The sequence below is a fragment of the Dryobates pubescens genome, chromosome Z (assembly GCF_014839835.1).
Source record: "Dryobates pubescens isolate bDryPub1 chromosome Z, bDryPub1.pri, whole genome shotgun sequence".
In the NCBI taxonomy this organism is placed as follows: domain Eukaryota; kingdom Metazoa; phylum Chordata; class Aves; order Piciformes; family Picidae; genus Dryobates; species Dryobates pubescens.
This window is the reverse complement of record NC_071657.1, coordinates 138,618,721-138,747,974: the sequence shown is the minus strand read 5'-3', so window position 1 is coordinate 138,747,974 and position 129,254 is coordinate 138,618,721. Positions and strand designations below refer to the sequence as shown.

General features: G+C 48.7%; 3 protein-coding genes across 3 annotated transcripts; 1 reads left to right on the top strand and 2 right to left on the bottom strand.

The window, feature by feature from the left end:
• Positions 1–10,710: 10,710 nt before the first annotated feature.
• RAB21 (RAB21, member RAS oncogene family) lies at positions 10,711–23,532 on the bottom strand. The gene is made up of 7 exons (XM_009901304.2): positions 23,267–23,532; positions 17,351–17,410; positions 17,080–17,187; positions 14,723–14,786; positions 13,856–13,910; positions 13,058–13,146; positions 10,711–11,300 (listed from the first exon to the last, which is right to left on the bottom strand). Exons 1-7 carry the CDS (start codon positions 23,414–23,416, stop codon positions 11,161–11,163), a joined length of 666 nt encoding a protein of 221 aa, XP_009899606.2. The 5' UTR covers positions 23,417–23,532; the 3' UTR covers positions 10,711–11,160.
• Positions 23,533–51,391: 27,859 nt separating this feature from the next.
• Positions 51,392–62,259, bottom strand: TMEM19 (transmembrane protein 19). The gene is made up of 7 exons (XM_054178898.1): positions 62,171–62,259; positions 61,790–61,940; positions 58,271–58,384; positions 57,041–57,178; positions 55,810–56,064; positions 53,355–53,564; positions 51,392–52,722 (listed from the first exon to the last, which is right to left on the bottom strand). Exons 1-7 carry the CDS (start codon positions 62,225–62,227, stop codon positions 52,559–52,561), a joined length of 1,089 nt encoding a protein of 362 aa, XP_054034873.1. The 5' UTR covers positions 62,228–62,259; the 3' UTR covers positions 51,392–52,558.
• A 16,226-nt stretch (positions 62,260–78,485) lies between these two features.
• On the top strand, positions 78,486–127,444 carry ZFC3H1 (zinc finger C3H1-type containing). The gene is made up of 35 exons (XM_054178972.1): positions 78,486–79,211; positions 84,315–84,734; positions 86,854–86,918; positions 87,177–87,375; positions 87,584–87,804; positions 89,957–90,080; positions 92,177–92,274; positions 92,468–92,671; positions 93,796–93,960; positions 97,395–97,532; positions 97,934–98,052; positions 98,349–98,495; positions 99,905–100,079; positions 100,280–100,411; positions 102,058–102,606; positions 102,689–102,798; positions 104,823–104,954; positions 106,393–106,514; positions 107,712–107,813; positions 108,970–109,086; positions 110,608–110,791; positions 112,601–112,787; positions 113,178–113,369; positions 115,126–115,363; positions 116,124–116,229; positions 116,308–116,506; positions 117,124–117,218; positions 118,148–118,258; positions 120,138–120,242; positions 120,346–120,511; positions 121,226–121,326; positions 123,622–123,723; positions 124,320–124,359; positions 126,681–126,743; positions 126,870–127,444. The coding sequence occupies exons 1-35, from the start codon at positions 78,614–78,616 to the stop codon at positions 127,005–127,007; spliced, it is 5,964 nt and encodes a 1,987-aa protein (XP_054034947.1). The 5' UTR covers positions 78,486–78,613; the 3' UTR covers positions 127,008–127,444.
• Positions 127,445–129,254: the final 1,810 nt, after the last annotated feature.

Genomic DNA, 129,254 nt, shown 5'->3' with positions numbered 1-129,254 from the left:
GCGCTGCAGAGCAGCCGAGGCGTTTTGAGCCCCGGCGGCCGCCGTAGCGGTGGGAGCGGGCGCGGCCCGGCTCGGCTGTGCCGCTGTGGCGGCAGGGAGGGAAAGCGTTGCGTTTCGTCTGGCTTTTTAAACTCGTCCGTAAAGGCTTTTCTGAGCTACCTGAGGTTGCACTCGCATGTTTGAAAGCTGTTGAAAAGTTGGTGTAAGACCCGGATCGCGTTCTCTCTAACTGCTTCCTTCTTACTGCTGCGCGACGTTACAGGCTGGGGTCAGCCGCTGGAGAGCAGCCAGGCAGAAAGGGACCTGGGGGGAACTGGGTGACAGCAGCTGAACATGAGCCTGCAGTGTGCCCAGGGGGCCAAGAAGGCCAAAGGCATCCTGGCCTGCATCAGGAACAGTGTGGCCAGCAGGAGCAGGGAGGTCATTCTGCCCTGTGCTCAGCACTGGTTAGGCCACACCTTGAGTCCTGTGCCCAGTTCTGGGCTCCTCAGTTCAAGAAGGACATTGAGACACTTGAAGGTGTCCAGAGAAGGGCAACAAAGCTGGGGAGGAGTCTGGAGCACAGCCCTGTGAGGAGAGGCTGAGGGAGCTGGGGTTGCTTAGCCTGGAGAAGGGGAGGCTCAGGGGAGACCTTCTTGCTCTCTCCAACTCCCTGAAGGGAGGTTGTAACCAGGAGGGGGTTGGTCTCTTCTCCCAGGCAAGCAGCAGCAGAACAAGAGGACACAGTCTCAAGCTGTGCCAGGGGAAGTTTAGGCTGGAGGTGAGGAGAAAGTTCTTCCCAGAGAGAGTTGTCAGACGCTGGAATGTGCTGCCCAGGGAGGTGGTGGAGTCACCATCCCTGGAGGTGTTCAAGAAGGGATTGGATGTGGCACTTGGAGCCATGGTTTAGTTGTCAGGAGGTGTTGGGTGACAGCTTGGACTGGATGATCTCTCAGGTCTTTTCCCCTGTTACTGATTCTGTGACTCTAACTAAGATGCTTTTTAAGCCATTTGCTATTTTCCAGCGCCGTGTCATAAAGTATTTCTAGCCCATAGTAGCTCCCCAAATACTGTTTGCTTGAAACAGATTAATGAGATGCTCACAGGGAAGTGGTTTGTTACTCTGAAGGAGCAAAGGTTGTGTGGGGCTTTTTTCTCTGTCCTAGAATGGCATTATCATTTACTTTCTGCCTGCTCAGATGGAGAACTTACTTGTCTAGATTAACTCCCAGGGCAAACCAGATTTGCTTCTCTCAACACCTTGGTACTGATCTGCTTCAGTTTTGAGAGCCTGTTAGGACTCTCTGGCTGTCAACACGTATAAAGGTGATAAACCCTCAGCTGTAGTAAGATGTAGGCTGGGAAGCTGTGTGAGTGTAGCAGAAATGGACAGCATGGCTACAGTGATCCCTTTCTCTGAATTCAGGAGGGGCACAACTGACTGTCATGGTGAACACAAGGAAGAAATCTACCCCTAACACCTGCATCACCATAAATTAATTGCTTTGGAAGGTGAAATTGTCCTTGCCATCTTGCACACACACACTGCTTTCATCTCCTTTAGTCTCCCAGCTGTTCAGCCTTTCCCTTTCTCCTAATCTTCCTTCCTTTCTCCTTGCACTGTATCCACACATTAGCTGCACACCTGTGTGTAATCCCACCCCTCCACCCACTTCCTTTTCATCTTTCAGCTCCCTTAAGTCCCTTGAGAAGACTTCTTGTGCTCAGTTCCATTGCATACTCTTATTCTGGCCCTCCCCTGAAACTGCTTTAACAAGGTTTGTTTCGCAGTTCCTTTCCTAGGAGCAGCTCAGAATTAAGATTCCCATCTCAGATTCATTATCCATTCTGCAGTGGAGTCCTTCAGGTCTGCTCTCCCCCCTAGCATGACTGCCATCTTCTAGTCCTCCCAGCTCCTGGACTTGCTCTTCAGCATGTCATCTCCTGGGCTGCATCAAGAGAAGTCAAGGGAGGTGATTCTCCCCCTCTACTCTGCTCTGCTGAGACCTCACCTGCAGCTCTGTGTCCAGTTCTGGAGCCTTTGTTACAAGAAGGATCTGGAGGTGCTGGAAGGTGTCCAGAGAAGGGCCATGAGGATGAGCAGAGGGCTGGAGCTGCTCTGCTGTGAGGACAGACTGAGGGAGTTGGGGCTGTGCAGTCTGGAGAAGAGAAGGCTCCCAGGACACCTTGTGGCCCTCCAGTGTCTGAAGGGGGCTGCAAGAAAGCTGGGGAGGAACTTTTGAGGGTGTCAGGGAGTGATAGGACCTGGGGGGGAATGGATCCAAGCTAGGGGAGAGCAGATTCAGATCAGATGTCCCTTCTAACCCTGACATTCTGTGATTCTATACTGAACCAAACCCTTTCTTTGCAGGCAATTGTGTCCATAAATATCTGCCTCCTGACTCACTGCTTGATTTCTGCTGCACCCATTAGTCCTGAGCCAAGTCTTTTTTTGTCAGCTACAGGCAACTAATGGACAAGAAGGGTTTTATCTTCCTCCAGACTCTTGGCACCCATCTCTTTTCAGTGTCAGGAACAGCTGTCATCTGGCTTTGAGGCCTACAGCTCAGTTGATGCTTCAGTGTGAGATGTCTCTCTGGGTTCCCTCATTCACATTATAGCTACCTTCCTTGCAGGGTTTTCCTTGTGCAACAGCACCAAAGCACAGCTTTTCCTGTCTGCCCACACTCCTGCAGTAAAATGGGGCCTGAATGCTTAGAGAACCACTGAGAGAGTCTGGGTAAGCCTGGACCAAACAACAGGGTGGGGGTAAATGACCCAACACACCCCCCCATGTTTAAAACATTCCTGATCTTCAGCTCAGCCCTGTTCAACACTCAGTTGAAAAGGAAGAGCTCAGAATGAGGAAGAGAAGATCCTGCAGCCTTCAAACACAGATCTTGAAGTGTCCATGCAGCTGGGCCCAGCATTTTACAGACACTGCAGAAGCAACATGTAGGTCATTCTGAAAGAGCTTGCCAGGGAAAGTTCCTGTGCCAGCACACACACTCAACATCTTTCTCTTGATTTAACAACATTCTAAAGCTTGGATGCTCAACAGTTTCCCACAAAGCACTCTACCAGAGGAAAAGATAGCCTTCAAAGGCTGTCAAACAGGCCAGAGATCAAAAGCTTGCAGCCAGAAGAGGAAGCAGCACAGCACTGCCTGAGGGAGCTCACTCCAGGAGTTAAAACTAAATCACAGAATCACAGAACTGTCAGGCTTGGAAGGGGCCTCAAGGATCAGCCACTTCCAACCCCCCTGCCATGGGCAGGGACACCTCACACTACAGCAGGTTGCTCACAGCCACCTCCAGCCTGGCTGCAAACACCTCCAGGGATGAGGCTGCCACCACCTCCCTGGGCAACCTGTGCCAGGCTCTCACCACCCTCATGGGGAACAACTTCTTCCTCACATCCAATCTCAATCTCCCCATTTCTAGTTTTGCTCCATTCCCCCAGTCCTATCCCTCCCTGACACCCTCAAAGTCCCTCCCCAGCTTTCTTGGAGCCCCCTGCAGATCCTGGAAGGCCACAATGAGGTCTCCTCAGAGCCTTCTCCTCTCCAGCCTGCACAACCCCAACTCCCTCAGTCTGTCCTCACAGCAGAGCAGCTCCAGCCCTCTGCTGCTCCTCATGGCCCTTCTCTGGGCACCTTCCAGCACCTCCAGATCCTTCCTGGCACAGCGGCTCCAGAACTGGACACAGAGCTCCAGCTGTGGTCTCAGCAGAGTGGAGCAGTGTGGGAGAATCACCTCCCTCACCCTGCTGGCTCTGCTTCTCTTGATGCAGACCAGAAAGCCAACCAGAGGCTGGGCTGCAAGTGCTCTCTGCTGGCTCCTGTTGAGCTTCTCCTCCCCCAGCACCCCCAGGTCCTTCTCTTCAGGGCTGCTCTCCAGCCAGTCCCTGCCCAGCCTATATTGGTGCCTGGGATTGCCCTGACCCACCTGCAGGACCTTGCCCTTGTTGAACCTCCTGAGGTTGTGGGCTGAGCTCTGCAGCCTGCCCAGGTCCCTCTGGCTGGATCCTTCCCTCCAGCTGTCAGCTGCACCACACAGCTTGGTGTCATTGGCAAGGTCTGTCACCAGGAAGCATTGTGGCTGGTGCCACTGATCACAGCAGCTTTGTGCTCCCCATGGAACAAGATTTTTTTCAACTATAAAAAAGCCAAGCAGAGCAGATCCCAAGATGAAAGACTCTGCACTTGCCATGCAAGGAGAGCCTCAGGGTTGCGTCAGCCTCCCCGGGGAGGAGGAGCTGGAAGCCAGCCCAGAGTGATGACTAAACAGAAACGGAGCTGTTGTTTGCCCATCGGCACCCACCGGTATTGCCCGAGCTGGGAACGCAGGAAGCAAAGGCAGAGGAGCAATCCCTTCACTTCTCCTGAGGCATTCCGACTCCACCGACAGGCAGCAGCTCCTGCCCAGAGCGGGAAACCAACACAGTGGTTTTAGGGCGGGGGCAGTCGCTGCTGTGATTGACTGCGGCCATTCACAAAGCAATGCTCAGCATGGGTCTGCTGTCAACCACAGCTTCCTTAACCTGCCCTCACAATCCGCTTCACGCTGCTCCATTTGCCTCCTCCTGGCTCTCTACAGCTACCTGAAACGACATTGTGCAGAGGCTGCTGCTGCTCTCTGCTCCCAGCTCATTAGTGACAGAAGAAGAGGGAATGGCCTCAAGCTGCCCCTGGGGAGGTTCAGACTGGACATCAGGAATAAGTTTTTCCCAGCAAGAGTGGTGAGGGCTTGGAATGTGCTGCCCAGGCAGGTGGTGGAGTCCCCAAGCCTGGCTGTGTTTGCAGGGGGTTTGGCTGTGGTGCTTGGGGCTGTGGTTTAGGGGTGAGCCTTGCAGAGCAGGGCTCTGGGTTGGCCTTGGTGACCCTGAGGCTCTTTTCCACCCTGAGTGTTTCTGTGATTTCCAAACCAAGCTGAAATCCCCAAGTCCATGAGAAAAAAAACCCCAGTGACCTCTGGTGCCAAACCCTGCAGTACTCACACCCTGGAAGGAAGGCCAAGGTCCCACAAAGGCTCCAATCAGACTACAGCTCAGTGTCATTTTCAGCTTCTAACCAGTGTGGGCACAGGCTGTAAGGGAGGCTTTGGAAACAGAGTCACAGAATTGCCAGGGATGGAAAGGACCTGAAGGCTCAGCCAGTTCCAACCCCCCTGCCATGGGCAGGGACACCTCACACCAGATCAGGCTGATAGAAATAGCTGGAGCCAGAAAGCAATGGAAGAGTGGCCTGGCACTCAGAGGGGGCTCTTGCCATTTGAAACATTGACCCTAATTAGGACTCTGACTGCAGGGTGTGACAGCAGGCAGGCACTCCTGCTCCTCACCCTTTCTTGTAGCCCTTTAATGAGATGATGATGATGATGATGACACTTAGTCTTTCCAAAGCCTGTGCAGGAGCTGCATTTACTCTAAAAAGCCCTGGAGAGCATAGTGTCTTGACAAAACCAAACAGAAAACATCCTTGTGGCAGGAAGTGTAACTGCTGGCTTAAAAGTGAAAGTGAAAGGGCTAAGAAAAGCCAAAGCAGGAACTCCTCCCCCTCTACCCTGCCCTGCTGAGGCTGCATCTGGAGTGTTGTGTCCAGTTCTGGGACCCTCAGCTCAAGAAGGACCCCAGGGAACTGCTTGAAAGAGCCCAGCACAGCGCTGCTGAAGGGAGTGGAAGATCTTCCTTATGAGGAGAGCCTGGGAGCTCTGTAGCTTGGAGAGGGAGAGGCTGAGAGGTGACCTCATTGCTGCTGATCAAGATGTGCAGGGTGAGTGCCCAGAGGCTGGAGCCAGGCTCTGCTGGGGGATGCCCAATGCCAGCACAAGGGGCAGTGGTGGAAGCTGAGGCAGAGGAAGTGCCATGGGAACAGGAGGGAAATGTTTTCCCTGTGAGGGTGCCAGAGCCCTGGAGCAGGCTGCCCAGGGGGGTTGTGGAGTCTCCCTCTCTGGAGCTATTCCAGCCCTGCCTGGATGTGTTCCTGTGTGACCTGCTCTGGGTGCTGCTGCTCTGGCAGGGGGTTGGCCTGGCTGAGCTTTGGAGGTCCCTCCCAGCCCCTAACACTGTGATTCTGTGAGAGATTCTCCTCTCTTGCCCTGAGTTTCCTGTTTCTGGCTGCTTTCACTCACAATCTCCACCCAGCTCAAATCTACAGCAGCAGATGTGCAGCAGCTGTCACTCAGGGAAGTGTGCACACACATCTGCTGTGGAGGCAGGAGGTCAGTAGGACACAAACACTTTAACTGCTAGAAAACTCCCAGTCTCAAGCCTTGGTTCCACCTCTGACTTTGTTCTGCTGCTCCATTAGCACACAGCACACCTGGGGCTATCCTTGACCTGGCAAAGGTGGTTCTACAGCAACTGCTGCTCCCTCACCAGCTCTCCTGGGCTGCCAAAGACCAGGTTTGAGAATTAAGCCACATTTGGATGGGGCACTGCCCACAGTTCCTGGTGTGTAACCCCACATCATGCAGAGTAACCTTGCCAAGTCTGGCTTGGCACCTTAAAGCCATCTTTCATCACATCATACTCGGGTTCAGAAAGTCATTCTGTGTGTAACCAAGACCCTGTGCTCTCAGTTTTCACCAAACCTTTGTAAGCCTGCCCACTACAGAATCATCCAGGTTGGAAAAGACCCTCAGGACCCCCTTGGCCTTGGCCACATTGCTGTCCCATGCAGAACTTGTTGTCCCCCAGAACTCCCAGGTGCTTCTCCCTGGGGCTGCTCTCCAGCAGACCCCCTCCCAGCCTGTGCTGCTGCAGGTTATTCTTCTTGCCCAGCTGCAGGGCTCTGCACTGGTCTATAAAATCCTCCACTTCAGAACTCCACTCCTGCAGAAGTGCAGCTGCAGCAGCACCCTGGCAAAGTGAAGGTTTGGGAAGCCTCTGCTAGACACTGCTTTAGCAGTTACTTTTTCCCCCCCAAGAGTTATTACCCCCAAATGCCCCACAATGTTTTTACACCCTCTGACAGTGTCAGGCTCCCCCACACTAAAAATGCTGTGTGCTTTCCAGGGTTGGGTTTTGCCCTCCTGGTATTTCCCCTGGGTTCAAATCAAAGCATTCTGTTTGACAAAGAGCTTATCTGATGGGAAAGGTGCAGCAAGACAACTCTTCACGACAGCACTCAAGTCTGTAGTGATCAATGTTTGCCTCTTTGGCCACTAAGCAAAGCCTGAGGAGGAAGTTCAACTTCTAAACTCTGACTCCTGGTGAGCTCCACACATTCTCACTTTCCAAGCTGTCTCAAGACAAATATTCCACATTCTCCACAACTCTCAAAACCATTTTCCCCTCTTGTTCTGTCTGCTCAATACAGTGGCCAAAGACAGCTCCAAAAATGCAGGAGGGAAGAGTATACACTTGTTGTTGGATAGAAAAGGCCTGAATTCTGCAGCCAGACACACCACGTGAAGAGAACAGAATCAACCAGGTTGGAAAAGACCTTTGAGATCAGCCAGTCCAACCTATCACCCAACACCATCTCATCAACTAAACCATGGCACCAAGTGCCTCAGCCAGGCTCTCTTGGATGCACACATTTGTCCTGAAGAGAGGACAAACCCTGCTGCTGAGCAGAATCCACCAGAGTATCACAGAACATTGAAGCAAGGCAGGTAACCATGGCCACTAACTGCTTCAAGAGACCACCCATGACACTTCATCTGGACACTGGATGTCCCTGTCTGGGGTGCAGCAAGAAGAGTGTGGCCAGCAGAGCTACAGAGGTGCTTCTGCCCCTCTGCTCTGCCCTGCTGAGACCTGCAATCCTGGGTCCAGTTCTGGGCTCCCCAGGTCAAGACAGACAGAGACCTGCTGGGGAGAGGCCAAAGGAGAGCCAGGAGGATGCTTAGGGGACTTGAGCATCTCCCCTGGGAAGAGAGACTGAGAGCCCTGGGGCTGTTGAGTCTGGAGAAGAGAAGGCTGAGAGGGATCTGATCAATGTCTCTCAATAGCTGAGGGCTGGGGGTCAAGGGGAGGGGGCCAAGCTCTTGTGGGTGGTGCACAGCAATAAGCCAAGGAGCAATGGAGACAAACTTGACCAGAGAAGGTTTCAGCTCAGCATGAGGAGAAACTTCTTTGGTGTGAGGGTGTTGGAGCCCTGGAGCAGGCTGCCCAGAGAGGTTGTGGAGTCTCCTTCTCTGGAGCCTTTCCAACCCCAGCTGGATGCATTCCTGTGTGGACTGCCCTGGGTGCTGCTGCTCTGGCAGGGGGTTGGACTGGATGACCTCTGGAGGTCCCTTCCAACCTGTAAAGTACATCTTGGCAACATGTGAGATCAAACTACAGGCAATCATCACCCCCAAACCCACTCAGCTAAGTACTACACACCTGAATTTATTAGTGCCCTTGTCTGATCAGCCTACCTGGCCTTTCATGACCCCTGCACTATAACCTAAGTGCAAGAACAGTGCCTATAAATAACTCCTAACAGAGACACACACCACTGCATTCAAGTGTTTGGACTTTGGTTTGTTAGATGATTTTTCAGCAAGTGAGAGTTTCTTAGGCAGTTTGATTATCCACAGCAGCAGCAGGACTGAGCAAGTACTTGAAGCTGCTTCAGAAAGGTGTCTGTGGTTAGAAGTAACCTTTGTCAAGATTTATTCCAAGGAAGCTTGCTCAGTGTTGACTTACCTACAGGTGTCTGCTGCCTCTATCCATCCTGCAACAGACACTGTCTAAAGACAGATGGAGTTCAGAGACTCACACAATGGTCCAGGCCAGAAGGGACCTCCAAAGCTCATCCAGTCCAACCCCCTCTGCAGTCAGCAGGGACATCCCCAACTAGATCAGGCTGCCCAGAGCCCTGTCCAGCCTCATCCTGAATATCTCCAGGGATGGGGCCACAACCACCTCCCTGGGCAACCTGTGCCAGTGTTCCACCACCCTCATGGTGCAGAACTTGTTCCTAACAGCCAATCTCAATCTGCTCTGCTCCAGTTTGAAGCCATTGCCCCTGCTCCTGTCCCTGCAGGCCTTTGCAAACAGTCTCTCTGCAGCCTTCTTGTAGCCCCCCTAAGGTGCTATTAGGTCTCCCTGGAGTCTCCTCTTCTCCAGGCTGAACACCCCCAGCTCCCTGGGATGTGTTCCTGTGTGATCTGCTCTAGGTGCTCCTGCTCTGGCAGGGAGGGTGGACTGGATGAGCTTTTGAGGTCCCTTCCAGCCCCTAACATTCCGTGACTTTGAGGAGGCTGCAGCCTTGACCACAGAGCCTTACCAGTTTCACTCCTCAGATCAATACAGGCTCGCTTCAAAGAGTGACTTTCATCCAACTGCCCAGACTGAAGGTACTGGGTTGAGATCTACCTGACCTGTTCTTCAGCTGGGTTCACTGCAGTTTGATATGAGAACATTATTGGTGTTACTATACTCACACACAGTCACAAATTTGCAGTTCACCCTGAAGGACTGCACAGTCAGGAAGCTTTTATCTCCACCAGCATGAGCAGCTCACCTTTGTCCATCAGGCACAGAACCATGTCAGAAAAGCACAGCAATGATAGCTCAAGAGAAATTACCTACAGCAGTTTAGGCAGGAAGGGGGGGAATGCCCAAGGGGTGGTCTGTATCAAAGCCATCTACTATTTCAGAGGCAAACCATCAGCTTGAAGCCAGCACAGTCCTGACCTGTCAGACTGACCAGTTACTAGCGTGCCTTCTGTGGCTCAGAACACCCCCACGCCACTCAGGGCACTCCAGTGCAACACTAACTCTCCCCTTCAGAGAAAGGAAGGCCAAGGAAGGCTCTGTTTTGTCAGAGACATCACCTTTACTGGTTTTCCAAGCATGACAACTCAAGTAAAAAAAGAAAAGTCAGAGCACAAAACATTTTGAAGTTCCAGCTACCACTCCTGGTGTTCCTTTGTGACTGGAGAGCTCACACTTCTGTTTCTGAACACCCTCCTCCCAAAACTTCAGTGGGCTTCAAAGTACTTCACAAGAGAAAGAGCCAGTCAGGAATAAGGTCAGTTCAGTCTGCCACCCCCAAGTTACAACTGCAGCTGGCACATCTTCCCACTTCAACACTCCCCATCAGGAGCAGCTCTGCTTAATGCCAACTCACTTGTTCACTCGTGCCCTGCAGCATGGGGCAGGGGGAATACTGTGCTCATTAATGGTTTGTAATGCTGCCTTGAGACACAAATGCATGAATGCACCTTGGGAGTCTCCCAAGCACCTGGCTTGCTGGCTACCAGAAGAGATGAAGGCTAAACTTGTTTTGACTTTCTGGGGGCATTCCAAGAGGCCAACAGAACTGCAGGCAGGATATATGCATGCACCAACTGCTCCAGCTGGGAGTCCAACACCTCCACGCCAAACAGCAGCCTAAGGAAGGATTCTCCTCCTGCTAAGGGGATGCTCTAAACTCTGCTGCTTGCCATCAAAGGCCTAAAACAAAAAAAAGTGAGTGTTGCTGTAGCTATGAATGTAGCTGTTTTCAGGGTGGGGGGGAACAGAAGGAGCAATTCAACAGTACACATGAAAAGCATCTTCCACTGACTGATTCACTTCACAACCACTGACAAGACTGATGTACAGATTTCTGCAGCTGTAAAAAGCAGATAAAATATTAAATATGTCATTTACAAGGGGGTTTTACCAGCTTGGCATACAGGATGAACAGAATGTAGCAAAGTAGTTGACAGTTAGAGGCCTGTGGAGGCCCTGCAAAAATATTACTTGGGATATCTGCAAATTTAAGGAGGGAAAAAAAAACCCAACCCAACCCAGAATGATGCTGCTGCTGCTAATGATCAGTTTGGATTCTTTTAGAAGTGATACAAGTGGGATCCACCACGAAATACCAAGAGCTGCTGCAAAGAAAAGAACCTGGATACCATTCCACAACAAGGTATATAAGTTATTAAATAATGATCTGATCTCAAAGAATATAAATGAAGCCTTTAAGTAGGTCTTTTCTACATGCACATTACTCCTCATTAAAGGAAACAACCCAAAGATGCAAAAGGCCCTTGGTAATTGCTCTGTTAAACCACGGCAGGCAACGCCAGCTCTCTGGCCACCGACGCCACTAGTTTAGCACTTAAGGTCTCTGCAGTGTTACATGGGATTACTTTTAAATACTGTTAATTCTATTACTCCATTGGTAAAGAGGGTGTGACTTGGAACATGGCAGTCTCCATCTCCAGAGGGCAGTGATGCACAGTCCTAGAGCTATCCAGAAGAACAACAGCCTCCGCTGCTCTGTACTTGTGGCTCGTCGTCGATGATCTGTACGCCTCGCCGGGCCGGGCCGGGCTGGCTGGAACCGTTGCCTCTCGCTCTCTCCTCCACTTGAGCAGTTTCTATCATTCCTGGGAAAGGAAGAAATGGATGAGGGGACATCCCACTGCATTTTCTCACACACACAGGACTGAGATCTTCATCTGTTTTGAGTTCCATGCGCTAAGTTGCAGCCAGACCGGTTTGGTTTCCCCTCTGTTACGCACAGGGTGTCACGTGGCACAGCTACACGAACACACCGACAGCATCCAAAAGCAGGACAACACCCAGCAGCCCTGACCAAGGGCAACCTTGGATAGAATCACACAGCTGTTAGGGTTGGAAGGGACCTCAAGGATCATCCAGTTCCGACCCCCCTGCCATGGCCAGGGGACAGAATACAGAATTAACCAGGTTGGAAAAGACCTTGGAGATCATCAAGTCCAACCTGTAGCACCTCACACCACAGCAGGTTGCTCACAGCCACATCCAGCCTGGCCTTCAACACCAACAGGGATGAGGCTTCCACCACCTCCCTGGGCAGGCTCTCACCACCCTCATGGGGAAGAGCTTCTTCCTGACATCCAGTCTGAATCTACCCACTTCTATGGGTAGATGTGCTGATACTCTGGCATTAGTACCTTTAAAGGTAGATTTACCCACCCATAGCAAAAATATTCCTTTGAAGGAAGTAAAAACACAGCACCCACCACACATCCACCACCCCCCTTTTCACAGAACCATAGAATTGTCAGGGCTGGAAGGGACCTCAAGGCTCAGCCAGTTCCACCCCCCCTGCCATGGGCAGGGACACCTCACACTACAGCAGGTTGCTCACAGCCACATCCAGCCTGGCTGCAAACACCTCCAGGCAGGAGGCTTCCACCACCTCCCTGGGCAACCTGTGCCAGTGTTTCCCCCTCCCCAAAGCCCAGACATGCTCTGCAGACATGCAGATTTGGCTTAAATGAGCAAAATCAATAGGACCATTTCCCTCTGTTAGGTTTCTAAGCCACATTTGTGACCTGTAACATTTGCTTAGACTGCTGGGTATGATTTGCTTCGCTGCAACTTCAACTTTATCATTTGTAATTAACATCCTTTGAGGAGCTTTTTGAGAGAGGTTTAACAGAGGGCTTGAAGCAGGCAGCAGTGAGAGCAGTCACACATTTGATCTGAGGTTCCTATTTACAGACACTGAGGGAAACGGCTGTCAGTGGTCCAGCAAAGGACAAAGGGATCATTTGGGAGCACAGCATGGCTTTGCAATGCTGTAAGCAACTGTACATGAGGCTTCCATAGCTGTTACAGTACACAAGTGGCTTAAGGGAGACTCAGATGAAATCAGTTCTTAGTTTACAGAAGGGCTTTTTTACATGCCCTTAAGCATTCACAGGGTGTCAGGGGCTGGAAAGGACCCAAAGAAATCAAGTCCAGCCCCCCCTGCCAGAGTAGCACCACACAATCTAGTGCAGGTCACACAGGAACACATCCAGACAGGCCTTGAACGTCTCCAGAGAAGGAGACTCCACAACCTCCCTGGGCAGCCTGCTCCAGTGCTCTGGGACCCTTACAGTGAGGAAGTTCCCCCTTGTGCTGAGGTGGAACCTCAGCTTACATCCATTGCTCTTTGTCCTATCCCAGGGAGCCAAGTGAGCAGAGGCTGTCCCCTCCCTCCTGACCCCCAGCCCTCAGATATTTATAAACATTTATTAAATCCCCTCTCAGTCTTCTCCTCTCCAGACTGAACACCCCCAGGTCCCTCAGCCTCTCCTCACCAGGCCCCTAACCATCCTCAAGCCCTGAGCATTTTGTGGACAAGCCCTTTGGTAACCTGGAGAATACCTACTTTTACAGAGGTCAAGGAACAGTTCCTCGATTCCTTTGTTCTGTTTAGCTGAAGTGTGATAATGTTTTGCTCCAACAGATTCAGCATACCTGTAGGAATGCAGATAGAGAACTTCATTGGACCAAGGGACTTCATCTGAACTGCTTCACACAAAGCAAAAGGATGATCACAAGAAGTTTTACTCCAAGTTGAGAGTTAAGCTACACATGCTGACTTATTACACAAATAGAATTATGTGGCTAAAGCTGCCATGACTGAGCATTAGAATCACAGAACTGTCAGGCTTGAAAGGGGCCTCAAGGCTCAGCCAGTCCCAACCCCCCTGCCATGGCCAGGGACACCTCACACTACAGCAGGTTGCTCACAGCCACCTCCAGCCTGGCTGCAAACACCTCCAGGGATGAGGCTTCCACCACCTCCCTGGGCAACCTGTGCCAGGCTCTCACCACCCTCATGGGGAACAACTTCTTCCTCACATCCAATCTCAGTCTCCCCATTTCTAGCTTTGCTCCATCCCCCCCAGTCCTATCCCTCCCTGACACCCTACAAAGACCCTCCCCAGATTTTTAGGGCATTTTCAGGTCTAGAAATGCATTTAAAGTGCAAATGCTGACTTTAATCAAAGTTACACTTTGGCCAGTAAGGACATTCTGGGACTCTGCTACTAGGAGAACACTTCACACCACAGCCAGCTACACACTGCAGCTTTATGGCTGCCAGCTGTTAACAGCACCACAAGTTCCCTCCTCCAGCATAGTTCCACAGTGACTGTTTCTATTAATAACTGGGGTGACTTACGTTTCTGCTTCTTGAACCAAAACATGTCTCTCTTTTTCCAAGTCTATTTTGTTACCTGTTGAAAACAAGTTCAGCTTTCAAGTCTGTATGCACCAAAGTGACCCAAAGCAAGCAGTAGTGTAATCACTTTCTTACAAGCTGTCCCAGTAAAGACTGGCTTCTTACACAGGCCTCAACTGGGAGCACAGCATGATTTGAGAATCCCCTTGCACTCCAGCATTTACAGGCAACAAAGATGAAGTTTTGCTTTGGTAAAGGGATCAGGAGAGCTAAACACCTCTTTAGAGCCTACCCATTGAGCCTTCCCCCTTTCCTGCATAATGCAGTGGCAGTTTGTGTGCTGCAAAGGCAGATGTTGCAGACTATCAGTCAGGGTTGGAAGGGACCACAAGGATCATCTAGTTCCAACCCCCCTGCCAAGGGCAGGGACACCTCACACTATCCAGACATCTAACCTCCTGGGAGTGTTTTCATCACTAGATCCCATTTAAAATCTAATCCCAGCAATTCTGTCACATGGTTTGCACTGGAACATTGAAGCTGTAGGACTCATTCCACACCCCAGGCACTTGACAAAAAACAAGCAAGCATCTAGTCTGTGCCACTGAGAAAGGTAAAAGTCATGCCTGAGTGCCTGCAAGAAGTTGTGTTTCCTTCTTAAACCAATCTGCAGGTGTCTATACCATGCACTTGTGACAGGGTGCATCATGACACACCTTGATTGTGAGCTGCTGACATTCCTAGCTCTGACTGCAAAGAGGCAATGAACAGAAGCCTTGCCCCTTCCTGTGCACAAGGTGCCAAAGCAGTGTTAAGAAGCTGTTCATCAGAAGCAGTGCTAAGAATGGGATGTTAAGCCAGACTTACCTACTATACATAAACAGATTTCATTGCCCAACATTTTTCTCAACTCCTTCACCCAGTTTTTTACCTGCAAGAAGAACACAGGTGAGTTGAGTTTCCCTTTACACACTGCCACCTTAGGCACTGCAGAACTGACCCCTTTCCTTTCACTGTTTGCTCTAAAGCTTGGAACAATCCTCTTTAGACAAAATGCTCTTTAGACAGCTACACATAGGCTTGGTTCAACTGAAGTGAAGAGCAAATGACTTAGACAAAATGGTTCAATTACTCCAGAAGTGTAACTCGCCACACTCGTGTCAGACCCACTCCACAGAACAAGTTCACTGCACTGGCCACTTGAGGTGAGGCATGAGAGCTTTTAGCTGCAGGCACTTACTAACTGATCACAAAAGGGACTTGAAGGGTAGAGGTACCTGAGCAGAGCTGCTCAGGTTAGACTGTAACAGATGTTGTGTGTCCTGAGAGAACAGATGGGACAAGAGTGCCGAGTCAGCTGGGGGCAAGGTAGCTCTCATCAGTCCTGTGGCATGCTTTCAAGCTGTATGATCACTGCATTGACTCTGCTATTTTAAGGGAATTCAAGTGGGGAAGAGATGCAGGCACTTGAAGAACCTAAAAACAGTTAGGATCCATCACACAGGTGATTATGTAGTAACTTCCCAGAAGAAGGGAACCTTGCTTTGAAGAACTGAAGTGGTCTGGTACCACACAGTGCCACTAAGCCAGGCTCAAATCAAAGCAGCACTGGGAAGTCATCACCATTCTGCAGATGGAGGGAAGAGCTCAGCTGCTAGCACAAGTGTTCACTTGCTCTTGGGGCACTACATCCTTACACTACTCCTATCACTGCTAACCCAAGCCTTGTCCATACAACCACAACTTCAGAGAAACATTAGGGCTGGAAGGGACCTCAAGGCTCAGCCAGCTCCAACCCCCCTGCCATGGCCAGGGACACCTCACACTACAGCAGGTTGCTCACAGCCACATCCAGCCTGGCTGCAAACACCTCCAGGCAGGAGGCTTCCACCACCTCCCTGGGCAGCCTGTGCCAGGCTCTCACCACCCTCATGGGGAACAACTTCTTCCTCACATCCAATCTCAATCTCCCCACTCCTAGTTTTGCTCCATCCCCCCAGTCCTATCACTCCCTGACACCCTAAACAGTCCCTCCCCAGCTTTCTTGTAGCCCCCTTCAGATACTGGAAGGCCACAATAAGTTCTCCTCAGAGCCTTCTCCAAACTGAACAGCCCCAACTCTCTCAGCCTGTCCTCATAGGAGAGCAGTTCCAGCCCTCTGCTCATCCTCATGGCCCTTCTCTGGACACCTTCCAACTTCTTATTCCTCTACACAGAAGTCCTGCTGCTTTTGCCACAAGCTGATCAGAGACACTCACTTAGGAAATGAGTGTCACCAGTTTTCAGACAGAACATCTTAGAGTGATCCCACTGATTTGACCTAGGGCTGGAAAAACCCTCACCTGCACAGACTGATCAACTAATACAGCTATCAAATAATTAGCTATCAATGTTCAGGTTTCGATCAGGATTTGAATTCTAAGTGTCTGTCCTCCCTAAGAAAGTAATGCTTCCATATCATATATGGCAGTTTCAGAGTCCTCAGATGTGTTCAAGTAACATCTTCTAGTAATCTGGTTTAGACAGCATCAGTCTCACAGTACTTAGAGGCTGGGAGGGACCTCCAGAGATCATCCAGTCCAACCTCCTGCCAGAGCAGCAGCACCCAGGGCAGTCCACACAGGAATGCATCCAGCTGGGGTTGGAAAGGCTCCAGAGAAGAAGACTCCACAACCTCTCTGGGCAGCCTGCTCCAGGGCTCCAACACCCTCACACCAAAGAAGTTTCTCCTCATGCTGAGCTGAAACCTTCTCTGGTCAAGTTTGTCTCCATTGCTCCTTGGCTTATTGCTGTGCACCACCCACAAGAGCTTGGCCCCCTCCCCTTGACCCCCAGCCCTCAGCTATTGGTAGACATTGATCAGATGAGTGGAGATCTGCATGGCACACTGCCACAACAGTACTGGTTCATGTTTGTAGCTTGTCACACCTAACTCACATCCAACTCTTACTCTTTGAGCAACCCTGATAGAAATTCAGGGTGAACAAGGAAGGGATGCATTTTCATCCTGCCATCTCCATCTGCAGATCACAGTGCTTTGGGTTGGAAGGGACCTTAGGGACTATCTAGTTCCAACCCCTTGGCCATGGGCAAAGGTGCTTCCTTCCAGACCAGTGTAACAGGCATGGCTACTGCTGACAACAGACTCCCACTTACACATTCCCATCACAGATCACCTTTCCATCAGTTCACATCTCACACAGAGGTAAAAATCTGTCCAGTACCTTCTGAAAAGAGTCTTCATCTGTTATATCATAGACTAGAATAGCTCCATTAGAATCCCTGTAGTAGATGGGCCCCAAAGCATGAAATCTTTCTTGGCCAGCTGTATCCTGCATTTAAAACACACATTTGTTGGCATTGAAGACAAAGCAAACAACACTTCAAGCAGCTCCAAATACTCTGAAATTTTTACTTGTAATTTGTGTGTCTAAGTAACTTTTCAGGAGCATATTCTGTTTAGCCAGAAGAGAGAAAACAGGGAAGCAAACATACCCATATGGCAAGGTTTACTCTTTTCCCACCAATATTTAGCTTCTTTGTAAGAAAAGATGCCTGGAAAGCAAAACAGACTGCAGTTAGGTTTCACACACAAATGTCTCATTTGACTTCAAATTAATTTACTCCTCAGAACTACTGCAGCAAGGAAAGGCAGATTCCTGGATCTGAATCCTCTAACACAGAAGACTGAGTCCACACTAAGTAACTTTACTGCTGTTTGCCAGGAGTCTGTGCTAAATCAATTTGGCTGAAGACAATTATTTGCTACCTTCTTATGTTTTCTCCTTCATTTCAGAAGGATGAGAGCTGTGTGGAAAGGTCCTGAACACACAACACTGATAAGCCTGAGCTGAACTTGAAGCATTTCACAAGAGCACAGGCAGTTTGGGTAGGAAGCAGCCTGACAGGATTCGAAATGTGCAGGAATTAGCAAAACAGTTGGTGAGCTATCAGAGCAAAGTAAAACAATTGGAGCTCATGGCTAAGAGTCTCAGAAGTATTCTGTGTGTCTCTTATTTGGCTGCAGGGAGCTGACATCACTCAGCTGGCTTTGGGAGCTCCTTGGGAGCAGTGGTGTGGTTTGGGGGGGGGGTGTCCTGAAGGCTCCACAAAATGCTTCTCAGCCAAGACACAAAACCAAAGCAAGGATAAGAAAGGCTGCCTGGAAGAGTTGCACCAGGTTAAGTTATGAAAACATTTCATGGGCCCAGTGCATTCTGCAAGATCAGTCCAATGCCAGGAACTTGAGAGTGTGTCTGCTCTCCAAGCCTGCAGGAGCCACGTTTTCAACCACCACCTCTGTTACCAACTGTACCACTCAGTGTCTAAAACAGGAGTTGAACATGTAATACCAGTTTAATAGGCCAGAAGAGGGTCTGAAAGGGTTGATGCATCAAGAACCTGCTCCTCCAATTCCCACACTGACATGTTACTATCAGACCATTCAGTTGCCAAGGGTTAACTTTTGCCTTTCTCCTTACATTTCACTCAGTTTCCCTTTCAGCTTTGCCTCAGCTTGCATCTGGACCCCAACAAGCACTCAGGGATGTTTTATGATACAGTCATCCTAGATTATTTGAGGCTGGAGTGAGGCAGCTCAGCATGAGATCTGTGTGAGCACTGACCAGGCATTGAACTAACTACAAGTCTCATGTGTTTGGAAAGTGTCATGGGCCAGATCAGCTGCCTGGACTAACTTGCTGCTTAACTGCATCAGCAACCAGCACATGTGCAGGAGACCACAGCAGTTCAACTAACACCAAGCTAAACTACTCTGAAATTGCCTCTCTGGAGTGCTTCCTGTGTTACAGTTCAAGTCATACAATCATAGAATTGTCAGGGTTGGAAGGGACCTCAAGGCTCAGCCAGTCCCAACCCCCTGCCATGGCCAGGGACACCTCACACCACAGCAGGTTGCTCACAGCCACATCCAGCCTGGCTGCAAACACCTCCAGGCAGGAGGCTTCCACCACCTCCCTGGGCAGCCTGTGCCAGGCTCTCACCACCCTCATGGGGAACAACTTCTTCCTAACATCCAATCTGAATCTACCCATTTCTAGTCTTGCTCCATCCCCCCCCAGTCCTATCACTCCTTGACACCCTCAAAAGTCCCTCCCCAGCTTTCTTGGAGCCCCCTTCAGATACTGGAAGGCCACAATTTGGTCTCCTTGGAACTTTCTCTTCTCCAGCCTGCACAGCCCCAACTCCCTCAGTCTGTCCTCACAGCAGAGCAGCTCCAGCCCTCTGCTCATCCTCGTGGCCCTCCTCTGGACACCTTCCAGCACCTCCAGATCCTTCCTGGCACACAGGCTCCAGAACTGGACCCAGAGCTCCAGGTGTGGTCTCAGCAGAGTGGAGCAGAGGGGCAGAATCCCCTCCCTGGCCCTGCTGGCCACACTTCTCTTGCTGCAGCCCAGGCTCTGCTTGGCTCTCTGGGCTGCAAGTGCTCCCTGCTGGCTCCTGCTGAGCTTCTCCTCCCCCAGCACCCCAACACTAGCACCAGCACTAGAACACAAGGACAACCCAGCCTGAAAAGATTCTCTTGCTATTCCCTGAATAAAAGCAGGTGTCTGGCTCCTGCCCCTTGAGTGCTTCATCTTCAAGAGGCAAGCCAGGCATGGAGCACTGAACCTCCTCCTTGCACCGTGTTCCACACCCTCCCTGAGCTACCTTCAACAGCCAAGACAGCTTTTCCAGGTTATGCTAGTGCAGCCAAGCTAGCTGCAGCATTTGATTAACATAGCATCCACAGCTCTCCTGGGAGGCATATTCTGCAGTCCTCCACGTTTGAGAGGTTTCTCTTAACTGACTGAAAGTGTCTCCCCCAATTTCTATTACTGGGGCAAGAGGTTTGTTATTGTATTTTCCAGCACAGTTCACTCAGTATCAATTCATTGCTTAGAATTATTTCAAAGCAAACGCATTGGCCCTTAAGGTTTCAATCACTGGGAACCAATTCCATCTGTCCCCCCCCAGCTCTGACAACAGCTTATAAATTGTATTAATTGCCTGGGGAAAAAGCCCTCACTTTTCCACATTATTCTAGATGTTCTCTTATGTGAATCAGTTGCTACCTTCATTTCAGTTTTAAGGTGATCACTATCTTAAGTGCATGACCTGAAGCTAACCTAACTACAGCAACACATGCCAGCATGCTCCTAACCTCCAAGGAAGCTCCAGCTCACCATTTCCCTCTAGCCAGCACTTAGGGAAGAGGGCTGAGAAGAGAGGAGAAACAGCTCCTGCTTCCTAAAAGCCTTCTGATACCAGCACAAAACAAACTGCTGCTTGGGTGTACACAGGTTAACTTCACAATGATGCCTGAGTGTTACAATTCAGATAGGACAGCATCATAGAATCAGTCAGGGTTGGAGGGGACCACAAGGATCACCTAGTTCCAACCCCCCTGCCATGGGCAGGGACACCCCACACTAGATCAGGCTGCCCAGAGCCTCATCCAGCCTGGGCTTAAACACCTCCAGGGACAGGGCCCCAACCACCTCCCTGGACAAACCCATTCCAGGGCTTCACCACTCTCATGGGGAAGAACTTCCTCCTCACCTCCAGCTTCATTCCATTCCCCCTAGTCCTATCTCTACCTGAGATCCTGAGCAGTCCCTCCCCAGCCTTCTTGTAGCCCCCTTCAGATACTGGAAGGCCACAATGAGGTCACCTCAGAGCCTTCTCTCCTCCAAACTGAACAGCCCCAACTCCCTCAGTCTGTGCTCATAGCACAGACAATCACAGAGTTGTCAGGGCTGGAAGGGACCTCAAGGATCATCCAGGTCCAACCCCCTGCCATGGGCAGGGACACCTCACACTGCAGCAGGCTGCTCACAGCCACATCCAGCCTGGCCTGGCATACATTAAAGACTCCCAGTAACCCATTTAACGGCTTGCTCTGCTCCCCCCATCACTGGGTTCACACTGCAGGAAGCAGCAGCCACAAATCTATTTCCAGTTTGCAGAAAGCAAGTCTCACCACTCTCTTTGCTGCAGTCATACTGGAATAAAGAACTCTGAAGTGCCTTCCCCCCCAGCCAGCCCCTTGTCTCAGAATCCAGTGATCTTTTCATATGATTCATCCCTGTGGCTGCTTTGCTGAATGAGGAGCTAAGTACTTATCTAATTTTCTCTTTATTGGAGCAGAAGTAATGTGGTGCAATACTTAGATGCCACAAAAAAGAACAACTGCATCAGATGAAGGCTTTCCTGTTAAAGGAACTGCAGAAGTGTCACTGCTCTGCTTAAGCAGAGTTTTTCAGGGAAGATTTAATTTGCTAGTGGAAGAGCTTCACAAGAACTTCCTTGTAGGCCTGTAAGGTGTTATGCAGACAAGGTAACACTTCCCAGGAGGCACAGGGAGAGTCAAAAGCTACTGACAGGGCATTTTACAATCAGGAAGAAACAAATGCAGCTAAGGAGGCTCAGAATAGCAAAGCAAATGAGAAAAACAGTGCAGCCAGTTACAAGCTACAGGCAGGAAGGAGAAACCTAATCACAGTGGAGAGACAACAATCTCAGTATCAAGTGCAAGCATGAGCACATGCTTCCACTCCTCTACAGGCACACACACAGAGCCAGTCAAAACCAGACCTTCTCAAGCCACAGCGCCTAGAGAGGTTTTCCTGTCAACACTTTGGAGCCATTTTAAGGCCCAGGTTATGACATCTGTGCCCCAAGTCCGTTTTACAACTCACTTCAGGTTTTTCCACTGCATATTTACAAAACAAGACTGACCATAATGAAAACAAAACCACCACCCCCAAAAAAGCCACAGCTAAACTAACCACCAACCCCCAAACACACCAGCAAGCTGCATCACGTGAGACAGCACTCAGCATGGGATATCACAATCCAGCTACACATGGCCATTCCAAGGCACTTCAGATGACTGCTTGCCTAGTGCTACACCAGGGGAAAATCAGAGCTGCAGCTCTGACACAAGCTGCTATTCATTTCTGTAGTGTAGCAAATATTACTCACTCCATGGCAGAGTTAATCAGCTTGCTGTAAGTACACCATACCCAGCACATCTACCAACAGGTTCAGCACACTGTGTATATTGAGGGGGGAAGAAATTAAACCATCACCTTCTTAACTTTTTATAGCAAAACTGGAGCATCAGGATCTGTTTATGAAGCATTCACAGCCTTGTTTCTACTTCATCTCTGCTGCTTCTTTGGTTTCATGGGAAGGTTTCACCGTTAAACACGTCCAAGCCCATGAGACTCTTCCCCTAAGCGTGCAAGAATAGCGCATCACTACCCTGAAGCGCTCTCTCTGGCATCATCTGTTTGGTGTGTGCTTCAAAGAACCTCCAAAGTAATTCAGGAATCCACTAATGGCCCACAGGGGGGCAAGGCTTGTTCCTTTCCTTAACACAAAGCAAAACCAAACTGCATGAAGAGCAGTGCACAGGAAGAGTGCTAAACCCACACTCCCATACACGTGCTCACAACTGAACAGCAACGGCCCTGCAAGGGGTGACACTGTAAACAGAGAAAGCATGCAGAGACAGCCCAAAAGGCTTCACACACAGCTCAAACAGACTGAAAAAAGAACAGAGAAAAACCCAACATGTTATCCAGAGACCTCAGCCAGTGTAAGTGCTTTATTTCACACCATGGCATAGATGGCACTCGGTGCTGGTAGGTAATGGAAGGAGAGGACTTCCAAGCAGACACCCTGTCAGAGTTTCACAAAGCAGAATGGCACTTCTTCGTTCTTTCCAAGTTAGCAGACAGATCCAGGCCAAAAATTCAGGCAGATAACGTGACAAGCAACTAATAAGCCTCAGGCACCTTCTCTGTTATTAAACCCTAAGCCTTAACCTTGTAATCCATTTCGGGAAAGCTATTCTCTTCAGACAGCACTATTGAGGTGGTTCAAGTGTTGGGACACGAGGAAGACTATTATTAACAGGAATGAAGCACGTAGGAAACACTTAGTCATCAGTCCACTACCAACGATGACAATAACGACATGACTTTCGACTCATACTCCTTAACATTTAAATGATGGCATTCAAATACATAACCGGATAAAATGAGTAGTTAGCATTGTGAATAGACAGGAGGGCTTTTAAGTGATGAAAACTTAAGCGTGAAGCACAAAAACCCCAAACCAAACAGCACCAGAACATAAGCTCGCAGCAAAGCGGGCAGAGGACAGACACACAAAGCCGGCAGTGGTCCCTCAGGCCGCACTCCACAGGACGGCAAGCACCGAGACCCCAGCGCGGGTTTAAAGAGCGACAACCCACCAGCACCAGAGCGGAAGGCACAGGCCAGGACGCGCCACAGGGACAGCCCTGGAAGGTGTGCAAGGGGAGAAGAGCAGCGGACATTCCCCTCCCCACCTCAGCCTGGCCCCGGGGATCAGGGCACAGGCTCCCGGCCCGCTCCGCACCTGCAAGGTGGTGATGTGCTTGTCGTTGAACTTGTTCTCGCAGTAGCGCAGCACAAGGGAGGTCTTCCCCACGCAGCCCTCCCCGAGCAGCACCACCTTGAAGGAAAAGCTGCGGCCTCCGGCCGCCGCGCCGGACCCCGCCGCCGCCATCCGCGCCCCGCCGGCAAGCCGGGCCGCCGCCTCACATCAACGGTCCGCACCGCGGCCGCGGGGCGCCGCCGCCCACCGGGACGGGGACCCGCGGGAGAGCGAACGGGGAACTCGCGGGGCGGAGCGAGGAGGGGAGGAGAGGGGAAGGTACCGCCGAAACGCCGTGGGGGTTACGCTCGCGGAGAAGACACCAGCAGCCACAACGCTACAGCCACCGACGGCCCCGCTGCCCCTAATGGCGTCTCCTTCCTCCTACGTCAGGCGCCGATCGGTCACGCGCTCCGCCCCGCCGCCAATGGGAGGGGTGGACGCCACGGCGGCAGGAGGCCCCGCCCCGGCGCGGCGGAGGGGAGGGGCCCTGAGGGAGGGGGCGGACTCGGAGGCGGGGCCTGCTCTGGAGATGGGCGGGGTCAGGCGGCGGCTCCTCCTCCTCGGGCAGTTCCCGCCGCACCCCAGCGTCTGGCGGGCGGTTCGCCCGGCTTCGGTTCGCTGCGTTGCGCCCTGCTCTTTGCGTGGGTGAGTGTCTGCACAGCCGCCGGAGCACTGCTGTTGGTAAGGATAGGCGCCGGCTGGCGGCCTTCTCGGCCAGCTGCAGGGCGGGTGAATCATCTCCCCACAGCAGCTGGATTGTTCCACCGCCCGAAAAGGGCAGCCGGAGCCGCGGCTGTGGCCAAAGCGCGCCGTGGCGTGGCGGGGAGGCAGGGAGCTCCTTCTCAGGTCTGGCTCTCCGCAGCCACTAAAAATACTCGCGGGGAGCTGTGAGGCAGACCGCAGAGGGGTGACGCTCCAAGCCCGCACATGATAAACAGCTTTACCACACCTAGGAAATATTCTGCTTCCCTAGCTATGACATGTTAAACCCTATTGACTTCAGAAGTAGAATCACAGAATTGTTAGGGTTTGAAGGGACCCCAAGGATCAGCCAGTTCCAACCCCCCTGCCATGGGCAGGGACACCTCACACTGCAGCGGGTTGCTCACAGCCACATCCAGCCTGGCTGCAAACACCTCCAGGCAGGAGGCTTCCACCACCTCCCTGGGCAGCCTGTGCCAGGCTCTCACCACCCTCATGGGGAACAACTTCTTCCTGACATCTAATCTGAATCTACCCATTTCTCTGGGTAGATGCCCTGATACTCTGTAATTAGTAATGTCCATTATAAAGACTCAGAATTAGCCTGAAGAATGCATTTGTTTTGTACTTTGGCACTCTCCTTTGGCTAGAAATGACCCATACATCAGACACATCCCATTGATTAAGTGGGTGATTTCTCATGAGGCTGAAATGTCATATCAGGACTGATCACTGTAGGCTGCTTTCCCCTGAGGAGGAGAGCTGCAGCTTTGAAAAGGCACGCTGTATGAAGTCTGTGCACTGAATGTGCCTGGCAGCATGACTGTGAGCATTGTTCTTCTGAAAGAGGGCACAGAAAAACCTAAGATGCCAACTGCAGCTGGATTCTGGCAGAATCCTCCTTGAAGAATCCTCTGCCATGGTGCTGGGAGGGAGGATTCATCATCCCACTGACCATAGGCCACCACGAATAGCTTCTATATTCCATCAGTTCTGTTTCCCTCTCTCTTGTCTGGGCCCTGTGATTACTGGTTTTTTCTTGCATGAGAAATCCTCTGCCTTCCAAAACTTCAGCTATCAGCACAAGAATGAAATTGCAAGGCCAGTCTGGCTGAGAAGAGAAAATTCTGCCAGAGTTACCTGGAGCATCACCTCTCACTGGAACCTGGTATACATGACTTGTTAACAATCTAACTCCACATGTAACTATCCAGTTACTTTGGTTTAGTAGTGTTAATCCCACCTGGTCTATTCTATTCTATTCTATTCTATTCTATTCTATTCTATTCTATTCTATTCTATTCATCTAAGTTGGGAAGTGTTTGCTTTATTCCAGCATCTCTGGGAGCAGAACACCTCTTTGTCTTCTGGTTTAATGTGCTTCTCCTTTCTACATGTCTTCATAAAAACACTTCCACAGTCCTTCTGTTTTAACCATGCTGCTGAATACATCTGCATGACAAATGCCTTCTGAGGCACATTTTCTCTTTCACAAAGAAACTGCAATGCCTTGTGTGTAATTACACCAGAAGCAATTGCACCATCACATCCATTGTCATTAGCTTTAATCATTCTTGGTGAGGCAGTTCAAGCTTTATTGCACAGGCATTGTCATCCCTGGAAGTGAGAATCATGTGCTTCTTTCAGCTTGCATTATTAGATCTCATAAAAATGCCAGATCACAGAATCACAGAGTGCTAGGAGCTGTGAGGGACCTCCAAAGCTCAGCCAGTCCAAACCTCCCCTGCCAGAGCAGGAGCACCCAGAGCAGCTCACACAGCAACACATCCAGGCAGGGCTGGAATAGCTCCAGAGAGGGAGACTCCACAACCCCCCTGGGCAGCCTGCTCCAGGGCTCTGGCACCCTCACAGGGAAAACATTTCCCTCCTGTTTCCATGGCACTTCCTCTGCCTCAGCTTCCACCACTGCCCCTTGTGCTGGCATTGGGCATCCCCCAGCAGAGCCTGGCTCCAGCCTCTGGGCACTCACCCTGCACAGCTTTAGCACCAGCAATGAGGTCACCTCTCAGGCTGCTCCTCTCCAAGCTCCAGAGCCCTCAGCTCCCTCAGGCTCTCCTCATAATTCCATTCCCTCCACTTAATTCCAGTCTAAACTTAAGTGCAAGCAGTAGCTGCACAGAAAAGATACTCTGGTTGGTCAACAACAGCATGAACACCTCCCATGCCACTGGCAATATAGATCTGATTTCTGGGTTAATGACAAGTTCCCTGCAAACAGTGGCTGTTTTGTAGATTATGGTGGTCTTAAATATGCTTTTCTTTCTTTGGGTAGTATTTCCAAGCACAGCTTGTCACAGCTGGGGTAAAATGCTCTGATTTTATCAGGTTTACTTGAAAAAAAGCAAGGTAGGAGAAAATCTCAATCAAATAATGCCCAGTTCATAGAATCATAGAATGGTCTGGGTTGGAAGGCACCTCCAAAGGTCATCCAGTCCAACCCCCTTGGAGAAAGCAGGGACATCCTCAACTAGACATTTATTAGATGCCCTCTCTGTCTTCTCCTCTCCAGACTCAACAGCCCCAGGGCTCTCAGCCTCTCCTCCCCAGGCAGTGCTGCAGTCCCTTCAGCAGCCTTGGAGCCCTCCCTTGCACTCTCTCCAGTAGATCCCTGTCCCTCCTGAGCTGGGGAGCCCAGAGCTGGAGGCAATATTCCAGGTGGGGCCTGACTAGGGCAGAGTAGAGGGGGAGGAGAACCTCCCTGGATCTGCTGGACACACTCCTCTGAATGCCCCCCAGGACCCCCTTGGCCCCCAGGGCACATTGCTGTCCCATGCAGAACTTGTTGCCCCCCAGCACTCCCAGGTCCTTCTCCTTGGGGCTGCTCTCCAGCAGCTCCCCTCCCAGCCTGTCCTGCTGCAGGTTATTCTTCCTGCCCAGCTGAATTTCAGGCTTGTCTCACCTTCTATTTCTCTAAGCAAACAGTAGAGCACACAGCATGAGACAGTCCTGCTTTGGATTTAATGCTCAAAAAGAATTGTGGCACTGGAGATGGTTTCCTAAGCATCATGGACATAAATGTGGGCAGAAAAACAACCTTTTGAGTTAGCAGAATCATAGAATATTTTGGCTTGGAAAGGATCTTTAAAGGTCCAACCTCCCTGCAATAATCTGGGGCATCTTTAACCCAGATCAAGTTGCTCAGCCCCCTATCCAACCCAACCTGGAATGTTTCCAGGGATGGGGACATCTACCAGCCAGGCTGGATGTGGCTGTGAGCAACCTGCTGCACTGTGAGGTGTCCCTGCCCATGGCAGGGGGGTTGGGACTGGATGACCCTTGAGGCCCCTTCCAAGCCTGACAATTCTCTGACTCTAGATTCTATGTGTAGGAGCAGAAGCTCAGTGTTTGCACAAGAGTGGGAAAAGAGAGGAAGCAGACAGAGGCTTCCAGGGGAAGCAGGAAACAGGGAAGTAGTTATTTTAGGTAATGACAGGCAGAACATGAGCAGGGCAGGGAACAGTAGAGGGTAGACCCCCTGTAAGGAGTTAAGTTTGCCTTCCTCTAATAGCCTCAGCATTGTTTGTCCCGAGGGCTTTTCACACCATTGCCCCAGGGGGATCCCTGCTTACCCACCAGACCACCACTGCTGTGACTGTAGCAGCTGAAAGCCAGACGAGGCCACAGGTTCTGCTCCCAAGAGTGTTCAGGTGCAGGCTGTGACAGGTTTTCGTCTGTCCTTTGATGGAGAGGACCCTCAAAGACGATCAACACAGCAGCTTAGAGCCAAACCAGCACACAACTTACTGTGAGACTGGGACTGGCACACTTAACTGACCCTGGGACCGGTGCCAACTCTCTCTTCCTTTCCTACCCCTTGCCCTTCTCCTCTCTTTCTGTATTTCTAACTTTTCCTCCTGCACATGTAACCAAAATGAACTTCAAGAGTTTTTTCCCCCAAAACTAATTACTCAGTTCCTTCTTGGTTTCATTTGAGGGATCCATGAAGGAACCACCTCTTCTGCAAAAGCAGGTCGAGACAGCCACTAATGGACGTGAGGAAGAAGTTGTTGCCCATGAGGGTGATGAGAGCCTGGCACAGGCTGCCCAGGGAGGTGGTGGAAGCCTCATCCCTGGAGGTGTTTGCAGCCAGGCTGGATGTGGCTGTGAGCAACCTGCTGCAGTGTGAGGTGTCCCTGGCCATGGCAGGGGGGTTGGGACTGGCTGAGCCTTGAGGTCCCTTCCAAGCCTGACAATTCTGTGATCCTACTAATAAAGTCAATAGGGTTTAACACCTTGTAGCTAGGAAAGCAAACATTTCCCTCCTCAAAGGTCTGCAACAGTGTTAAGAGTGAAACCATTCAAAGAAAAAAGCAGAAGTGCTCATTTTGAACACATGCTGACAGAGCAGGGGAATTCCAGAGGAAGGCAGAGCTGGTAAGACTATGCTAAAAATGAAGTGAAAATGAGAGCCAGGCAACCATAAACTACCTGGGCTACTGTCAGTGCTTGGCAAACCTGCTGTAAGCCATCATGACAGTGTTTGTAAATATAAAACCTGCTGCAAGGCATCATGCCAGTGTTTGTAAAGATAAAAGGCAAGTTCATGGCATCATAGAACCAGCCAGCTTGGAAGAGAGCTCAGAGATCATCCAGGCCAACCTATCACCAAACACCTCCTGACAACCAAACCATGGCTCCAAGTGCCACATCCAAGCCTTTCTTGAACACCTCCAGGGATGGGGACTCCACCACCTCCCTGGGCAGCACATCCCAATGGCCAATCTCTCTTGCTGGGAAGAACTTTCTCCTCACCTCCAGCCTAAACCTCCACTGGCACAGCTTGAGACTGTGTCCTCTTGTTCTGGTGCTGGTTGCCTGGGAGAAGAGACCCAACCCCCACCTGGCTACAGCCTCCCTTCAGGGAGTTGGAGAGAGCAAGAAGGTCTCCGCTGAGCCTCCTCCTCTCCAGGCTGAGCAACCCCAGCTCCCTCAGCCTCTCCTCACAGGGTTGTGCTCCAGACCCCTCCCCAGCTTTGTTGCCCTTCTCTGGACACCTTCAAGTGTCTCAATGTCCTTCTTAAACTGAGGAGCCCAGAACTGGACACAGGACTCAAGGTGTGGCCTGACCAGTGTTTCCCTCATGGGGAAGAACTTTTTCCTACCATCCAAGTTGAATCTACCCACTTCTAGTTTTGCTCCATCCCACCCAGTCCTATCCCTCCCTGACACCCTCAAAAGTCCCTCCCCAGCTTTCCTAGAGCCCCCTTCAGATCCTGGAAGGCCACAATTAGGTCTCCTGGGAGCCTTCTCTTCTCCAGACTGAACAACCCCAACTCTCTCAGTCTGTCCTCACAGCAGAGGTGATTATTGCAGGGGAAGGAAAGGAATGAGCTTTCCTGAGCAAAGCTTGCTCAATCAGGTAGGTATCTTCACCCAAATCAGCAGCAGCACACCAGCAACCAGTCTGTTCACAGGGTGGCTCTGTGGAGCTGGTAGTTGTGTGTTGCACAGAGGCTTGTAAGCCCTGCTGTACACACACAAGCCTGGGTACACCCCTCTGCACCACGGCATTCACACCTTCAGCTGCACGGAGGGGCAGGTAATGGCACAGAGCACAGCCATGAGGCAGGAGAGCAGCTAAGGAGGGAAGCATTTACATGTGTGCCACTCAACAAACCCCATGGAGAAATAGGTCTGGTTAGAGAAACCTGAGGTGAGATCACAGGCTTGGCTGTGTTAGAAGGGAATGTCATGGCTGCACTAAATTTTTCAGGTCCTTGGCTTAGCAACACATGTCAGTGCTGAGGGGAATGGAGCATGTGCCCTGTGAGGAGAGGCTGAGAGCCCTGGGGCTGCTTAGTCTGGAGAAGGCTGAGAGGGATCTGATCAATGTCTATCAGTATCTGAGGGCTGGGGGTCAAGTGGAGGGGGCCAAGCTCTTGTGGGTGGTGCACAGCAATAAGCCAAGGAGCAATGGAGACAAACTTGACCAGAGAAGGTTTCAGCTCAGCATGAGGAGGAACTTCTTTGGTGTGAGGGTGTTGGAGCCCTGGAGCAGGCTGCCCAGAGAGGTTGTGGAGTCTCCTTCTGTGGAGCCTTTCCAGCCCTGTCTGGATGTGTTCCTGTGTGCCCTGTGCTGGATTCTCTGGTCCTGCTCTGGCAGAGGGTTGGACTTGATGATCTTCAAAGGTCTCTTCCAACCTCTTCTCCAGGCTGAACACCCCCAGCTCCCTCAGCCTCTCCTCATCACTTTCCCTCCAGTCCCTTCCCCAGGCTGGTTGCTCTCCTCTGGACCTGCTGCAGCACCTCAAGATCTCTCTTGCAGGGAGGGCCCAGAGCTGCACACAGTGCTCCAGGTGAGGCCTCCCCAGTGCCCAGCACAGGGCAGAATTCCATCCCTGCTCCTGCTGGCCACACTCTTCCTGATCCAAGCCAAGAGGCCATTGGCCTTCCGTGCCCCCTGGGCACACTGCTGGCTCCTGTTCAGCTGTTGTGCCCCAGCACTGCCAGGTCCCTCTCTGCCAGGCTGCTCTCCAGCCACTCATGCCCAGTCTGTAGCCTGCAAGGGGTCACTGTGCCCAGGGTGTAGGAGCCTGCACCTGGCCTTGGTAAACCTCATCCTGTTGGCCTCAGCCCATAACCCAGCCTGGCCAGCTCTCTCTGAAGAGTCAGGCAGGAGGGGTGAGCTACCTTTTATGCTTCCCAACCCACCATGCTCAGCAGGAGTTCCATTTGCTCACTCCAAGAGGCCTTGCAGGCAGGAGAGTTTGTTTGCTGCAAGCCAGGGGGACATGGTGCATGTGTCACTCACTGTGAACTGTGTGCTGCTGCTTCAGAAAGTCCCTGAAACACATTCAAACCCTGAATTTTCTCACAGAGTAGCTTGTGCTGACTGAACAGGACAGGCTGCTTAATAGCCTCACCTGGCAGGGCACATAAATCATGGCTGCTGTGATTAATGCTAATAAAACTTCTGTTCTGGGTGTTTTGTAATCAAGCTAGTGCCAGCCTGTCTAATCATTTAAAACACCCACTGAGGTCCCTTCCAGCCTCCACTACACTGTGAAGCAAGCAGGCACCACTGAAGCACAGTGAAAGAAAGACACAAAATAGTCTCCAGTGCAGAAAAACTGAGGAAGCAATGAACAAAGTTGTAAACTTTGAAGTAAGCAGAACCCTTGTGGGTGAGTGCAGGGACCCAGCATGTGTGCAAGTCACCCAGGAGAGAGTGCTGACCTCTGCTTCCTCCACTAAATTCCACAGGATCGTTCATTGCAACAGCCCCTGGGTGTCATCAGCACCAGGCACAGCCCTGGAAAGAGCAGAATAACTTCAGCATTGAAGAATGAGGCCACCAAGGAACTATCCAAAATCTCATGATTTTCTATGGAGACAGGCTGAGGGAGTTGGGGTTGTGCAGGCTGGAGAGGAGGAGGCTCTGAGGAGACCTCATTGTGGCCTTCCAGGATCTGCAGGGGGCTCCAAGAAAGCTGGGGAGGGACTCTTGAGGCTGTCAGGGAGGGATAGGACTGGGGGGGATGGAACAAAACTAGAAATGGGGAGATTGAGATTGGATGTTAGGAAGAAGTTGTTCCCCATGAGGGTGGTGAGAGCCTGGCACAGGTTGCCCAGGGAGGTGGTGGAAGCCTCCTGCCTGGAGGTGTTTGCAGCCAGGCTGGATGTGGCTGTGAGCAACCTGCTGCAGTGTGAGGTGTCCCTGCCCATGGCAGGGGGTTGGGACTGGCTGAGCCTTGAGGTCCCTTCCAGCCCTGACAATTCTGTGAGTCTGTGATTTATCTAGGTCCTCACATCAGCACATCCAAACTGTCCCAGGTTACACTAGTCCCAGGTTACACCTTCTGCCTATCCCCTGGTGTAAATGATACAGGAGGGACCTTGGTTATAGGAAGCTATTCCACAGAAGAGAGCTCAGCACAAGTATGTCTGTATCCAGGTAGCCAGCTTTGGGAGTCTTCTCTCAGGTGCTGCATGAGATAAAAACCATTTACAGCAGCAAGAAGAGCTCAGGTAATTCACAGAAGCAAACCAAACTTCTTGAGGAGCAAGAAGGTAGGAGGGCTTGCCTCCTCCTCTTCACTTTGAATACTTTGGCACTGTAGAAGCAGGAGACTGTAAGATGGGCAGAGCAAGTTCTCCCTGTGGTGCTGCCAGCTCAGCCTGATAGAAGTCAGCCCAGACCAGCTGTCCCAGTCCTACCCTGAGAGATGCTGTAATAGATTCAGAGTCCTCTAGGAAGGCAGAAGGAAATGGCAAGAGAGAGAGCACAGAGCCTTGTCTTGACCATGTAAATGTGGCTTAATTTTTTCCAGTGGTGTGGCTGCAACATATTGTGTCCAGTTCTGGGCCCCTCAGGTCAAGAAGGACCTCAGGGAACTGCTTGAAAGAGCCCAGCACAGAACAACAAAGATGCCAAAGGCAGTGGAAGATCTTCCTTGTGAGGAGAGCCTGAGGGAGCTGAGGGCTCTGGAGCTTGGAGAGGAGCAGCCTGAGAGGTGACCTCATTGCTGCTGATGAAGATGTGAAGGGTGAGTGCCCAGAGGCTGGAGCCAGGCTCTGCTGGGGGATGCCCAATGCCAGCACAAGGGGCAGTGGTGGAAGCTGAGGCAGAGGAAGTGCCATGGAAACAGGAGGCAAATGTTTTCCCTGTGGGGGTGCCAGAGCCCTGGAGCAGGCTGCCCAGGGGGGGTGTGGAGTCTCCCTCTCTGGAGCTATTCCAGCCCTGCCTGGATGTGTTCCTGTGTGACCTGCTCTGGGTGCTGCTGCTCTGGCAGGGGGTTTGGACTGGCTGAGCTTTGGAGGTCCCTCCCAGCCCCTAGCACTCTGTGATTCTGCCGTTTAGTGGAGTACAAAATTGGTAAGAGCTGAGTCCCCTTTGTGTTCTCACCACTCCTCAGCAATCAGAGGCACTCAGAGAGGCTCAACTTGTGTCTCAGCAGGTAGGGCAGTGATTGCTATGAGGATAGCCCAAGGCCAGATGCATGAGCAGCCTGTCAGCTGCAGGCCCAGCCCTATTCAACACAAGCAGTGGGGTGCACAGAGAGCAGTTTATTCACATGCAAAGTACACAGGTTCTGTGGGATTGCCAGCCAGAGGTGCCCTAAGCTGCAGACTGGCTCCATAGCTCTACAAGAGGATTGCAATCACAAGCTGGATGTCCCAGGGAAGCACTCAGTGCAGCCAAAGCCATGGATCTTACCAAGTGTCCCTGTTGGGAGGGGAAGGGGAGAGGGGGAGGACAGATCTACATCCCTGCTGTTTGGTACACAGACATTGCTGTGCTTACCACAGCTATAACCACCTTGGATCCCACCGGTACCTCCAAATCCAAACCAGGTACGCATCCTCCGAGGCCAGCTGCTAACCCCTGATCCTCGGGAGCTCACATGCGTTCCCCCCACCTGTCCCCCCTTCTCTAGCTGGGTGCTGGGGGGCTGTGTTTTTGTTCTGTGACAACAGGTAACTCAGAGCCCTGCAGTTCTGCTGAGCCATTTTGGAAAGGTCTTGCATTTCCTGGCTGAGTGCCTCTATAATGTCGGCAGTGGCATTAGCTATCACCTCTATTTCATAGGATAATTTATGTGCATAAATCAAGCTGGGCACTATGTGTTCCCACAAAACAGCCACACACACCACACCAAAAGCCACCTTCCCGATGGAGGTGAGCAATGTCATGCTGGGCTGCTCCAGCTGCAGCCTTTACCTAACTGTGTGAAGGTGGAACTCACAGCTAGCACCTGAGCTCACAGACAAAAGCTACCTCATACAGAGATTATGACTTGACTGGAAAACCAGCAGCTCCTGAGGACAGCTGAGGTTAGTACAGGGGAGTCCTCGGCTCCAGGTGCAGGTTTCCAATATCTGGGTACTGGCAACCTAGAGAAACACAAAAAGCAAACAAACAAACAAGAATCATTGGCATCTGGCTGGTGTACATTGGGTTAGAAAGAGGCAATTATCCATCTAGCCCCTGAAGGGTTTTCCCACACGTAGTAAAAAGGTTCTTTGGAGTTGTTAATACCATTGGTACCATCTCGGTCTGTGGCAGCTTGGCTAACACAGGCTGTGCTGCATCGAATCATGTAAGGTATTCTTCAGGCTTCTTAAGCATCTGTGACATCAGAGTTGCAGCAGGAACACAGAAAGCTTTCCTTTGGGGACAGCCATTTCCACTCAACCTGCTGTTTAACTGACAGATGGCACTGGGAAGTTTTCGATGCCATCCAGGCCCAGGAGATATAGCAAATTGCTTGGTTGTCCTACATCTGCAATCGCCCATCAGGCTCATGAAACTGGCCGGGCTGGGGAGCTATAGGAGGAGAGACTGTGGTTAACTCTGCCTCCAGGCCCTGATGGGCCGTTGAGGTGCATCCCGCAGAGGCTGTTGAGTCCCTTTAGAGTGCTGCAGGGCAGGAGCTCCAGGGTCCTAGCAGGAGCACTTCCACATCGTGGCTCCTGGAACTCCACACACAGCCACTGGGCAGATCCCAACGCCTGCCAGCAAATCCCAGCAAATCAAAAGCTTATTCAGAATGCTAATTTGGGCCTGTGTGTCAGTTAAGAACGAAAACCTATTTTCTTTGGACCCATGGGAGTATGTGTGCGATGTTCCCTGCTAGAGGGCCATTACCAGCACCATACAGAGCGAGTGGAGCAAACTCCACAGTGCAACTTCCACGTTGATTTTAGGTTTTCATCTACACTCCTTTGGTTCCTCTCTCCGGGACACAAAAGGATTAATTGTGTTTCTCATAGACCCCTCCCAAGGCCCTCGTTTCCCCCTCCAGCAATTTTGCCAGCGTTTGCATATGGTCAGCGGGGATGCTCTGCAGCATCCCCCCCAGCACTCCCGGCGCGATCCCTTTCTTCCCCACAGGTTGCTTTCCTGTCGGATTGTTGGTTTCAACCACTTTGCCTCGGGAGGGTTCAGACTCCCGGTGTGGGGCTGGCCGAGGTGAGGTTTGGGACGGACTTGTCGAATCCTCCTGTTCCCTCCCATGCCGCTGCCCAGCCCACCCCGGCCCAGCCGGCACTCACAAGCGAGCCCCTGGCTCGGTATTTCTGCCCGGGACATCCATGCCTGGCCACATGAGGAGGGTTTTGCCGGTGATGGTCTGTGCACCTTTGAATCTTTCCTCTGACAGCCTGAACATGTATGTTCAAGCGCCCGGCAGCCCTTGAAGGAGCAGCGTGGGGTGCCCGGGGTGTGCCCTGGTGCAGCAGCGGGTACCCCGCGCAGCCCTCTCTCACACATCGCTCCTACACGGCTGCCTGTGGCACTGAAGCTGACAGACCCCAGAACCCTGATGCCTTCATGGTAAAAGAACCTCCTGTCTCCTGCGGGTCTATGCCCCCAGCTCAAAAGGCAGCTCGGGTGATCAGATGAGTAGTTGTGGTTACCCGGAGTAGTAGTCAGGAATACTGCAGGTCCTGAATCCCCTTCTGCCGCTTCCTCACTCAGCAGTCCTGACCTCTGCCTGCGAGGAAAACACACCACAGGGACTGTTTGTTTCTGATGCCTCGGGGTGCTTGGAATGTTTCTGCTGCAATTTAACTGTCTGGGTGGGGAACCGAATGTCCCATTCCACATTTTGGGAGCCTCACAATCCTCACACCTCACAGATGTACCACAGCTTCCCTTGTCTCTCGGACGCAGTCGTAGTTTTCTAGTTGCTTACGGTTTCTTCTCAAAACCTCGACGCGTTAAGTACCCCACTCTCTGACTTCCGAGCTGTATATTCTACGTTGGCAAAGCTTTCAAGGGGTGAGGACCTTTTGATTTCTTTTCATGCACAAGATAAACATCCCACCCCCCCAAATTGCACAACTCCTTTAACTTCTCGGGGTCTGTTTTTTGTGGTGTGTTTTGGTTTTAACCCCTGGCGGGGGGGTGGGGGTGGGATGTATCTTTGTTTCTATTAGCTCTACTACTTTGTCCTCATCTAAAATCTCTACACCTGCCTGGGACGGTGCGAGTTGTGTTTCTGCAGAAGTCTGTCTATGGCAGTCCTGCGGACTACGCCAGCTTCATCTTGCATTAGCGATGGATAAATTCGGTCAGAGACGAATCCCCCTCGGGTTCTAGCCGGCCCTCAGAGGTCAGAGGCGCTAGGAGCGGCCGGACTTCTCTCTTAACACCTGGGATAGCGATTGCCGTGACCACAAGTCCAGCCCCAGCGGCGCCCACAGCCTGTCCGCGGCTGCCCCGGCCGCGCTCGGCAGCCCGGGGACAGGGGCAGCGCCGTTTAGTCTTGCGGGACACAGGCAGCTGCTTTAGGGCTGCCAGCCAGAAACGCACCCAGCTGCACACCGGCTCTAGAGCTCCAAAATACCATCGCGGCCACACGCAGCCGACGTCGCAAAACTTACCCGGAGGCGTCCTGTGGGGTGCGGGATGGCGGTGAGGACTCAGCCGCTGCCTCGCCGCTGGGTTTCGGCTCCTCGTCCCTCTCCAAATGAGCTCCGAAAGGCAGGCAATGCTTCCACCCTGCTGTCTCCCGTGGTGCGGGGCTGGGAGTGCGCTGAGGCTGTGCCCCTTCAGCAGCTGCGCAAACGCCCCCGAGCCCTGCGCGGCCAGCAGCGCTAAGCGGCAGAGCAGCAGCCGCGGGGTCCCGCCCCGCCCGCAGCCCTCCCCGGTGCCACGGCAACGCGGCCGCAGCGCTGCCACCCCGCGCCTGCCTCTGCTCCGCAGCCCTCCCCGGTGCCACGGCAACGCGGCCGCAGCGCTGCCACCCCGCGCCTGCCTCTGCTCCGCAGCCTCCTTCCTTGCTTGGTGCCGCACACGCAATACAGGCACCACAGCAGAGATCTCCCCGGGCAAACCTCTTTGCAAGCCCCACTGTAATTAATTGCTAGGGTTTATCAGGATGTCCGTGCAGTCCTTGCTTGAACACTTCCAGGCACAGGGACTCCACCACCTCGCTGGGCAGCACATTCCAATGGCCAATTACTCTTTCTGGGAAGAACTTTCTCCTCACCTCCAGCCTAAACTTCCCCTGGCACAGCCTGAGACTGTGTCCTCTTGTTCTGGTGCTGGGTGCCTGGGAGAAGAGACCAACCCCCACCTGGCTACAGCCTCCCTTCAGGGAGTTGGAGAGAGCAAGAAGGTCTCCCCTGAGCCTCCTCTTCTGCAGGCTAAGCAACCCCAGCTCCCTCAGCCTCTCCTCCCAGGGCTGTGCTCCAGACCCCTCCCCAGCCTTGTTGCCCTTCTCTGGACACCTTCAAGTGTCTCAGTGTCCTTCTTAAACTGAGGGGCCCAGAACTGGACACAGGACTCAAATTGTGTTGCCCATTGGAATGGGCTGCCTGGGGAGGTGGTGGAGTCGCTGTCATTGGAGGTGTTCAGGAGGAGACTTGATGGGGTGCTTGGTGCCATGGGTTAGTTGTTTGGGTGGTGTTGGATTGGTTGATGGGTTGGACGCCATGATCTTGAAGGTCTCTTCCAACCTGGTTTATCCTGTTTGTTCCTATGTATTGTGGCCTAAGCAGTGCTGAGCACAGGGCACAATGACTTCCCCGCTCCTGCTGGCCACACTGCTCCTGATGCACGCTTAATCCAATTCTCATGCATGTTCCTTATTCCTAATGCATGTGCACATCAAAGGTGGGTTTATTGAGATAAGTTTGTCCTTCGGGTGGTCTTCCAATGATGTAATCTCCTGGTCAGCACCTGCTGGTGGGCTGCAGGCAGAGTCCTTGTGGTTGTAACTGTTTTATCTCTGCTGTTGCAATCAGTACTTTTCCCAAGGGTGGGCTGCATGCCGAGTCCTTGGGGTTGCTTTGCCAGTTCTTACAACCATTTCTTGAGTAATCACTTTCACATCTTTTGTAGCCAACTCTCCTCCTTTCTCATCCTTGAACAACTTATTGTTTCGTAGTCTGTTAGCTGTTAGTTCCTTCTTCATGCTATACTAACGTTTCACTAAAGCCCTTTGTATTAAAGCAAACGAAATTAATCCTAGATAAACAGCTGGTTATAATAAAACCTAAAAGGTTTCTTACTCCAGTTCCATATGTCACAGTCTGCAGGGTCTGGTCCCCTGTCTCACCAGCCATGCTCCTGCTTTAGGTTTTACTTTAAGCAAAACCATCTCATTGACACGAATTATCACTCCATTCATCACAAAGCTCACACTTTAAAGTTCTTATTCTATACAAAAGGTTAACCTTTTCCCATGTGAATTCTTGTTTTATACAAAAAGGTTAATTTCCCCCCCTATTAATTCTTATTTTATACAAAAAGGTTGATTTTTTTCCTCTATTAATTCTTATTTTATACAAAAAGGTTAATTTCCCCCTATTTATTCTTATTTTATACAAAAAGGTTCAATTTTCCTCTATTAATTCTTATTTTATACAAAAAGGTTAATTTCCCCCTATTTATTCTTATTTTATACAAAAAGGTTCAATTTTCCTCTATTAATTCTTATTTTATACAAAAAGGTTAATTCCCCCCCCATTAATTCTTATTTTACACAAAAAGGTTAATTTCCCCCCATTTATTCTTATTTTATACAAAAAGGTTGATTTTTCCTCTATTAATTCTTATTTTATACAAAGAGGTTGATTTCCCCCTATTAATTTTTAGTTTATACAAAAAGGTTGATTTTCCCCCTATTAATTCTTAGTTTATACAAAAAGGTTGTTTTTTCTCCTTTTAATTCTTAGTTTATACAAAAAGGTTAATTTTCCCCCTATTAATCCTTATTTTATACAAAAAGGTTGGTTTTTTCCCCCCGTATCACTCCTCAGGACACGAGTTTTACATCTTCACGGTTCGCTGGCAGAAGTTTCTGCCGCTGAGCACAAGTTCCTCTCTCTTTGTGTCTCCACGCCCTTAGAGCTGTCTTCTTACAGCCTTTTGCTGTGCTTCAGTGGGGATTTCCAGCACATGCATCCTGCTGCTCTTCAACTCCGGGCTTGCTATGTTTATTCACAGCGGGCAGCTTTACACCATCATCGGTGGTGCTCATTATCAGACCAATGCAGCACCTTTAAGCCTAACTTAAACAGCAGCACTAGCTAGCAAGGTGTGCATTGCTCACTCTGTAAGGAAAACTCGTCTGTCTCTAGGGGTTAGTGCTCACAGTGGTGGCAGAGGAGTCCTGTAAAACTTTACTGGAACAAAGGGACTCATCCAGGGGACAAAGATCCCTATGGGATCTCTCAGATTGCTGGAAGGCACAGCAGCTTCCCTTTCATCCTGACCTCGGGGAGGCACATTTCTCCCTTTCCCCACCGGATCTACAGTCTTCCCGCCCCCCCATCACACACTGTATGTTCATTTCAATTAGATTCTTCGCTTCTCTGGGCAGAGAATTTAATATTCAGCTGCCTGATAAGCCTGCACTCTGTCCTTGAAGTTCAGGCTGTGCTCAGTTTGTTATCTAGGGAGGACAGTCTCTTGCTGATTTACAGCACAGCTCCTGCTGAGACGTCAGCAGAGGCCCTTTGTGTTTTACACAGAGATAAGGCTGGACTGTTGAGATTCCCAGTCTGGCCCATTCTGTGCTGTCTCAACTTGCTCTGGTTACCTTTGCATTTGCAAAGACACCTTCCACCTCCTTCCTATCAATGCTAATTGTCTGCAGGGTGATCAGTGTGTGGTTAAGTGGCTGTGGTGCATCAACAACCACCACCTCTATGGATGCTGATATCATCACACATTAGGAACACCGTTTTGAGAGCCACTGCTCCTTCGGGTACGTTTCTAGGCTTGTGCAAGCAGGCAGTCCACAAAGGGCACAAACAATTGTGCTGTCCCAAGCCTGGGGCCTTTAGCTGTCAGAAAGCACGCGGGGACTCCCTTGGTGGTGAAGCAGGAATCCCTTCATTGGTACAGAACAAGCAGTTTAGATAGGAAAAAATCGAGCAGGCTAAGCAGTTCCCTGACATCTGTGCACCCCTGCTGCTAACTGAGCTTTCTCCTTTGATGTGCACCTGTCCATTGTTATCTTCATCCCGTATCAGGCTGAGCTTCTCCAGCATGCAGGCAAACATCCTTCTGTCTCGCACTTCAGGTTGCTCACTGCAGTCAGCTCTTCTTTATCACCAGGCCATTCTTCCCTCGTCAGCGTCCTGTTGTTCTTTCTTGTGCTGAAAGCCCCCACAGGCACTTTCTGCTGTCCTGCAAGCAGTATGCAGAACCCAATGGACACAGAGACTGGAGATAGTTGGTTTATTCCAGCCCTGCACACTAGCTGAAGTCTGCAGCAGATATTTATGCAGCAGGACAATGTGTTGCCTAATATTTAAGACCTGCTAGCTAGGCACTGGTCAGTTCCTTGCTTCATGTTAAAGATACAGCTCCTTGCAAATCCACTGCTCATGCTCAGAGAGTAAGGTTAGGCTCAACCTCAGGTCAACCTCAAGGCACCGTTTTGGGGGGGCTTTGCTGACTTTTCAAGACAGCATTAATCTTATGTCTGAAAAATGTTGTTCCAGAGCTAATTATCTCAGTACACTCCTATCTCAGTGCAGCCTGAAACCATCTGTCACCCCCTCCTCTTTCTTATCTTGTTATCAGCCAAGCCTGAAGCAGTTAATCACCAACACAGCAGCCAAACTCCTAACAACCACTTATCAGACAAGGCAAAGCATATGGTTGCCATCAGCTAGTCTCACATCCTGTCTAATAGAGTTATGATATCTTCCTTGGCTGATTGTCAGCCGAATCAGAGCTTATCTTCTGGGCAAGTATGCAGTCATGTTTTCAGCTTTGTGTGCCATTGTTTTCACTCTGCAAGTCCATTTCATCTGCAGAGCTTTTGTGTTGCTTTCAGCCTGGGTTGTTTCAGTACCACATCATTTCAGGGAGTTTTACTGCACCCAGCTTCTGGGTGCAGCAGTTTTAAAGAGCCTATCCACATTGATTTGTTTCAAAAAGCCCTTTGAAGACTCCTGAAATGCCTGGAAGTAAATGCCAGGGAAGTGAAGAGCCGAACCTATGGCAGCAACAATAATCCCAAATCGGTTAAACACAATTAATCAAAGACAAATCACAGGAACAGAGAATTTCAGGGGCTGGAAGGGACCTCGGAGATCATCCAGTTCACCCCCCCTGGCAGAGCAGGATCACCTGCCCCAGATCACCCAGCAACACATCCAGAAGAGTTTTGAATATCTCCATCGAGGGAGACTCCACAACCTCCCTGACTGATGCCCTCAGTCCTGCAACTGTGCTTAAAGAACTTCACTCACCTGAGCAGGGTCCATCTGCTCCCTGGGATGCAGAGCACGCTGACTGCCCTCCAGCAAGGCTGTTCAGAGCCTGCTTAACTTTAAACCACAACAGCACACCCCTGAGTGCTAACACTTCAGCAGGACTCCTCTTGTGTTTGCAGTTAACTGTGTGCTTGAATATCCTGCTGCCTAGTGCCTTCTGCTCTCCACTTTGTGGGGCCCAACTACGATGAGGTGGAGCTACACTGGAATGCCACTGGAGTGCTGATGGACAAGTTAACCATGAGCCAGAAATGTGTCCTCAAGGCCAAGAAGGTCAACAGTGTTCTGGGGTCCATTCGGAAGAGTGTGGCCAGCACGTTGAGGGAGGTTCTCCTGCCCCTCTACTCTGCCCTTCTGAGGCTGCACCTGCAGTATTGCATCCAGTTCTGGGCATCCCAGGTCCAGAGGGACAGGGATCTGCTGGTGACCTGCGGAAAAGGACAAACTCCACAGCTCAAATAAGTTAGGGAGTATTATGTGCTTGATGACAGTGCCAGACAGGCAGGAGCTGAATTTTACAAGCTCCTGTTATTTCCATGAGAGGAAGTGGGAGCCTTTAGTGAAATGAGTTCCCAAAATCTGTTGCATACTCTATGAAGCTGTTTTAATACAGCTCTTTAGTGAGCCTGCCTGAGCTCTCTGGGAGCTTACTTGGTGGTCGTTGGGATGCAGGCTCCAAGTCATAGAATCACAGAATCAGCCAGCTTGGAAAAGACCTCAGAGATCATCAAGTCCAACCTATTGCCTAATAACACATCCTGACAACTGAACCATGGCTCCAAGTGCCACATCCAAGCCTGTCTTGAACACCTCCAGGGATGGGGACTCCACCACCTCCCTGGGCAGCACATCCCAATGGCCAATCTCTCTTGATGGGAGGAACTTTCTCCTCACCTCCAGCCTAAAGCTCCCCTGGCACAGCTTGAGACTGTGTCCTCTTGTTCTGGTGCTGGGTGCCTGGGAGAAGAGACCAACCCCCACCTGGCTGCAACCTCCCTTCAGGGAGTTGTAGAGAGCAAGAAGGTCTCCCCTGAGCCTCCTCTTCTGCAGGCTAAGCAACCCCAGCTCCCTCAGCCTCTCCTCTCAGGGCTGTGCTCCAGACCCCTCCCCAGCTTTGTTGCCCTTCTCTGGACACCTTCAAGTCTCTCAATGTCCTTCTTGAACTCAGGAGCCCAGGACTGGACTCGGTACTCATGGTGTGGCCTAACCAGTGCTGAGTCCAGGGGATACAAGCCTTCCTCACTTCTGGCCCTTTTGACCCGAAGGGCTGGCACCTGCTCGTTGTTTCCTGCGGGGTTTTGCTGATACAGGACACGAGTTTCTTCGACACAGGTTTCCTCCGGATGTTTTCCTCTTTGTCTCCTCAGCCAGTCAGCTACCCGCTGTGGTTGCTCTGGTGTGCTTAACTGAGCTCAAACAGGCTGGCAGGTTGTGTTTAAAACTCTTACTTTACACACACACCAAAAAAGGTTAATCTTTTCCTATATCAGCTCTTATTTTATTCAAAAAAGGTTAATCTTTTCCCATATCAACTCTTAGTTTGTCCAAAAATGGTTAATCTGTTCCCATATCAATTCTTTTATACTAAAAGGTTAATTTCCCCCCATATCAGTTCTTACTTTATATAAAAAAGGTTATTTTTTTCCCCATATCAATTCTTATTTTATACAAAAGAGGTTAATCTTTCCCCCTATCAATTATTTTATACTAAAAGGTTATTTTTCCCCCTCCCTATCAATTCTCTATACAAAAAAAGGTTAATATTTCCCCATATCAATTCTTATTTCACACAAAGAAAGGTTACTCTTTTCCCACATCGCTGGGGAGAGCCCAAGGAAAGGCCACCAAGATGATGAGGGGTCCGGAGCATCTCTCCTAGGAGGAGAGGCTTTGCTCTGTGGAATTGAACCCCACAGCTCCAGAGGGTTACAAAGCAGATACGTTTCCGACAGCGCTGGGGACAGGGGGGGATCTTTCCACCAAACCTGTGCCCCCCTTGCCAGGACACTCAGGTACTGATGTGATGAAAACAGACAGACTCATTAGCTTCCCAAGAATGGGTGTGGTTAATGCAAATTCTTTCCAGGGACTCAGTAACATCGCTGCTCTCCCAGCCTCTGCCCTCCGGTGGTCGGTGGGGATGAAGGAAGAGTCTTCCTCACAGCGCATCTTTCACCTTTGGTCCAACTGCTTGCTGTCGATGTGTTCCAGTTCCTCTTATCTCTTAGACTCAGGGTTTCTGGGTATTTAGAGTCAAAAGAAGGGATGCAAACCGTAACCCTTTGCAGTTAAATGTTCAACTAATTGCTATAGGCACCCCTTTGATGAAGAACCTGTGTCCAGTCTTGTGCAGCCCAGTGTTTGTAATGTGTAGTTACACACGACCTCCTTTGATCAATCATGGGTCTCTGGTATAGGGTTGGAAAATTCAAGGTCCCTTCTCCAACACAGGATTAGAAAATTCAAGGTCCCTCCAGCAATATACTTTGGTTTTCTATTTCTCCTTCATCAACAGCCACTTCCATGCACTTAAATTCGATCTCAAATTCAGGTCTCAGATCCAGGTACCTTGGTTAGGTTGTCCTCCTCCTTTAAAGGGGCAGAATTAGGAAGCTGAAACATCTTTCTGCTGGCAGTTCTCATGACAGTTAATTTCACAAGAAGGCATTGCTGTACTTATGACAACTGGATCCAGCAGTAACACTCGATCCAAACCAGCTAAGCGTCCTCCGAGGCCAGCTGCTAACCCTGATCCTCGGGGGTTCACATGCGTTTTCCACCACCTGCCCCATCTTCTCCAGCTGGGTGCAGGGGGCCTGTGCCTGTAGATTGCAACAGCAGTTCCAGTGCCTTGTGGTTCTCCTGAGCCATTTTGGAAAGAGCTTGCAACTGCTCAGCAAGTAACTCTATGCTAGACTGGGCAGCGTCATTCAGCGTCGTGATCCGAGAGGCTAGTTCATCTATTTTAAGCAAGTGGGGTGCTAAGTATTCCCATAAAACAATCACACACACCACACCAAAAGCCATCTTCCCGATGGAGATGAGGAATGTCATGCTGGTCTGCTCCAGCTGCAGCCTTTACCTAACTGTGTGAAGGTGGAACTCACAGCTAGCACCTGAGCTCCCACTCAAAAGCTCTCTATCTCATACAAAGACTATGACTTGACTCAAAAGCTACCAGCTCCTGTGGACAGCTGAGGTTAGTGTAGGGGAGTCCTTGCCTCCAGGTGCAGGTTTCCAGGATCTGGGGTACAGACAACCTAGAGAAACACAAAACCAAAGGGAATCAATTGGCTTCTAGCTACTGCACCTTGGGTTAGAAAGAGGGAATTATCTACCTAGCATTCAAAGGATTTCCCCACACCTACCACTGGGCAGTTCCCAGCACCTGCCAGCAAATCCCAGCAAATCAAAGGCTTATTCAGAATGCAAATCTGGACCTGTGTGTCAATGAAGAGCCAAGACCTGTTTGCTTTGGACCCAGGGATATAAGGTTCCCCATTCGAGGACCTTTATCTTTAAAGCATCATGCAGAGCGAGTGGAGCAAACTCCACAGTGCAACTTCCAGGCTGATCTTAGGTTTTCTTTTCTTCTGCGCTGCTTTGGTTCCTCTCTCGGGGACACAAAAGGGTTAACTGTGCTGTCACGCCAGAGTGTTCAGTATTTCTAGTAGGTCCCTCCCAAGGCCCTCGTTTCCCCCTCCAGCAATTTTGCCAGCGTTTGCATATGGTCAGCGGGGATGCTCTGCAGCATCCCCCCCAGCACTCCCGGCGCGATCCCTTTCTTCCCCACAGGTTGCTTTCCTGTCGGATTGTTGGTTTCAACCACTTTGCCTCGGGAGGGTTCAGACTCCCGGTGTGGGGCTGGCCGAGGTGAGGTTTGGGACGAACTTGTCGAATCCTCCTATTCCGCCCCCCGCATGCCGCTGCCCAGCCCAGCCCAGCCGGCACTCACAAGCGAGCCCCTGGCTCGGTATTTCTGCCCGGGACATCCATGCCTGGCCACATGAGGAGGGTTTTGACGGTGGTGGTCTGTGGACCTTTGAATCTTTCCTCTGACAGCCTGAACATGTATGTTCAAGCGCTCGGCAGCCCTTGAAGGAGCAGCGTGGGGTGCCCGGGGGGTGCCCTGGTGCAGCAGCGGGTACCCCGCGCAGCCCTCTCTCACACATCGCTCCTACACGGCTGCCTGTGGCACTGAAGCTGACAGACCCCAGAACCCTGATGCCTTCATGGTAAAAGAACCTCCTGTCTCCTGCGGGTCTATGCCCCCAGCTCAAAAGGCAGCTCGGGTGATCAGATGATCACCTGGGGTTACCTGGGGTAGCCCCAGCGCCGTTTAGTCGTGCGGGACACAGGCAGCTGCTTTAGGGCTGCCAGCCAGAAACGCACCCAGCTGCACACCGGCTCTAGAGCTCCAAAATACCATCGCGGCCACACGCAGCCGACGTCGCAAAACTTACCCGGAGGCGTCCTGTGGGGTGCGGGATGGCGGTGAGGACTCAGCCGCTGCCTCGCCGCTGGGTTTCGGCTCCTCGTCCCTCTCCAAATGAGCTCCGAAAGGCAGGCAATGCTTCCACCCTGCTGTCTCCCGTGGTGCGGGGCTGGGAGTGCGCTGAGGCTGTGCCCCTTCAGCAGCTGCGCAAACGCCCCCGAGCCCTGCGCGGCCAGCAGCGCTAAGCGGCAGAGCAGCAGCCGCGGGGTCCCGCCCCGCCCGCAGCCCTCCCCGGTGCCACGGCAACGCGGCCGCAGCGCTGCCACCCCGCGCCTGCCTCTGCTCCGCAGCCCTCCCCGGTGCCACGGCAACGCGGCCGCAGCGCTGCCACCCCGCGCCTGCCTCTGCTCCGCAGCCTCCTTCCTTGCTTGGTGCTGCACACACGGCACCAGCAGCCGAGACGAAGGGGAGAAGCTCGGCGGCAAAACAACTGCTGCCGTGCCCGTGTTCCTTTCCGCAGCGCTGGGCAGTAAGGGCCTCGGGCGGATAGCTCGCCCTATCGTCTCCAGTCCCCTCATCACAAGCGCTAATTATGTTAGCAAGGTACACACGTATTCGTTAGATTTTCAACAAAATATTACATCTGCATAAGATGTCTGAGAACTTCGCTCACACTGGTTCCTGCCTACTGCCGCATTGCCTTTGCAGCCCTTTGGTGGTCGGCAGGGGTCCCTGGCAGCTGTTACTTCATCATCTTTGTCTTCCAGAGCCCCTATTACAAGCATGATATGGAGGTGCTGGAAGGTGTCCAGAGAAGGGCCACGAGGAGGAGCAGAGGGCTGGAGCTGCTCTGCTGTGAGGACAGACTCAGGGAGCAGGGGATGTTCAGTCTGGAGAGAAGGCTCTGAGGAGACCTCATTGTGGCCTTCCAGTATCTGAAGGAGGCTACAAGAAAGTTGGGGAGGAACTTTTGAGGGTGTCAGGGAGGGATAAGACTGGAGAGGATGGAGCAAAACTAGAAGTGGGGAGATTCAGACTGGATGTTAGGAAGAAGTTGTTCCCCATGAGGGTGGTGAGAGACTGGCAGAGGTTGCCCAGGGAGGTGGTGGAAGCCTCCTGCCTGGAGGTTTTGAAGGCCAGGCTGGATGTGGCTGTGAGCAACCTGCTGTAGTGTGAGGTGTCCCTGCCCATGGCAGGGGGGTTGGGGCTGGCTGAGCCTTGGGGTCCCTTCCAAGCCTGACAGTTCTGTGATTCATCACCATGTTCTTCCAAAGAACAGATGTTTCACCATTTGTTGAGCCAGTGACCTCAAGGCCACTCCCATCCATTCCATCCTACATGCTGTATCAGTTTTATCTTCTAGATTTCCTTATCCCTGTATCCTGCCCATCTCTTCCTGTGACCTGTGACCCAAAGTGTTATCAAACAAGGTTCAGTGTTGGCAAAAGACTCTTTTTCTCAAGGCTATAGGTAGATGCTCTTTTCTCCTCAAGGCTATACTGCTTATTATAGAGCTATTTATATTTCCCTTCACACTACAGCAGAGCTCTGCTCAGGTAATCTGCTTTGCAAATCCCACTGCAATTAGCAATTCCTAGGGTATGTCAGGACCCCTTCTGCACCCCATCAAGGGCCTGCAAGTTGTATTGTGCCTGAACATTTTACAGAATGCAGAATTCACCAGGTTGGAAAAGACCTCAGAGATCATCCAGTCCAACCTATCATCCAACACCATCTCATCAACGAAACCACGGCACTGAGTGCTTCATTCAGCCTCTTCTTAAACACCTCCAGGGATGGGGACTCCACCACCTCCCTGGGCAGCACATCCCAATGGCCAATTACTCTGTCTGTGAAGAGCTTCTTCCTAACATCCAGCCTAAACCTTCCCCTGGCACAGCTTTAGACTGTGTCCTCTTGTTCTGGTGCTGCTTGCCTGGGAGAAGAGACCAACCCCCACCTGGCTACAACCTCCCTTCAGGGAGTTGGAGAGAGCAGTAAGGTCTCCCCTGAGCCTCCTCTTCTGCAGGCTAAGCAACCCCAGCTCCCTCAGCCTCCTCTCACAGGGCTTGTGAGGCTGCTGAGGTACTTCGGTGTCCACAGGAATTGTAAATGAAACCCATCTGCATCTCATGGCAAATTCCAGACAAACAAACGCTTCCTTTTGTAAGGGAGATTGGTCTGGTGCTAGAGGTTCAAGTTCACAATGCAGAGGAGCCCTGTGAAGCTTTATTCGAATAAAGGGAGAGTCCCTGGGATAATCATCCCGATGGAGTGTCTCAAGTTCCTGGAAGGTGCAGCTTCCCTTTTATCCTAAACGCCCGGAGGCACATTCCCCCTCTCCTTTCCCGCATTGGCAGAGCTACTGGGAATCTACATTCTTCCCGATCTGCCTGCTACATGTCCCCCTTTCCATGTGCCCTCCACCCCCATCACACAGCGTGTGTTCATTTAAACTAGATTGTTCACTTCTCCGGGCAGAGAAGTTGATGTTCAGCCGCCTAGGAAGCCTGCATAGCCTGTAACTGCCGCACCTGCGCTCTGCCCTGAAGGTTCAGCAGCTCAGGTTGTGTTCAGTGTCTGCTGTCTTTGGGGCGCACCCTGCTGATTTACTGCAAGAGCCCAGGGCGAGGCACTTCGCAGAGGCCCTTGGTGATTTACACATAGCAGAGATAAAGGTGGACTGCCTGCTTCTTTCTTGGTTATCTCAACTTTTGACTCGTCCAGACACCACCCGCCTTAATCCTATCGCTTGGGTCGCAAGCTGCGCTTCCGGCCGCAGCCACCAGCCTGTAACGGCTCTGGTCTTTGTAAAACCAAACCATCATTCGCCCTTGGCTTTCGTGCATAACCGAGGACAGGATGAGCTCTTTTGTGCTGCAGCAGCCTTGGCCGAGGAACGGTTTCCTTCAACCGCTGTGCACCACTCGATGCACAGAGGGAGGCGAGGTCCTCGATTGCTAGCCCAGTTGCTCAAGCCTACAAAGCCGGCAGCTCTCCCCCACGCTCTGCACTCACAGGATACAAATTCTTATCACCAAACTATCCGACTGGTTTACAGCTTCTTTGCTTTCAATGGAAGCGACAGCGCCTGCACAGATAACAGAGGGGTGACCTTGCAGGGAAGGGCCCCCTCAGCTCAGGCGGCTTTGTGTTCGCTAACGAATAAAGTTCCCTCCTCAGGACTCGAGTTTTACATCTTCACGGTTCGCTGGCAAAAGTTTCTGCCGCTGAGCACAAGTTCCTCTCTCTTAGTGTCTCCACGTCCTTAGAGCTGTCTTCTTACAGCCTTTTGCTGTGCTTCAGTGGGGATTTCCAGCACATGCATCCTGCTGCTCTTCAACTCCGGGCTTGCTATGTTTATTCACAGTGGGCAGCTTTACACCATCAACGAGCGATCAGTGGTGCTCATTATCAGACCAATGCAGCACCTTTAAGCCTAACTTAAACAGCAGCGCTGTAACCTGGGCATTGGTTCAGTTTGACTTGAGTAACAGCAACACAGCCTGAAAAGCACTTTCTGGTGTCTGGGGATGCTTTGAACGGGATATAAAGCTGCAATGGGGTATTGCTTGAATAAACACTTGATTAATTATTTAACTAGTTGATGAAGCATTCTGTGAGGCTGTTTCATTGCATATTCATGTCCCTTGTCTGCAGGGTGATCAGTGTGTGGTTAAGTGGCTGTGGTGCATCAACAACCACCACCTCTATGGATGCTGATATCACCACACATTAGGAACACCGTTTTGAGAGCCACTGCTCCTTCGGGTACGTTTCCAGGCTTGTGCAAGCAGGCAGTCCACAAAGGTCACAAACAATCACAGTATCACAGTATCACAGTAACTAAGGTTGGAAGAGACCCCAAGGATCATCAAGTCCAACCTGTTCCAACAGACCTCACAACTAGATCATAGCACCAAGCGCCACGTCCAATCTCCCCTTGAACACCTCCAGGGACAGCGACTCCACCACCTCCCTGGGCAGCCCATTCCAATGACGAATGACTCGCTCAGTGAAGAACTTTTTCCTCACCTCGAGTCTAAACCTCCCCTGACACAACTTGAGACTGTGTCCCCTTGTTCTGGTGCTGGTTGCCTGGGAAAAGAGACCAACCCCCACCTGGCTACAACCACCCTTCAGGTAGTTGTAGAGGGCAATGAGGTCGCCTCTGATCCTTCTCTTCTCCAGGCTAAACAATCCCAGCTCCCTCAGCCTCTCCTCATAGGGCTTGTGCTCAAGGCCTCTCACCAGCCTTGTTGCCCTTCTCTGGACACGTTCAAGTGTCTCGATGTCCTTCCTAAACTGAGGGGCCCAGAACTGGACACAGTACTCAAGGTGTGGCCTAACCAATGCAGAGTACAGGGGCACAATGACCTCCCTGCTCCTGCTGGCCACACTATTCCTAATACAGGCCAGGATGCCATTGGCCTTCTTGGCCACCTGGGCACACTGCTGGCTCATGTTTGGGACATTGTGCTGTCCCAAGCCTGGGGTCTTCACCCTGTGTGCAGAACCCAACAGACATACAGAGTGGAGGTACTTGTTTAATTCCCCTCAATATGTGAGGGCTGGGGGTCAAGGGGAGGGGGCCAAGCTCCTTTGGGTGGTGCACAGCAGTAAGCCAAGGAGCAATGGAGACAAACTTGAACAGAGAAGGTTTCAGCTCAGCATGAGGAGAAACTTCTTTGCAGTGAGGGTGGCAGAGCCCTGGAGCAGGCTGCCCAGAGAGGTTGTGGAGTCTCCTTCTCTGGAGCCTTTCCAACCCCACCTGGATGCATTCCTGTGTGGCCTACCCTGGGTGATGCTGCTCTGGCAGGGGGTTGGACTGGATGAGCTCTGGAGGTCCCTTCCAACCTGTAATGTTCTGTGGCACTGTGAACCAATGGAACAGTGAGGTATCAGGGTAAAGAGTGATGGCAACAGAAAACCAGGATGACAGCAGTTGTTGCTTTAATAGTGCCAGGCTGAGCTCTGCAGAAATCATTTCAGCAAGAGCCCTTCAGCAAGAAAGAGCAGAGTGGTGTCACTACTGTTGCCCCCAGGTGCTCACAGGAAGTGGTGATCTGGGCTGTTTCATAGGGATGTTGATGCTTTTATAAACACATAGCTGTGCTGGGTTGTAAGGGCAGAGCATGCCTGATGCATTTACCCCAGCAAACATGTTGTGAGCCCAAGAGGATGGATGAAGCCTGTAACTGGGTTCATTGAGAGAACCAAACCCAGTACCTTGTGGTCAGTGTGCAGAGAGCCTGGACTTTGCCACAGGAGATGTGTGCCCAGGTGTTTGCTTCTGCAGGATGTGCATGATGCCATTTCCCAGGCCTGACATGATTTTTTCTGATCCCTTTTGGCCTTCTTAGCTTTGCCACTGCAGCCCTAGCTGAAAAGTCCTTACAAAGCTGGCCCCTGAATTTAATAGGAGGTATTAACAAATGAGCAGCAGGAGGCTTTTCTTACTGCTTCCCACTGCTGTTTCCTCTAGCTGCAGAGTGCATTGGTGTTTTGTTGGGTCTTTTTTCAAACCACTGTCATCCTTGCTAGTGGTGTGGGTTTGAAGCTCCAAGACCAGTTTGGACTGTGACCCCACTGCAGCATTTAACTCTGGTTTATGCTTGCTTGAAAAAAAGCCACAGCTGAGCAGCCACCAGGCAAGACAGATGCAGACAGGTTACATGGAGTTGACAGGTGGCTTTGCAAATCCAAACCAGGCAGCTCACCACAGACTTGCAGCTGTTTCCATAGTGGTGGTATTCTCCTTTCCTCAGCACAGGTCAGGCTGGTTCTGCCACGTGTCAGCTAGACCAAGTCTGTTCTTGTTCAGTCAGCTGCCCAGCTTAGGAACTAGAGCTTGTTCCTGCTCAAAGACAAGCACAGAGCAAACCACCATGCTAGAAGGTCTGCTAAGGATGAAAACATTTCTTCTAAACACATTTTCAAAGGGATGATGTGTGTGACATTACTGCTTCGTGTTATGAGGCAGTCATGAGGAGGGTTTCCTGCTCAGCACTCACATAAGCAGGGGTCTTCTGCTTGCCTTCTCATCTGCCTTACTGTGTTTCAAGGAAGACTGACATTTAGGGAGGTGGTGGAGACCATGCAACCAGAGGTTTTCAGGATGCAGTTGGACAGGCTGCCTTTCCTGCTAAAGCTTGGACTAGGTGATCAGTCAAGGCTCCTTCCACCCTGGGCAGGAAGGCAGGTTCTATGTTTTGAAATAAAGATGTCCCAAAAGCACAGACAAAGGTGTTATTATTATTCCTGCTGGAAAAAAACACAACTGAGTTTTTATTTCAGGTTTAGTCTTTTGCTTCCAGCATTCTGTGATGGTATCACCTTTCCCAGCTGTGTTCTCAGGGAAGTGGAGACAGTGTCAGGATACAGAACAGGCAACAAGGCTTACTTTTCCCTCCTCCCACCCCCCCAGAAAACACTGACAGAAACCATTGCATGCTATAGATGATGGGAAGTACCAGGATTCACCCCTTTCACCCATGGCCCCACTGCCAAGATAAAGTTGTAGCACACTTTGTGTCTGGCTTGGAGAAGAGCCACAATGCTCCACCGCGCTGACAGATGCAGATCAGGCTGCTGCTTGCCTGATTTTTGCCTTTCCAGATGCTGGGGACTGGAGAGAACACAGATGCCAACCAACCTTTCAGCTCCAGAAGGATAAAGGCAATGCTTCACCTCACTTAGCAACGATCTGCATCCATCTGAAGAGCAGCAAGAGAATGGTGACAAAATCCCTTCCTTGCTCTGAGAGATGCCAGTTGCCACATGAAGCTTCCAGCCTTAAGTTGAGACAGAAAGTCCTTTGGCTCTCTGCAAGTTTCAGATCCCTCCCTTCAAGAGAGTTCAAAGAGAACTCCTCAGAGTCTTTGAGTAAGACTGAACATAAATGAATTACATGCAGAAAACCTTACATCATGTCAACCCCTAGGCCAGAAACACCATGCCAAGCAGGGAAGCATCAAAGCAATGATTATAGAAGAAAAAAGATTTACTGCATTGTTGTCCAGTATAGGTTTTCCAGATATGTGCTTGGAGTCTTTTGTTTGGTGGTTGACAACCATGCCAATGTTCTGGTCAAAACCTGGGGAAGAAAGGAACATTTCATTTTCAACAGCCAACCAAGCTGAAAAGCAGCTCAGTAACCAGGGGTATGCAACAGGTACACAACAGTTTCATAGCACAGCAGCTGGATTTGGCAGAATCACAGAACTGGCAGGGCTGGAAGGGACCTCATGGCTCATCCAGTTCCAACCCCCCTGCCATGGGCAGGGACACCTCACACTACAGCAAGTTGCTCACAGCCACATCCAGCCTGGCCTTCAAAACCTCCAGGGATAAGGCTTCCACCACCTCCCTGGGCAACCTGTGCCAGGCTCTCACCACCCTCCTGGGGAACAACTTCCTCCTCACATCCAATCTCAATCTCCCCATTTCTAGTTTTGCTCCATTCCCCCCAGTCCTATCCCTCCCTGACACCCTCAAAAGTCCCTCCCCTGATTTCCTGTAAGCCCTTTTCTGATACTAGAAGGCCACAATAAGGTCTCCGAACCGAATCTCCCCTCCCCCTTTCCCTTGTACTTAAGCTGTTGATTGCTCTGCCTCTGTACTAGCAGTGCTTTAGCGTTGTGCTTCATTTGCTGTTACTGTACGGGAGGGGGAAAGGGGAAAGGGGGAAAAGGGAGGAAGGGAGGGGAAGGGGGAAAAGGGTCTTACCACTGTATTGCATTGTAGCTCCCAAACAGGAGTCAACAATTGATCCCAGCAAGCCAGCAGCTGCACCAAACACCACAATAGGCCACTGAGGAGCAGAGCTCTCCAGATCGGTCACAAAGATGTGCTGTGTTATGAAGTAGGTTACACCAACTGCCAAGCCCCCAAGCAAACTGGAGAGCAGGCCCACCAAAGTAATTGCTCCATTTGTACCTAAAGTGAACAAAATTCAGCTGTTTTACACCTTTTCTTTTTTTTTCTTAAGAGACTTCTATTTTTCAACTGTTTTCTATGAAACCAAAGCCTCCTTCCTAGCAACCTTCCCCCCTTACAGCCAGCAGACTCTGCTACAACAGGTTTTGTTTACAGCTCCCATTGGGCTGCTGAGAAGCTTAGCCTGGACCATCACAGCCATTACTATAATGTTTCCTGTCTCTAAGGCTAGAAATTCACTAGCATTGAATTGGATGAAAGCAGGGAGCACACCTCTCAGTGCCACTTGGTATTTGTCTGCTGCAAGGCGTGAGTGAGGGGCAGGGAAAGGAGAACTTTGTCCCCACAACCACAGACCTTGAGATGTGCATGTCACTGAAGCAATGCATCTTGCAGAGGTACACCAAGGCAGATTTCACCAACACAGCTAAAAAGGACAAAAGCTCTAGGAGTGGGGGCTGGACTTGAACATCTCCTGAGGTCCCTTCCAACCCCTACCATCCTGTGATCCTGGGAAGATGTCTGACAGCTCATTGAATAAACAAATCTGAAGATTGCTTATAAAGAGAAGAAAAACCAAACTCCAACAGCCATGAATTTAAAACCCATCCTGCACTATACAGAACTCAGATGACAATGCTAGCAAGACTCCAAAACCCCACACTGCTCTAAGGTCACAGTGTCATTCACTGTCTAGGCAAGATCTGACAGACAGAAGGTTCACTTTACTCACCCTTTCACAGGATCACAGGATAATCAGGGGCTGGAAGGGACCCAAAGAGATCAAGTCCAACCCACCTGCCAGAGCAGGAGCATAGAATCCAGCACAGGTCACACAGGAACACATCCAGACAAGGCTGGAAAGGCTCCAGAGAAGGAGACTCCACAACCTCTCTGGGCAGCCTGCTCCAGGGCTCTGGGACCCTTACAGTAAAGAAGTTCCCCCTGGTGCTGAGGTGGAACCTCCTGTGCTGCAGCTTACATCCATTGCTCCTTGTCCTATCCCAGAGTACAACTGAGCAGAGGCTGTCCCCTCCCTCCTGACCCCCAGCCCTCAGCTATTGATAAACATTTATTAAATCCCCTCTCAGTCTTCTCCTCTCCAGACTAAAGAGCCCCAGGTCCCTCAGCCTCTCCTCACCAGGCAGTGCTGCAGTCTCCTAATCATCCTCCTTCATCCTTTGAAAGACAGTAAAGCAAATGAGCAATTTAGTTAAATAAGAATGGAGTTTTTTGCAGTGCTGCTATTGAATCCACATAGTATTCTGCTGACTGAAATGCTCATGTCTGGAACATTCAGCTTATAACTTGTATTCTTTATATGATTGTGTTACAGTTTGAAGAGGGAACTTTAGCTTAGATACTGACTGCAAAGACTGAAAGTAAAAGAAATGACCATTGGATGCAAAAGGCAAATAATGCTAAGGTCTACAGAATTCACTGGATGGCTGCTGGGGCTACAGAGTAGAGGCATGAACAGTTTCTTCTCTCCTGTCACTTCTGCTTGCAACTTCCCCCTCCCGTGGCCTTGCCAGGGGTATCTCTGTTTTGACTACTGTGTGAGGTTAACAGGAAGGAGGGAGGGAGTGGGGGAGGAGGTGAATGGTCCCCTGGATCCCTCCAGGGGGGGTCTGAGGAGTTTCTGTGCTGACTATAAATTGTAGATACCTCTCTATTGTATCTCTCTGGCACATTTTGTTCACATTCATTGCAATTCATACCTCCAGATTGTAGTTTGCAAGTAAATAGAGCTTCCTTTGCTTCCATCCCAAACTCAGCTGGGCTGGCAATTTTGTTCTGGGGGTAGTTTCTCCAAATGAGCTGGGGGCTAATTTCAGCCCACCACACATTGGCAACACAAACACTGCTAACGCTGCCAGAGATGAGAAGTGTGTCAGCACTTATGAAGAGTGGTTTTAGCTCCCTGGATGCTGTGTTGGTGCCTCTCACCAGTGAGCTACAGCAGAAACCCAGCTGTGTAGATCCCATTTCTTGCTGACATTTGCTAATCCCACATTTCTGTGGGGTTTTTTGTACCACAGTATAACTAAGGTTGGAAGAGACCCCAAGGATCATCGAGTCCAACCTGTCTCCACAGACCTCATGACTAGACCATGGCACCAAGTGCCACGTCCAGTCCCCTCTTGAACACCTCCTGGAACTTATTTAAACTTTCCAAGCTGGATGCAAAACTGAAATCAGATTAGCAAAGCACTCAGAAGATGCAAACCAGGTAACACCTTACCTACTGGCACCTTCTCCCAGGTGGTTATCAACCTCGGCTTGCTTTTACTCATGACACTCCCAATCTCTGAAGCCCACGTGTCGCCAGCAGAGCAGGCCAAAGCTCCCAAAAGGGCCAAGCACATCCAGGATGCTGTGTAGTGCTTTGAGAAGTCTATTGGGATTTCACCTGGCCCATTTTCTATCATGTACAAGAGAGCCAGCTCGGTGGGAACGCCGCCGTTGCAGAACACTTGCACCCAATTCCTCTGGCCACCTAAAGAGACAACCCCCTGAATGTTAGCATTTCCAGGCAACAGAAGTGAAATGTGCACAATGTAAAGTTCATTGTAAAAAGATACACTTGCAAAACAGAAACTGCATGGCCATTTATTTAATAGAACAGAGGCAAAAGCAAATTTGTGTCCAGCAGAGCCAGGGAGGTTCTCCTCCCCCTCTACTCTGCCCTAGTCAGGCCCCACCTGGAATATGGCATCCAGATCTGGGCTCCCCAGCTCAAGAGGGACAGGGATCTGCTGGACAGAGTCCAAGGGAGGGCTCCAAGGATGCTGAAGGGACTGCAGCACTGCCTGGGGAGGAGAGGCTGAGAGCCCTGGGGCTGCTTAGTCTGGAAAGGAGAAGGCTGAGAGGGGATCTGATCAATGTCTATCAATAGCTGAGGGCTGGGGGTCAGGAAGGAAGGGACAGGGACAGCCTCTGCTCACTTGTGCATTGTCATAGGACAAGGGGTAATGGATGACAACTACAACAGAGCAAGTTCCAACCTCAACATGAGGAGGAACTTCTTTACTGTGAGGGTCCCAGAGCCCTGGAGCAGGCTGCCCAGGGAGGTTGTGGAGTCTCCTGCTCTGGAGCCTTTCCAGCCCTGTCTGGATGTGTTCCTGTGTGACCTGTGCTGGGTTCCATGGTCCTGCTCTGGCAGGGGGGTTGGACTGCAAGATCTCCAGAGGTCCCTTCCAACCTCTAACATCCTGTGATCACCCTATGACTTGCTTGCTAATATTCATAGGGGTGAGGGTGGAAAGGAGGCAAAACAAGAGTGTTCCCTGCACTGGATATTGTAGAATAGAATAGAATAGACCAGACCAGGTTGGAAGAGACCTTCAAGATCATCGTGTCCAACCTATCATCCAACACCACCTAATCAACTAAACCATGCAACATCAGACCCTGCAGTATGCAGGGTTCATCTTCCACAAGGGATTTGGAAGCACTGAAATGTTGTGGCTTACCTTCCTTGTATTCTGAATCTATTTTCTTCTTCATATCTTTTTTCCATTTAGTAAGTTTGGAAGAAGTAACAAAAAACACAAGCAGAGAAGTGAAGAAACTGTAATTTGCAACTGTAAGGATAAATCCAACCACCAACCCTACAGAGGGAAAAAGAAAAGAAGTCTATGAAGTTCCTCATGTAACAATGCCTGGCTTGCAAAACCATTCTCTGCTTTGAATCTCCTGAAAGTGAAGAACATCCTCATGATAAACTTAAGACAATCATCAGCAGTGTGCCCAGGTGGGGAGGCAAAAAATCCCCACAACTGCACTTCCTGCAGAAAAGGGAACTCTGTTGTCTGTACTAGTTCCCTACCAGGCAGTTAGGCTGCTGCCATGGCTCTCTTTAATCTCTGCTCCTGACGTGGTGACTCCTCTTATCTCTGTGGCAGCGTGGGGGAGGTTTCAGCCTTCTGCAGCAAGCTAAGTTCCAGCTGCACAATCTCAGCCTAGTGGGAGTGAGACAGAGAGGTCTGTAAGAGGGCATTGCGACCTGATCAAGGCCTGGTTCTTCCAGCCTGGAGGGGCAACTGAGGCTTAAGTATGGCCTGTCGTGGTTGGGGGTGCAGTTTGGCCTGCTGAGGTTGAGTGGGGAGAAGGTTTTGGAAGGTTCTGGCCCAGCTGGAGAACTGGACTTAATTTGTGTATATATTCCTTTTCCCTGAATACCTGTTGTAGTTCTGTATATATTTGTAAACAGCATTCACTTACCCTCCAATTCTATGCAAATGTCTTCATTTTACTCCCTTGGGGGTAAAATACCTTTCTGCCTTGAGCAGCTTGTGGCTCAAACCTGGGACATCAGGGGGTCTGTGGAGCCTCCCTCCCTGGAGATATTCAAAACCTGTCTGGCTGTGTTCCTGTGTGACCTGCTCTAGGTGCTCCTGCTCTGGCAGGGGGGTTGGACTGGATGAGCTTTCAAGGTCCCTTCCAGCCCCTAACATCCTGTGAGTCTGTGAAAAATTCCCTTGACTCTTTAAACAGGCATCAGGCAAATAAAGAGGAATCAGTATGACTTCAAGGCATGCATGCCTGCATTTTCACTTCTGACTTTTAGTTTGCTTGTCATGTAACAGAACTAGGTAGGAAAGTCTTAGGAGAATATTACGTAGAATAAAAGGGATCTTCATTTAGTTCATTAAATGTTCAACTGAATAGCCTCTAGGGGGAAAAAAAAAAAGCCAACATACCTCCTAGTGCTCCACTGTGATCAAGACTCTTCTTCTTAAACCCCTGTGTGGCAATTATTAGTGGAACCAAGATGGAAAAGAGCCAGCGCCACGGGGAAATCGGCTGCAACGTGCCTGGGGAAGCAAATGAGATGGATACAGATGACCCCTGCAAGCCTCTGTCAGGGCCTCCACAGCTTCAAAGGAACTACCTTCCTGGACAGATTTCAAATTGGCTCTTAATGGAGATGAAACTTTTGTTACCCTTTATGTATGTATTTGTTGCAGTTTGAGCTGGGTGCCCCCCTGGTGTGTTCACTTCCTGTGTCCAGAAGTCCAGCCCAGAGGGATGGACACAGGAAATTGTGTATTTCCTACCATGATTCTTTGCACCACTATAAGATCCAGTGCGGAGTCTAGCACGTTCTCTTTTCTTCCTCCTCCGCCAGCCGGTAACTGGGGGAGATGTCTCCTGGCTTTGGGCCTGGCTAGGCCCAAGGCCACAGGGGGATGGGCAGTCTCAGGCCTGGCCAGCTGAGACTAGCCCAGCAGAGGGAGGGGGAAGAAGGAGCCCTGAGGGTCTCGGGTGTACCCTCAGGTGGGAATGGGATGCCTCTGGGTTTGCTCTGGGATCTTTCTTTGTCACTGTGCTTTGGGTTCTCTGTAACATTCACTGCTTTCTATTTAAACTTTCATCACTTTTGCAATCCGTTTGTCTGAGTGTTTTATTCCTGCCCGTGGTGGGGAGAGAGGGGGCTGCCTCCACCCAGTACATTCTTGGTAGCAGAGGATGGTTGTTGTGGGGAGGGGGTCTGCCTCTAAACCCACCACAGTATTTTTATGAAGAGAAGACCAAAATGTTTGCAGCTTATCTCCTCAGCCATTTTTCTCCTGGTCAGCTTTCCCAGGAAAGAGGAAATACATGACATTAACTGAAATGAATTACAAACACACAGCAGATGTGTCAAGAAATAAATATGGTGATGTTTTCCGTTCCAAAATTCACTTCTAAACTCCACAAATGACCATTCAAAATGTTAAGATGAGCTGAAACCTGATCTGGGTAGAACATCAGATTTCTGAACAGAAAACCCTCAGCCCGACTCACAAGCCACCCAAGTTAGCTAAAATTCAGTTTCAATGAGGGGTTTTTTTGCCTCAGTCTTCAGTGGCAAGGGCTCCAGCCACACTGCCCAAGCTGCAGAAGGCAAAAGCAAGGGACAGGGAGAATGAAGAACCACCCACAGTAGGAGATTGAGTTTGAGACCATCTGGGGAACCTGAAGGGGCACATGTCCATGGGACCTGATAAGCTGCATCTGGGGCTCCTGAGGGAGCTAGCAGATGAAGTGGCCAAGCCACTATCCATCATATGTGAGAAGTGGTGGCAGTCTGGGTTTGGAGTTGTTTAGACTGGAGAAGAGGAAGTTCTAGGGAGCCCTTCTAGAGGCCTTCCAGTACTTAGAGAGTCTTGCAGCCAAGGGCTGACTCAAAAACTCAAACGAAAAGCACCACCAACTGTGTATGAAGAGATCTCCAGTGCTGTAGTCTGCTACTGCTAAACACAAACCAAGAAGGTTCTTGAGTGCAAGCAGCACCAAAACACAAAGGGATTCTTCTTGGGTGGTTAACAAACAGAATTTTCCTCTCTTCAAGGTAATTTTCAAGCTGACTTTTTTTTGTGTTTCCCTGGGGGAAAACCCCAGAGTATCAGTACCTTGGTCTGTATTAGCACTTTTGGCCTGCACCAGGAACAGTGTGGCCAGCAGGAGCAGGGAGGACATTCTCCCCCTGTACACAGCACTGGTTAGGCCACACCTTGAGTACTGCGTCCAGTTCTGGGGCCCTCAGTTTAGGAAAGCTGTTGACTTGCTGGAAGGTGTCCAGAGGAGGGCAACAAAGCTGGGGAGGGGTCTGGAGCACAGCCCTGGGAGGAGAGGCTGAGGGAGCTGGGGTTGCTTAGCCTGGAGAAGAGGAGGCTCAGGGGAGACCTTCTTGCTGTGCAAAACTCCCTGAAGGGAGGTTGTAGCCAGGTGGGGGTTGGTCTCTTCTCCCAGGCAAGCAGCACCAGAACAAGAGGACACAGTCTCAAGCTGTGCCAGGGGAGGTTTAGGCTGGAGGTGAGGAAGAAATTCTTCATAGAGAGAGTAATTGGCCATTGGGATGTGCTGCCCAGGGAGGTGGTGGAGTCACCATCCCTGGAGGTGTTTAGGAAGAGACTGGATGAGGCACTTAGTGCCATGGCTGAGTTGATGAGATGGTCTTGGGTGATAGGTTGGACTGGATGATCTCAAAGTTCTCTTCCAACCTGGTTAATTCTATTCTGTTCTAAATTGCTACTAAAAGTAAACAGTTAAGACTAACACAAAAAACATTTATTGGTTTCTTATGGATTCTTTAACACTTCCATTTTATCAACAGTTTGGTCACCATTTGGTGCCTAAGCATTACTATGAACTACTATCCTGTGAATTAATAAATGCATGGGTTTAGTATTTTCACATTTATGGTTATGGACTGGGACTTCATTGCTTTTAAAGGCTGAGCTCAAGCTCCTCAAGCTGAGGCCTTTCCATAGCCTCAGGTAAACAGACAACACAAGTGTTATGTTTCTGGTTATATGTTCTGGTGATATGTTTCTGGTTCCATAATCATTCTCCATGGAAAGGGAAGACAAGCCTGTAGTCTCCTCCTTTGTATCAGTCCCTGTTCACCTGATACTCTCCACTCCATGCTGCCAGTTCTCAAACACTTTAGACAGCCAGGACTCAGAGAGCTATACCCATAGGCAAAAGGCAAAACTCAGAGAGCTATACCTGTAGAGACTAGACACACACTAATTAATTTATGTGTTTAAATCCAACTTGGCCACAACAAAACGTGGTTGGGAAGTCTGCTTCTGAATATCTTCTATGTGTCCGGCACCTCTCTGCAAGCCAAAGTAGAAGTGTCCATGCAACAGAGATTTAATGCTGTGCTAGGACTAATACCCAATCCTAAGTCCCAAAGCACTGAAAAATGCTGTGCTCAGGCATCCAAGTGCCACTGCAAAAGTCATCTGAGTTATTTCTAACTTCTTCTGGGTGTAAGGTGACACTAGGCAGTTGAAGGTGTTCATGTTGCATCTCTAGGCATTCGGTAACACTGTTCTTCCTGCATGAGGCTGCAGATGTAATGACAGGTCTCTACCTGTCCTGGGAACGCTGGAGCAGGCAGCCTAGGGGGGGTGTGAAGTCTCCCTCTCTGGAGATACTCAAGACCGGCCTGGATGTGTTCCTGTGTGATCTGCTCCAGGTGCTCCTGCTCTGGCAGGGAGGTTGGACTGGATGAGCTTAGGAGATCCCTTCCAGCCCCTAACACTCTGTGATTCTGTGAAAGCAGTTAAGTCTTCTAGGCTGAAGGCATTGCTGCCAAAATGGTCCTTATTGCGAAATGACGAACCACAGGCATCACTAGTGTCCTTGCAACTACACACAACTAAGCCACAGAGCCCTCTCCGGACCATGCCGGCCTCCCCCCAGATCCCGGCCTTTGGACTCACCGTAGTACGTGCTAGCAGTTATGGACACGATCCAGAAGGCTAGAGAAATACAAATGAGCAAGTTCAGGACGACGATATTGGCCATCATCTTGAGGTACTCTTTGAAGAAATCCTCCTGGTAACAGGACATAGGAAGCAAGAAGGAGAACACCTGTCGGGAAAGCACACGGCGCAGCCTGTCAGCACCACCACCACTCTCTCCTCCTCCCACCCCGGCCCGCACCGCCCCGCGGCCGCCCCTCGCCCCCGGCACCACGGAGCGCCGCCACAGCGGCCGCGGCCCACACCCGCCCGCTCGGGGCCGGGCTGCGCATCGCTTGGCCGCTGGATCCTGCCCCCAGCCGCGGCTGCCCACCTCGCACCGCCCGGCTCCGTACTGACCTGCTCCCGCGGCCCCTGGGCGCCGCCACGGTCCCGCCCCGCCGCCGCTCTGCGCATGCTTCCGCGGCCGCCGTGCCGGCCCCCGTCCCCGCCTGCGGCTCTGCCGGGGGAGAGGAGAGGAGGCGCCGTGCGCCCTGGCGTGGCTCAGCCTCGCTCGGGCTGCGGCAGCGCCGGGGCCGGCCCGAGTTCTGCCCGCCCTCCCTCCTCTCCCAGGCTGTCCCGCGGCCCGTCGAGCCCGGTGCCCGCGCTTTCCCCCCGCCTCAGCGGTGCCTTTTCCTCTGCCTGGGGCTGGGCTGGGGCTGCGTCCCTCCGGCGAGCGCTGCGTTCTCCCGGTGGCGGCTCGGCCTCGCCGTCTGCGCTCCCCCGTCGTCTGCCCTTGCCGAGGAGAGGCGGCTGCTTGGGTGCCGCTGACGGCTCCTGCAGCTGAAGGGAGCCAGCCGGCCGCCCAGCAGACAGGACCAGGCTCCGCAGCCCTTGCCGCGGCGCTCCCGGGGGGCACTCCGCCCCTCTGACCCGGCCTCTTCCCGCAGCCTCCCACGGGACGCCCGGGCTGACGCGAGGCCCTTCGAGCTCATCGCCACCCCTCCCCTCAGGCCTCGGTACACAGCCAGGGCTGCGCTCCTCACCCCGGAACCCTCCCCAGCCCCGGGCGGGCTCCTGGGTAGTTGCGAGCCCAGCATCAGCGCTTCGCAACGCCCCACGCCGCCTCTGCTGCGGCAGGCGGCCACCCCTGCGCCGGGCGCACGGCCTGGCTCACCGCGCTGCTCGGGGCTTGCCGTGGTGGGCTCAGCTAGCAACAATTACTGCACACGCCACAGGAAGAAACAGCTTAAATATAAACCCAGATTGCGAAAGAATGTTACCAAAAGAAAACCAGGAAAGGCACCACGGTGAGCCTTCCGGAATCGGTTGATACGTAGTGACACCAAGGATCACAGGATATCAGGGGTTGGAAGGGACACAGACATCATCGAGTCCAGCCCCGCTGTCACAGCAAGACCACAGAACCCAGCACAGGTCACACAGGAACACATCCAGACAGGGCTGGGAAGGCTCCAGGGATGGAGACTCCACAACCTCTCTGGGCAGCTTGCTCCAGTGCTCTGGGACCCTTACAGTAAAGAAGTTCCTCCTTGTGTTGAGGTGGAACCTCCTGTGCTGCAGTTTACATCCATTGCTCCTTGTCCTATAGTGGAAGCAGAGTTTCTTCTTACCTTTTATGTAGCTCTGTAGGATGCAAAGCACAACCAGGGCAGAGTCTGAAAGTAAAAATAAATCTGATATAATAGGGGGCAGGAATGCGAGATGATTAAAGGCAACATGACAAACTGAAGATAATAGCATGCTGCTGTCCACAGCATGCTAGTCACTCTTTTACAGCATTAATTTTGTTTAGGAGTACATCAGAGTGTATTTGCCATAATACAGAATACATTTTCCACATTTTCATGAGGATTTTAGAAGTAAACTTTCTGTTCTGCTTTGCTTTTCTGCCTCTCTTTTTGGATCTCTGAGCTAGCACTCTCTACTTCTCTTTACTGCTTAAAACATTCGTCTTTGTGAGAGCTCTGCTTTTGTTATGCTGTTTATTCTTTTTTCTCAGTGGTATAAAATGGACGTTTTATCAAACTGGGAGGCAGGGAAGAAGGCAAACTAAGGCCCAGGCCTGTGAAAAGCAAAGCAACCACAAATGGATGCGAGTCATCTCCACTCCCTCTGATATCCATTCACACTGAGATTAGATCCATGGGCAACATTAACAGGATGAGCTTTGACAAGGCCAAGTGCCAGGTCCTGCACTGGGGTCACAACAACCCCAAGCAATGCTACAGGCTTGGGGCAGTGTGGCTGGAGAGCTGCTGGCAGAAAGGGACCTGGGGGTGCTGATGGACAAGCAGCTGAAGAGGAACCAGCAGTGTGCCCAGGGGGCCAAGAAAGCCAAAGGCCTCCTGGCTGGGGTCAGCAATGCTGTGTCCAGCAGCAGCAGGGAGGGGATTGTCCCCTGGCACTCAGCTCTGGGCAGGCCACACCTCCAGTGCTGGGTCCAGTTTGGGGCACCTCAGGACAAGAGAGATGTGGAGGTGCTGGAGCCAGGGCAGAGGAGGGCAAGGAAGCTGGGAAGGGCCTGGAGAAGAAACCTGATGAGGAGCAACTGAAGGAGCTGGGGATGGTTAGTGTGAAAAAGAGGAGGCTGAGGGGAGACCTCATTGCTGTCACAGGGCACACTTACATACTTAAAGGTTATTAAAAATAAGCATTGTATTACTCCCAGGCAGATCTCTCTAGCTAAATACAACAGTTAACTTGTTAGGAATGTCTAACAGAGAAACCTCTGACAGGTCAAAACAGCAATACTGTCAAATTTTATGCTGATAGTGTCATTAGTCTACAGAAAACAGAAGGAGAAGCATAACACTGCAGGAAAATATTCAGCCCAAGGAGAGCACCCAAAACTAGTCATCCCCTGTGAAAATACCAACCACACTGCAGTCATTTTCATGCCACAGGAGTTGTTGTACAGATGAATTCATAACATTTTTGAGGCAATCCAAAATGTCAGAGATGAACACTTCAGAGAAACCATTCAGAGCAGGATTTGGAGTGTGGACTAGACAAAGCAACAGATTTTGTGTCTGTCAGGAAACGAGGAGATTCTCCTCCTTCTCCAGGAGGAATCTAGCTTGTGTGCACTGAAACTGCTTTAAGAAGTTCATACCAACCTGTGGTGGTCATAGTGGCTTCCAAGCTCCATCACTGTTCTGTATAATCATACTAGGTCTGATTGTCTGTGTTGGCAGAATGCAGGGGAACAGGACAGGCTGGCTTCTAGATGTAGATAACTTTGAAATGATTCAGAATCATTAAGTTCCATATGCTTTTAGCCTGTGAAAACACACATCCTTCCATGTCTGCCTCAACACAACTGGGTGTAACTTGGCATACTTCATTGTTCCAATTAGCAGCTGGACCTGTTTAGGCAGACTGAGCAGAATCACAGAATCGTGTTAGGGGCTGGAAAGGACCTCAAGAGATCATCTAGTCCAACCCCCATGCCAGAGCAGGATCACCTAGAGCAGATCACACAGGGACACATCCAGGCAGGTTTTGAGTATCTCCAGAGAAGGAGACTCCACAGCCCCCCTAAACGTTTCAGTCTGACAGAGAAGCCACGCCAACAGGCTGTTAAGTCTAACTGTTGAATCTGTTTCATTGTAGGGGTTCAAAAAGTAGACCCCTCTATAAGCCACTGGAAGATGAAAAGCAACAGTGAAACACCTGGCTAACATTTCAAACAGTCCCCTAAACAGTAAATTAAGCTTTCCTTGAGCTCAAGTGACTTAGAGAAAGGTACACAAGAGACTCAGTAAGTTTCTTGTATTATGCTTCTATTTCAGTGCCCGACACAGGTAGAATCGTTTCAAAAGGCCTGTGTGTCTTCAGACAGTTTTGGGCAAACCTTTATACAAAAAGTTGTCTATTTGTCACGACAGAGGTATGTCAACATTTTGCAGAAAAGTCCAGGTGTCCATTATCTAATACACAAACCATCTTGTCTAGGACTAACAGAAGTAAATCACTAAAAGTCCTGCTATTCCTTATCTATGCAGAGGCTGTCTGCCAACTCCTCTCCCCCTCCCTGCATTCCAGCATTCAGCTAACGAGGAAAATTCTTATCTACTTGGTTATTCTGTTAATGAGAATTTTCTGTTCATCAAAGTACCAAGATGCTGTGTCTATGTGAACAGCTTTTATCTAAGGCTTTCCAAGCAGTTGCTCATCCTATCTTCACGTGCATCTGCAATAAACCAGCCCTGAGTGACAAAATGACTGTTTGCAGGGCACCTCTGCCAAGTGTCATCACCAGCTGCCAGTGTTTGTCACCTGTGAAGTCTCCCACTCTCTTTTTCCAGCATTTTCTTTTCCCCAGCTGCTAAGCTACAGTGGCCTCCCTTTTCTGCCTCTTCCCCGTGAAGGGAGGCAGGGTGGTTTTGTAACAAAACTAATTTACATCAGTTCTGGGGTGAACTCTCTTTATGGCTGTTTGATGCCGTCAGTGAAGATGTGGTGATACAGAAACTCAAGGTGGATGCTGTTAAAACATACCCATCCAGTGGGTAGATCTTCTCACTAAATATTGTTTCAAAAAGCAGACTTACAGTGAGAATTGCTTTTTATTTAAGGAAAAGATTGGTTCTCAAACACCACTCAACTACATCTGTTTTCTTGTGTCTGCTCTTCTGCTGCTTGTTCCTCATTGATTTTCCACTTGACAGCTTGTATTTTTAATGGCTTCTGGGAAAGGCATGGAAGTGGTGGTTTTTATTAGCTACAGAAGGTGGCAGAGTGGTAAATCTGCTGAATGGTGAATCACCAAAGGCCTGGGTTTGGGTTACCTCTACCCTGCAGGCATAGAATCAGTCCTATCACTCCCTGACCCCCTCAAAAGTCCTTCCCCAGCTTTCTTGGAGCCCCCTTCAGATACTGGAAGGCCACAATTAGGTCCCCTTGGAGCCTTCTCTTCTCCAGACTGAGCAGTCCCAACTCCCTCAGTCTGTCCTCGTAGGAGAGGAGCTCCAGCCCTCTGCTCATCTCCTTCAAACTGGTGCAAGAATTATGCTTAAATACTAGACAGCAAAGCTAAGGGCCACAAAGCCAGCCTTTGTTGAGCTGATCAAGACAGGTGACAGCAAAGCAAAGCTGATGCAGGCATTGTCCCTCTTAGTAGATTTTTGCCTTGGTTGTCTAAGCCATTACAGTTTAGGCTGATAGCAGATGATGGATGAAAGTGATACTATTCCTATTTCCAGGGATAAATGTGTTCATTGCAGCTGAATCATATGATGAATACTGATGTGCTCCTGGTAGTTCTGATAGAAGGAATAAAACACTTCACCCATTATTTAATGTAGTCTTCGTCTGTGTTTCAGTTTATTAAGATTAGAGGCACGATAGAGGTCACTGCAAATGTGCTAAATTCTACTCTGAGCAAGGAAGCACAGAAAACCAGCTTTCACTATTCTCCTGCACTTGTACAGTCTTAGCTTAACTCTATAATCTGTTATATAAAATCTAGTGAAGCACACAAAATGCCTCTTACATCGACTTCAAAGCAATTTTATTGTGCTTCTTTAGGTTACTAGAAGTATAGGAGAGCTGAAAGTGAAACACCAAAAGCTGTGTGAATGTTAAACTGAATGAATTATGGTATGAAGGCCCTGTTAGTGTAACACCATGGCTGGATTTCACATGAGGCAGGGGCATCAATTATGAAGCAACAGCTTAAGCAGCGAGTCTAAAGTGTGTCTCTAAATTAGTAACACATACTTTGCATTTCAAGCAGAAAAGGTTAAGAAACTTCAAAGCCACTAGATTTGGGCAAAGTTTAAGGAACTGAAATAATGTTGGTAAATGTCTAGTTCCAGACCACACAGGAAACTTCAACAACAACATCAAATCAGATAACCTGCCAGTTCTCTCACACACAGTGAAATGCCACGTTAAACACTTGTAAGAGAAGCTGTGGGCTCTAAGCAGAGTCTCTGAATCCTATAATAAAACAAAGAGCAGAGTCTCTGAATCCTGTAATGAAACAAATGATAAAATCATCCTTCACTGCCTACCTGTACAACTACCAAAGAAACTGTAAGGAAAGTTCATGAGGGGATTATCCAGCTGTGAGGCACACCCACATTCAAATCCACAGCACAGTGGCACCTTACACACATTTCAAAGACCGTAGCAGCTCTGTATTGGTTTGTTCTCAGGATACAGAAGACCCTATATGCATTAGTAGTAGCCCACTAACACCTACTGCAGTCAGCAATGGTGTCTGCTGAGTTTTTAGAGTGTTATTTTTCTCACCTACACTGCAGCATCATTCTAAAAATACAAAGATTGCAACATATATTAAAATGCATCATTCTTAGATTTACAGCAGATTATGAATGTGTACTTGCAAGGTTTTATCTGCTAAGTTAATCTGCACAGATGCTCTGTTACCTGTTGAACCAGACATATATATCTCCAAAGAAATAAAATGTATCCATATCTATCTGTATCCATATCTACCTCTCTATATCCATATCTATCACTATCACTATCTATATCCATATAAATCTATCTCTATCACTATCTATATCCATATCTCTCTATCTGTATCCATATCTCTCTTACTTATCAATATCCATATAAATCTATTTCTATCACTATCTCTATCCATATCTATCCATATCCATAGCTCTCCATCTGTATCCATCTCTCTCTCTTATCTATCAACATCCATATAAATCTCTCTATCACTATCTCTATCCATATCTCTCTATCTGTATCCATATCTCTATCTGTATCTATATCTCTCTTATCAATATCCATATAAATCTATCTCTATCACTATCTCTATCCATATCTATCCATATCCATAGCTCTCCATCTGTATCCATCTCTCTCTCTTATCTATCAATATCCATATAAATCTATCTCTATCACTATCTCTATCCATATCTATCTGTATCCATATCTCTATCTGTATCTATATCTCTCTCTTATCAATATCCATATAAATCTATCTCTATCACTATCTCTATCCATATCTCTCTATCTGTATCCATATCTCTCTTACTTATCAATATCCATATAAATCTATTTCTATCACTATCTCTATCCATATCTATCCATATCCATATCTCTCCATCTGTATCCATCTCTCTCTCTTATCTATCAATATCCATATAAATCTATCTCTATCACTATCTCTATCCATATCTCTCTATCTGTATCCATATCTCTATCTGTATCTATATCTCTCTCTCTTATCAATATCCATATAAATCTATCTCTATCACTATCTCTATCCATATCTATCCATATCCATAGCTCTCCATCTGTATCCATCTCTCTCTCTTATCTATCAATATCCATATAAATCTACCTCTATCACTATCTCTATCCATATCTATCTGTATCCATATCTCTATCTGTATCTATATCTCTCTCTTATCAATATCCATATAAATCTACCTCTATCACTATATCTATCCATATCTATCTGTATCCATATCTCTATCTGTATCTATATCTCTCTCTTATCAATATCCATATAAATCTATCTCTATCACTATCTCTAGCCATATCTATCCATATCCATAGCTCTCCATCTGTATCCATCTCTCTCTCTTATCTATCAATATCCATATAAATCTATCTCTATCACTATCTCTATCCATATCTATCTGTATCCATATCTCTATCTGTATCTATCTCTCTCTCTTATCAATATCCATATAAATCTATCTCTATCACTATCTCTATCCATATCTCTCTATCTGTATCCATATCTCCCTATCTGTATCCATAGATATGAACACAAAACACTTGTTAAGTGCACCACAGATTGAGCTCTAGTTTGTAAGTGGATGAAAGCAGCAAGTTTTCTCTGGCCAGCCAACTGGATTTCAGGAGATGTGCTTCACAATAAAGAAGAAATATTGTACTGTTAAATAATCTACTTATGCAAATAGCATAACTTTGACAGAATTTTAGTCCTGGTTCATCCAGGACCAACACCTCCACACCTAGCTTCAATCACTGCTAAGGAGCTGAAGACTTTGTCATTTTAGAAGCTGGATAATGAAGTATGAAACACCAAAGACATCTTGGAAAACGAAATACAGAGTAAGGCAGGAGAGTTTTGGCTAAAAGAGGTGGCTTCAACAAGATGCACTCCAAAGTCAAGCAGCAACATCCCTTACCTTTCAAGACTTCTGTTCAGCCCAGATTCAGTGGAACTGATGCAGCAGGAGTATTTCACAAGCAGCATGAGTTGAAGTCCTGTGAGGAAGAAATGTAGATTCTCAGTGCTTTCAGCAACCCAAGTTTCTCATCAGAAAGAACATTGAACTGCCTGTCCTGCTGCTTTGCTCTGACAATGTATTGCCATTCTTTCAGTCACAGCCAGCAAAGTGATGCCACAGCAAATCACCTGCTCATGAAGCAGATGTAAAATGGAGAAATCAAGCCCTAATAAATAGGGTGGAGCCCAATCCACTCTTCTCATGCCCAGACAGTGTCAATTAAAGATTCCCCTGCTTGCTCTCCTGACTTCAGAGATCCACCCAGTGTCATAAATTGGTACTGAAGTTGCAGAGCACCTTATCACTGCACAACACTCTAAGGGTTTAATCTCAGAAAGGTCTGTATGTCTTACTAGCTATGGAAAAAAACCAACCCAAAACCACCACCACAAACCCCAGAAGATTCAGAATCATAGAATCATCTGGGCTGCAAGGGACCTCCAAAGGCCATCCAGTCCAAGCCCCTCTGCAGTCAGCAGGGACATCCTCAACAAGATCAGGTTTGCCCAGAGCCCTGTGGAGCCTCACTTTGAATATCTGCAGGGAAGGAGCCTCAACCACCCCCCTGGGCAACCTGTTCCAGCGTTCCACCACCCTCATAATAAAGAACCTGTCCTTAAAATCTGTGCAAGGAGTCTGCATTCATTTGCTGGCATGGTCATAACAACAAGAAAACCTCCTTGGTGTTCTGCTTTTCCACATAGATCTGTTAGTTCAGTTTTGGGCAGCCTAGGACATCACTGTAGCAACAGGAGTTTGTCTCATGGCTGCCAAGTCTTGCTCCAGCTCACATTTTTTTCTTGATGACTTAGACATTGGGTAATAAGAATGCAGAAAAGAGAACGACCTGGGTACATGCAAAACCTCCTCAGAAGAAATCTGAAACCAGACATTAAAAGTGAGTATTTTTAACACCCATGATGGTTTGAGTAGAAGGTAGGAGGATTATTTTTTTTTAAATGATTTTTTTTTTCCAAGTGAAGCAGAGCCAGCAGGGCAGGGAGGGGATTCTGCCCCTCTGCTCCACTCTGCTGAGACCACAGCTGGAGCTCTGTGCCCAGTTCAGGAGCCTCTATTACAGCAAGGATCTGCAGGTGCTGGAAGGTGTCCAGAGCAGGGCCACGAGGATGAGCAGAGGGCTGGAGCTGCTCTGCTGTGAGGACAGACTGAGGGAATAGAATATAGAATAAACCAGGTTGGAAGAGACCTTCAAGATCATCGGAGTTAGGGTTGTGCAGGCTGGAGAAGAGAAAGTTCCAAGGAGACCTCATTGTGGCCTTCCAGGATCTGAAGGGGGCTACAAGAAAGCTGGGGAGGGACTTTTGAGGGTGTCAGGGAGGGATAGGACTGGGGGGAATGGAGCAAAACTAGAAATGGGGAGATTGAGGTTGGATGTTAGGAAGAAGTTGTTCCCCATGAGGGTGGTGAGAGCCTGGCACAGGTTGCCCAGGGAGGTGGTGGAAGCCTCATCCCTGGAGGTGTTTGCAGCCAGGCTGGATGTGGCTGTGAGCAACCTGCTGTAGTGTGAGGTGTCCCTGCCCATGGCAGGTGGGTTGGAACTGGCTGATACTTGAGGTCCCTTCCAACCCTGGCAATTCTGCTAGGTGTTTGTGAGCTGGCATTATCTTCTATAGATATTTCACAGGCTCACAGGATGTTAGGGGTTGGAAGGGACCTCTGGCAATCTTCCAGTCCAAGCCCCCTGCTAGAGCAGGACCATAGAATCCAGCACAGGTCACACAGGAACACATCCAGATAGGGCTGGAAAGGCTCCAGAGAAGGAGACTCCTTGTACATCAGCCTCACCTTGAATATCTCCAGGTATGTGGCCCCAACCACCTCCCTGGGCAACCTGTTCCAGTGTTCCACCACCCTCATGGAGCAGAACCTGTTCCTAACACCCAATCTCAATCTGCTCTTCTCTAGTCTGAAGCCATTGCCCCTCATCCTGTCCCTGCAGGCCTTTGTAAACAGTCTCTCTCCATCCTTCTTGTAGCCCCTTTCAGGTACTGCAAGGTTATTAGGTCTCCCCAGAGCCTTTTCTTCTCCAGGCTGAACACCAACAGCTCCCTCAGCCTGTCCTCATAACAGAGGTGTCCCAGCCCTCTGATCACTTTAGCAGCCCTCCCCTGGACCTGCTGCATCATTTGGAAGACACTGGCTTCTGTTTCACTTAATGCCGACTCCACATTCCCCTGGAGCTATCCTGAGCAATTCCCAAATCTCACAGGCTTTCCTCAGCTCCATGCCAAGGCTCTGCACCATCCATGGACACCTTCCATCCAGTCAGGACCCTGGGACCACCGAGGTGAGGGTACAGCAATGCACTGAACAGCTTGTCCCCAAAACTGGGAGCCCTCTCAAGTGCTTTTGTTCCAGCCAGTACCATCCTACAGCCTCCCTGGGCCAACTGCTCCCCTCCACCCATGGCAGCTGCCTAACAGTTTTCAAATGTTTGTGGCCTCTTGTTCAAATATGCAGATACCAAAGCCATCAGGTGAACAAATTCTTTGCACACAGGACACTTCATTCCTTTTACAGAAGAGAATGTAACAGTTTTGAGTGTCCCTGTTTGTTAACAGTGCTGAACACATTAATGAATCTGCTTCTTCCTGAACACTGAGACACAAAAGGTCTTGCTGATAACCCCAGCCAAGGGAAAACAGCAGGCAGTATTGGATGACTGCAATAAAAGGAAGGACATTGGGTACCATAGGCTATGCAAAACCACTGGAAGAACCTCAGGATCTTCTTCTTTTTTCCAGATGGTTAAGTATCTCAGCTAGAAACTTTAATACAGATCATAAAGCAGTGTTAAATAACTTCTGCAGGTGCTGGATGATCTTTGAGGTCTTTTCCAACCTGGTTGATTCTATGATTCTATGATTCTATGATTCTATGGATGAACTCTAGGCAAATAGCAGCAACCAATAGAATGGGAATCTCAGAATCAGTAAGGTTGGGAAAGACCTCAGAGATCATCAAGTCCAACCTGTCACCCAACACCTCATGACTAACTAAGCCATGGCTTCAAGTGCCACATCCAATCCCCTCTTGAACCCCTCCAGGGATGGTGACTCCACCACCTCCCTGGGCAGCACATTCCAAAGGCCAACAACTCTTTCTGTGAAGACCCTCATTAGGTTAATTTCAGTACACAACAGCAGCCAATAGAATGAGAAGACCCTCATTAGGTTAATATCAATACACAATAGCAGCCAATAGAATGGGAAGAACCTCATTAGGTTAATTTCAATACACAACAGCAGCCAATAGAATGGGAAGACCCTCATTAGGTTAATTTCAGTACACAATAGCAGCCAATAGAATGGGAAGAACCTCATTAGGTTAATTTCAATACACAACAGCAGCCAATAGAATGGGAAGACCCTCATTAGGTTAATTTCAGTACACAATAGCAGCCAATAGAATGGGAAGAACCTCATTAGGTTAATTTCAGTACACAATAGCAGCCAATAGAATGGGAAGAACCCTCATTAGGTGAATTTCCCACAGAGCTGATGGAGTTTTTACCAACACTTTACAATTCTACAAGTATTTTCCTTCCCACTACAAAAGATGCTGATCCTGATTTCCTACTGCTGTGTGAAAACACTCAGAAATAAAAGTAACTGTGCAAAGGAAACTGTACCAGACACATGCAGAGCCCTGGGATGGCCCAAGCAAATGCCTCCTGGGAAGGAAATTCATGCAGCTTAAAGGCAGTGGTATTGAAACTTCTTTGCAACTACAGCAGATCAGGTTTCAGACACAGACAGGCATCTAGCAGTGTTTGAGAAACTTGCCTGACCTTCAGCTGCTGCTTCAGAAAGTTTTCAGTAGGCCCTGTATCATGTTTGCAGATGTTTTTAGCACTGTGGAATATGTAGGACAAGATAAAGCACCAATGAGGCATGATTTTCAGAGATAACATCCATTTGAAGGGAACAGACCAGGCTGGAAAAGACCTTTGAGAGCATCAAGTCCAACCTGTCACCCAACACCACAACACACTACTGCAGTACAATTGAAAAAACCTATTAACCCCCCCCAACAAACCTTCCTCCTGCTTTAAACTGACTTCATCCTTCCTTGTAAGTATCTTAATAGAATCCACACTGCTTTAAGTAACAAAAAAAGAGAGAGACCTTTAGGACATGATATACACATTCCATTACTCAGCCCTGAGTTTTGTATGAACTCAAGGCACAGGAATGGTATTTCAGCGATGTAGTTTGTCCAGTCTCAAGGATTTGGGTTGGGCTGACCACTAGGCATATGACAAGATGCTATTAACCCCTCTCTCTTCCTAGAAGAGGAAGAGAAAAGGAATAAGGGAGAGAAACTTATGGAAATAGAACTAAAACTCCTGTAATGAAAACAGTAACATTAAAATGAAATCATACAAGCATACACAAAATCAGCATTGAACCCAAGCTCCTCGATGGTAATTGCATTGCCACCACCCCTGGTGCTGTGGGCAGGCCCTGGGGAAGCTCCAGACAGGACTTAGTGGCAGATGGGAACTGGATTCAGGGGCACACAATGAGATTCACAGAATGTTAGGGGTTGGAATGGACCTTGAAAGATCATCCAGTCCAACCCCCCTGCCAGAGCAGGGGGACCCATACCAGTTCACACAGGAACACATCCGGATGGATTTGAAGGCAGGATGGACAGAGTGCTCCTCAGACACTGGCCACTGAAGAAGAGAGCTTGACTCTCTGCATCCCTCAGCTTTATGCTGACTTAAGGTACACGGAATGCAATACATCCTTGGTCAGTTTAGGGTCACCTGAACTGTCTGCTCCTCCCTGCAGGTGTGGCCTTTCACCTTCTGCACCCCTAACATAGCACACAAGATTTAGCAGTGACCTTTGTCTCCACAGGAGCAAGTATAAGCAGGAGCCTCTCTGCATACCAGTCCTTGGCACTAACTAGAAACATCTTGATGTTGTTATTGCTACTGGAGGCTGATACTGCCTGCAAAGATATGCCATGGACTTCAAAAAGTGCAGTTACTTAGAAAAGGCTGAGCTGAAAAGGAAAACCACTCAGACTAGGACAGCCAGTTAAGCCAAAACAAGATGATGCAAAGTGGCTTGAACAAAGAAAATTAAGTTTGGTAGACAAACTTGCACTGTGCAAAGTGTATGCATTACCCACTCCCTGTTCTTGAAGGAGCTAAATAAAATCTAGAGAGAAAGGCAAAGAAGAAATATAAATAGCAATGTGACAGTGAATTTTGGTTTTGTGCTTTCATAGCACATTATTCACTGTGGGAAAAAAAAAAAAAGACAATTAATTCCTTCATAATTTACCTTCAGGAAAGGCACACAAAAGCAGCAGTCTTTCCCTGAGAACCATGGCAAGTTGACAAAGGCATTTAGAATCATAGAATCAGTCAGGGTTGGAAGGGACCTCAAGGATCAGCCAGTCCCAAACCCCCTGCCATGGGCAGGGACACCTCACACTGCAGCAGGTTGCTCACAGCCACCTCCAGCCTGGCTGCAAACACCTCCAGGCAGGAGGCTTCCACCACCTCCCTGGGCAGCCTGTGCCAGGCTCTCACCACCCTCATGGGGAACAACTTCTTCCTCACATCTAATCTCAATCTAGTTTTGCTCCATCCCCCCCAGTCCTATCACTCCCTGACACCCTCAAAAGTCCCTCCCCAGCTTTCTTGGAGCCCCCTGCAGATCCTGCAAGGCCACAATGAGGTCTCCTTGGAGCCTTCTCTTCTCCAAACTGATCAACCCCAACTCCCTCAGTCTGTCCTCAGAGCAGAGCAGCTCCAGCCCTCTGCTCATCCTCACGGCCCTTCTCTGGACACCTTCCAGCACCTGCAGATCCTTCCTGGAATAGAGGGTCCAGAACTGGACCCAGTACTTCAGGTGTGGTCTCAGCAGAGTGGTGCAGAGTGGGAGAATCCCCTCCCTGGCCCTGCTGGCTCTGCTTCTCTTGCTGCAGCCCAGGCTCTGGTTCGCTTTCTGGGCTGCAAGTGCTCACTGCTGGCTCATGTTGAGCTTCTCATTCACCAGCACCCCCAAGACCTTTTCCTCAGGGCTGCTCTCAAGCCTGCCCACCTGCAGGACCTTGCCCTTGGTCTTGTTGAACCTCATGAGGTTGTCATGGGCTCACCTCTCCAGCCTGTCCAGGTCCCTCTGGATGAATCCCTTCCCTTCAATGTGTCTGCTGCACCACACAGCTTGGTGACATCAGCAAACCTGCTGAGGGTGCACTCAATGCCTCTGTCCATGACACCACCAAAGATGTTAAACAAGCCTGGTCCCAGCACTGACCCCTGAGGGACTCCACTTGTCACTGGCCTCCACTGGGACTCTCAGGGCCTGTGCTGTAAGTTTTAAAAGTCAAGCTTTGTGAGTGTTCCAGGAGACACCAATTTGACTTAGAGAGGCCAAAAAGCTTTAAGTTTCTCCTTCTGCTCATGAAAGCCACCCATGTTCACCTGGCAATGTGCAGGGAGGAGGCTGATGCCCTGAAACAGACAAGGTAGCACAAGAGTAGTCAAGAATAGAATAGAATTAACCAGGTTGGAAAACACCTTCAAGATCATCCAGTCCAACCTATCACCCAACAGCATCTAACCAACTAAACCATGGCACCAAGTGCCTCATCCAGTCTGGTTTTAAACATTTCCAGTGATGGTGACTCCACCACCTCCCTGGGCAGCACATTCCAATGGCAAATCTCTCTTTCTGTGAAGAACTTCATCCTAACCTCCAGCCTAAACCTCCCCTGGCACAGCTTGAGACTGGGAGGTTGTAGACAGGCAGAGGTTGGTCTCTTCTCCCAGGCAGCCAGTACCAGAACAAGAGGACACAGTCTCAGGCTGCACCAGGGGAGGTTTAGGTTGGATCTCTCTATGGTCATTCCCGAGATCACAGAATCAGCCAGGTTGGAAGAGACCTCCAAAGTCATCCAGTCCAACCTATCACCCAGCCCCATCCAATCAACCAGACCATGGCACTGAGTGCCTCATCCAAGCTTCTCTTGAAGATCTCCAGGGATGGTGACTCCGCCACCTACCTGGGCAGCAGAGCGTGTCCAGAGAAGGGCAACGAAGTTGGTGAGGGGTTTGGAGCACAAGCCCTACGAGGAGAGGCTGAGGGAGCTAGGGTTGCTTAGCCTGGAGAAGAGGAGGCTCAGGGGTGACCTTATTACTCTCTACAACTACCTGAAGGGAGGTTGTAGACAGATGGATGTTGGTCTCTTCTCCCAGGCAAGCAGTACCAGAACAAGAGGACACAGTCTCAGGCTGCGCCAGGGGAGGTTCAGGCTGGATGTTAGAAAAAAGTTCTATACAGAGAGAGTGATTGCACATTGGAATGGGCTGCCTGGGGAGGTGGTGGAGTCGCCATCACTGGAGGTGTTCAGGAGGAGACTTGACGGGGTGCTTGGTGCCGTGGGTTAGTTGTTTGGGCGGTGTTGGATCGGTTGATGGGTTGGACGCGGTGATCTTGAAGGTCTCTTCCAACCTGGTTTATTCTATGTATTCTATGTTCTGGTGCTGATTGCCTGGGAGAAGAGACCAACCCCCACCTGGCTACAACCTCTCTTCAGGTAGTTGTAGATGGCAGTAAGGTCTCCCCTGAGCCTCCTCTCCTCCAGAAGAGATATCAATTGTTTTACCATCTCTGATGCTTGCTTTACACCCATGTCACAAAAGCCATGAGGGTCAATCTGAACTTCAAAGCAGTCACGGCTGAGGAGAAGCCTCCCCAGGAATCTCCTTATTAGCAGCAGTTTAACTGCTAGGCGAGGGGTGGCCAGCTGATGGTGCCAAGCAGGGTGCTGGGCACTGCCAGAACACCCTCTGCTTTTGCTTCTTCAGAAGCCTATGCACCGTTTGGGAGGTGTTTGCAGCCAGGCTGGATGTGGCTGTGAGCAACCTGCTGTAGTGTGAGGTGTCCCTGCCCATGGCAGGGGGTTGGGACTGGATGGTCCTGGAGGCCCCTTCCACCCCTGATCATTCTGTGATTCTAACAGGGCCCTGGCCCCACCACTGAGGAAAGGCTCTGCGGCTCAGGAGAATAAGCACCCACACGAGCAGCCTGCAGGCCTTGCACCGCAGAGGCGCCACGGTTTGTGCCGCTCCGGACAGCGGCCCCCGACGATCTTCTCGCAGAGAGCAGCGCAGGACGGCGCCACGCAGACCGTCAGCATCGATTCGCCACTGTCCTTTCCCAGCCAGCTCACGTCCCTGCAGCAAGATGGCAGCCGCCTCGCTCCCCTCCTTCATCCAGCCCGGCGGGTCGGGCTCCCATCGGCGCCGAGCCCGCGGCCCTCCCGCCCCGCGCCTCGCGCGGCCGGCGCCTGCGCGGGGAACTCCCTTCCCCAGGCTGCCCCGCGCTCAGGCCGCGCGCCCTCCCTCCCCGCCCTTTTTCACTGCCGTGAGGCGCGCTTCTCGGCCCCTCCCGCGCAGGGCGTGGTCTCGCGAGAGCCTAGGCGGGCGGCGGGGAGGGGGCCGCGGCGCGGCGAGGCGTGGGGCCGCTCTGCGCAGGAAACGAAACCGCCCGAGCGGCTGGGGCGGGCCGCGCTCTGCCTCGCTGAGATCGTTGGCCTGGGCCCCATGGCGGCCGCGGAGGCGGCGGCCGCGCCTGCGGAGGCGGCGCTGGATCCCAGCAGACTCTCCCCGAAGGAAGAAGGGGAGCTGGAAGACGGCGAAATCAGCGACGATGACAACAGCGCCTTCGGGCCCTGTGGCACTAGCGGCGGCTCCGAGCCCGGCGGCGGCCTCGTCAGCAGCAGGCCCTACTCCAGGCGCAGGCCGCCGCCTGGCCTCCGCGGGGGCATCTCCCTTTCCTCCTCCGGCCGGCCCTTCTCCCGATCGCGGCATCAGCCCCCGCCGGACATGGGGCACACGCACGGCCACGGCGGATATCGGCCCAAGGACTCGTTCCGCTCCCACCCGCCGCCCATGCCGGCGCCGCGGATGCCGCCGGGCTCGCACTCCGACACGGGCCCCCGGCTCTCCTTCTGGGAGCGAAGCCACAACGCCCTGGACCAATTCCGCTTCCGAGGCCGGCCCTACAGGGGCGGAGGGCGCTGGGGTAGGAGTCAAGGTGGCGGCGATCGGGGAGGTAACCCTCCCGGGAGGCCACCCGGAGGGGGAGGCGGTGCCGGATTCGGTAGCGGTCAGGGCTGGAGGGAGCCCTCGCCTCGGAAGTGTATCCTTGAGACGTGAGAAGGAGCGGAGACAGGAAGGCCGTGCTGGTGGAACGGGCCTGGGCGTGTCAGTGCCGCGTTGCGTGGCCGAAAGCCCTGGGAAGGGAAGGGAAGGGAAGGGAAGGGAAGGGGCGCTTTCCTCTCCTGCTTTGGCGCTAGGACTCCTCTAGGGGTAGCGGGGAGGGAGGTTCCCCTTCCAGTCCCAGGGGTTGGCTGAGGCAGCAGGTCCTGCTTTTCGAGGAGAGGCTTCTGGGAAGCCGGATTAGTGCCGTGACCTGGCTTGCAACCGGGACGATCAGCCCTGTGTAGGGAAAAACCTAAAAAACGTAGCCCGAAACAAAGACTTTTAATTGATTGGGTCTCAGGTGGCTGATTTCTAGCCCGAAGTGCAAATATTGTGCAGTAGGGTCAGGCTTTCGTGTGGCAGTTTTAAAGTATATAATTAAAGTGTCATAGTCGTAAAGCTAAAACCCTAAGCTTGTTAAGTGCCCTTATTGGGCAACGAGGGATACACTGTTTTTTCGTTTTTGCTGTCCAGCCCTTAAGAGGCTCCTTTCACATAGTCGAAGCTAACTTTAAAGCTAAATCTAAGTTGAACTGGGATTGTGTGCACGGAATGTGGTTTGTATGGGAGCTTGGGTAATAGGAAGGCTCTGTTTCTCTCTAAAGCCATATTCAGCGTTCCTTGCAGATCGTTTACCACAGTTGCTTATTTTAAGAGTCACTCTGTTGTCTCCTTTGAGGATTAGGCACTGCAGAACTGCTGGAAAAAGTTCCTCTCGTTCTTCAGATTCTTTATGGCAAAGAAGATGTAAAGAATTAGCGCGAAGTATAGCTTGGGGGCAGCCTCCTACTGAGACGTGATGCAACTGCATTGTTGCCTGCTACTGAGAATGTGGAGAAAGTAAAACAAAAAAACCCCAGCAAGAACAAAAACCAACCCCAGGGTGGGAGAACTAGTGGTTAAAACCTATTCTCCAAAGCCTTGCAGTGTTTTATTGTCTTTTGTGCAAATAGGACAGGATGTGTGGTGTTTGCTTGAATGTGCTGGTTAATCACAGGAGCAGGAATTTTCCCTGCTTGTTCCAGCACTTAAGGTTTTGAAAGCTACTTGTTGGATCTTTATGATATTTCATGTACAAGGTTACTTATCTCATGAGTATTTTTTTTTGGAATGTGGATGGAATCTATAACAATGATAAAGAGATGATTTTGTTTAGTCTCATCTGGTAAAGTCACAGCATTAGTGATATCCTCATCAGAGTTTGTCACTCAAGGATCTTATCTCAAGAGGCAGTGGGTGAAGATGTTACTTGGCCAAGGTTGCACAGTGAGACTATTCTGGTGCTGAAAATAGAGTTTGAGTCTCTTCATTGGCAGTGTTGCTGAGTGCTAGAAAATGGTTGCTTTCTGTGTAACATCAAGCAGATCATTCCAAACAGACCTTGCAATGCTTGGTAATTCTGATCTAGAGTCATAGAATTAATTGTTAGGGCTGGAAGGGACTTCAGGGATCATCTAGTTCCAACCCCCCTGCCATGGGCAGGGACCCTTCACACACAGAATCATAGAATTGTTAGGGCTGGAAGGGACCATCTAGTCAGGGATCATCTAGTCACTTCCATTGTAATTGAGGAGCATTTGGAAACAGAGAATTTGTGTTCCCCCCCCGACTGTTAAGATGCACACTTCTGTTTTATAAAGTGGTAAAGGTTCTAATGCTGGTGCCCTTTTAATAAGTGACAGTCACTAGTTGTTTATGGATCATGTGGTTAAGAAAGGCTTGTGATTTTTCTCTCAGTGTAAGTTCTTTTCTGGGTTTTTCATATCCTTGCCACCTGGAAGAGGCAATGTTACACTATTCCTAAATATTAAAGTACCTCCATGTTGCTAATATTAATGGAGTAGGGATGTACTTCACTTGTGTGTGATTTGAGAGGAGACATTAACTGGTACAGGGAGGTTTGTGGCCAAAAGTGGGTTTTGTATTTCTTCCAGGAAAGTGAAATAACTGTCTGCTAAGAGAGGGATGTGACCAGAGTGGCTGGAGAGTAGCCAGGCAGAAAGGGACCTGGGAGTACTGGTTGACAGCAGCTGAACATGAGCCAGCAGTGTGCCCAGGTGGCCAAGAAGGCCAATGGCATCCTGGCCTGCATCAGGAACAGTGTGGCCAGCAGGAGCAGGGAAGTCATTGTGCCCAGTGCTCAGCACTGCTTAGGCCACACCTTGAGTCCTGTGTCCAGTTCTGGGCTCCTCAGTTTAGGAAAGATGTTGAGCTGCTGGAAGGTGTCCAGAGAAGGGCAACAAAGCTGGGGAGGGGTCTGGAGCACAGCCCTGTGAGGAGAGGCTGAGGGAGCTGGGGTTGCTTAGCCTGGAGAAGAGGAGGCTCAGGGGAGACCTTATTGCTATCTACATCTGAAGGGAGATTGTAGCCAGGTGGGGGTTGGTCTCTTCTCCAGCAGCAGAACAAGAGGACACAATCTCAAGCTGTGCCAGGGGAGGTTTAGGCTGGATATTGGGAAGAAATTCTTCCCAGAAAGAGAGATTGGCCATTGGAATGTGCTGCCCAGGGGGTGGTGGAGTCACCATCACTGGAAGTGTTTAAAAAGAGGCTGGATGTGGCACTTGGTGCCATGGCTTAGTTGATGAGATGGTGTTGGGGGATAGGTTGGACTGGATGATCTCTGAGGTCTTTTCCAACCTGGTTCATTCTGTATTCTGTACTCAAAAGCTTTGTCTTATTACCCAATTCTATTGAAGTATTTTAATATCTAGTAAATTTTGTAAATTAGCTGAGGTCACTTCACTAGCTTGAGGCTTTGCTGTGACTCCCAGGATCACAAACCCACTTGTCTTTGGAAGGAAAAATGTGGTGGGATTAAATTGGGCTAACCTACTGCACACAGATCTTATTTTTCTTCAGCATATTTATAGATCAGTTGCCTTCTGGATTTTATGAAGTTGAATAGTTTCTGCTCCTCTTCCTGTGGATTCAGTTTGCCTGCCTTCAGAGGGCACCTGTTTTGGCTTTTGGTTTACTGCATTTATTGTTTTAAGAGATGACGTTGATGAAAAAGCATTTTGCATAACCAGGGGTGAGTCAGCTGCTGTCTGCTGTCACAGCAGGGTTAATACTGAAAGTCAAATGAGTCAAACCTGACTTGGTGTCCTAAAAGATGTCCCCTGGAGCAAGTGAACTTCTAGTAGTGAGCTCTTTTGTTCTCTCTGCAGTTGCCTAAGAATATTTCCATTGCTTGCTTTGGACTGTGTGTCAAAAAATCTATCCCTTGGGTGTGACAGACAGCCTTTGCTGTGTAATTAGTTATTTCCATTCCTCTTAACAGTTTGGTTTTGAATGTTTTAATTGCAATTCTTTAGTCACTTTCTTTCAGTTGTTGATTAGCCTGGGCCTTACCTTGCTTGTTGAGCGACAGTTACTGCAGTGTGTAATTGCACAGTGGCTAACCTTAGCATTTTATGGAAGGATGAAATGAGTGAGAATAAATTTAATCTGGTTTTTATTTTTAGAATGTCAGGCAGGAAGTAAATACTGGAGCTACAAACTCTGGAAGTCTGACTTGCCTTTTGTGATAGGGAGCCTACTATGTTCAGTTTTGAGCCCCTGGCTTCAGGAAGGACATTGTGGTGCTTGAGAGTGGGTCCTGAGAAAGGGAAGAAGGCTCAGAAACATGCTAGAGAACAAGTCCTTTGAGGAGCCACTGAGGGAACTGAGGTTGTTTAGTGACGAGAACGGAGACAGGGACGACAGCACTCAATATGAGTGATAGTAATCATCCAACTTTATTGTTCCACACCTCATTACTTATAGTCTTATCTTATACATAGTTAATTCTATTCTAATTTAACACATGCTATTGGTTACTTTCTATAAAGGTTACATAATTGTTTTCACTACTCTGTGGAATTTTCTAATTGCTCTTTTTCCCAGATCTTCGCCTACTCCTTATCTTGTTTGCCTTCCTTCTCAGGGGCAGCTTGACTTCAGCCTACCAAGCATCAGAACTTTTCCACAACTCCTACTCCATTGCTATAGTAATAACAGAAAGTCCTTCAAGGCCTGGCTTGCACAGGTGTTCCTGGGACCCATGTCCCTTCTTGCTGAAACCAAACCCCAACAGTTTAGCTGGATGAAAAGGAGGCTAAGGGGAGACCGTATTGCTCTGCAATTATAGTATCAGTCAGGGTTGGAAGGGACCACAAGGATCATCTAGTTCCAACCCCCCTGCCATGGGCAGGGACACCCCACACTAGATCAGGCTGGCCAGAGCCTCGTCCAGCCTGGTCTTAAACACCTCCAGGGACGGCACCCCAACCACCTCCCTGGACAACCCATTCCGAGGCTTTACCACTGTCATGGGGAAGAACTTCCTCCTCGCATCCATCCTGAATCTCCCCACCTCCAGCTTCATTCCATTCCCCCTAGTCCTATCACTACCTGAGAGCCTGAGAAATCCCTCTCCGGCCTTCTTGTAGCCCCCTGCAGATACTGGGAGGCCACAATTAGGTCTCCTCAGAGCCTTTTCTTCTCCAGACTGAAAGGAGATCCTAGCGAGTTGGCTGTTGGTCTGTTCTCACAAGTAACAAGTGTCAGGACAAGAGGAAGTAGCCTCATGTTGCACCAGGGAAGGTTTAGGTTGGACATTAGGAGAAAGTTCTTCATCAAAAGGGTTGTCGAGCACTGGACCAGGCTGCCTAGGGAGATGATTGAATTAGGGGTGTGGTTTAGTAATGGATTTGGTACTGATGGGTTGGTGGTTGAACTCTATGATCACTTTTGTGATTGTCAGCATTACTGCTGTTGTTTCTGGGAGGAGGGTGTGAGCAAGAGACAAGGCTTCAGTAACTCATGACATTCTTGTCATGAATTGGGTGTTTTAGCTTGTCAGTGTGTAGTAAAGGACACATCTCTTTCGTACTTGGTTGTATTTATAGGGCATGTTTTTCAAACTACCTTTAAGGTAAAAGTAAAATACATGAGAATGATCTTAAGTTCTGTTTGACATGATTTAGTCTTTGGTGGCAATATTGCCACTGTTTCAAGGTTCTGCATCTTCTTTTCTTTGTTTTCTTGACGAGTAACTCAGCCAAAACTTTTGGAAGGTCCCCGTCTAGAAAGCAGAGCTACTCTTCTAAAAATGAAAACTCGGTGGAAGAAAGCTTTGAGGATTTGCTCTTGAAGTATAAGCAGATACAGTTAGAGCTTGAATACATTAATAAAGATGAAAGATTGGCTTTGAGCAACAGGGAAGAAAATGAACAACAGAACGATGATAAACCAGTGGACACTGAGGACCAGGTGACTGTAGAAAATGACAGTATTAAAACGGATGCGATAAAAGAAGTATCTCCTGAGGAGAAAAATCCGGTTATGGCCTTCCAGGCATTTGAACTGAAACCTCTCAGACAGAAACTGCCTACTCCAGCTGAGAGGAGCAGATTGAAAAAAGGCAAAGAAGGAACAAAACAGTCGTCACAGAAGTCTGATGGCGCAGAATCTGGCCAAGGTAAGTACCTGCAGAGCTGTTCTTGCTTGGAAAGTTCTTTGTGCTTGCCACTGTCTATCAGATTTATTTGGTTTTGGGGAAGATACTGCTTCAATTGAAATACTAATTGTAACCAAAATATTACCAACTATAGATTTTATGTACTGAACTCTTGGTTGAGGTAGTTCCTTGAATTCTGTGAGCATGCTTGGAAGCATGTGTTTGGTTCTCTTAGACTAGTTGGTAGCTTGGCAGAAAGCATGAGGACAAGGCTTGAAGGCTTTAGTTGCTGTTCACAGCAGAAATCATTGGCTTTCACTGCAAGTTTTTTGGTTTGTTGCCTTTTTTCCCCCCCACAGAAGCATAATGTAGTTATGCTTTTAGCTGAAAAGATACTTAGACAGACCTTTTGCTAACATTTCATCTTGCTTATGTGCTGTCTTCAACACAGCAAGCTTTATGAGAAATTTGTCACCAGAATTATTTTTGGTCATTATTGATATGAATAGTGAAGAAATTATGGCCCCAAAAGAGAAAGGATGGGTAGGAGCCAAAGAGTAGAAGTAAATGTTTTGCCTAGGTAGTTCTGGGCTTGCAGGTCAAAGAGCATAATTGCTCAGATGCATGAATGAGTTAGCAAGTTACTGTGTCCAGCTGACCTGAGGTAGAAGTCCTTAGATCTGCAGCAAAATAAAGCAGCTAGCTTAAACTTCATATTCTGCAGCTTCATCTAGCTCTAGCAAGTGTTCACTCTGATTGTGAACGTGTGTCAACTGTCAATTTGAAGGGAAAGAGACAAAGCAGTAGATGGATGGATGGAGTACCAGTGAGTAATCAGGAGGAACATAAGAAAGGGAGGAGCAGGGCACTGCAAGTCAGAATGACTGATACATAACTTCAGAATGAGAATTCAGAAAGATGAAGCCTGTAAGGAAACTGATAAGTGAAAAACTGGTAATAGTAAAATCCCCTTGTTCTAAGTGTGTTCCTCTGCTTGGCCTTTCCCATTAATAAAAAGGGAAAAATAGGTGCTGATATTGTTTAAGAGGTAATACAGTTTTTTAATGGGAGGTGTGAGGGGGGAAAATCAACAGATCTTGACCACAGAAGAATAATCAGTAGCCTTCATGAGGAGAACACAGAAAGGCAGGAGAAAGAACTATTTAAAAAGCAAAACAATCTTTCTACCAGCTTGGTTGTGGGAGTTAATCTCTCCATGCTGCTCCCTAAACGTTTATTGCCTTCTTCTGATGCAGATAAACATGTCTATGTATGGCTATGTAAAAGCTATTTAATTGTATTTTAGCTATCAATGATTAATAGTGATCAGCTCTGATTAAATGACACACTAACATGATACACATTCTGTATATTACATATGAAATACATACTTATGTGTATATATGCATTTTGTTATCAGGTGAATAGATGGCTTTTGGACACTCCCAAGAAATTAATATGTCCCAGAGCCCTGGAGCAGGCTGCCCAGAGAGGTTGTGGAGTCTCCTTCTCTGGGGACTTTCCAGCCCTGTCTGGATGTGTTCCTGTGTGACCTGTGCTGGAGTCTGTGGTCCTGCTCTGGCAGGGGGGTTGAACTGGAAGATCTTTGAACGTCCCTTCCAACCCCTAACATCCTGGGATCTTAATGTGTGGGAGGAAAGCATTACAGTTTGCTGCTCATTTCCATAGGAAAATGGGTGTTCTCACTGCAGCTGTGGAACTTTATATTTAATTCTGCCTAAGGCTGACCAGTTGCTCAAAATAGCTGCCAGCGGAATCTGAGACGCTCAGGAGGGCAGCTGACACGGGCTGGTAGCATGAAACAGGTGGCTAGAACTCTGCTATAGCTCTTGTCTCCAAATCTGTTTCTCTGCTGCTGGGGGATTTCCCAGCCTCAAGACATCATTACAAAATGACAAGTCTTGCCTTAGGCTCACGGTGCCATGGCGGTGTGCTTTTCGTCAGACCTGCCAAGTTTGTATTAACGTTTGTTGGTGTGATCTTACACATTCAGCTGCTATTCTGTGTGCACCTATGATACTGATAAAATATGTTTGTATGGATTAAATTCTGCAGGTTGGTGCAAAGTATTTCTGTCTCATGAGAAACAGCTTACTCAAATGTGGTTTTGTTTTGAAAGGTACAGAAGACAAAGGACAAGGTTCAGGGAGAAAGCTTAGCAGCTCAGATGTTACATCTGAGAAGGTAAGAAAGTATTCCTGGGTAGATGAGACATAATTGCATTATGATACTCTTGTGGCTTTTCCTTAATTGTGATCCAGAAATGTTTCAGGAATAGAAACAGTCCATTCTTAAATAACACCTAGCTAGGTAGTAGGATTTGGTAAGCTTTCTTTTAGTAACTAACTTTGGGACAGACTTCATGAACTTGCAGAAACAATTTAGTTGTTAAACACTTCTTGGCTTTATTATCATCATCCTTTCTTCTCTTTCCTTCTGAAGAAGCTGCTTGATGAGGAGGAGGAGATGTCTGAATTGCAACTTAGGCTTCTTGCACTACAGTCTGCTAGTAAAAAATGGCAGCAAAAAGAGCAACAGGTGATGAAGGAAAGCAAGGAGAAATTAACCAAAACAAAGAGTGTTACACAGAAAGTCAAAGCCAGTACGAAGGCACATTCAACAAAAAAACCGAGTGCTACAGGTAAGAAGTTGGTTGGTACTGAGATGGCTCTCAATGGCATGACCTCAAAGAGAAACCTCACCATGGTATGCTGTGTGAGATGTTGGGCAGTGAGCTTTTAATCCTTTTAAAAGCCCATACATCTGCCCAAAGCTCTTGAAGAATCTAGGATTAGGAGGAGCCACATGGGTGCGGTGGAGTTGATGGTGTGTATTTTTGTTTCTTAAAGCCAAGCAAAACGTGAGGAAACAACAGACAAAGACATCCAAGAAGATGCAGCAGCAAAAGGAACAAGACAGGCGTCAGGAAGACTTGAGGAAACAAGAGGAGGAGGAGGAGAGAAGAAAGAGAGAAGAAGAAATCAGAAAAATTAGGGACCTCTCAAATCAAGAAGAGCAGTACAATCGATTCATGAAGCTAGTTGGAGGAAAGAGGAGATCGAGAAGCAGGGTAACAAATTTGTTGTGGTGTTTGGGTTTTATGTTTGGGATTCTGGAGTGATTTTTCTTCTATGTCCCTTCTTTCCCATCTCTTCCTGAAGAAGGAAAAAAAAAAAAAGCTCAAAAAGTATTTCAATGTTTTAGAATAGAATTAACCAGGTTGGAAGAGACCTTTGAGATCATCAAGTCCAACCTATCACCCAACACCATCTAGTCAACTAAACCATGGCACTAAGTGCCTCATCCAGTCTCTTCCTAAACACCTCCAGGGATGGTGACTCCACCACCTCCCTGGGCAGCACATTCCAATGGCCAATCACTCCTTCTATGAAGAACTTCCTAACCTCCAGCCTAAAGCTCCCCTGGCGCAGCTTGAGACTGTGTCCTCTTATTCTGGTCCTGGTTGTCTGGGAGAAGAGACCAACCCCCACCTGGCTGCAGCCTCCCTTCGGGGAGTTGTGGACAGCAATAATTCCTTGCTAGCAATAATTCCTTGCTAGACAGACATTGCCTTTGGGTTTGGTGAGATCAGTGCTGTATGTTTGCAGGTCAGTCATAAAGCATTTTCCTCCTGAAGATATTTTGAACATTGTGATGCAAAAGCAGTCCTAACGTCACACAAACCAACCAACCAAACTTGGCTTCTGTCTCTTAGATTGCAGTTTTGTCTTCAGGTTTTCAAACCTTCTGTGTCTGCACCACTTCAGTGGCCTGCCTCTTTCAAAATGTCACCTGAGGTTTGGTTTCTTTGTAGTATTTTTTAGTTTGTCAGTGTGCAAAATATGCCCAGGCTCACAAGCTGATTACTTCAGCCTCTTTACAGGATGGCAGTTTTGTCCAATTTATGAAGGCATAGGGTTCCTGCAGTGGTCATCATGCTGCACTGGTAGGCTGTCTTCATTCACTCATCTTGAGATGAGCAGAAGGCACTTGAATCACCAATGTTCTGCCTCTAAAGCAGTACATAACAGAAAAAATGACTGTGTCAGCATAAATTCTTTTGACACGGAAGCAGTACAGCTGCTGCAGCTATCATAGAATCACTAGGGTTGGAAAAGAGATCATCAAGCCCAACCTGTCACCCATCACCTCCTGACAACTAAACCATGGCTTCAAGTGCCATGTCCAGTCCTTTTTTGAACACCTCCAGGGATGGGGACTCCACCACCTCCCTGGGCAGCATGTTCCAGTGGCCAAGCTAGATGCTTTAAGTGCTTGGAGCTGTTGGTGCTATAAGGAAAAATGAAACTGCAACTAAAGGGGCTGAGACTCCCTCCCTGGGGTCATGTTGTAGGAGAGTCTTATTTGTAATAAGTAAAATTGAGGCTGTAAGTGTAAGCAGTAGAAGTTTCAAAAGCTGCCCAAATACCTACTGAATGCCTCTGAAAGGCACAGACTGAAGAGTTGAAGTCATGCTTACCTGCTGTGTGTATTTTCACTGTTCACTGAACATCTCTTGGCATCCATGTAGTATTAGGCCTTCTTAAAGCAATCTGATTAGTTAAGAGTCTCTGGGCACATTTCAGTGTGGTGTTTGGCTCCTGGGACAGTAAGAGGATTCTCTACTGGACACATCAGCCTTAGAACAATCTGCACACGGTTTAAGCTAAGCACCTAACCTTTGGCTTAGTGAAGTTGATCCTTGTGTAATTTTGTGCTGTTTCTAACAAGGGTAGTTCCAAGTGCCCTTGTTAGTTGCCATGACAGAAATAATAACAGGATTTAATTGTTGCAGTGTTTCAGAAGTACACAACCATGGCCATTTACCAGATTGACAATGACCTGTTTTCCCTGGGGGTGTTCAAAAAGGGACTGGACGTGGCACTTCAAGCCATGCTTTAGTTAGTCAGGAGGTGCTGGGTGATAGGTTGGTCTTGATGATCTCTGAGGTCTTTTCCAACCCTATTGATTCTATGAGATACTTAAGAATTGCTCATGTATTGTGACACCCTCCCACCCCCTCCCCCTCTGCCAAGAGATAATTTCTCAAGCCCCTGCCTGCAGTGGATTTGATTTAAAGGTAATCTTTAGTTTGTTTTTTTTTTTTTTAATAAAGCAATTAGAAGACAACACTACAAGGGCCTGTTTCTGAAATTCCAGTCTCAGTTGGTTTGCCAGTTGGAGGCCAGCTAAATAACCCAGACTTTTCTTGGTGTGCTTAGTCCTCAGACACCGACTTGCGATGGTCTTTGGATAAGCCGTCGACAGACAGTGCAGGAGGTATATATCAATATGATAATTATGATGAAGTTGCTATGGATACAGATAGTGAAACTAACTCTCCAGGTAAGATTTACTTACAGTTATATGGTGATTGGTTTAAAAGGGGAAAAAAAAAGAAGTGATCTTTCATTTTAGAAAGAAAGTCTGTGGTGGTTTGAGATGTGCCAGCTACAGAACCGACACTTTAAGGGGAGCTAATTATCCTGTTTAATTCTGGCTTTCTTTCCTATCTGTGCTGTAGGAGTATTTTGGAGGGCTTGAAGGTTAGATGCTTCTCAATGCAGTACTGTAGAGTTTCTCCTAGGTTTCCAGGAAGCTGTGTAGAAATAGGAAGTAAGGGCCCCCAAGGTGTTGACTGGATAGACAGCAGTGAAGGGCCTGGGAGTCGCAGTGGGCATGAATGTGAGTCAGCAGCGTGGCTGTGGGTGATAAAGGCAAACTGCAGTCTTGAGTTGTAGCACTGTGACTGTAATGGATGGGTGGTTGGAGGGGGCTGTTAAGCTCAGAGACTGCATTAGTTTTCTGGTTTCATGGTAGGAGAAAGATAGTGACATTCTAGGAGTTTATCAAAGAGCTTTTTTTACTGAGGGGAAACTGTTTCAGGCCTGGGTTTCATAAATTTCATTGAGGAAGGGAGCTCTTGATTTATGGAAAGAGCCTGGAAGAGCGGAGTTGTGTTGAGAAGAAAAGGCTAATGAAGGCTTTTGCTGATGTCTTCAACTACCTAGTTTACAGTTAAAAAAGACTGAGGCAAACTTTGGAGTGTGAGACATAAGGACAAGGGACAAAAATTGTAGCAAAGGAAGTTCTAGTTAGACACAAGAGAAAACTTTTAACAGAGGATGGTCAAACAGTAGACCAGGTTATCGTGGGTGTGTTGTGGAATCTCCATCCTCAAATATACTTGGAACTTGGCTGGACAAAGCCCTTAACAACTTTGCTTTGGGGGTAGCCTTTCTTTGAGTGCCTGTGCAGGGGAATATGCCTTCAGAGGTTGTTTCCAGCCCAAAGAAGTTAATAACTTTGAGTTTGAAGTGCGGGTAAGGTATTCAGGTTTCTTTGTTTCATCTCAACACATGGTGTGTTGAGAACTTCAGTAAGCATACTGCTCTGATGGCCATTTTCATTCCTCTTTGGTGCAGGTTTAAGGATTAATGTCCTAATTGTAAACAGGAGTTTTCAGGAGAGTTTGAGAGAGTCCAGGGGGATAGACAATCCCCGAGGGGGCTGAATAGAACATAAGGAGATCTCTTTATCCCATTCCATTGGTCTGCCAATTTTCTGTATAGTCTGGAGCACAGCTTGTTCTTTCTCTTCTTCTTGCTCCTTTCCTCTTTGTCACTCTTGACCTTGCTTGCTCGTTTGTGTTTGGGTTATGGTAAGAAACAGTGGCTGTGAAGAGAAAGAGAGAACTTGTTAGTTGGCAGCAGCCCTCTGGGCTTTGTGTCCAGGGGGCTCCCAGGGCGGGTCTGGACTATTGTTGGCTAGATGTATGTATATGTTTATTACCTTTCCTATTTAGTTTCCCTTGGTATTTCATCTACTTTTGTGAACATTATTTTCATGCAATCTCCAAACTCTGAGTGAGTGTGGTTGTTTACTTGATTCAGGGTAAATTCCAAATTGTGTGATGTAAAACCACTACACTCTTGCTTTTCACCTTCTGTTTTTCACCCCCCTCTCCTCCTCTCCTTTCTTGTTAACATTCCATACACATTGGCTTGCTGAAATACTGCACTTGCTGTTACCAACATGTAAGCATCTTAAACTCGAGTTTTATGTTTCATGATTCAGCATCAGCTCTGCCTTTGGTCTGCTGCTGTCCTGATTTGTGTTGTTGAGAGGCTGAAGAAGGTAGACTCTTGCAGATGAAACAGGAGAGCTCAATCATTCTATATCATTACCTGACTGGTACTGTTTGGCTGTACTTGCATTTTGTGTGTAAACCAGGAAAAGGACAAGCAACTACCCTTGTTATATTTACATCTGAGAAATAAATGCACTGTGCTGTGGCTGGTGTTGCTTTTCAAACTGGTGCATAGTGAAAACATTTGTCCCTTCCCTCTGCTTCATTAAAATGGTTAAAGTATAAGCTTGAGTTGGCATTGAGTAATCATCTGCCAGATTTCTCAACACCCCCAAACTTTTTTTCATTGCAGCAGCTTCTCCAATGCAACCTCCTTTCTTTGAGTGTCCAATAGGATATTTTCCTCCTCCAGTACCACCAATTTCCTTGCCACTGCCACCTCCAATTCCAGTAAGTAACCTTGCACTGGCTGTGCTTTTGAAAGTGGTGATAAGTCTCATTTCTAATGATAAAGTTAGGATTAAATTTAGATTTTTAAACCATGAAATAATTTAGATCTCCATGTCTTCTAAGTCCTGAAGGAGTTGTAATTTTTGGTGTTTCAAACTCTTGTTTGTTTGCTTCTTCTTTTTTTTAATCTCAGCCTGTACCATCTTTGAGCCAACTTTACATGGAGGGCATTTCTTGTGTATCTCTTGAGCCACCTCCACCCCTTCCACCTCTTCCCCCTGAGGAACCTGAACAGCCACCAAAACCTCCATTTGCTGATGAGGAAGAGGAAGAGGAGATGCTCTTAAGAGAAGAATTACTCAAGTCCTTAGCTAACAAACGAGCTTTCAGATCTGAGGTACTCCGTTCTCTATTGAATGTAAACATCTAGGCAGCAATCATAGAGTAGAATCATAGAATAGTTTGGCTTGGAAGGGATTTTTAAAGGTCCTTCAAAGGCCATCTAGTTCAGTCCCCTTGCAATAAGGAGGGAGGTCTCAGAGTCCAATCCAACCTGGCCTTGAATGCTTTCAGGGATGGGGCATCTACCACCCTCCTGGGCAGCCCATTCCATTGTTTCACCACCCTCACTGAAGAATTTCTACCTTAACATCAAACCTAAATCTACTCTCATTTAAATCAAGACCATTGTGCCTTGCCTTACCACAGAATGTCCTGCTAAAAAGATTGTCCTCATTTGTTTAGCAGACCTCCTTTAAGTATTGAAAGGTTACAATGAGGTCTCCCTGGAGCCTCATCTTCTCCAGGCTGAACAACTCCAACATACAGTTTTTCCTGTAAGAAGGGTGCTTCAGCCACTTGATCATGGTTGTGATAATCTTGATCTATGACCTGCTAAGTGAGGACTGCAGGCTTTTGTATGCTGCTTTCCTGATGACTTTAAAAAAGAAATCATTGGCATTTCCATTGCCTTCCAAAAGAGACAAAGGAAAATGGCCCTCAGGAACACCCATGGGATTGTGAATTGCAGCTTATCTTTTGTTTCTGAAGCAGTGATGAAACTCCAAGGTACTGAAAACTGAGTGATTCCAGCACTGACAAAAAGTGTCAGCTGTCAGTTAGGAAACAAGACACTTAACTGTGATGGTTTAACACACCCACACCAAACATCCCTCCAGCAAAAGGAGTGAGGGCTGAACTTCTCCTGAGCTGTTGATTATTTTTAGTGTGTGAGTGTGTGTTTTGGAGGTTTGGCTGAGAAGGTTTGTGGCTTTGAATATTCAGCTTGGTTTTGGATCTCATGAAAAGGTGGTGGATCTTTTGCAGCTGACCTCTGATGAGCAGGCACATTGTTGTGTGCCTTTCTGCTATCACTGCAGAGGTCCAGGGTTTGTCTAACACACTGGCATGGTCTGCCATGTTCCAAATTGCAAGATGTGTGTGGAATGGTGTGATTTTATGTCCTCTAGAGGAGCTGTGTGTAGTGCTGGTTTTTGATTGTGGTGGTGTTTCACTTCGCAGGAAACTTCCAGTAACAGCGGGCCGCCGTCGCCTCCTGTTCCAGACAGCTTGCAGCCCGTGCCCAGGAGCAACCTGACTGCTGTCAGTATCAATACAGTGTCTCAGCCACGGGTGCAGAATACAAAGTTTGTCAGAGTACCGAGGCCTCCTCGAGCGGTGATCACAGTAAGGAACTCTTGGTCCTTCCTATTAATAGGGCTGAGTGTTGAATCATAGAATCACAGAGTCAGCCAGGTTGGAAAAGACCTCAGAGATCAGCAAGTCCAACCTGTTACCTAATACCTAACACCTCCTGACAACTTAACCATGGCTCCAACTGCCACATCCAGTCTCTTTTTGAACACCTCCAGGGATGGTGACTCCACCACCTCCCTGGGTAGCACATTCCAGTGGCTAATTACTCTTGCTGGGAAGAACTTTCTCCTCACCACCAGCCTAAACCTCCTCTGGCACAGTTTGAGACTGTGTCCTCTTGTTGTGTTGCTGGTTGCCTGGGAGAAGAGACCAACCCCCACCTGGCTACAACCTCCCTTCAGGTAGTTGTAGAGAGCAAGAAGGTCTCCCCTGAGCCTCCTCTTCTCCAGGCTAAAAAACCCCAGCTCCTGAAGTTGTCCTCAGGGTTAGACCACATCATGGCACCTCCACTAACACAGTTGCTGGTCCTAAAGGTTCAAGTACTGCAAAGGTAACTCACCATATAGAGTATGACAATGTGCTGCATCTTCATGTTCAGCATCACTCTGAGTAAACAAAAACAACTTTCCAGGGGGAGTCTAGGCCAGCTCAGGAAGAGGACAGCTATAGGAAGGGCTGCTGGTGGAAAAATGGGCAGATCACTTGGGTGCTCAGGAAAACTGAACAGAATCCATGGAGACAGAAATAGAGCCAAATAAAGTACTCCAAGCCTGTCTTAATAAGCTAGTCCTGAAACAAGTGGCAGTGGATTTTTGCCACTGTTAAGTATCAGAAGGGTACTTGGAGGACAAGGGACAGTGGGTGCAAACTGGAGCAGAGGACATTCCATGTGAACATAAGGAAAACTTTTTCACTGCCCAGAGAAGTCTTTCACGGGAGACATTCAAAACCCACCTGGATGTGTTCCTGTGTGACCTGCCTCAGGTGATGATCTGGCAGGGGGGTTGGGCTGGATGGTCTCCAGAGGCCCCTTCCAACCCCTCACATACTGTGATTCTGCAAAGTGAGCAGCAGACCTGAGATTTTCTGGTGATACAGCACAGACTGGTGGAGCTTCAATTAAACATTTGAATTATTAATACCTTTGATAATCCATGTACTCTGCTAGAAAAAATTGAGGCTGAAGTAAGCATTTACAGCTTGAGAGCATCAAAACACCAGGACTCACCTGAACTAAAAGAGACCATAAATACAGTTCAGTTAATTTATTTCCCAGATTAGCACAGCCTGATGCATGCTGTTCAGTGGTGGCTAAGCCAATCTGATCATTGTTTGTTGCCAAAAAAAGAGGTGGTCTTGCTCTTCCTCCTGCTGCTGGCCAAATGGTGTTTCCCTTCTTTTGAATTGGAGTCTGGAGCATCAGTCTCATTGCTTAACTTATCTTACATGCTGAACTGTTTGGAAGAGTAACCTTTGGTGGGGAAGAAAGTAGTTTTCCCTCTATTGGGAGTTGGATTATTTTGTTGAAGAGTGTATGAGCATCAGAGCTAGCACAAAAGTGGTGGCAGATGGCATGACTGTGAGTGCAGGTGGAAGACAGGAGAGAGCATTCTGTTCAGGCAGCAGACGTAGGTACGTGAGCTCAAGCTGTATTCCCTGGCTTGACTTCCATTTGGATAGTCATGGGTGGCAAGTGCAATTAGCATTTATCTGTGATGTCTGCAGTCCCCTTGGATTGTTGGTAATGGGTTCTAAGAACAGACTTGCCTGTGTTGAGCCAGGCTGGAAACCCATCTGTTGTGTTTCTGGCAGTGACCCAGACACAGTGGATAGTAAGTGATTATTTTGACAGCACCTGCTACAAAGTTTAGTTTGTTGTAGCTCCTTCCTGTGCAGGTTCTCTAATGAGCAGTGTGACTGAGTCCACACCTTTGCCTTTCTGTCACTTGGGTCTCTAATAAACCATTTTTCTTCATAGAATCACAGAATCAACCAGGTTGGAAAAGACCTCAGAGATCACCAAGTCCAACCTATGATCTAATACCTAACACCTCCTGACAACTAAACCATGGCTCCAAGAGCCACATCCAAGCCTTTATTGAACAACTGCAGGGATGGTGACTCCACCACCTCCCTGGGCAGCACATTCCAGTGGCCAATCTCTCTTGCTGGGAAGAACTTTCTCCTCACCTCCAGCCTAAACTTCCCCTGGCGCAGCTTGAGACTGTGTCCTCTTGTTGAAATGTGAACCTGGTTGCTTCTTTTCAAGCAGCAGCTCCAGAGCATTTGAATTACTCTAAAGTGTCTGCTTGTTTCTGCATCCTACTTGGTGCTGGAATTGGCAGTCATCTGATCTGCAGCGAGAGGTTCCAGTTAGTGATGCTGGCAAAAAGTGATTAATCTCGTTCTGTGTTCCTTATGTGCTGTTGATGTTCTGCCAGTTTAACTGCCTGAGCAGCTTGCTGTGAGGTCAGCTAAGTATAACTGGGGGACAAGAGGCCTCACAGCTGTGTGGCAGAAGGATGAGGGAGTTCTGCTGTGTCTGCCCCAGCATTTCAAATGCAGACTTGATTCTTGCCTCTTAGTTATTCAAAATTGCTTGCAGATGGTTGTTTTCACTACAGCTGAAGTATAGGAGTTGGATATTTGTCTCCTATGACCATGGAGATGTAAATATGCTGTAGCTATGTGGAAATAGGCTGAAAATACTCTACAGAATCACAGTGTCAGGGGTTGGAAGGGACCTCCAGAGCTCATCCAGTCCACCCCCCTGCCAGAGCAGGAGTATCCAGGGCAGATCACACAGGAACACATCTATGTGGGTTTTGAAAGTCTCCAGAGAAGGAGACTCCACAACCTCTCTGGGCAGCCTGCTCCAGGGCTGTGGCACCCTCACAGGGAAAAAGTTTTCTATCTCCTCTGGTCCAGCTGGCACCCAGTGCCCTTTGTCCTGTCATCGGACATCCCCGGGCAGAGCCTGGCTCCATCCTTCAGGCACTGCCCTGCACATCTTTATCCACAGGAATGAGGACACCCCTCAGGCTCCTCTGCTCCAAACTAAAGAGCCCTACATGTTCATAGTGTCAAGAATGGGGATGCACAAATGCTTAGGGTTTTTTTCTTAGCATGTGGAATGGGAGTGCCATGATAACAAAAGGAGTTTACCTCCTTTATTTTCTCCTGGTAACCATGTGCTTAGTATCGCAGTATCACTAAGGTTGGAAGAGACCTCAAAGATCATCAAGTCCAACCTGTCTCCACAAACCTCACGACTGAACCATGGCTCCAAGTGCCATGTCCAATCCCCTCTTGAACACCTCCAGGGATGGGGACTCCACCCCCTCCCTGGGCAGCATGTTCCAATGACGAATGACTCTCTTGGTGAAGAACTTTCTCCTCACCTCGAGCCTGTTTGTCTCTAACTTTTCCATCTTGCTCTAAAATGTCTTTCATTCTCCCCACAGCTTCCAAAGCACAAGTCTGTTGTGGTTACATTAAATGACTCTGATGATAGTGAGTCTGATGGAGAGCCATCTAATTCCACCAGCAGTGTGTTTGGAGGACTAGAATCTATGATCAAAGAAGCAAGGAGAAACGTTGAGGTAAACTCCATCAGCATTTAATAGGTTTAGTCTGTAGTTTTGCTTCGTGTATGGAAGTTTTACTTCAGACTCAGGTCAAGAAGTGAGCACATGACTCCTGCCTGGACCATTACTTTTTAATCTGGGTTGCATAAGGTAATTAATGTTTGTTGTTGTTGGTTTGGGGTTTCTGTGGGGTGGTTTTGGTTAAGATAACGTCCTGAAGGTAGATTATGGTTTTTTTAAACCCCCCCCTCCAGTTAATTCAATGTATCTTTAATTACTAGCTAAGAATGCTGTCTTAAAAGACAGTATTAGCCTTGAACATCTTTGTTTGTGCTGAAATGCCTCTTAAAAGTGGTAGTTAGCAGCTGTATTTTCAGCTGGCCTGACCGGTGCTGACTTGAACCCCCTTGCAACAGGCCTCGAAAATCAAAGCGCCTCCAAAGGCAGAAAAGGAGAATGATCCAATGAGAACTCCAGAGGCTCTCCCAGAAGAGAAGAAGATTGAATACAGACTCTTAAAAGAAGAGATTGCCAGGTACAACTGATTTTAATAGTTAATACACAAAGTATATTCATTGTAGTCTGTTTTTGTAACCAGAAGGAAGATGTGAGTTTGGAACCTGCCAGGTGTCTTCCCCCCCCTGCTCACTTTGTAGGAGACTGAAGGAAAGTCCCTGGATTTGAACTGACTTGGAGTAGTTGATTGCAGTTGTGGAAAGTTTTTCATTTTAACTTGAATTCTTGTCCTGCTACTTTGAAGACTTTAAAGGAGTACACATCCAAATGAATGTTGAAGCTACTGAACCTCCTTGCTTTTAACTTCTGTTTTAGCCGTGAGAAGCAGCGCTTGATCAAGTCTGATCCGCTGAGGAACAACTCATCCCCTGCAAACTCTGACGGTGAGGTTGATGGGATTGGAAGGATAGCAGTAGTGACAAAGCAAGTCACAGAAGCAGAGGCAAAGCTTAAGAAAAACAGGTATGTTTTGCTGTCTTAAGTCATGGGTTGTTTGCATAGCAGGATGGAAATAGAATAGAATAAACCAGGTTGGAAAAGGCCTTCAAGTCCAACCCATCACCCAACACCATCTGATCAACTAAACCAAGGCATCAAGTGCCTCATCCAGTCCCCTCTTAAACACCTCCAGTGATGGTGACTCCACCACCTCCCTGAGCAGCACATTCCAATGGCCAGTCTCCTTTCTGTGAAGAATTTCTTCCTAACATCCAACCTAAACCTCCCCTGGCACAGCTTGAGACTACAATGGTAAATCTGCTTGAATGTGTAGCATTTGAAGTACAGCAAGTGACTGGGCTTCTGTTGTCCTGAACAAGCTCAGCTTTGAATTCATTTGCTGCACAAAAGGAATTGTGTTGCAGTGCCTGTGTGGTGTTTGGTGGCAACTTATGTATGATTTGGCATGCTGACTGTTTTCAGATGTACTTCTGTTCAGTGAGTAGAATGTCTGTGCCACCTAGTAACCCTGAAATAGGAAGAAATGAGTGTGCTTTTCACCACTTAGTGCAGCTGGAGGGTAGCACATTCCAGAGGGGAGTGCCACTTGTTTATGAATGAGTGCCTCTGCAGAACAGGCTGCTGGTTGAACCTTTTCCTGTTTGTTTGTTCTCTTTTTAGCATGCCTCTTCCACGTGTCTCACCCTTCTTCCAAATTACTGTGAAAACCACAAGTGCTTTGCATCCTCCCTCTCTGCTTCTGTTGTCACACCTTCTGTCTGATCTGGTGCACAAACTGTGATTCAGCCATGAAGGACATTTTTCCCCTCCCCTTTATTCACTGTTACATTGAAGTCTTTACCTTGCTTCCTGTAATGTGTAGCTTTTTAGAGTTAAATACTCTGCTGTCGTGCCATAATGCAGTGACTTGCAGTCTGCTAATGTGTGTAAGTGCTCTCAGGAAGAATTGGGCTGTTACTTAAAGTAAGAATATGTGTTTTGGATGTCTCAATGTTAAAACCAGTATTAAAGATGCACCACTTGCTTACCTTCACAGAATGGTCAGGGTTGGAAGGGACCTCAAGGACCATCCAGTTCTAAGCCCCCTGCCATGGGCAGGGACACCTCACCCTACAGCAGGTTGCTCAGAGCCACATCCAGCCTGGCCTTACAAACTTCCCATTTCCTCACAAGTGGAATGTTTTCATCTGCTTTAAACTGAGATGCTGAACTTGGCATGCTAAAATCTGCTGCATATACTATCAGTATTTATTGCTCATGAATGTTAAGGCTGTCTGTCTGGAGAAACTCAGGATGTTGTTTAAGTGAAGAAGAGCTGGGTCCTTAAATAACTAGGGTTTCAGAGGAGCAGTGATAGCTCTCAGAAACTTGCCTTTGGAAACTGTTTTCTTACAAGGCTTTTCTGCTTTTAGGCTTCTGCTGATGAAGGATGAATCTGTCTTGAAACACTTGTTGCAACAAGAGGCCAAGAAGAGAGAGAACGTTCGAATTGCTGAAAACAAAATCAACAAACTGACTGAGCAGCTGCAGGCAACAGAGAAGATCTTGAATGCTAATAAGATGTTTCTCAAGAAGCTTCAGGAACAGGTAACATGAATTTAGAAACATTTCTCTTTCCTAGAGCTGGAGATCTTGGGAAGCTTGGAGTTTTGGAGGCGGTAGGCTTTCTTTGAAGTCATCCTGATTAATTCCCACGTCTTTTCTCACTGTATTTTGTGTGGCCATGTCTGAGGCTGTATCTTACTGTAGTAATTATTTCTAATATATAATTATGTATTGTATTTCAGATTCATAAAGTTCAGCAGCGAGTTACAGTGAAAAAAGCTCTGGCACTGAAGTATGGGGAAGAGCTTGCTCGAGCCAAAGCAGTAGCAAGTAAGGAGATTGGGAAACGGAAGCGGGAGCAAGATCATCTCGGAGTAAGTCTCTCACGGCGGAACTGGGCATGGGCTCTGGGCTGGTTTGAGCCTTAGCTGGAGCTTAAGAGCTCAGATGATAACAAATTGAGAATTCCTCCCCTGCTTCCCCCCACCCCCCCTTCCCTGATAAGGAAAGGGAAAGAGGAGAGGCTGAGGGAGCTGGAACAAACAAGGAGAGCTGATGGCATCCTGGCCTGCATCAGGAACAGTGTGGCCAGCAGGACAAGGGAGGTTATTCTTGCCCTGTGCTCAGCACTGGTCAGGCCACACCTTTTGAGTACTGTGTCCAGTTCTGGGCTCCTCAATTCAAGAGAGATGTTGAGGTACTGGAAGGTGTCCAGAGAAGGGCAACAAAGCTGGGGAGGGGCCTGGAGCACAGCCCTGTGAGGAGAGGCTGAGGGAGCTGGGGTGTTTTAGCCTGGAGAAGAGGAGGCTCAGGGGAGACCTTACTGCTCTCTACAAGTACCTGAAGGGAGGCTGTAGCCAGGTGGGGGTTGGTCTCTTCTCCCAGGCAACCAGTGACAGAATGAGAGGACACAGTCTCAAGCTGTGCCAGGGGAGGTTTAGGCTGGTGTTGAGGAAGAAATTCTTCCCAGGAAGAGAGATTGGCCATTGGGATGTGCTGCCCAGGGAGGTGGTGGAGTCACCATCCCTGGAGGTGCTTAAAACCAGACTGAATGAGGCACTTGGTGCCATGGTTTAGTTGATCAGATGGTGTTGGGTGATAGGTTGGACTGGATGATCTCAAAGTTCTCAGAGATTCATGCCCAGAATAGAGATACACCCCCTGAAAAAATCACCAGACTAGCTCAGAAGCATGGAAGCAAAATGAAGCTATAAAAAAGTCAACTAAATAAAGTGTAAAAGACAATAAACATATCCTGGATATATTTACATATATTCACAATTCAACTGCTCCATAAACACTCCTTTATAGAAAGTCAGCTCTCCCCCCCTCCCCACGAAGGAGGCTTCTTGCTGCCCCTCCTTCCTTCTCCCAGGTACCTCACACAGTGTAGTCAAAACAAAGATCATCCTGGCAAGGCCACAGAGAGAAAGAGACAGAAGTTGCAAGCAGAAGAGAAAGACCTCTCTGTAGTACAAAAGATAAGATTTCCAGCACACCAATGGGATGATACTAACCTATCTATTGTTGGCATTCTATGTCCAGTCCCTAACATTATTTATCTTCTACTCAAAGGCTCTGGAAAATTCCTATTTACTGCAAGTGACTTGGAGATATTTTACAGAATACAGAATTAAACCAGCTTGGGAAAGACCTCAGAGATCATCCATCCAACCTCTCACCCAACACCATCTAATCAACTAAACCATGGCACCAAGTGCCTCAGCCAGGCTCTTTTGAAACACCTCCAGTGATGGTGACTCCACCACCTCCCTGAGCAGCCCACTCCAGTGGCTAATCTCTCTTTCTGTGATGAATTTCTTCCTATCATCCAGCCTGAACCTCCCCTGGATGTTAGGAAGAAATTCTTCACAGGAGTGATTACACTTAGTGTCTGTGTTGAGTGCTAGTTCAAAGTGTCACTCTCCGCTCACATTTACCTCCTGTCCGTAGATCATTAAATGTGAAGATGAAATCAAGGATAAAGGGCTTTTTTTTGTTCCTTTTTTCCCCTTTTCAGCCAAGCAAACTGTTGAAATTGGAGAGCTCCCCTGCATCAAGTCCAAAAAAGCATTCAGCAGAACTGATTGCACTAGAGAAGAAGCGACTGCAGCAGCTGGAGTATGAGTATGCTTTGAAGATTCAGAAGCTGAAAGAGGCTCGTGCACTTCAGACCAAGGAACAATCCAATGTGGCACCTCATGCAGAAGAGGAGTCTGAGTTTGCGTTACCTCAGCCATCACTTCATGACCTCACCCAGGACAAATTGTCTCTGGACAGTGAAGAAAACTACTTCGATGATGAAGTTCTGTCTAACTCAACCCGCGAACGAAGGCGATCGTTCAGGGAGTCCAATTCTTTCACCAAACCAAACTTTAAGCACATGGACACTCCAAAACAAGAACCTATAAATAAGCTTTCTAAAAAGGCCTCAGAAGAGCCTGAGCTGTTCCTTGGCTTGAACATTGACGAACTGAAAAAGCTGTACGCTAAAGCTGACAGCTTGAAAGAGCTGCTAGTGAAAAGTGCTGCCTTTGTAGTACCCAAGGAAGATCTCTTGTGTGGTCAGGTAAATGCTGCCAAACTGAACATGAAGGTTATTTTCAGGTGGGACTGCAGTTGCTGTATATCTGTTTCTCTTCTTTCCCCAGGAAATTTCAGTGGACATGGATTTTGTTACTTCACAAAACAAACCAAGTGAAGCGAAACCGTTTCCCTTTGGAACGTATCACAGCCCTCTTCTAGTATTTAAATCCTACAGGTAGGAAGATGCTAGTAGCTCTTGGACTTCTGTGTCTTTGTTCTTATTGAAGTGTTTTTCACTGCTACTTCCTTGATATCTGGGCATGTTTAGAGAGCCAAGTGAAAAACTTGATTCTTCTGAACCAGTTTTGCTTAGTTTAGGAAGCCTGAAGATTTTTCAGTTACTTTTTCTGGCCTGCAGGAGTCCTTTGCTGATGTGAAGTCATAGAATCAATAAGGTTGGAAGAGACCTCAAAGATCATCAAGTCCAACCTGTAATCTGCTACTTTTACATTGTACTCCATACTGTCCCCTGCAGCTGGATTGCTGTGTGGTATAACTGAATTAGGAAACAGTACTTAAATGTTTTAGAGCAGGATTTTTGTATCTGAGATGAAGCAGTCTAAAATCTGGGGGAAAAAAAGATTAGTAGAGGTATATTTCAATTGAGCACCCTTTGCATTGGTTAATTGAGCCAGTGACCTGGTTTGGGATGTCTGCTTGTGAAATCCTTTTGGATTCAGGCCTCAGAGGTATGACCACAGTGATTCATCTTGACTTAGGTTGTCCTTGCAGGTGCCTACTTTATTTGACACCTCTGTCCTGTGACTAAAGAGAGCTTTGTGTTAGGGGTTGGAAGAGACTTCTGGAGAGCTTCCAGTCCAACCCCCCTGCCAGAACAGAAGCATAGAATCCAGCACAGGTCACACAGGAACACATCCAGTAAGGGCTGGAAAGGCTCCAGGGAAGGAGACTCCACAACCTCTCTGGGCAGCCTGCTCCAGGGCTCTGGGAGCCTCACAGTGAAGAAGTTTCTCCTCATGTTGAGGTTGGAACCTCCTGTGCTGCAGTTTCCATCCCTTGCCTCTTGTCCTGTCCCAGGGTACAAGTGAGCAGAGGCTGTCCCTGACCCCCAGCCCTCAGCTATTGATAGACATTGATCAGATGCCTCTCAGCCTTCTTCTCTCCAGACTAACCAGCCCCAGGGCTCTCAGCCTCTCCTCCCCAGGCAGTGCTGCAGTCCCTTCAGCATCCTTGTAGCCCTCCCCTGGACTCTCCAGCAGATCCCTGTCCCTCCTGAACTGGGGAGCCCAGAGCTGGAGGCAATATTCCAGGTGGAGCTTCACCAGGGCAGAGCAGAGGGGAAGGATCTGCTGGACACACTCCTCTTCATGCACCCCAGGATATGTTATCAAACCTGAGCTGAAGTTTTAACCCAAGCATTAGTCTGCTCAGCTCAGACTGGCTTTTGTTTAGCTATTCTAATATGTGGGGACTTTCAGACTAATCTTTCACAGTTCTTTTGCTTGTATTGGACATTGGTCTTGTGTTGACTAGAGCATGAGTGCACTTTTTCTAGAACTAGACTGCAGTTCAGTTTGAGTAGCTTGCTTTCCCTCTGGGGTCACTGCTGCACTTCCTGTTCCTGTATGAATGATACTCTGCACCTGGAGGAGAGTCATGGAATGGAATCATAGAAATGTTTTGGTTGGAGAAAGCATTGAAGATCCCCCGGTCCAACTTCAGCCTAGCACAGCCACGACCATTAAACCATGTCCCACAGTGCCACATCCACACATTTCTTGCACCCCTCCAGGGGCAGTGACTCCACCACCTCCTTGGGTGGCCTATTCCAGTGCCTGGCCACTCTTTCTGTAAAGAATTCTTTCCTAATACCCAATCTGAAGCTCCCTTGGCACAACTTCAGGCCATTTCCTATCATCCTAACACTAGGGAGAAGAGACCAACCCCCTCCTAACTCCTAACCTCCTTTCAGGAAGCCTGAGATCCTGTTTCCCAGTAGAGAATGAGCAGAGTCTAGAATCTATTTAGATGGAGAAGTCCTGTTTTGGTTCCTCCCTGTCTCGTCGTTTCTGCCTGCCTTCGAAGTCGTGGGCCGGCAGCACTCTTGGTTAGCAGCAGGGCTTCAGGAGCAGTCAGAATTTAGTGCAGGAGACGTGATTATGTTTAAAATGCTTGCTTTAGTAAACTGCTGTCCTCCCATGCCATGCTTTGCCAGAATAATGCCTTGTTCCCTGCCAGGTTCAGCCCCTACTTTCGAACGAAGGAGAAGCTGCACCTCAGCTCAGTCACCTACAGCAACATGATTGAGCCGAAGCAGTGCTTCTGCCGCTTCGACTTGACGGGCACCTGTAACGATGATGACTGTCAGTGGTGAGTTCTTGTGCATGGTGTTGGCTTCACCTAAACCTCTCTTCTAGGTGTCTGCCCCAAAAGCCAAAACAGGAACCTTCTGAATGTCTTTCAGTGGTGTGTGTTTGTCATCCTGGGCACAAGCTCTAGGATGGAGAGTTGGTTTTGATTATAGAATCATAGAGGGGCTTGGGTTGGAGGGGACCTCCAGAGCTCATCTAGTCCAACCCCCTTGCCAAGCAGGACTGTAGGATCTAGCTCAGATCACACAGGAATGCATCCAGGTGGGCCTTGAAAGTCTCCAGAGAAGGAGACTCCAACAGCCTCTCAACTAGATCAGGTTGCCCAGAGCCCTGTGGAGCCTCACCTTGTTTGGCAGGAAGAAAACAAGCGTCTTGTTTGGCAGGGAGAAAACTTCCCTTTCATCTAAGCTGTGAAGAATGGAGGCTTTTTAGCTCTAAGTTTAGAAAAGCAGAAATATTTCACCTTATTAAATGATCTTGTAATTTGGAAGAGGCTCCTTTTGCTTTGCAGCTTCAGCTTCAGCTCCTCCTGGAACCTCAGGTAGTGGCTGATACTGTTGTGCACACAGGAGATGTATCATGCTGCTGACTGAAAAGTTAAGCAGATGCCAAAGACTATTTATGTAGGAATAATGCTGTTGGAGTAGTGGAATTCTAGGTTTCTGGGAGAATGCTGGCTGCTAATAAAAATGCTGGTCAGTAACCTTTTTAAGTCAAAATAATTTGTTAAACAATATTGCACAGCATGGTAAACTTGGTACAGGAGCAAGTGTTGTAAATACTGTGGGTTTGTGTCAGTGCACAATGAGAAGAGGTTTGTGTTCTTCCACTATAGCCTTGCTCTTAAAACTAGGATGAAGTTGTTAATGCAGGATTAACGGAGAGAAGACACAAAGTTATTTAACAGAGATACCAAAGTGGGCTATATGTAGGGTATCATGTTCTTTATCACAGAATGTTAGGGGCTGGAAGGGACCTCAAAAGCTCATCCAGTCCAACCCCCCTGCCAGAGCTGGAGCACCTAGAGCAGATCACATAGCAACACATCCAGGCAGGGCTTGAATAGCTCCAGAGAAGGAGACTCCACAACCCCCCTGGGCAGCCTGCTCCAGGGCTCTGTCATCCTCACGGGGTAAAATTTTGCCTCCTGTTCCCATGGCACTTCCTCTGCCTCAGCTTCCACCACTGCCCCTTGTGCTGGCATTGGGCATCCCCCAGCAGAGCCTGGCTCCAGCCTCTGGGCACTCACTCTGCACATCTTTACCAATGTGAATGAGGTCACCTCTCAGGCTCTTCCTCTCCAAGCTCCAGAGCCCTCAGCTCCTTCAGTCTCTCTCCATATGCCTCACCCTAGCAGGTAGAAAATGAACTCCAGTTGCAAGCCCTGGTGACGCTGTTGCTGTGATGAATAGCTTTGCTGCTTTTGTTCCTTTCAGGCAGCACATGAAGGATTGCACTCTCAGCCGTAAGCAGCTGTTTCAGGATATCCTCTCTTACAACTTGGAGCTGATTGGCTGTTCAGAAAAAAGCACCGAGGAGGAAATCAGCACTGCCACAGGTCTGAGTCTCTTGTTCACTTTGTGTGCAAAGATTCTGTTCTGAAGTGAGAGGCTTTCGTTACGAGCTTTAGGTGCTGCAAGGGCTTGGATGTAAGCAATGTGTAAGATACAGCTCTACAAAAAGTAGGTTTCTGCAGTTCATAGAATCAGCCAGGTTGGAAGAGACCTCCAAGGTCATCCAGTCCAACCTATCACCCAGTCCTATCCAGTCAACCAGACCATGGCACTCAGTGCCTCATCCAGGCTTCTTGTGAAGATCTCCAGGGATGGTGACTCCCCCCACCTCCCTGGGCAGCACATTCCAATGGCCAATCTCTCTTGCTGGGAAGAACTTCCTCCTAATATCCAGCCTGAACCTCCCCTGGCACAGCTTGAGACTGTGTCTTCTTGTTCTGGTGCTGGGTGCCTGGGAGAAGAGACCAACCCCCACCTGGCTACAGTACCTCCCTTCAGGTAGTTGTAGAGAGCAAGAAGGTCTCCCCTGAGCCTCCTCCTCTCCAGGCTAAGCAACCCCAGCTCCCTCAGCCTCTCCTCCCAGGGCTGTGCTCCAGACCCCTCCCCAGCTTTGTTGCCCTTCTCTAGACGTGTTCAAGTCTCTCAGTGTCCTTCTTAAACTGAGGGCCCCAGCACTGGACACAGGACTCAAGGTGTGGCCTGATCAGTGCTGAGTCAAGGGGAAGAATAACCTCCCTTGTCCTGCTGGGCACACTATTCCTGGTACAGCTCAGGGTGCCATTGGCCCTCCTTGTTTGTCTCATTTAGTCTTTTGTAGTGGGTAATTACTTCCTATTTACAGAAAGGAAAGAAAAAACCCCACACTGCTCTGTGGAGCATTTCCTTCCAAAAAAATACAATGAAGTTTTACTGGGCCTCAGGGGACTGGGAAGCAAGGGATGTGGAATCTTTCCTCTCCCCTTCCTCATTTCTTGTAGCTGCTGGACTGGTCTATGTCAGTGCAGCTGGAACTGATTTGATTCCACTTCATTTCATTTCCCAGCTCCACTCCCTTCGTTCACCCAGCAGTGCTGCATGTAGGCAAGATGCAGAGCAGAGCTGCCTCGGCTCTCCCTTGCTTGGTTCCAGGCTGTCCCATTACCACTTGGATGTCAGTCATTCAGCACAGGCTGTGCTAAGTAGCAGTGAGATGACCTGCTGTTTTTTTCAGTTGACCTAAGATAGCAATATTCTTATTTCAGAAAAATATGTAGAAAAGCTTTTTGGCATAAACAGAGACCGGATGTCCGTGGATCAGATGGCTGTTCTCCTGGCCAGCAACGTCAACGAGAGCAAAAGTCACAGTAAGTAACTTGGGAGCTTCAATACAGCAGCACTTTTTTTATTACACAAGTACCTTGATGGCTTTTGTTTTTCCCAGACCAAGAATATCTTTTTTTGTTGTTGCTTACTTATCTCACTACTACAAATTCTGCTTAGGGGCAGCAAAGCTTGTTTTAAGGCAGTAATGTCACAGGATGTCAGGGGTTGGAAGGGACCCAAAGAGATCATTGAGTCCAAGCCCCCTGCCAGAGCAGCACCATAGAACCTATCTCAGGTCACAGAGGAACACATCCAGACAGGGATTGAAAGTCTCCAGAGAAGGAGACTCCACAACCTCTCTGGGCAGCCTGCTCCAGGGCTCTGGCACTCTCACAGTAAAGAAGTTCCCCCTTGTGCTGAGGTGGAACCTCCTGTGCTGCAGCTTACATCCATTGCTCCTTGTCCTGTCCCAGGGAGCAAGTGAGCAGAGCCTGTCCCCTCCCTCCTCACCCCCAGCCCTCTGATTTTTATAAACATTTATTAAATCCCCTCTCAGTCTTCTCCTCTCCAAACTAAAAAGCCTCTCAGGTGCCTCAGCCTCTCCTTACCAGGCAGTGCTCCAGTCCCCTCTAATCATCCTCATAGCCCTCTGCTGGACTCTATCCAGCAGATCTCTGTCCCTCCTGAACTGGGGAGGCCAGAACTGGATGCAGTATTCCAGGTGGGGTCTCAGCAGGGCAGAGTAGAGGGGGAGGAGAACCTCCCTGGCTCTGCTGGACACACTCTTCTTAATATACCCCAGGACCCCCTTGGCCTGCTTGGCCCCCAGGGCACATTGCTGTCCCATGCAGAACTTGTTGTCCCCCAGCACTGCCAGGTCCTTCTCCTTGGGGCTGCTCTCCAGCAGATCCCCTCCCAGCCTGTCCTGCTGCAGGTTATTCTTCCTGCCCAGCTGCAGGACTCTGCACTTGTCCTTGCTGAACCTCATTTGGTTCCTCTCTGCCCAGCTCTGTCCAAGTCCAGTTTGGAGAAGTGAATTAGATATTTGGGCACAGAAGATAATTAAGCAATGTTGCAACTTAGGCACTTGGATTGTGCTCTCAGGGTATTTGTTTGTCTAAAACAATTTGTTAGCACAGATGTTTTAATCTGGACTACAGTAAGTGAAAGAGTGTCTACTGCTTTGCTTGTTCACAGCACCTCCATTTACAACGTGGAAGGATAAAAGGAAATGGAGACCAAAATACTGGAGAAAGCCTCTGTTGGATAGTAGCAGCAGTGAAGAGGAGCAGTTTGTTGGACCTATTAAATACGGTAACCTGCATGTGTGGAAGCCATTACAAAAGAATACTGAGGGAAAACAACTTCCAGCCTCTTCCCAACATCTGACTTTTAAAGTGCTTGTTAAGAAACTCCCTGCTCCTTAACAGCTCTCTAATTCATCTTCCCTGCATGCAAACTTCTTGTTTTGCATAAGTTTCTGGGTATAGTTTGCCCTGAATTTTGTTGTATTTAAGGGAAAAAAGATGTGTGTGACAGGAAGTTAAGGTGGGATCTCTACTTCTCTGTTCTTAAAGGGACAGAAAGAATTACTTCACAGAAGCATAGAATGGTTTGGGTTGGCAGGGACCTCCAAAAGTCATCCAGTCCAACCCCTCTGCAGTCAGCAGGGACATCCCCAACTAGATCAGGTTGCTCAGAGCCCTGTTGAGCCTCACCTTGAATGTCTTCAGGGATGGGGCCTCAATCACCTCCCTGGGCAACCTGTTCTAGCTTTCCACCACCCTCCTGGTGCACACTTGTTCCCAACATCCAATCTAAATCTGCTCTGCTCTAGTTTCAAGCCGCTGACCCTCATGGTGTCACTGCAAGTGGCTGTAAACAGTCTCTTTCCAGCCTTCTTGTAGCCCCCTTTGGATACTGGAAAGTCTTTATTAGGTCTCCCTAGAGACTTCTCCAGGCTGAACACCCCCAGCTCCCTCAGCCTATCCTTGTGGCAGAGCTGCTCCAACCCCCTGAGCATTTTTGTGGCCCTCCTCTGGACCTGCTCCATCAGGTGCTTGTCCATCAGGTCCTTGTCCTTCCTGTGTTGAGGGCTGCAGGCCTGGATGCAGTACTCCAGGTGAGGTCTCAGCAGAGCAGAGTGGCAGAGTTACCTCTCTGGCTCTGCTGTTACTTCTCAAGAATGTTTGTTTCAGCTTTGCCCACAGACTATTAAGATTTTATTGTTTTTTAAATGATTTTGACTTCTCCCTCCCAGAACTGTGAGCAGCAAAGCTTGCTGTGCTTGATTGCAGTATCACAGGATCACCAGGGTTGGAAGAGACCTCAGAGATCATCAATCCAACCTCTCACCACAGACCTCATGACTAGACCATGAGGTCAGGAGTTAATAAAAGCTGCTGTGAAGTGACATGTGAGACTTGGAAGCTTGCTGAGGTGTCAGTCACCTGGCAGTGTTTCACATGTGCCTCGTGCATGTGGAGCTTTAGGATTTGATAGCAGATCCTGTGAAAGGGCTCAGAACTGAGCTGGTTTTTCCTTTGAGAGATGATGCTGCCCAGTGAGCTGCCTTGCTTGGCTGTTGATAGATCTGTTGATCAGAGCAGCCTTTTGCTGTTAACTTGTTCCTCACCTTCACATTGGAAACATAAGCAGCTTGTTACAGGCTAGGCAGCACTGAGCTTTAGAGGACGCTGAGCAGCCGTGGGCCAGGGCAAAACAAGGATATACTTGAAACAGAGAAATGCCACCCCTTGTGTGAATTCTGATCCCTGCAGGGGTCACTTCTGGTTTGAAAATAAACACTTGTTTCCCTTTTTTTTGGGTTTGCAGCTCATCCCACAGAACACAAGAAGAGAGTTCCAGCTCTGGATGCTGTGGTGACTCCGGATGACGTCCGGTACTTCACCAGCGAGACCGATGACATTTCCAACTTGGAAGCAAGCGTCCAAGAGAAGCCCTCTGATGTACAGCTTTGGATTAAGCTTGCATACAAATACTTGAATCAAAATGAAGGGTAAGTCTGCTGTACATTAGACTGGATTTTGTGCTTTGCCCATGCTCCTGTGACATTTCCTTTCTAGGATTAAATAACTTTCACAGAACTGTCAGGGTTGGAAGGGACCACAAGGATCATCCAGTTCCGACCCCACTGCCATGGGCAGGGACACTCTTCACTAGAGCAGGTTGCTCACAGCCACATCCAGCCTGGCTGCAAAAACCTCCAGGGGTGAGGCTTCCACCACCTCCCTGGGCAACCTGTGCCAGTCTCTCACCACCCTCATGGGGAAGAAATTCCTAACATCCAATCTGAATCTCCCCAGTTCTAGTTTTGCTCCATCTTCCCCCAGTCCTATCACTCCCTGACACCCTCAAAAGTCCCTCCCCAGCTTTCTTGGAGCCCCCTTCAGCTACTGGAAGGCCACAATTAGGTCTCCTTGGAGCCTTGATCAAAGGGATTGGAAAAGCTCCAGACTTAACACATGGTTAAGTGCTTTAGTTTGATCTTTTGGGGAATGTTTTTTTTCCCCTGTTGTAAATGTCTGTGCAAAGTGATTTCTAAAGATGTTTTCAGAATAAATGTTAACCTCAGCAATTTTCTGTGGTTTTGTGGCAGCTTGTTTATGAGTTGAAGTTCAGCTCTGTGGTTTGTAACAGTTATTTGAGCTAATCTTGTAGTACTTTACTGGTATCATCTCATGATAGTTATCTCAAGAAGTTAAATATACTTTATGGCTTAGAGGCAGAGAAGATGTGCTTGCCATGCAGGGAAACATGAAATGAAGGCTTATTTGAGTGCAGAAAGGAAATGAAATGTGTAACAGAAATAGTTTTAACTTGCTTTGTCTCAAATTTCTGCTTAATTTGTAAGTCTCTGATGATGTAAATGTATGACTGCAGGTGGCCAAGAAGGCCAATGGCATCCTGGCCTGCATCAGGAACAGTGTGGCCAGCAGGAGCAGGGATGTCGTTGTGCCCTGTGCTCAGCACTGGTTAGGCCACACCTTGAGTCCTGTGTCCAGTTCTGGGCTCCTCAGTTTAATAAGGACATTGAGACACTTGAAGGTGTCCAGAGAAGGGCAACAAAGCTGGGGAGGGGTCTGGAGCACAGCCCTGTGAGGAGAGGCTGAGGGAGCTGGGGTTGCTTAGCCTGGAGAAGAGGAGGCTCAGGGGAGACCTTCTTGCTCTCTCCAGCTCCCTGAAGGGAGGTTGTAGCCAGGTGGGGCTTGGTCTCTTCTCCCAGGCACCCAGCACCAGAAGAAGAGGACACAGTCTCAAGCTGTGCCAGGGGAAGATTAGGCTGGAGGTGAGGAAGAAGTTTCTCCCAGCAAGAGTAATTGGCCACTGGAATGTGCTGCCCAGGGAGGTGGTGGAGTCACCACCCCTGGAAGTGTTCAAGAAAGGCTTGGATGTGGCACTTGGAGCCATGGTTTAGTTGTCAGGAGGTGTTAGGTATTAAGTCATAGGTTGGACTTGCTGATCTCTGATGTCTTTTCCAAGCTGGTTGATGCTGTGATTCTGTGATTGATTCAGCTACCAGGTGAATCTGACCCATTTCAAACTGGTCTCTTCTTTTTTTTGGAACTGACTCTTTGTTTCCTGAAGCACTGCTTTTTCCATGCACTGTGATAATTGCACCCAATCAACTTTCAAGGGTAAACACTTTGGGAAATGGAAACTTTCATAGGAAAGGACAACATGTGTTAAAAAACCCCAAATGTGTGGCTGGCTGTGCCCCTGCCATTCTAATCATCAGCATCCACTTCCATCTTTGACACAGTGTAAGTCATAACACTAAAGCAGTGACCCCATTCTAATTTCACAGCTCCTCATCTGAGTGTTTGGATTCTACTCTGAACGTTCTGGCTCGAGCCCTGGAGAACAACAAAGAGAATCCTGAAATTTGGTGTCATTACCTCAGGCTCTTCTCCAAAAGAGGAACCAAGGAGGAGATACAGGAGATGTGTGAGACAGCAGTGGAATATGCTCCTTCTTATCAAATCTGGTGGACAGTGAGTAAAACCCTCATGTGACTTGTCGATTAGTTGTGTTTTCTGCTGTGGAAAGCCACTGTGTGTGGCAGAGTGGGAAATGAAGATGAAGACAGCAGCTCAGAAGCTGCTTAGGAAATGAAGTAATTCAGGGTTCTATTTGCAGGGCATCACATGTCCACAGGTGGCAAAAGTGATCTAAACTCAAGATGTTCTATTTCTTTCTGTTACTTCCCAAGTGAACCTTTGACTGTTTGATTTTCAGTATTTAAATGGTCTGGTGTGAGGGGAGGAACTGGTTCATGAAGTGGGGAAAGACATTCTCTGAAGTTTGTGAGTTAGGTGATTTGGTTTTATTTCCCTTGGACCTAGAAGCTCTGCTGTTATTAATTTGGAATTATTTCTCTCTAGTTCCTGAATTTGGAGAATTCCTTTGATGGAAAGGACTATGTTTGTGGAAGGATGCTGCAGTTCCTAATGGAAGTGACAGGGGGAGAAGAGAATCCAAACCTCCTGTCCTTTCAGCTGCTGGAGACTCTCCTGTACAGGGTTCACTTAAGCCTGTTTACAGGAAGACACCAGAATGCTCTTGTGCTGCTGCAGGTAACTTCCAGGAATTGTTTTCATGCCTTCACCTGCTGAATGGTTTTGAGTCAGTGTAAACTTCAGAAGTGCTCCTTCCTTTATTTGCTGAAGGAATTCTCCTAGGGATTTACCTTTTGACTATTGATGCCATTGTCAGTTTTGGATATCCCCTTGGGGTTCTCTTGAGCTGCTGTTCCTGGCTTGTGTGGCAGCCTAGACTGATCCATCTCAAAAGCATTCCCAGGGGATTGTTAGCCTGCCAGAAACCAAGCAGTCAATAGAACACCTTTCTGCAGTGAAGGGCCTGTGAGTGATGTATTGCCTCAGGTACCCAAGTGGTTAACGCTGCAGTAGTTACCAAGCTAGTAGTTGTTGGGCAAGAACATTGGTGTGATGTAATCTGACAGCACTGCCCTGCTCCAGAACTTGAAGACTCTTACATCAGACTTTTTTGATCCCATGAGCTCCAGAGTCATATCTCAGGCCTTTGTTGTGACTGTAGAAAGAGTTTTACATCACTGTTGCTGTTCTGTGGGCAGTAGAAGTGGTGAAGGTGAGAAATGGGGTGCTGCCATCAGCTGCTACCAAGAGTGGGAGCTGCTGTGGTTTCTGTTGCAGGTTGTTTTCATTCCTACCAGCAAGTGGCAGCTGTGGCCTGCTGCACCCAAAGAGACTTTCTCAGCAGTGTGTTTAATGCCATGGTGCTTGCTTTCTCTAGCTCCAGTTGAAACAGGAGAAGTGTAGTGCTGTGTTAACTCCCTCCAAAGCCTGTTCTAAACACAGGAACAGATAAATGTAGCTCTGAATGCTTGACTGAATAAACATAAAGGAACAGAGGGAGAAGAAAATCAGTTTGTGCCTAATTAACAAGGAAATCCAGTGTGTATGGGGAGAAACCTCCCTCAAAGTACCAGCACAAAGCTAAACCTTAACTTATTTGTTTGGGTAATACTAATCTGAAATGTGTAGCTGAAAAGAATGCCTTGGGATCAGAGGATGTCAGGGGCTGGAAGGGACCCAAAGAGATTATTGAGTCCAAGGCCCCTGCCAGAGCAGCACCATAGAATCTATCTCAGGTCACAGAGGAACACATCCAGACAGGCCTTGAAATTCTCCAGAGAAGGAGACTCCACAGCCCCCCTGGGCAGCCTGCTCCAGGGCTCTGGGACCCTCACAGTCAAGAAGTTCCTCCTCATTGTTACTAGGAAGGCAGGAATGTTGTAAGCACTATCCCTTTCTCAGTGACATTGCCAACACACTTGTTAAACCAGTGTGTCCAGAGCTGGTGGGTCTTTCAGTAAACTTGGATAGCTCTAACTTAGTAGCTGCATAAGTAGAACATAATAACCAAACCCCCCCAGCAAACAGATTGCCCAAACCACAGAACCCAGTGGGCTGCAGCAGGCTGAATCGCCTCGAGAGCTAAGGCATTATTTCCATGCACCTGGAAGCAATTGTCCAAGGTTTCAGTAGAAAAAATGGAGGAACAGATGTGGAGAGATGCATGTTTCCAGAGCCTCTCTGCTCCCTTTCCCAACCAGCAGCGTTGTGCAGCTCCCCAGCCCCGTTCCTGGCAGTGACACGTCTGGTTTGAACGCTCGCACGCACACGAGCCAAACAGCACCAGGCACGGTGTGAACAATCAGTTCCTAGCTCTTCTGTGAAAAAAGATGTGAGAACATTCCCACTTCAGCTCTTCCTGCTTCCTTTGCTCCTTCTCAGATCTTGAAGATTTTATGGCTGAAGTGTAATGTATTTGTTCTAACCTTTACAGAACGCGTTAAAACCAGCGGAGGAGAAGATAATCTCCGAGCGCCTTACTGCAAGTGACCGTTGCTTGGCTTGGCTGGCTCACATCCACCTCACCGAGTTTGGCATGCTCCCAGGCAAGCTCTATGACCCAGCCAACGTCAGTCCTTCAAGGATTGTGAACAAAGAGCCATTTTTGATCCCATGGCAAACAATTCATGATGTGAAGACCGATCCCGATACGCTCTTAGCCATGTTTGAAGGTAAGATTAAAGAGGTGAACTCCTTAGTACATTACTCACTTCTTGTAAGTAGAAGCGTTGGAAAGGACCTCCACAGATCACCCAGTTCCAACCCCACTGAGGCACACCTTCTGCTAGATCAGGCTGCTCACAGCCACCTCCAACCTGGCCTTAAAAACTCCCAGGGATGAGGCTTCCACTGCCTCCCTGGGCAACCTGTGCCAGTCTTTCACCGCCCTCATGGGGAAGAACTTCTCCCTAATGTCTAACCTAAATCTCCTCTCTTCTTCCATCCCCCTCAGTCCCATCACGCCCTGACACCCTCAAAAGCCCCTCCCCAGCTTTCTTGTAGCCCCCTTCAGATACTGGAAGGCCACAATAAAGTCTCCTCAGAGCCTTCTCTTCTTCAGACTGCACAACCCCAACTGTCTGTCCTCATGGGAGAGGAGCTCCAGCCCTCTGCTCATCCTTGTGGCCCTTCTCTGGAATGTAATTTTAAACACAGTGATATGCTACTGTCTGTAAGGTGGCTCTAACATTTCCCTGTTTCCTGGTTTCTAACTGAAGGAGAGATCAAACTTCTGAAAGGGCTTTCTTGCCTTTGCACTCTGATCATTATGGTCTTTTATTTGGTCATGTGCAAAAGCACCACTCTCACAAGCATCTGGCCACACTTACCTATTTTCATGGTGTTAAACAGCTTGGGGGGTTTGATGCCAAGGCTTCACATCATTTTTGACACAGAGGTCTAAAGGTTTGATGTTATCCTCTTGTTTTAAAGATGCAGTCAAGGCATGCACTGATGAAAGTCTGGAGGCTGACAAGAGAATAGCTATCTGCTTTCCTCTCTACAGAAACATGATAGCTTTGCTGAAACTCCTTGAAAGGTAAGTTGTTTCAGGACAGTTTTACTTGCAGTACTCACCTCTGCTTTCTTTGCAAACTTACTTTTCCTTTTCTTTAAGGTGGGAATCTGCTGCAGAACTTTGTAGATCTTTATTGGAGCTCTGCCCTAGCAACTGTCAGCTCTTGGAGAGTTTGGCCACCTTGTATTTGCAGATGGAGCAGAGTGACAATGCCTACAAGGTGTGGAGTGAAGCTTTTGAGAAGAATCCCCAGAATGCAGAAATTTTTTATCAGTTGTGTAAATTCCTTGTTTCTCAGGTAATGCTTTCAAATCTCAACTTGTGGGCCTGCTGCCTTGGGAGAGTTTGGGGTGTATGTATTGTTGCAAACAATCGTCAGATTGATTAATCTTCACAGGGTTTGGGTAATGTATAGTAGTGTGTGTGTGTGTATAAAGGTCATTAGTGACAGAAGAAGAGGGAATGGCCTCAAGCTGCCCCTGGGGAGGTTCAGACTGGACATGAGGAAAGCTTTTTTTCAGGCAAGAGTGGTGAGGGCTTGGAATGTGCTGGGCAGGGAGGTGGTGGAGTCCCCAAGCCTGGCTGTGTTTGCAGGGGGTTTGGCTGTGGTGCTTGGGGCTGTGGTTTAGGGGTGAGCCTTGCAGAGCAGGGCTCTGGGTTGGCCTTGGTGACCCTGAGGCTCTTTTCCAACATGAACATTTCTGTGATTCTGTGTGTGATAGACAGAACATTAGTAAGTTTCCAGCTGTTCTCTGCTACCTGATAACTGACCCAGAGAGGTTTCACTTCTGAGAGAGTCAGTACAGGGATAGACACACCACTTGCTGTTTGTTGTGCTCCAGCTGTACTTACCATTTTTCATCTGATTTTATTTCTATTTAAAACCCCAAACCCAACCAACCAAACCCAACCCAGGAAAAGTCAAGCAGTATTCTTCCACTGTTGCAAGATTTTGTGGCAGCTTTCTTTGAGAACACATGCCCCCAGCATGGTCCCATGGATCTCTTAAGGTACATTTAGAAGGTTAATTTTTTTTCCCTGTTTAAATGTCAGTAATCTTGACCTTTTGTTGAAAGCCAAACCACTCCAGAGTTGCTAAACTCCTATTTTTTTCCCCAGCTTGGCATGTTTTGCTATAACTGAAGTGAAAAAAAGTGATGTGGTTGTGTTGATGAGGTTTCTCCTGGTTGCTTGTGCCCATACCCTAAACTGTAGAACCACAAGCATGGGAAGATGAAGCAGCCAGCAGCTTCAGTGTCTGGATCTGAGGGAACAAAATCAATCCTATGTATGCCAGACTTGGTTTGAGGGTTTTATGTTGTTTCCCCCTTCACACCACGAAGGCTCTTGGAAAGACCTCATTCCAGAGGTCCACCATGCTGCTAATCAGCAGATTATTACTGCTGAGAAGGCACAGGTTCATACCCAGCCTGCTGATGTTCCTCTTGGATTTTAGCACCTTGGTGAGGTGGTGAAATCGGTGAGTTGCCTGTAGTCAAAGCAGATGCTTCTGAAGGACTTCCAAGGGAGACCTTCTCTACTGAAGCTCATGCAGATGAGTCTTTGAAAGGTTTTCATTTCCAAGTCAGGTGCTGGATTCTAGTCCTGTTTACACATGTCCACATCAAATTTAGCCCTGGCATTACAGTTCAGCTGATGGGGTGCAGGTGACTGTGCCTTACCTGATGTGTTTTACCTGGGAAGGAGGGAGTCTGAAATGCAAACCAGCAACTGACTTTGGACATCATGAGGGAGCCATTGGTTTCAACTGTTCCTGTGTGATGCTGATGTATGAATGGTACCTGGACAGAGTTAAATCTGGAGGAAAGTGTCTTTAATATGTCCCCTGAACTGAATTTTGGAACTAAATGTTATGACCACTGAGAACTGCTCCATGTGGAGGGATGTTCTCATTTGCTGCTGCTTCTTTCTCTTGCAGATACCTCTTGAATTTTCCCATGCCAATTGAGTTTACATCACCTCTCTATAAAGAACATCTTACAGATGATGTTGTAAACCAGCAAATCCCATACCTGTGGCAGATCTACTGGTGAGCCTTCCTAAATGATTTCTGAGGAACAGCTGTTGAGGCTGAGTCTGTTGCATTTCCAAAAGCACAACCTTCACTGTTTGCCTAAGGGTCTGTCTGGGTTCTTTCAGTAAGTGATCTGCCAGTCCTTAGAGAACTTAACTGCCTGCTGCACAACAAAGGCAGTTTTATGGAGCTATGAATTCCACATCAACTTAGATTCTCCACTTGAGAAATCTCCTATAAATTCTGTCCTAATAGAACAGTAACAGGTGTGGTCATCTCACAGAATGCTTTTGTGTTTGTTTACTCTTGGTTGACAGGGTTAGTGGTGTTCTTCTGGCTTCTCTCTTGCATTCTCTCCCTTTTGTTTTACTGGAGTTTTTCCCACTCTGCTTGACTTGTTTAGCCCTCATCTCCTTATGTTACCTAACCCACTGTTTCACCTACTGTCATGGAGCTACTGTCACAGGCTATAAAGGCTGCAACTAGCCACAGACTCCTCCATAGCAAAGCAATACAGCAGTGCCCTTTTTCTCTGCAAGGAATTGCCAAGGTGGCAGATCCTTGTCCTGTGTACACAATCTTCCTTTATTTCTTCCACAATTCCTTTTGATAGCAGCAGTTCTGGAGCAGGGTATCAACTTCAGCCTGAGCTGATCTTGCATTTCTGTAGCCTTCCTCTTCATGAGTTTCATTTTTCCTCTTGTGACTTACTGGAGATCTTGCCTGTTCTTTTTCTCACTGTTGCTTTACACTTTGGGGCTGTTTAGTCCAAAAGAGGAGGCTGAGAGGAGACCTCATGGCCCTCTACAACTACCTGAAAAGAGGAAGGAGGTTGTGGAGAGGTTGGTGCTGGTCTCCTCACAGGTCATTAGTGACAGAACAAGAGGGAATGGCCTCAAGCTGCCCCTGGGGAGGTTCAGACTGGACATGAGGAAAGCTTTTTTCAGGCAAGAGTGGTGAGGGCTTGGAATGTGCTGGGCAGGGAGGTGGTGGAGTCCCCAAGCCTGGCTGTGTTTGCAGGGGGTTTGGCTGTGGTGCTTGGGGCTGTGGTTTAGGGGTGAGCCTTGCAGAGCAGGGCTCTGGGTTGGCCTTGGTGATCCTGGGGGGCTTTTCCAACCTGAACCTTTCTGTGATTCTGTGAAGTAAGCTTTATTCACAGAAACTTGGTCAAAGAATGATGTTTACTTCTGTGTTTGGTGAGGTCCTGTTTGTTGGTCTGCCCAACAGCTGTGGGACAAAAGTAAGGAGTTTCTTGAACATTCTTTGAGGTTGGTGGTGTGGTTTGGTGTGGTGTGGTGGGGTTTCTGTTTGTGGGGTTTTTACCTGTTTGTTTGGCTTGGGGCTTTTGGTTATTTGTTTGATGGTTTGTTTTGGTCTGGTTTTGTTTTTTCCCTCCTGACATGATCAGCATAGTTCTACCCTACATCTCCAGAAGCAATTATTTCAGAACACTTCATTTTTTTTTTTGCTACAGTCCAAGAGCATTTCTCAAGTGGATTTAATCTGACTTTGAAACTTGTTGCTGTGGAACTCTGCCCAAACAGAAGCTGGAGACTTGTCTTCATTCTGTAGCATCAGAGCCTCCCTATTTAAAAGGCTTAGTGAAAGGGCTCTTTGCAAGAGTAGAAGACAATTCATAGAAGTGAATTTCTGTTTAAGAATTGCATTTTGAACTCCCTGGTTTCTCTATCAGTTCCTTCTCACCTTACCTGCATTTGAGACACCCCCATTGTAGTAAGCTGAGTGATACATGAGTGCATCATGTGGCTGAGCTGAAAGCACTGTTTCTTCTTGCACCTCAGCCTGGGAAATTCTTCATTGCTTATTACTCTTAAGGTGTTAAGAGCATGCATAGTTTGTGACCCACAACACTCTTCTCTCTTCACACAAACAGTTTGTGCCAGTCCCTCCATGCCAGCGTTGGTGAAGCACTGGATGCTTACGAGGCAGCTCTGGGGGCAGTGATGCAGCAGGACATTGTTCAGAATATCTGGCTGGAGTAAGTCCTTAAGGCAGGGAAGTGAATTGATCTCAAAATCTGAGTGAAGCCTACCAGACCCATCCTTTTTTTCTTCTTCTTTTTGTTTTCTTTTTTCTTCCAGTTACCTTGTTTTTCTCAATAGCAAAGTTGTTGGATCCAACAACAAAGTGCAAGAATTCAAGCTTTTTACTGACCTAGTGAACAGATGTCTGGTTACAGTCCCCACACGATACCCAATTCCTTTTAGTACTGCTGATTATTGGACCAATTATGAGTTTCATAATAAGGTAAAGATGTGTCTGTGGACAGTTTTCATTCAACAGGCTGTGGCCTTCTAGCAGGTACCTCTCATTTACTTGTTCAAGTATAGCAACACTGAGGATAAGGGATGAGGAAAACAAGCAAGTAGCAGAGGAGAGTAGTGTTGTGAGCAGAAGACAATCTAGCTGTGACCTTGTGAATGAAGGATGTGCAAGGCAAGGAGAAGATTTTATGATGTCATCCTGTAATACTGTTAGTGACAAACTTCACTAGAGAAAAAGAGGAAGTGTGTACTGGAGGGAAGAGAGAGCTGAGCAAGTGGGGTCTGCAGAGCTGTGACACTGGCAGATGGAAACAGTATTTAAGCTGTCAGTCCTGATCCTGCAGGTTACAGGGGTTAAAAATCAGAAGAAATAAAGTAGGAGTAAAACCAAGTTGAGCACTTAGGCTGAGTAAAGCTTCTAGAAAGCCTGGGCCTGGTGTGATAACATCAGTGCATTTCTCTTGGCTCACTACATGCAGGCTAAAAGGACCAAAAGATGTCCTTAGCAACTTGACTCCCAACTTTCTGTTATGCAAACTGCTTTCTGTACCCTTGAGGAGGGCTGGTGTTTGGTTGGTGAAGTTTGTAGATGGGAACTGGCTTTGTAGTCATAACACTCCTAGTTTGTTGTTCCATCCTTCTGAGCGAAATGAGACAGCTGTGAAGTGGATTAATGTTTATGATTCAAATTCTGCAGGTAATTCTTTTTTATTTGAGCTGCATTCCAAAACCCCAACATTCCAAAGCCTTGGAACGCTTTTGCTCTACCATGCCTGCTAATCCTGGACTTGCACTGAGGTAGGTACCAATGCTGGTAATCAAGGCAAACAGCTGATTGACAGAGCTGCTGGGGTGGTTGTTTTTGCAAGACCTGCATAGTTTGCTTTCTACCACCAAAGTAAAACTCTTCCTGTAGTGTTGCATGTGGCTTGAGGCAGGCTGTGCCTTCTAGCATCATCTCAGCTTCTCTTGTGTTTGAAGGGTTCTTGTCTATCTACAGAAAGGTTTAATTAGGCAGGAGTACACTCTGCTTTCTACATGAGTAAATGGGCAGAATGGCATCATAGAATGGTCCAGGCTGGAAGGGACCTCCATAGGTCATCAAGTCCAACCCCCTCTGCAGTCAGCAGGGGCATCCTCAACTAGATCAGGCTGCCCAGAGCCCTGTTGAGCATCACCTTGAATATCTCCAGAGATGGGGCCCAAACCATCCCCCCCAGGCAGCCTGTTCCAGTGCTCCACCACCCTCATGGTGTAGAACTTGTTCCTCACATCCAATCTCAATCTGCTCTGCTCTAGTTTGAAGCCATTGCCCCTGGTCCTGGCCCTGCAGGCCTTTGCAGACAGTCTCTCTCCATCTTTCTTGTAGCCCCCTTCAGGTACTGGCAGGCTGCTCTTAGGTCTCCCCAGAGCCTCCTCTTCTCCAGGCTGCACACCCCCAGCTCCCTCAGCCTGTCCTCATAGCAGAGCTGCTCCAACCCCCTGATCATTTTCATGGCCCTCCTCTGGACCTGCTCCATCAGATCCATGTCCTTGCTGTATTAAGGCCTCCATTCCTGGATGCAGTACTCCAGGGTCAAGGTGTAGAGAAATGTCAGATAGGTATGAAAAATCTCTCTGTTGTTTAATGATCTGTTATAATACAGGTCCAGCACAGAGCAAGTATCCATGGCCACACTAATGTATAACAGTGCTCAACTTGGCTGTTACTTAGTATAGAAACTATCCTTTATTTTGGGGGAAAAAACCAGACCTTAGGGGGAAACAAAGGCAGTTAGTGTAAGCATCACACTGATGCTTACCTGAAGAGTATTTCCAACTGCCTTAGAGTTTCTCCTGCCAGGGGAGGTTCAGGCTGGACATTAGGAAGAAGTTCTTCACTGAGAGTGAGATTGGCCATTGGGATGTGCTGCCCAGGGAGTCACCATCACTGGAGGTGTTTAAAAGGAGCCTGGATGAGGCACTTAGTGCCATGGTCTGGTTGGTTGGATAGGGCTGGGTGATAGGTTGGACTTGGATGATCTTGGAGGTCTCTTCCACCCTGGTTGGTTCTGTGATTCTTTGAGTCCTCATTTTACAGCACTCAGCTACTGAGCGTTGGAATCAGTTTGGAAAGGCCCCCAAACACTTGCTGTTCTTATCAGCTGTGACCCAAGGAATTCACAGCAAGGCCCAAAGAATTCAAACATGAAATAAGTAGACATGTCTGGGGATGTGGGGAGAGTAAGATGCAGCTCCTTTGGCACGTGACGCTGAATGGCTGCACTCTGAACCAAGCTGCGCCTCTGCCTGCGTGGAACTCGCAGCTTCCTTAGGCAGTGTTGATGCTCCATGAATGGGTGAGCAGAGCTGACTCCACAAGGGCCCCAGCCCCTTGACTGCAACTCATTAGCCTCCTTTCAAACATACAGCTAGCCTGGGCATGCTAGAAATGGGTCTTGCAGTGTGCCCAGATGGTATTTTCTCTGTGATTTCTCACTTCTTGGTTATTCTCTGGAAGTGTCTGGAGTGGTTTGGTTTTGTCATGAGAGCACCATCAGCCAATACTTTGTAGAGAAGCTTGGGCTGCTTTTCATACAAGCAGCTCTTGGCTCAGATTAGCTAAAAGTGTAGCTAGTTAAAAGTTAGTTTGAAAAAGAGGAGGCTGAGGGGAGACCTCATGGCTGTCTGCAGCTACCTCAAAGGACACTGCGGAGAGAGGCTGGTGCTGGTCTCTGCTCCCAGGTCATTAGTGACAGAACAAGAGGGAATGGCCTCAAGCTGCCCCTGGGGAGGTTCAGACTGGACATCAGGAAAGCTTTTTTTCAGGCAAGAGTGGTGAGGGCTTGGAATGTGCTGGGCAGGGAGGTGGTGGAGTCCCCAAGCCTGGCTGTGTGCCAAGGTAGTTTGGCTGTGGTGCTTGGGGCTGTGGTTTAGGGGTGAGCCTTGTAGAGCAGGGTTGGACTTGGTGATCCTGAGGCTCTTCTCTAGCCTGAATCTTTCTGTGATTCTGTGAAATGAGCTTTATTCTGTGTGATGTGTCCATATCTTGGGCTTGGTTGTGTGTGCCCAGTGATTAGAGCAGTGTTCTTTTCTCCTCACTGCCTTTTACAGACTGCTGCTGCAATACTGGGAGGAGAGCAATGTTCAGATTCTGAAACTGCAAGCCAAGATGTTTACATATAATATCCCAACATGCCTGGCCATCTGGAAAATGTAATGCAACAGTCATACATCTGTTTTCATAGATATTGCTTTTGTTTGTAAGGTTTGCATCACAAAGGTAAATCTGAACTGTCCTTCCAGTTGGGCTTGTACTGGAAGGGCCTCTTTGGTTAGCTTTTTATCCCAGCAGCTATGGTTTGCTACAGCAGACAGAGATATTGTCACTGCTGGGAAATGAAATGGACTTCCTCTCTTGGGGAACCCTCTGGGGATGGGTATTATGCAGAGAAATATGAATGATGTGTTTACCAGTTGCCTTTTGAATTCAACTATTGACTTCTGTCTCCCCCTCTCTACCCTCCCCTTTATATATCACAATAGCAGTAATCTCCATTACCCAGGGATGCTGAGCTGCTCTTTTCCTTCAGTGCTTGTTCATAGTGGGGAAACCACTCAAATGTCTTGCTCATGTAAGGTTGTTTTGAAAAATTGGCTACTTCTGTCTTTCTGTTGTAGACTAACATAACTGGAAGCTAGTCAGTTTCTCCTCAAGGAATGTCTAGTTCCCTGCCACAGTCAGTATTCTGCCACTGATGGCACCTGAAACCACGCAGGAATAAATGTTTGTATATATTTCTTTTCCTCAGAGCCATTGCTGCCGAGTGCTTTCTAATGGGACAGAGAGAAGTAAGTCAACACAGCTTACTAACCTGAGTAATTCTGACAGTCTGTGAAACCTCTCACCTCTGCTTTCTCCAAAGCAATGGTCATCTCTCAGACCCAAGATTTCTAGAGTTGAAGTGCTCTGCATATAACCCATTCTACCTTGACTGCCAAAGATACTCCTCACACTGGAAGCAAATGCTTCTGTGTTTGTGTCATGAGTACCTGTGCAGAGTATTGGTGTGTATCTGCCCCTTACTTGGGAGGGGGGTGCATTCTCCCTTTTTTCTGGCTTTTGTTTGTGTTTAGCTGGAGGAGATTGCTGGCACTTAAAATACAGTAGGTGGGAGGAAGGATTTTTGTGCTGAAAGGTGAGAGCCTGGCACAGGCTGCCCAGGGAGGTGGTGGAAGCCTCATCCCTGGAGGTGTTTGCAGCCAGGCTGGATGTGGCTGTGAGCAACCTGCTGTGGTGTGAGGTGTCCCTGCCCATGGCAGGGGGGTTGGGACTGGCTGATCCTTGAGGTCCCTTCCAGCCCTGACAATTCTGTGGTTCTCTGATAAGGTGCTTTATAAGTAGCTGGAATGTGGTCTGCTGGGCCAGCATAGAGAGTCTCAGCTCCTGACCCCACCAAAGACCTCAGATTGGGTTTTTTCCCTCCAGAAATCATGTAGCTTACTCTGGTACTTCAGGGAGACAGCATTTTTATCACTTTATGTACAAATCCAAGAGGTGTTTGGCACAGCAGCTGGGTCACTTTGCAGTTCCAACAGAGTGGATCTTCTCAGTATTGCTGCTGGCACCTTCAAAGTATTTTTCAGCCTCTGGAAAGCTGCTGTGCATTGGGGGGGGGTGGTTATGAGGCCCTGGGTTTGTGACTCCACTTGTTTGTGGTGTTCTGAGCTGCTGCTCTGCTGTATCTTGTGTCATCCTTGTAGGGCCTGATTCTCAGCATCCTTTTTGCTGTCAGTAATCTTTCTTTTGGAACAGTGTTAAACCTTTAACTTACCTGTAAGGGGCAGCATGGCTCTTGTCAGACTCACATGTAAGGTCTTCTCTCTTGTTACTGTCTCCTAGAATGTTAAACAGACACCCCCCTCCCACCCCCAGCAGACAGTTACTTGCCTTGTAAGACCAAACAGTTCAAAGTCAGGAGATGCCAAAGGCATGGTTGCCTCTTCAACCTTAATTCTGTCTCTGTGTTGATGGTTTGGTGTAATCTGTAACTGGCCACAGATCCCTGCTTCAGTCATTGTATTAGATGGACTGCATTCTGCACACTGCCTGTAGTGAGGCTGGTGACAGTAAGATCCCTGCTTTGTCTGGTTAGAAAGATAGAAAAATACATTGGGAATGATGCAAAGGAAGACGGCCCTTAGAGAAAATGAACTAACTCCAACAAAGGCACAGGGACAGCATGGAAGCTGGATTGCACCCAGGAGAAATCCTTCTGCAGCCCCCTGACTTAACTGTATGGTGTGGAGCAAAGTCACTGAGGTTGGCATCCAGAGTGCAGCTGGCTGGTTTTCACTGGTGAGGGCAGGGCTTAGTGTGGGATGTAGAGGGCACCTAAGGCTGTTTACACAAATCACTGAGTGTTCCAGGTTTGGGTCTGGGGTTTCCAGTCAACAAGTAGGACATCACTTTGAAACACAACTGTGATTCAGATCCTGGATTTCCTCTTCCTGGAGAGCCTACCACTCCTTTTAGAGGTTCTGTGGAGGTTAGCTAAAACAACATAAAAATGGGTACAAGTATTTGAAATGCCAACAGATACCTCCCCTAACAACTCTGTGGTTGAAGTTGGCACTCTGGATACCAGTAGTTGAAGGAGGCTTGGGTGAACACTTGCCTTTAAACGTGCTGATCCCCTGTTTCCAGCCATCAAATGCTGAACCCATTCTTCCTTTTGAGGGATGGCTACTGATTGTTAAAGCACAGATAGGTAGATGTTGAAGGAGGGGGGAAAAAAAGCCTATGAAACAGTTATTTTCATTGCAGGGTTGAGCTGATACACAATAAGCAAGACCTTGAGACTCCATATTGAGTGGTGACAGAAACCCTCAGTGAGCTGCTTCATGCCCTGAGCGTGTTCCATCCTGTGCAATGAATGAGGCAAGAGTCTTGTGGAGGAAAAGAGAGTGTCCACATGTAGTTAATCATGTGCTTGCAAGGGTCAGAATTAAGGTCAGACATACACTTGCCTTTGCTTTTTAGTGGCAGTTGGATGCTTGACTTTGAAGCTTTTTTCATTAAGAGATGATTTGGAGTGTGTTGTGCTTCAGCTGGCTGGCTTGGAGGGCACCGAGCTGGGCTGACTCGTTTAATGCTTGTTTTTATCTTACAGGTCCATCATTTATATCAGAGAGCCCTTCAGAAGTTACCTCTATGTGCAACACTGTGGAAAGATGTAATGTTTTCTCTTTATGATTCAGTTTGAGGTTTCATTTGAATTTTTCTGCATATCCCATATCCATAGATGTGGTGATGCTCAGGCTCTGGCTAAATCTTATATCTACTTCCCCATCTCTTGCAGCAACTCTTGTTTGAAGCATCAGGAGGAGGTAAAACTGATAACCTGAGAAAACTAGTTTCCAAGTGCCAAGAGGTTGGAGTCAGCCTAGATGAGCTTTTAAATTTAAACACTTACAGAACAGAAAGCAAGAATCACTGAACGCTGGGCACGGGCAGCCCTAAGGCCTAATAGCGCCCAAATCAGTCGAATGAGCCTTCAGGCTGAGCCCTGCCTCACATCTGCCTAAGGCAGATGAGTGTTTGCTGAGCACATTGAGCCTCCAGCCTGCTCTCCTTCACCCTGGAAGCAATGACCGTGGCCCTGCTGTGGGAAAATGAACTCCCTGTCTGGCCTTGCTGGCGGGCCCTGCCAGAGTCTGATACCGTCAGCTCCGTAAGTATGGTCAATCCACATGACAGACACTAGCTGGGTTGCTTTGCTGGGGTAGGCTGTTCCTTGCACTGCCTGGTGGTGTGCCTCTCCCTGGCTCCCCTGGCACTCTCACCGCTGCCCGAGAGCTGCCTGTCCTTGGCACTGATTTCCCCGGGCCGTGTTTACAGCGCAGAGCTCCAGGAGTCCCTTTTTTGGGGGTTGTTGGTTGGTTGTTGTTTTTTTGGGGGGGGAGGTTTTTGGTTTGGTTTTTTTTTTTTATCCTTTTTCCTCCTCTTTTTTTTTTTTTAAACTTTTTGGTTTTTTTGGAGACTTTTTCATTACAGGATTTAAAACAAAAGCAGCTGCTCTTAAGGGAAGTGTAACTGGCCACAAGTATGCTTCTTGCACTTGAAGGCTCTTAAGAGGGTTGCTTACTGCCCTTTTCTGCATGGGACTCACGGCAGAGACTATTAAACTTGAAGATTAAAGCAACTCTTGCAAATGCCAGTGCATCAGAACCTAAGAGTGGTCAAATTATGTGCAATTTTTTTTTTTGTAAAGAAATTTTAATTTATAATAAAGTTTAACAGTTTAAAAGGAAGTCAGCACTGCTCTGGTTTGTGCTGGGGGCTCCCTCGTGGCATTGCAGGCCGCCTGGCAGAGAGGGGTTCAGTGCAGGCTGACCTCTGGGGGTGGGGTGGGGGGAAATCAGTTGTCTCTGGTTATTTGGAGCAGAAGGGAGGCAAATGGGCTTGAGCTGCCTGTTGGCCAAGGGAGACAATGGGATCCTGGGGTGCAGCAAGAAAAGTGTGGCCAGCAGGGCTGGGGAGGTGCTTCTCACCCCCTCTGCCCTGCTGAGACCACAGCTGCAAGCCTGTGTCCAGTTCTGGGCTCCCCACCTCAAGAGAGACAGAGACCTGCTGGAGAGAGGCCAAGGGAGAGCCAGGAGGATGCTTAGGGGACTTGAGCATCTCCCCTGTGGAGAGAGACTGAGAGCCCTGGGGCTGTTGAGTCTGGAGAAGAGAAGGCTGAGAGGGATCTGATCAATGTCTCTTAAGAGCTGAGGGCTGGGGGTCAAGTGGAGGGGGCCAAGCTCTTGTGGGTGGTGCACAGCAATAAGCCAAGGAGCAATGGAGACAAACTTGACCAGAGAAGGTTTCAGCTCAGCATGAGGAGAAACTTCTTTGGTGTGAGGGAGTTGGAGCCCTGGAGCAGGCTGCCCAGAGAGGTTGTGGAGTCTCCTTCTGTGGGGACTTTGCAGCCCTGTCTGGATGCCTTCCTGCATGGACTCCCCAGGGTGCTGCTGCTCTGGCAGGGGCTTGGACTGGAGGATCTCTGGAGGTCCCTTCCAACATCCACTGTGCTGTGACACTGTGTGACATGGTGGATGTAGAAGAACTGCATCTCAGTGGGATTTTTTCCTCTGCTTGGCTCAGACACACAGATCTTTGGCCCATAACTGCTCCTGTCAGTACCACTTCTCTAACAAAGTGCACTGTCAGCAAGCTTGCTGTTGGCACAGAACTGGGTGAAGTGGCTGACACAGGAGGGTTGTGCTGCCATGCAGCCAGACTGGAGAGTTGGGCAGGGAGTTCAACAAGGGCAAGGGGAGAGTCTTGCACCTGGGAAAGAACAACCTCATGTACCAGGGTTGGTTGGGGACTGACCTGCTGGAGAGCAGTGAAGGGGAAAAGGTCCTGGGGGTCCTGGTGGATGGGAGGTTGACCATGAGCCGGCAATGTGCTTATCCAGGACCTGATCCAGTGTTTCCCTACCCTCATGATAAAAGAAACACCTTCTTAACTTACAGCCTCAACCTATCCTCTGAGTTTAAGACTGATTCCCCCTTCTCTAGCTACAGGCCTTGGTGGAAAACAGTGAGTCCTTCTTGTGAGCTCTAGTTGTTAATCCCCCATCAGATGGCACTAGAAGCACTGGGCACAAACTTACATGTAGGAGGTTTTGGATGAATGTCAGGAGACATCTTTACACTGTGAAGGTGAGCAAGCACAAGCTCTCCAGAAGGGTGAAGTC

Coding starts and splice junctions, on each gene's coding strand:
- RAB21 (XM_009901304.2), bottom strand. CDS start 23,416: ATGGCGGCGGCGGGGTCCGGCGCGGCGGCCGGAGGCCGCAGCTTTTCC. Junction 17,188..17,350: donor GAGTAAACCTTGCCATATGG/GTATGTTTGCTT, acceptor TTTTAAATGCAG/GATACAGCTGGCCAAGAAAG. Junction 14,787..17,079: donor ATGAAGACTCTTTTCAGAAG/GTACTGGACAGA, acceptor TTCTTCTTGCAG/GTAAAAAACTGGGTGAAGGA.
- TMEM19 (XM_054178898.1), bottom strand. CDS start 62,227: ATGCGCAGAGCGGCGGCGGGGCGGGACCGTGGCGGCGCCCAGGGGCCG. Junction 57,179..58,270: donor TCACAGTGGAGCACTAGGAG/GTATGTTGGCTT, acceptor TTCCCTCTGTAG/GGTTGGTGGTTGGATTTATC. Junction 53,565..55,809: donor CTGGGAGAAGGTGCCAGTAG/GTAAGGTGTTAC, acceptor TGTTCACTTTAG/GTACAAATGGAGCAATTACT.
- ZFC3H1 (XM_054178972.1), top strand. CDS start 78,614: ATGGCGGCCGCGGAGGCGGCGGCCGCGCCTGCGGAGGCGGCGCTGGAT. Junction 115,364..116,123: donor GCTCTTAGCCATGTTTGAAG/GTAAGATTAAAG, acceptor CTTGTTTTAAAG/ATGCAGTCAAGGCATGCACT. Junction 124,360..126,680: donor TTCTAATGGGACAGAGAGAA/GTAAGTCAACAC, acceptor TTTATCTTACAG/GTCCATCATTTATATCAGAG.